Here is a 125,614-nt window from a genome sequence, read left to right on the forward strand (position 1 = left end):
CCACTGGTGTTGATTATTTTTCTCGTAGCTCTACGACACAAAAGCCCTTATTTTTCGTCGACTCATCTATTTGTCAAATTACCTTTTTTCGGGTCTCTACATTGCATCGACTTTGTACACACAAGTTCTTTTCCGTGTGAATATAGGCATTCTTAAAATAGACCTGAAATTAAAAGTTCAAGTGGAATTCGTTATTTAATGTATTCCTATGTATCAGAGTTTCAGACGAGTGAACATTTCCTGTTTTCCTCACTCTGAGGAATCTGTCTAGTAATATTAAGTTACGGATAGTTGAGCAAGTCTGTTTGATGAGCTTATAACGACTTATCTAGAAAGTAAAGAAGAACTATACATGTCAGAACCAACGAAGTAAAACATTACATTTCATCCAAACAAAAGTGAACTTCAACATCGGGTTTTGATTTATTCTAGCTGTAATGCTGGTTCCCTCAGAAAAGAATCTGTACAAGATAACTCAAAAATTGCTGAAATTGAAAGCTTATGTTTTTAATAATTACTCAATTTGAAAGGTGACCAAAATAATAAATTGGAGCGATGTTTTCAACGAAGCGTGTACAAAACCCAGCAAAATTAAACGAGGTGGCAATAGTAATGGCACTACGGTAATAACCGAGTTACACCTGACATTACGACTTATCATGAAAACAAAGTAAACAAAAATACAAAGATTATACAAATGTAGTACTAATTTAAAATTGTTAAATAAATTCGTCACAAGACGAAAAAGGATATTACCGGCTTTTCAAACTAAAGCAAAAAACAATTTAGGAAATATCAACTTAAAAGAAAAAGTAAACAAGGAGTTTCATACTTAAATTAATTGCATTGCAAAGGACAACAGGGGGAAAGTTGATGTGTTTGACGGATATTTAGTATTATTAGTGTATTTACAGAAGAACTTAATGAAGATATACAAACATTGGAAGCATCACCTATACAGCTACCGTTTAAGGAAATAACAAATAAAGTTTCAGTTAAAGGATAATTCACGTCCTTAGATAACCTTAGCTGTTAGAACGTTATACCCTATAACACCAATCAATGATAACTTGATTAATTCACCACAGGCACTGAAAAAATCATCTATGTGTAAGCCGCCCACTAAACTGTGTATCTGAACAGGAAAGCATTGTTCCATCAGGTAGCGCAGACATTTTATAGAAAGGTCCAAAAAATCCGATCCAGGAAATTATTGGCAGATTAGACTTACAAGAATCTTTTGGAAGACATGATAATTAGTTAACATAATTTATTGTTAAAAGTATTATCTATGCAGTCCTAATAGGTACAAGATATGGACAAAACAATTCTTCTTTACCTAAAACATCCATTAGATCATTTCTTCTTATTTACCAAGTCACTGAAGCGTAAAACATAGGGCAAATTCAGCGTTTTTAATAAGCGTAGATCGACCTTAGCTTAACCATATTGTCAGTATTATCAAAATATCACTTAATTTAGTTATTGATGTAGACCGAAATATTCGTAGTTTTGTGATACATGAGAAATATTAAGTATTGAGAAGGTCACAAAGGGGCTTTAGATATTTATCGAATAGCCTGCGCCAGGAGAGCAACTCTAGCTGCATCATTGATGGAGGTATTGTCAGTGTTGCAGTAATAGTTACCAAGATGTGGACTTTACTTGCTGTAATGTGGGAATATCAAGGAAGCTACTAAAGTGTGAAATCCAGCATCAACAGCACATGTGTTCAGTAGAACGTTTATACATTGTAGACTCATCATAACGTATAACGCTCAGGAATTTTACCTTTAATAGTATGACGTTTTACAACGAAAAACATAAAGAAGGTAAACACGTTCTTTGTAAATATAAATATATAGATTATGTTACTGTTTTTAAGTAAACTGTTAAACTGATGAACAATCTACTGTTGCATTATGCATACTCTAGATAGCCAATCGTGTTTACGTTATGGCGTATCCGCTACGTACGCACTGCTACGTATTAACAAGTGTTGGGTGTGAACATGCCACACGGTCGGTGTTTCCGGTGTGACTGACAGCGTACGGCAAATGTTAGTTTTTGTACACATACAAGTTAATGCGGTCACCCATGGAATGAACAAACTTGTATATAGGTTAAAAAATAATGTTTTACTAATTCATATATTTAAAGAATTTGAAAAATAATAAACTCGTATTTGCTTAACTACAAGATAATTTGTAATGTTCATTATGTAGATATTTTTCATTATTGCAATACCAGTCTTCTGAAAAGTATTATTCAAGCAAAACCAATCAGGTTTAAAAGCAAAAATATCTTAACCAAATAACGGTTCTTTTTTAAACTAAGATTTATTTTTTTCTTTCATTTTTAGCTCACCTGGTCCAAAGAACCATGGTGAGCTTATGCCATACTGCAGCGTCCGTCGTCCGTCCGTCAATTTTTCCTTTAAAATGCTACTTGTCCTGAACGGCCAAGTAGATTTTGAATAAATTTGGTCTGAAGTATCCTTGGGTGAAGGGGGAGCCAGTTTTGTATTAACCGTGGGTCTGGCCCCCAGGGGAAATAGAGGTAAAACCTTTAAAATCCTTCTTCTACCGTAGGGTTTAAGGGATTTTATCCTTATTCAGTCTGGAGCATCCTTGGTCCAAGTGGACTCAATTTTGTATAAACCGTGGGTCTGGCCCACCAGGGGCCCGAGGGGCGGGGCCCAATAGGGGAAACGTAGCAAATTATTCTTGAAAACCCTTCTACTTCTGTAAGAATGAAAGGATTTGGTCCATATTTGGTATGGAGCATCCTTGGGTTAAGGGGAACCAATTTTGTATAAACGGTGGGTCTGGCTCCCCTGGGGGCGTGGCCCAATAGGGGAAATATAGCAAATTCTTAAAAATCCTTCTTCTGTAGGAATTGAAGGATTTGTTCCATCTTTGGTCTGAAGCATCTTTGGTGAAGGGGGAACCAATTTTGTATAAACCGTGGGTCTGGCCCCTCAGGGGCCTGAGGGGCGGGGCCCAATAGGGGAAACATAGCAACATATTCTTTAAAAAGCTTCTTCTTCTGTAGGAATGAAAGGATTTGGACCATTTTTGGTGTGGAGCATCCTTGGGTAAAAAGGAACCAATTTTGTATAAACGGGGTGTGTGGCCCCATGGGACCTGAGGGGCGGGGCCCAATAGGGGAAATAGAGGTAAACCTTTAAAATCCTTCTTCTACCATAGGGATGAAGGGATTTCTTCCCAATTTGGTCTGGGGGATCTTGGGCAAAAGGGACTCAATTTTGTATAAACAGTGAGTGTGGCCCCCCTGGTGGCAGAAGGGCGGGGGCCCAATAGGGGAAACAGCAAATTCTTCAAATACTTTCTTCTTCTGTACGAATGACAGGACTTTGTCCAAATTTGGTATGAAGCACCTTTGGTGAAGGGGAACCAATTTTGTATAAACAGTCTGTCTAACCCCACTGGAGGCAGAGAGGCGGGGTAGGGGAATTAGCGGTAAAACCTTTAAAATCTTTCTTCTACCATAGAGATTAAGAGATTTTATCTTAATTTAGTCTGGAGCATCCTTGGGCCAAGGGGACTCAATTTTGTATAAACAGTCTGTCTAACCCCACTGGAGGCAGAGAGGCGGGGTAGGGGAATTAGCGGTAAAACCTTTAAAACCTTTCTTCTACCATAGAGATTAAGGGATTTTATCTTAATTCAGTCTGGAGCATCCTTGGGCCAAGGGGACTCAATTTTGTATAAGCAGTGGGTGTGGTCTCCCAGGGGGCAGAAGGGCGGGGCCCAATAGGAAAAATAGAGGTTAAACCTTTAAAATCCTTCTTCGACCATCGGAATTAAGGGATTTTATCCTTATTTAGTCTGGAGCATCCTTCGGTCAAGGGGACTCAATTTTGTATAAACGGTGGGTATGACTCCCCCTAGGGGCATAGGGGTGGGGCTTTGTTTGAAATTCGTTCTCGCTATATCTCAAGTACTGGATGGATCTTTCTGAAATTTCATATGTACTTACAGCACCTACCAGAGAGTGCTATATCTTTACTTCATACCAATTATTTTTAACATATCTAGGTGAGCGATACAGGCCCTCTGGGCCTCTTGTTTTAAATATTGTCAGCAAAATTATAAAATAAGGTGTTATTGGAAAATATGTTTGATACAAGCAAGAATAGAGATCTCTTGTACTAAAAATGACGCATTGGCACAATAAACATTTAAGTTAAATACGTTTGATAGAGAAGTGTGAAAGAAAAGGGGGTAGTAGGGAAGCTTTTTAGATCACCTGAGCTTTGCTCAAGTGACCTATTTTAATCGCATTCCGTCCGTCGTCGTCCGTCGTGCGTAAACTTTTTACATTTTCAACTTCTTCTCAAGAACCAATGAATGGAATTTTTTCAAACTTGGTCAGAATCATCCTTGGTAGATGAGGCTACAAAATTGTAAAATTGGGATTTCAACCCTAACCCCTGGGGCCCGGGCGGGGCCCCAAAGGGAAAATTAACCAATATTTCAAAAATCTTCTTCTCCAGGCTCAGATGTATCACATTCGTTTTCTCTGCATGGAAAGAAGGGTCATCAGGGGCTTTATTTAAATTGTAAATTTCGGACCCCCGAGCTATCCGTTCTCCCTTGGGAAGGGGGTTAAGTTTACTATAGTTTATATAGGGAAATTACACTTTTGGGTATATTTTATCCATTTTCAGCAGAAAATTACTCAAACTTAGCCAGAATCATCTTTGGTGAATGAGGTATTACATTGTAAAATTGGGATTCCTGCCCCATCCCCAGGGGCTAGGGCGGTGCCCCAAAGGGAACATTTACCAATATTTTAAAATTCTTATCCTTTGATGACATGACAAGTATTGTATTTCACTTAGTTTACATGCTGATTTCCACATCACATCTAAACAATAAAATAAAGCTACCAGTACATATGATATAACTCAGGTGACCGCTAAGGCCCTTGGGCCGCTTGTTTAAGCTATCAATAACTCTTAAAATATCAAAATGTTTTCATCGAATTTACTATGACAAGATAATGCAATTCGATAACAAAATATGGAATTAAGGTTAGATAGAATTTCTTTGAAAATGATATAAAAATCGAAATTGCCATCGTTAAAATTTGGAATACATCAACTTATTCTTCTTTATCGGTCTAGTTATACATCTCTTAAACATGGTATTAGCATTTTTCTTCTGTCTGATTGACGGTACAGAACATCATCTTGACATTATTTTATATGATTTTGTAAGTTTAACTTTTTAACTTTACATTATAATTCATGTTTAACTTTGTCTTATCATGAAATATAATTTAGAAATAATTATTATTATTCAATCCTTACCTGAACCCCGAAAGTCTCTTTACATGTTTGTACCTCCCCCTCTGTTTAAACAGTAGTTGGGACTGGTTTGAACGTTTATCGTTTTGGCCACTAGCATCACCGATATTATGGCGTATGGTGTAGTGTAATTAATGTTTTTGGCATACTGTTCATATTACAACATTACAAAAGTGCAGTAACATGTATGTGTGTTGTGTTCATCTTTCTAAATACAGCGGTGTAGACTATGGTGGATTATTTTTGTATCCGAGGTTTGCCGTAATCTTGAAAGGCAAAGCGATCTATTTTGAGTAGTGGCACCGTTCATAGCATACACACTTTACACATTATCAATATGAAACTAACCAGTACTCCTCTTAAATTTGAATTCATATACTTTAGGGGGTTTACGCACTTCCTGGTTTAGACCAGTTTGGATGTTCCACTTTTTGGCCCCTAGCATCACTGATTAGTTCCCTGATGGACGACACATTTCAATAGTGCAGTGCAATTCTTTTGACATACTGTATCGAATATTTAAGCACTGAACTGCTTTCATTTGGTATTCATATTGCCAATGAATGCCAACTGAAAGCAGTTTAATACATACATTTAGCATTTTTGGAATCTGTTCATCTCATAAAAAAATAATTACACATATTATTTTTCTGCATTTAGTTCAAACAGTGATTGTATCGTGTATGCTTTTTCAATGAATAGAACATCCATCTCCCGGATATGGTCAGTGGTATGCAACATGTCCATGTCATTTAAAGCCTTATGAATGCCAACTAAATTTGGTAGGGTTATACAGTTACAATGCCATACGATGGTAAATATGTAGCGGGTGGGAAAGTTGTCGTAATAAGACAAAGCCGCTGGGTTCGGTTCTATTGCATTTTAATGATCATAAATAGAAACATTCTGAAATACACAATAAAAATACGCATAAGCTCTACATACATTTATGTCATATTCAGGTAAAATACAATCTACAAATCTTAACAATTCAATGATCAGTACTAAGATAATAAAATTACAACATTTTCTGGTACTTATTTCTGATATTTTCCGAAAAGAAATTATTCAATGATATAAGAATAAAATCTATGACTTCAGCAAAATAGTTATTTTACTTTATACATTATCATACACGTTTACAATACTTCGAATCTTGAAATTCCAAGTACATGAATTTAATATCACATTTATACACTATCAGTACATTATAGATGCAGTATAAATTCACTTTATATACAGTATAAATACACTTACAACACGTATCGTGCATTAACGTCACAAGGCAGAAAACGCGTGTCCTAATGACTAAACCGTCATCATCTCACATAATGAATCTGAACGAACTACAATAAATACAATAGAATAATAGAGAAACGTATCACAACAAATGCATAACGCTTAACTTTTACAATACATATATTTAACTTATAACGGGATCACAAATACCCGAACCTTCATTCCAGAATAACATATTTAGTATCAAACCGGTCATCAAATCAACGATTCATTAAAACATATTATTAAACCATTCACACTTATCATACACACGGGAAGATACACACTTTGGAATAGAGTTAATATAGAATCAAACTAATTGAAATAGACATTTCATCTTACCGAAAATAGACCTGTTAATATCAAACTGAATCTCCCGACCTGTTCTCCTTTCAAATCAATTTAAAAAAGTGACCGGAAGCTAAAACAAACCTACACGAGTACTAACGACACAAACTTTCGACTAACGAAATAACTTCGTCGAAGTCCGCCAAGTCCGTCACTTGTCTTACCTGTCACTGATCACAACTCACATACATGTATATACGTACACACAAACCGCCGCGCCTGCCCGAATGTTTCCCGCGCGGAGCGTAAAGATAAGACGTTACGTCTTGCGTCGTGAATTATATAAACACGGACATTATATCAGTAATATATTTATACGAACAGTATTACAAAAATTTCATTCATGAATGAATATGTATGAATACATATGCTATATAGTATAAATACAACATATTAAAAAACAATACATTCAAACATATATTATATTATATGAATACTTTTAACTGAACAAATGATGCCTAAATAAATCGACCCTGTTACAAATACAACATTATAGAGGTACAATCACGTGTGTGTACGAAACATTAATAAGGGCACCACACAACAATGAAGGGGGATACCGGATCACAAAATACGTGCAGTCTATTGTGAGATAATTTCCTCTCTCCCACAACCACTATAGGTTTCCTCACTCCTAACTTATTGGATAAACCTACTAGGAGTTGTTTACATTCTAGACGTGGTTTATTGATCAGTCTTCTAATTATGACGTCAAGTAACAATGCTTTGCGACGTCATCGTCTATTGTGACGTCATGGTTTATGGCAATTGTTTCTCCACTCGGAAACAATTCAGTGATTATGTATTTCTAAGAGAAAAATATGGTTTTCAAGATACAATATCTGAACATTTTGAGGAAAAAGGTCGCAACACTTGTGATGGTTGATTATCATTTTCATCTAAATCTCGTTAGATAATTTCCGAAATTAAACCTGGTCTTTATACCATTTGAAAATTGAATACATTGAGTTAGGGGGAACCTCTATTTATCAATGCCCATTCGATGCACAGATCCTACACATTATACATGTTAACATCAGGACTTACAGAGGCGAATTAAATGGGTCAATTACTATCATATTGGAAAGTTGATTTTCAAATAATTGATGTTAATGTATTATGAAGGATGTTCTTATACGTATCAATTTCGTTTGACCTCTTTTTTATCTGATAATTTAACCTTTCCACTCGTAAAAATTGCAGTATATTTCAAATACCCCTGCTCAGTTTACCGTTTATAACACTCATCAGAATGATCAGTGGCGTCACACGACCAAATAGGGTTCATTGGTTCATGAGTGTCGCACAACCAAATGGTGTTCATTGCTTATAATAAATTATTGTATGATGTTCTAAGAAATATGTCATGCGAAATTAAAATATTTAACGTAACACCTACACGTTTCCAAGCTACTCTGCCGTGTAATTATTTGTTTTCAGAATACATAACCTAGAAATTAAGCTGGATAGATTGATGCCGAGGGGTTATATTAGAAGAGGGATTTAGCTGGATAGATTGGTGTTCATGGGTTATATTATAGGAGGGAGTTAGCTGGATAGATTGGTGTTCAGTGGTTACATCAGAAGAGGAATCCATATGGATAGATTCAATAAGATTGATCAGTTTGGAAATATGTGATATCAAAGTTTGACTTTCTACACAAACAATGAACGTATTAAACGTGTCGCAACGTTACAAGACCGACTGGTCCCTTTGTCAAGTTATGCACTCAGCCTTTGCTTGACAAAAGAACCAGTCGGTCTTACAACGTTGCGACACGTTTACATTGTTTGTGCAGAAACTAAAACTTTGATATCATCTGGTTGGGGTACTCAGCTTAAAATTATTACAGGAATAATGCACTGAGTTTTGGCCATGTTTTCATTTCAAATACTATATATATAAGAGGGATGTCTATCAAGTATTCCTCATTTTTAAACTTCACCAAAAATATTCATATTATTAAATAATTGGGACAATTTTATATTTTAGTTTCCAAAATAATATAAGGACTTGTTAGAAGTTCTGTAACATAGCTACCCTGCCGACATCTGGTCAAATAAACCCAATGTGCTAACCAGTCTGAGTCAAAGGGGTAGTGACAAAGTCAAAAAAATAAAAAAAAGTTACGGCGCCATTCTTTCTCTGGATAAGGTTTGCAATGTTATATAAACGGTCTATCTGTCGCGACAAAGTTCGCACAGTTACGTATTATATCCTTGCACTTGAATCTAAATCGGTCGCAGAAAACCTGCACAGTTACAATGCAATAAACGCAGTATTATGGTAATCTGTCGCCGCTTGTCCGCACAGCCACATTATAATCTGCACAAACAATTTGTAGTAATCTGTGAGACATTGTCTACACAGCTACAAAACACTACCTCAACCGAGAGGAAGACTGGTACTATTACAAGCATTAAGTTGAGTCTACCCCATATATGCCAAACTTTTATTCTGATGTATATATAGAGTATGTGTACTGTTGATATAATGTTGTGATGATTGATGCTATATATGTTTACACTATATGTACATGATGTCGCTAATTAAATGTTATACATATAACTTATCTTCCGTTATTTGTTCAATTTAAAATCTGGATATATTTGTGTTCTGGAGTTATACCAGAAAGAGTGATTTGGCTAACTTACTGGTGTTCAGGGTTATAAAGGAAAAGTGGTTTGCTGGATAGATTAAGAAACACGAGAAATATAGGGAGAAGGTTTAAGCTGAATAGATTTTGGTGTCGGATTGGTTAACTTCCATATAAAATATCCATGAACATGTTTAACATAGGATATAAAATAGACTCAATTCAGATTAAATCTATCTATTTTTTCAACAATAATAAGAACATGTGCACACGCGTGCATCTACGTATATTTTATATTTTACATTCAGTACTAAGAGTAACTGTTAGATATTACAAATTCTAGAATCATTGGTTACTTTAATTCGGTTTCACATCGCTGTGTTCCTGGTGAGTTATATATGCAATATGAGTTTGTAAGGAAGAACATGTGTTATATACTTGAATACCGTATTATTTGTTTTCTATAATACGTTAGCCCGAGTTTTCTCTGGCCCTGACACCAGATATAGATAGTTTGACAGATAAATAGTAACACTTTAACAAATGATCCAACCGGATGGTGTACCCTTGGCCTGTGCTGTATCTATGCGCACCTATAAAATTACATTGCCCGTAAAATGTATGCAACACATTTTGCTATATGGATTTAGTTGTTTATTATATTGAGACATTCCTATGAAAATTGTGGAATTCAATAGGACCCACACACTAACAACTTAAAAGTGTAAATGTGTATTGTATGATGAGGTAATACAGTCCTGAAACATGACATAAATGGAGGTATATTTGAAGGCAAATAGCGCTAACCCCTTGTCCACTTCCCGTCACGATATCCATGCAGCTTCCGGTGTCGGCGATACGACGTGTAAACCACACACTTGTACGCGCACGGACGACGATAAAGCGTCACAATGATTGTGAAGATAATTAACAGCGGTCAGAGTTAATATTGCCCTATGAAAACCTCACATGAAGTTAAATGAACGTGCTTTGGATTGATATATGTGAATGCTTCACATTCTGGAATTTTAACAAAAAAAGGCAACATTACTGATTCGAAAACTAGATGAGGTGTACTTGAAATAACTATCAAGCTTGCATTGCTGATATGAAGCAGCTGTGGGGGCGAACCAATATGTATTATAAAAGTGAGTCAACTTTGGCTGTGTTACGCTGATTTATATACAAAATGTGATACGGTACACGTTTCAGTTGTGCCGAAATTCCTCGTTATACCATAGACAGTAAACATCATCTATTTCAACTATTTGTTGTAGTAGCCAGCAGGCGTCTTCATTGTTCCATGTTGTAAACCTTCATCCGCGAATCCATTCCAGTTGTGTGTTTCATGTTTTACTTACTATGTCTGCCTGGAAGCGTCGTGTGATGGACTAGTAATCAAGTAACTCTGAAATTAATCATCATCGAGCAGTTATTAATGTTTAAAGGAAAACAAAATATTTGTGTTTTTACTGAAGTTTTTCCATATCTATTTGACATTGTGATAAGTGTATCTTGAAGTCTACAACAAAAGAATTAACGCTTACATGGATGTACTGTTGCTTTGCATGGTGACGGTAATCAAAACTTGTGGAAGAACGGTGCGTCATACACGGAATTTAAGGAGTCGCACAGGAAGTGATACGTTATTAACAGGTCTTAGATAACACGAAATTGATTCTACAATTAGATTGTGATTTTGTGAAATGGCTCAAACATTACAAAAAGGGATATTTAACTAGTTTATACATATATATATATCTATTTGTGATTTGTTAAGTGTCATCATCGGCATAAATGAACAACAGAACTTACAAAACTTAAACATTCTGTAATATTGCAACAAACTAAAGATAATATACCTCATTTGTTTCATGTACAACAATGGAATCTAACGTTACAATGTTAACAGTTGTAGCCTGTCACAAATGGCTTCTTGATTTCAGCTTCGACAATAACACGAATCTCGAAGATGTCAACGACGCTTTTATGACTAGGAACATCGGGGGAATCGTTCTTATTGGTATTCTGACCACGTTCGGAATACTTGGAAATTCCCTTGTTTTGTGGATCTATTTGATGAGATTTCGGCAATCTAATTACAGAACATATATTATCTGGTTATCTTCACTGGATATGGTCAACTGCATAGGGGTGATGCCTTTCTATTTCATATATCTATGCTTCCCTTTGATAATGGAATCAAAATACGCATGCAAGATAGGACGATCCGGAAGTTACGTCATAACACTGTCGTCTGCATTGTTGTTAATAGTGATTGCTGGGGACAGATACCGTAAGATTTGCACCCCGAACAAGAAGCAACTTTCTGGTAAGCAGGCAACGAAATGCTGTTTTATCGGGTTAATAATGTCCGTACTATTATCTTGGCCGACATTTGTGATGTTTGGTAAGAATGCTGTCGAGGTTGGACTAAACGACCTTCGAGGATACAGGTGTTTAGTTGCAGATGAATATGCTGATTCTACTTATATGAAAGTGTTTCAGGTCATCATGTCCACTATCGCTCTGACCGTTACAATAACCCTGACGCTGATGTACAGTTTAATCGTAAAAGGTTTGTACAGACATAGGAAATATTTCATTAATGCTCAGGGATCGATTAAATCTAGAGAAGCATGTCCTATTCCCGCGGAAATGTTGGATCGTTCTACTCGAAAATCTACTATGACACTTTTGGCAGTGACGTTATGCTTTATCCTCAGTTTTCTTCCACATCATGTGCTTGCCATTGCATTTTTCATGAACAAGACGTTCGAGTGCTCTCTTGGGTTTTCAGGTGGAGCCGCGTACTACACATTTGTATGGATGGTTTTCTTTAACACAGCTGCGGATCCGGTTATTTATGGGTTTTCTGATAAAAGATTCCGATATGAACTCAAGCGTATGTGCAAGGGTATACGACGGGGTCAGTGGTCATTCAAAGCGCGAAGGTCTGAACGGTCGATGAGGTCTCAGAGGTCTCCGAAATCTCCGCATTCTGCGAAATCAATTTTAGGCAAGCGTGTACATTTCTCATTTGAATGATGATATTTTAACATTGTACCACCTTTTAACGTAGTCTTTGCGTAGCATTTGGATAAAATAATTTCTTTAGGTTATTAAAATATTTGTAACATGATCATTTATATAGTTTGGTCTATACCTTTATATTTTGGATATCATTGAAAAAAAATATTACCGGGGGGGTGTATTAAAGAAAAGTAGCCATTGTGGAAAAACGCTTATCATACATAACCTTTGTATTTTGAACACAGCAAAATAAGTCCAGGAAAACCATTGATTCAACTACATTTTAATATCAAATATAGAATATTGTTCAATTTTATGTAATAACAACTGATATATTTTATTTCCAATCACGTTCAAGATGTATTTTTACCAAGTTTATAATACATAGAAGAACCGTTTTAGAGCATTTGAAACAATATATATGTAGCGGAAGCAAAAGTCAGAATAATCATTTAGTACAATTTACCAAATGAAAGGACGTTGTAAAAAGTATGTTGGAACATTCCCTTCCCGTAATGTTAATCCTTTTCACAAATTTGCTCGTATTATTGTTTTACAGTTCTTTGTATTCAGAAGATATCACATATTTTGGTGAGAGTATGTATTTTTAGAATTGTACACATTCATCGAGACCACATTTGACTAATATATTACCGCTAGCTGGAGTTCTAACAATACTGTAGCACATAACAATTAACATATTGGCATTGTGTTGTTGGTCGGTATAGTTGTTTGGCATCAATATTCTTATCCTGAATTGTATTGATACATGCTTCCATACTGTTGTGTAAATTATGTATATAACTATGACAACAGACTGTTTTCATTGTAATACCTCAAAATAAAACACAACATGTGTGATAGTATAAACATTCCAAGAAATGAAATGATAGGTTCTATATAACTAAGATAATTATTTGATAATCACAAAATATCCTCCATTATATGACGTTGTACGGAGTAGATATCTAGTGTTTGTTTTTTGCTTTATCTAGAACTTGATCTATAACTTTTAAAATAAACCTTCCTTGAAATGTATATGTATCTTTTTATATTTTGTTCATATTTACAAACATGCGCCCAAATCAAAATTTGACTGTCAATCACGTACATTATTTTACATCAATTATGAAAATAAGTTATCATCGACTGTGAATATAGATTAGATAAAAGATAACTAATCGACAATTTGGCATTTCTATGTTATCTTTACAGGAATATTGTGATAGTAAAAAGAGTTCCAGAGGAGTACAGCGAAGAAATAAATGTTGTAAATGATGATCTGGACTTAGTGAATGAAATGAGGAATGACTATCATATCACCAGCTTATTTCTATAATTCAAGGAAGAAGAATCCCACAAAATTTGGGAAAACAATCATTTACAGACAAATACAGTTGGTGTTTCAAAAATTGTGGATGAACAAAAAGAAGATAGCAACATCGTAGAATAAGCTTAATAGGTTTTTCTTTTTCTTTTCCTCTTATTGACTATGAATTCAGATTTTGTAATGACTTTATCAAAACTTGCAACATTTACCAAGAAGATAAAACTATCATCAAAACATATATGATGATAAGCTTGGAAATGTATAAAAGTAAGCAAATATTTCTTCATATTGATTGAAAATACAAAGTGTGTGTTTTGACAAAATTGTAAGGGAAATATGAAGGGGGAATCAGCAATGTTCGCCATATTAATAGATTAGGCCTAGTGCCATGCGACGGTTAGTCTGAGACGAAGTGAGGAGAGATTGGCTCAATCTGCTGACCCTTTTACGTGAAGCAGCTGTAACATCTAGTTATTAACATATTACATTGTGTAGATTACTTTATATAGTCTAGAGATGATCGAAAGGTTTCACTATCTTTCCATTCGGGCATTAAATGACTTCATATTATCCATGAAGGTGAGACCTTTTTGGGAAAAAAATAGCTCCATTTTTACCATAAGTACCAATACTTCACGTATTGACATACATGTACCATATTTAAAAATATGTGCTGTTTGATTCGATACGAGCTTATGTAAAAGTAAAACCACTGAAAGAACACTTTTGTATAATACTGTTTAAAAATACCTCTTAACGACTTTTTATTATGCGGTTGTTGCTAAGTTGTCCTTTTCGCAGGAAAATATACATTCATTATTTTCTACCAAAATGTGGGGTAGAAAATACATTTTTAAAATACATATCCTTTTTTTACCTTTCTCTATTCCTTTTAAATAAAGACATTGGGACATGAAAGCAGCTTACATAGTTTTTCAAACAGTTTATTTTTTTACCAATAGTAGTCTTTCATTTTATTTTTTTGCAAGTGTGTTGGACGGATGCCTATTTATTTTCTTCCCTTTATAACGATTTGATTTGTGTTCTGGAATAACATATGACACGTGCAAAAGCTCATAAAAGTTTATATTGTAAAAGAAAATTCCTAAAAGAATTGGGTCATATAATGAAATTTCAAAGATCAGCCATTCCAAATATTAAAGAAATCATATTAATCAAATTTTCAAAAAGGTTTGGACGACAAATCTAAATTACTATTTACAGAGGCAATACTAAAACTACCCTGATCTTTCTAAACGATGATTTTTTATGCTAAAAGTAACAAATAACATTTCCAAAACTGACAAACTATCGTCACCTATCTAACATATCGTCAAGTGTGTTAAAGATATTTTTCATATGTCCAATACAGATATACGTCGTTACACGACATATATAACAATACCATTTTATTTTTATTTTTCTATATAAAAAAAACCCAGCTGAAATAGGAAATAATGATAATTGATTCCTTCTCATTATGGTCACATTTACACGAGACTGAGGTGGAGTACATATATAAAACATATTTAACGTCCAAGAAACAAGATGCATGAAAACCGTTTGATTTGACTTCATACCTTCCAAATGCTCGAAAATAGTTGTTTTTCAAACATACATTGTTACTTAATTCTATAAAATAGTCAACTGAAAATGGAGACTTTCTTAATTTGGATTACAGCTGTTTTTATGAAAACAATAATGCTTAAAACTTTACGGCCATGTAAAAGCAAACAAAGACACACTACATCTTAGTGATGTTTCATTTCACAATATAAAACACTAACAAAAATATCACAATATAAAAATAAAGAAAAAAAAACATATCGCCATACAAAAAAAATAAAGATAAAGGCAATTTATATCTGTTATCATATACGAATCAAACGCTTTACTATCATTCATCAGAAACAAAGACAACTTTAAATGTCATTTTTAAATAGAATGATACCTGGTATAAATTATCAGTCTCCATAATTACCCGTCATGTACACAAATAAATAGCACAATTCTATAATGAATGAAATTAATTCACTTTTTTACAATACCTTCCCATCAGCTCGCACATGCTTATCTCACTCGCTTGCTTATTTGCAACGTATCATATTGCTTATGAGATCAGTTTGGTTAGAAATGAGTTCCGGGTAACTTCTAGTTGTTTTAAACATCGGATATAAAGGATTTCCTCCTGTGTAGAGCTACTAGAGCTCTGCTTGATCCGTTTTATCACTGTCACTCTCTGTCTGTGGGGGCGGGACTCCACCTGTACTCTCGTAAAGTTTACTCATGATCGGAAGCACGATATCCTCTAGCTCCTTCTTCTGTGATTTAAAATCCTCTGTATCTGCGTCCGAGTTATTTTCGAACCATTGAATTGTTTTCTTTATTGCCTCTTTAAGTGTGGACTTATCTTCTTCTCCGAGTTTACCGCCAAGCTTATCTTTATCTTCAAGTTGATTTTTTAATGAATAAGCATAGCTTTCAAGTTCATGTTTAGCATCTACCCTTTCTTTCACTTTTTTGTCCTCGTTGGCAAATCTTTCCGCCTCTGTTATCATCCGTTCTATATCATCAGGTGACAGTCTGTCATTATTATTCTGAATAACTATTTCTTTTTTGGTTCCAGTTCCTTTATCCTCGGCTGTCACCTTCAAAAGTCCATTAACATCGATTTCAAATGTGACTTCTATTTGAGGGATACCCCTTGGAGCTGGTGGGATCCCCGTCAGATCAAAATTTCCTAACAAATGATTATCCTTGGTCATGGCTCGCTCTCCTTCGTATATGGAAATGGTCACGGCTGGTTGATTATCAGCGGCGGTCGAAAATATCTGTGACTTCTTATTAGGAACAGGTCTGTTTCGAGGTATGAGTGTAGTCATGATCCCGCCGACCGTCTCGATGCCGAGGGTAAGGGGGTTTATGTCCACCACCACTAAGTTGGTACTGCACCCGTCTCCGCTCAGAATACAGCCCTGGATAGCTGCCCCTTTAGCAACGGCCTCGTCAGGGTTTACTCCATGGCTCGGCTCCTGTTAACGCACAAAAACCAATTAATTCGTACTGACTTTAAATACGACATACTCGTGATTAAATGTCTAGCAGTTATAGTGTCGTGATGAATACGGAATATAATTGATATTGTGTATTATATGAGTTTAATTAAAAACAATAGTGTTATTTCGCAATTTTCATGATATCATATGTCAATATAATTTTATGTGTTCGCACCTTTCCATCGAAAAACTCTTTAATCAGTTGCTGCACTTTAGGGATCCGAGTGGAACCGCCCACCAGAAGAATTTCGTCTATCTCGTTCTTCTCTAAATGGGCGTCCTTAAGGGCCATTATTACGGGCTTAAGTGTATTCCGGAATAAATTCTGCAACGGAAAAAGGAAAGTCAAATCATTGAATGGGTGACGTATTTGACAGTTTAGAGATGTTTACATTATGCTTTTCATTTCTAAGTTTATTTCTGAAATGCTAAGTTTACACTCCACTTGTCTTAGATGAATTTTTCGCTTGCTGTTTCATCACCAACAACTTATCAAACTGAAGTGTACACAAACGGTACATATGAGCATATGACAATTTCAACAAAAACATTAACGATACCAACACTTTTGCAAAAACCACACTGGTACCAAACTAATGTGGGTTCCGCCGATATCTACGAAAATGCCTACCATGTTGAGCTCCTCAAACTTGGCCCTGGTGATTGTCTCTGAGAAGTCTTCTCCGTCAAATAGAGACTCGATCTCAATTCTGGTCTGATGCTGGGAGGATAGTGTTCTCTTGGCCTTCTCCACCTCACGACGCAGTTTCTGTACAGCCCTGGAATCCTGTCGTATGTCTTTACCAGTCCTCTTCTTTATCACCTTGAAGAAATGTTCCATCACGCGCAGATCAAAGTCCTCCCCGCCCAGGTGGGTATCGCCATTGGTGGACAAGACCTCGAACACACCTTGGTCTATGGTCAGGACGGACACGTCAAACGTGCCGCCTCCAAGGTCGAACACCAGGATGTTTTTCTCCGAGTCCTGCTTATCAAGACCGTACGCGATAGCTGCAGCAGTTCTGTAATGATGATATTAGGTTACTTGGTATGTTTCGAAATGGGTCAAGTCCATCGTCAGACGTCTTTTGCAATATTTAGACTGCTATCGTTAAAATTGCATTTCTAATAAATATTACGTACACGCAACTTCATGTAAGCATATCATAACAGAAAAGGAAACAAACTCAAGCAAATAGAGGAAGAGTTTTGCCAACAACAAGTTTTTTATATCACTTTATTAACATATGCTCTGCTTACCCCTTTGTAATGCATAAACAATCATTACATGTTGTAAAGATTATAAATCCATTTGGTCACGTGACCATTACCTCGGCCTCATCGATCTGATTGTGACAACAACTACTGTTTAAATAACTTAACTGATATATCGAGCGTAAAATATATAAATAAAGTTTTATGTCTCTATTTCAATATAAATATTAGCAATAAATTAATGTTTTGAATGTTGCTATGGTCCTACATGTATTATACGCATTTTATATCGAAAAGAAAATAAGTCAAAACCCTACCGGCTTTAAATAATGTTTGTCAATAATTAAAATATGGGACCATAACTCCATTTGCTGAAACATATGTTTCTGAATTAGTTGCAATTAGACAAAACACATAGTCTATTTCTTATATCAATACAAGGGATATTGTCAGCAATAAGGAAATACGAACATTGGGATGGCGAGTGGTCTCAACCAGAATGCTCGTATTTTGGGAAGCAAATCCTTAAATAGTAAACATACCACATATTGTTAATTGTACTTACGGTTCGTTAATGATCCTCATGACGTTGAGGCCCGCTATGACACCGGCGTCCTTCGTGGCCTGTCTCTGGGCATCATTGAAGTAGGCTGGTACTGTGACTACGGCATTGTGTACCGTCTCACCAAGGTAGCTCTCGGCTATCTCCTTCATTTTGGACAATACCATGGCTGATATCTCTTCTGGGGCAAACGTCTTTTTCACGTCAGCTACGGCCGTTTGGAAATGGGGCTTGTTACCCTCGTTTATGACCTGGGAAATTAAACAGATAGAGATTTTTATACTGTTGGATTTACTTTATTTATTTAAGAACATTATTTGATGAATGTATCAATTGTGATGTTCTCGTGATCTGTGCAATTATTTTTCAACGAACATAAGCAACTGGTAATTGCTACTACTTGACTTCATTGTGACACCTTAGCATCATTTGGTCTTAGGTCTTTTCGTCTTAATTTTTTTTCTTTTATTGTTTTGAATAGTTACGTCATGCATGATTGATGATGAACTTTAAAAAAAGTACTCACTTTAAAAGGGTATAACTTGATGTCGCTCTGGACTGACTTGTCGTCCCAGGTTCGACCAATCATACGTTTGACGTCAAAGATAGTGTTCTCAGGATTGCTGGTCAGCTGATTCTTTGCGGCGTCTCCAATCAGACGTTCACCTCCATCGGTGAAGGCCACGTATGAGGGTGTGATACGGTTTCCCTGGTCGTTAGCAATGATTTCTACGCCTCCGTTCTTGTACACTCCAACACTGAAGATAAATTTTAAAAAAGTGTTTTCTAATCTGGCAATTTTCAACTTTAACAAGAATATAAAAAGGCCATCATCGAATTATCACTTATAATCAACAGTACATACGTATTTGAATACCAGTTTTTTTCAACTTGAAAATTATCCATTTTACAGCATAACCTGTATTTATTTTTTATAAGAATGTTATTTTCACAATAAGGATGTAACTGGTTTAATTAAGTAATGTTTATAACTTTAAATTTGAAAATATTCCACAACGTCAATACACAATGACACAACCATAAACCAACAGTAGAAAATATCGCAAAACCAGGTGTTCCGGAAGGGTAAGCGTTTATAATAAGTTTATGCTAGCATATACAGGATGGATATGTAAACTTAAACAATGAAAATGTTACACTATTTTATATCTGTGGTACCTATGTACTGATGTTAGAAAAGCAATAATAAAAGTCTTAATATAACAGATGAACCGAAAAAGGACCATTTATTTACTCATGAAAGCAGTATAATAATGTTTCGGTGATGTCATAAATGTATGTTGTATCAGTAATTGTATGATTACGATACTGGATTTAAAGAACGTTTGTTAAATTTAAATAGATACTTACCATGAGTACGTGGTCCCGAGGTCTATCCCGATCACAGTACCTACGTTGTCCGTTTTCCCGCCATTAGATACAGCTGATGACACAGCTATCACCATCGCCAGTCCCATACACAAGACTAGGTTCCTCATCGCCCTGGATATTCTGTAGGCAGTCAAACAGTCTTTCCTATTTGTTATAAGAGAGAGAGAGAGAGAAAAAAATTATAAGTGAAAAAGTTAAAAGCATTCAAATATATAAATAAAAATAAAATATAGTAAAATTGACTAAAACAAAACTGAAAAATAATCAACGAAGATGAACTGTTTGGTAGTGATTCCTAAAAATAATACAAAGACTGCGGTGTCATATTTCATATTATTCATAATAAACCACCATACGATAAGGACACGTTAAATGGTCAACATTTGCATCAACCCTCGTGCTAAGTGATCATGTTTTGATAGTACCGTTAAAATTTAGTTTCTTTTATTTATCTACTAATTTTTTTAATTTTTTTAAGTTTACCTCTTGTAGTTTAAATAGGTGCTCAGCTTGTTTAACTCAATACCAGGTTCCGTCAAATGTCCACTGTAGATCGAGTGTACTATAATTTCGACAAATCTGCTTACGTTCTCTATATTATTAACTTTTGTTGTAGAAGAGAGTGTTTCTTCTCATGTTAACAATCCTATTTATGCTTTCGGTACTCCAAAGTAAACGTATGTGTGTGTCGTGTCATTGTCTCTTTGGGTGATGTGCTAGGGGCGATGAGTGACTACCTCATTGGTCAAGATAAGTTGAAATGATGAAATCACACCCCCGTCACAATTGATGAGTAAACAAAGGGGCGTGGTTTTGGTACCAACAACGATGTCAACACAGTGTATGCACCCGTGACCTTTCTAGTAGTTGTGCCATGGATTGAAATCTATTACAGTAACTACACGTTGCTCTATACGAATATATTGACACTTATTGTGTTATTGCGTCAGACCGATTATGATGAATATGATGGTTGGGAGAGTTATCTCTCTTTGACTGTTAGTCATACTACATTCACTCTAAACATGGTCTAGTCATATTGTGTGCGGTAAATATATTTTACACATTATTTGTTAGTTTAACTCGAACTATCTTTAATAATAATTAAATACATACTTTTTTAAATGCTGGTGATAAATGTAGCAGGCAGTAAATAAAACATTTATAATCGAAAAGAAAATGAGACAAGCTACGTAAAATACAATTGTTAAAATAAGAATTTTGTGGTAGATAAAATATCATAATTTTGAAAAATATACAGTTTGACAGAAATCTTTCCGATTTTTCTGTAAATAATATAACTTGGATATTTCGGAACAAATTTTTTTTTTTCATTCTAATTATACTGACGAGTCCTAAATTGACGAAAAGGCCATATAGCACAGTAAACAACGTGATTTGTTTTGCTTTCTGCACTGCCTTACCTAATTTTTATATCGGGCTTTACTACCTCGTAATTCTAGTGATAAGTTTACGTTACAAGGTGGTTGACTCTGCTTGTGGACTACTAGTCCCCAGGGTTATCGATAACCTCCTATGTGCAATTTACTCTAATATTGTTTACACGAAACACTAGTTTCAACAAGCTCTCTAAAACATAGCTTGGTTTTCCAGCATTTCAACCACTTTACATGTCATATATTCATACCCCCGTTACACATCGGATTCAGATATGTCAGTTTTGGTATTGAACACGTACTTTTGATTTGTTTCGTGCATGCCGATGTTAACTTCATCTTTAAGAAGGAAACATGGCCGATGTCTTCATACAAACAGGTCACCAGCATTGTAATATTTCAATCCCTTTTGCGACCCAATTGAATGCTACTAAATGGCAAATTATCTAAGTTTGCTTATATACTTAGGACATGCGGAGCTTAACCTCTCTTTTACAAGTCGCAAAGAGGCATACTGGCTTTAAATCAAGGTGTATGTAGCAATGCGAGACCTCTAAAATCATAATAAATTTACCCGATTCTGCATTTTATCGTTAACAAGAAAACGAAGGCTTAGTGAACCATATACTTTTAGTATATCAATGGACTTTGATGTGCAGTTTTATAATATTATGTGGTGATAACGATTACCAAGCACCTTGGGTTTACATTTTTGTTGCCGGATTTTTTTAAATATTTTATGGCTTCACATAACCACTTTTTTTTTTTTCATTTCAAATATATTTTATTGATTAAACAGAAAGAATGAGCAAAGGCTTTGCCTATCTAAGCTCTCTCCATGGCTTCCAGCATACTTTTGATAGTTGAAGACATTGAATACAATATTTACATACATACATTATATTTCAACTAATCCCATGACACTTGGGTACATTTATTGCGAGGTAATATACAATAATTAGGCTAGATTTATATTTTCATGTTTCTACAAAATTACATTATTCCATCTGATACATGGACTTAAGATTCAAAATTAAAAAAAACTTTGCGATATTGGTATTTAATATAGTTGTAAAATTTGTGTCAAGACGAATTAAATATACCGTTATGGATAAACACAGTATTCCAAATCGAATTAAATATATGGATATAGGTCTTGACCTTGGGCCACTAACATTTTGCTACGACAACATGAAATAAAGCAAAACTGATACATGCATGTATGCTGATAAAGAAATGTACCAGGACTTATTTGAAGTAGATATGTCTTGAAATGAGGAAAATCAAATAAAAAAGGAACTAAAAGGAAACAGGAAAATAAATGAAAACGCAAAAAGAAAACATAACTAATTATATAAGATCACAAGAAAATCTCGAACACTCACTCATACACTCTAACATCACATATGTTGCTACTGGCATGGGTTTGTTGGTTTATTTAATGTAGTTTATATTTGTTTTAAATTAATGTGCAGTTGGGCATTAAATATGATAACAAGGTACACTGGTTCAAAGGATACAAACATATGGCATTTTGGTATTTCATAATAAATTATTAGTTTTTCAATAATTAAATGAATTATAACTATTGATTTACATTACTCCATCATACCTTAAGTATCATGACCACATAAAGTCCCTGGACATTTTTTGCCCGGTGATCAATCAACCTTGGTATATTATATATAAATATATATATAAATTATCCACTATCAACAGAATTAATGAATTTGTCTTACAGAATACAAACAATACACCATTAAAAAACAGCTTGTATATTTAACTTAATTTAATCATTTTTGTTTTAAACCGATATGCCTATTCACAGTTAGTAAAAGATCATTTTAAACTCTGCATGATATAGGTATTTATATATAAGTATGCTTTAGATATTAAGCCATTTCGATTCCCTTCGTCGGCAAAAGAGATACACCGAGGAATTATTATTTTTATCAAACATGGGCCTAACTGCCTTATGACAGACAAAGTTAACATTGATATATATCATAATATTAACTAAAGGACATGCTCAATATATCCTAAATCTATATCTGAATTCCTTATATATGGAGTATATTGTGGCTAACAATTGTTAAATTGTAGCGTTATAATCGGTTATGTAGGTGGCCTTTACATGTTTTCTCGCCCGATTTTCCTCTGGCCCTGACAAAAAACATTTTATCTGTCAAAATGTCTAAGTCGTCAGTTAAGACATTGCATATGTCAAAATGTCTAAGTCGGGTGTCAAGGCCAGAAGAAACTCGGGCTACATCTTTTCATGTTTCGCTTTTAAATATTAATATTCATTTTGACCATTTGTACCACTGATAAGTCTTATACAGACGGCAGTATTGTGTAGTACAATTACTCCATCGACTCCTTACGATCACCAACATTAGGTATGTATACTACTCTACAGTAACTATCATAAGGCATGTTCAGAGATTTGCCTACAACTTGTGGGTGGATACTATCCTTATCAGACTCAAATTAGGGAATTTTCAAAATTTTTTAAGACATGAGATTCATTAGATAACTTCATAGACTTACATAAACATGATAACCACCCATCACCTTTTTAAGGGTCTTTTTGTAATACTTTTCTTACTACGTAACTGTTATGTTATTGAAATGTATGTTGTCTGTTCTTATCAGGGAAACAATTCCAATGAATCATGACCTCACTATGCAAGACCGCTTTTCTGTGGCGTCATAATCAAAACGCAAGTGACTGAAATTGTGCCCAGGTTGTTACCTATTGAACAGCTACTTTCATGCTTATCAAATATTTCAGTAGTAAAGAAACATAAAGAGGATATTGGAGAAAGTTAGACTCCCTAATAAGTGATGGATGGCTATGAAGTTTATTTAACTCGAGTAAATGTATTGTCAATTGTATTAAGATACAAGGTAAAATGCATATAATGTAAGAGTGTTAACGTTAATTTGTTAGGGTAAGATGAACATGATAGCTAGCCATCACGAATTTGAGGCATATTGTGTCTGGAAAACCATTGATTTTCTTTTGGAAATACATGATTCCTGATTTCAGAAGGAGAAAAAATTGCCATGAATTATAACGTAACAATGCAGGCAGAGGCCCACGTAAATGATTATTACATGTCGTCGTAATCAAAAGACCAAACACCTAATTAAAGCATGTCATTGTTGCTGCCAACTGGTGGGTATAATGAAATGTTTGCATCTTTTCTAGTGTGAAATACCCATGTAATGGTTCAGGGAGAAATGTCATCCTATACTACCTACTATGATATGTATAACACTGTTCGACCAGCAACTCTAGGTAGGTATACCTCTCTAGAATACCAAGCTCTTTTAATGATCATCTATGTAGATGAGATGTATACTACTCTAGATTACCAAACTAGGTACATAAGGTATATGTGATACATCTTCGTTTACTTACTCTCGGGATGTATACCTTTCTTAATTACAATAAGCATGATCGCGTACCGACCAACCTTGATTTTGCTTATTGTCTGTTCTAGAGTCAGACATTTTTTTAACATCCTCAACTTGTGATTTTGATATAATTTATCTATGATAGTACTCCAGTTTCTATTTCATCCCTAGCTCAGAAATGTCACCATGTTTAATTCGTCGCTATCGACTATACACCAAAGATTAGCCTCCATACATATATTACATTAAAAATATGTCATGGATAAGTCACGCTATTATTGTTCTCCTCAACTTTTCAAACTGTTTAGTTCTACAAGATATATGGTTAAGCCTACCACACATATATATATATATATATGTATTATGTGTTAATACCATTCTAATGTCACTATGGGATTTCTATATGTTGCTACCATTCTATTGTCACTATGGGATTTCTATATGTTGATACCATTCTAATGTCACTATGGGATTTCTATATGTTAATACCATTCTAATGTCACTATGGGATTTCTATATGTTGATACCAATCTAATGTCACTATGGGATTTCTATATGTTGATACCATTCTAATGCCACTATGGGATTTCTATATGTTAATACCATTCTAATGTCACTATGGGATTTCTATATGTTGATACCAATCTAATGTCACTATGGGATTTCTATATGTTGATACCATTCTAATGTCACTATGGGATTTCTATATGTTAATACCATTCTAATGTCACTATGGGATTTCTATATGTTGATACCAATCTAATGTCACTATGGGATTTCTATATGTTGATACCATTCTAATGTCACTATGGGATTTCTATATGTTAATACCATTCTAATGTCACTATGGGATTTCTATATGTTGATACCAATCTAATGTCACTATGGGATTTCTATATGTTGATACCATTCTAATGTCACTATGGGATTTCTATATGTTAATACCATTCTAATGTCACTATGGGATTTCTATATGTTGATACCAATCTAATGTCACTATGGGATTTCTATATGTTGATACCATTCTAATGTCACTATGGGATTTCTATATGTTAATACCATTCTAATGTCACTATGGGATTTCTATATGTTGATACCAATCTAATGTCACTATGGGATTTCTATATGTTGATACCATTCTAATGTCACTATGGGATTTCCACTTGTTGATATCAATCTATTGATATTGATTAAAACCCCGAGGTTTGCCGTAACTTTGATAACCAATATGATTTCTTTTGAGAAGTGGCATGATTCAAAATATTATTAATTTGAAATTTACCAGTTATCTCCTGTTTTTTTGAAAAAAATGAACTCATATACTCTTATTTTCAAAAGAAGTTAAGACCAATTCAATTTTCAAAGTTGTTGGCCCCTGTCATCAAAACAAGAAAATATAATTTATTTTTGGCATACTGTATCTTTACCTCATTGCATATGAGTGTGTAACATTCATTAGTCAACCACCATCAGCAATCTTTGTAGTGCTAAAAGACACAATTCAAACGTTGGTTACTTTTTCATCTACATTGCAAGTCTAACATTTTCCTCTCCATTATTTGGCAATAATAATATAAAACAAAAGTGTGTAGACTTCGTTTCGTCATTAACCGAGACAGAGTATACAAAAACGTCATTATTTTCACTTTTATTTCGTAACAAATCATATATAAACGTAAAAATAGTATTAAAGATATCGACAAACATCTGTTTTATACGCCCATTCAAACAGGAGGTGTTCGATCCATCGTGTATGTATAAGACACCTCGTCAGAAACAGCAACATTTAACATAGACAGCCTCCATTGAGTAAAATCGCATAAATATCACAGTTTAAGAAAGAGAAAAAGGAGCATGTCAACAAAAACAATGGATCATCATTCACACATTCAAATCACTAATGAGAATGTGGTGTTCTCGGATATGTATGTTGAAATTTAACAATAGATAACAATATTTAACGAGCACATTAAAATATATCAATATACATTTATACACTGTTGTATGCACTCAGCTGCACCAACGATTGCGTTATAGCTCTGGATGATCCACATAATCCCCCTCTTCCTGTGGGGGCGGCGCTCCTCCTGTACTCTGGTACAACTTACTCATGATCGGATGCACGATATCTTCTAGCTCCTTCTTCTGTGATTTGAAATCCTCTGTATCTGCGTCCGAATGACTTTCGAACCATTGAATTGCTTTCTTTATGGCCTCTATAAGTGTTGACATATCTTCCTCACCGAGTTTACCGCCAAGCTTATCTTTATCGTCAATCTGATTTTTTAATGAATAAACGTAGCTTTCAAGTTCATGTTTAGCGTTTACCCTCTCTTTCACTTGTTTGTCCTCGTCGGCAAATCTTTCCGCCTCTGTTATCATCCGTTCTATATCACCGGGTGACAGTCTGTCATTATTATTCTGAATAACTATTTCATTCTTGATTCCTGTTCCTTTATCCTCGGCTGTTACCTTCAGAATTCCGTTAACATCGATTTCAAATGTGACTTCTATTTGAGGGATACCCCTTGGAGCTGGTGGGATCCCCGTCAGATCAAACTTTCCCAACAAATGATTATCCTTGGTCATGGCTCGCTCGCCTTCGTATATGGAAATAGTCACGGTTGGTTGGTTGTCAGCGGCGGTCGAAAATATCTGTGATTTCTTATTAGGAACAGGTCTGTTTCGTGGTATGAGTGTAGTCATGACCCCGCCGACCGTCTCGATACCGAGGGTAAGGGGGTTTATGTCCACCACCACTAAGTTGGTACTGCACCCGTCTCCGCTCAGAATACAGCCCTGGATAGCTGCCCCTTGAGCCACGGCCTCGTCAGGGTTTACTCCACGGCTCGGCTCCTGGAAACCCACAAAAATCAATTTGTTTGTCAGATGGTTACTTTCCAGCATTTAATACCACACAATGATATTTGCCTGATTATTTCGCATGTCGTTTCTTTGTCTAATTAGAGACGATTGTGTCATAGTGTATCGATACAAAAATATAATCTTATATTTCATAATATTTCTTAAAACTTTAAATAGTTTTTTTTGTATTTTAAAGAGAATTTGTTTCCTTCAACTATAGTAATAATTACAAAAGCAGGTATTGTTTTCACAACTTTCATGATATCAAATGTCAATATAATATTACGTGTTCTTACCTTTCCGTCAAAGAAATCCTTAATCAGTTGCTGAACCTTAGGGATCCGAGTGGACCCGCCCACCAGCACGATCTCGTCTATCTCGTTTTTCTCTAAATGGGCGTCCTTCAGGGCCATTTTTACGGGTTTAAGTGTATTTCGGAATAAGTCCTGCAATAGAAAAGGGGAGTCAAAATACGGAATTGGTGACAAATTTGACAGGTTTAAGATATATGCTTTATGGTTGTTATTTTTAAGTTTATTTCTTATTTGTTCGCATGACACTACACGTATCTTAAATTGATTCGAAGCTTGTTGCTACATCAACAATAACAGTATCATAGAGGCAAATGGTATATTAAACAAAAACCATAAACGACACCAATACTGATGACTACATACCAAATTGTTATCGTACCAAATTTTGCTTATGTTGAGATCCTAAGTAAAAACAAAATGCCTACCATATTGAGCTCCTCAAACTTGGCCCTGGTGAGTGTCTCTGAGAAGTCTTCTCCGTCAAAAAGAGACTCGATCTCAATTCTGGTCTGATGCTGGGAGGACAGTGTTCTCTTGGCCTTCTCCACCTCACGACGCAGTTTCTGTACAGCCCTGGAATCCTGTCGTATGTCTTTACCAGTCCTCTTCTTTATCACCTTGAAGAAATGGTCCATCACGCGCAGATCAAAGTCCTCCCCGCCCAGGTGAGTATCGCCATTGGTGGACAAGACCTCGAACACACCTTGGTCTATGGTCAGGACGGATACGTCAAACGTGCCGCCTCCAAGGTCGAACACCAGGATGTTTTTCTCCGAGTCCTGCTTATCAAGACCGTATGCGATAGCTGCAGCAGTTCTGTAATGATGATATTAGGTTAAAGGCTCATTTTGTTTTGAGAGGACTCAATATATAAGATATTAGGTAACTTGGTATGTTTAAAAATCATGTTATTATAACGAAAGTACACAGCTTTGCAAAGGATAATCTTACTTCAGGCTTCTCTTGTTATCTTTAGACAACACTTGCTGAAATTGAATTAATATCTAATTGTTGTAAATCATTTTAACTTATCTTTATATTAATACGGTTTTAATTATATCAGCCAATCAGTACATATATTGAAACGGTTTAGTAAAAGAGTGTGTGCTAGATATAATCTGAACATTTAGGATAATATAGTATACAGGTTCTTTAATTAAGCAAAACTAGAGACATGTTTATGCGTGACGTTTAGTCATGGAAAAGTCACACAAATACTTCACTGGTTGTACTAAAAGAATCCGTATACAATCTTTACTTACCATCGTAGTGAAAAAAATATTTAGACAAAATATAACTGTATCCCAACCACGGAATCAATAAGTTTTACAGGTCACTTTGAATGCAATGGAACACATTGTCTATATCTTATATGAAGAGAAATAGCCATCAACAAGAAAAGATTTACATGGGAATCGACAGTGATCGTTCATACGGAAAACTTTGTACAGCGGGTGAGATCCAAACGAACTAAATGACAATGTGGTGTAGTAATCATGTTAACGTATTTACTCTTTAAGTGCTTCGTTGCTTCATATTTGTAAAGATTACTTTTGGAAAGTAAATAATTAAATAGCAAACATACCACATATTGTTAAATGTACCACGGAATTAGATTAGAGTTATCTAAGTCCGTGAATGTACTTACGGTTCGTTAATGATCCTCATGACGTTGAGGCCCGCTATGACACCGGCGTCCTTCGTGGCCTGTCTCTGGGCATCATTGAAGTAGGCTGGCACTGTGACTACGGCATTGTGTACCGTCTCACCAAGGTAGCTCTCGGCTATCTCCTTCATTTTGGACAATACCATGGCTGATATCTCTTCTGGGGCAAACGTCTTTTTCACATCAGCAATGGAGGTTTCTAAGTGGGGCTTGTTACCCTTGTTTACAACCTGGAAAAAAAGTGATAAAATGTTTTGTTCCGTTCTTACTTATGACATACGAATTTATTTCTGTTTCGGTAGCACATCCAAGTGAGTAGCTTACTATTGCTTCACAAGGTTTCACGGTGACTATTTAAAAGCAACTTTTTGTCTTTTGTGACATTTTCGTTTCATTCTCTTCGTAAATTACGTAATTTATATTGAAAACAAACAGTTAAGCGTGCATCTCAACTAAATACTACTCACGTGTAACTTTCGGCAAACTCTTGTGGTTGCCTTTTTCAGCCCTTACCAAGATCAGTTGGGGGCTTCAGACTAATTTGTTGATTCAGTCATGTGACCCGGGGATTATCCCCAACGCATGCGACTGAATCATGCTAATTTATATATTTTGTTTTTAAACTAGTAAATTAAGAAAACAAAAACTCACTTTAAAAGGATATGTCTTGATGTCATTCTGGACTGACTTGTCGTCCCAGGTTCGACCAATCATGCGTTTGACGTCAAAGATGGTGTGCTCAGGATTGCTGGTCAGCTGATTCTTTGCGGCGTCTCCAATCAGACGTTCACCTCCATCGGTGAAGGCCACATATGAGGGTGTGATACGGTTTCCCTGGTCGTTAGCAATGATTTCTACGCCTCCGTTCTTGAACACTCCGACACTGAGGATAAAACGAAAAATCTACATGTGTTCTACATGAAATTCAATTATTTAGAAATTCCCCCTCTCTCAGCTTAGCAGGCCACTAGACAGTTATGTTACTGGAATTTCACTGGAAAATCCGAAAAAAATCGCTGGATTCACATTTATGACGAAACCACCTATTTTGTTACATATTCCGTGGTAGGCGACATATCAATATAGTCACATTGGTTGTCACATTTGTCACAATTACCTTTGTTGGTAAGATGTCAGTGTTGTCTGTAGTATCTAGAGCATGGTTTATAAAGAAGCAAACGAACAATGATTAAAGACCAACTAACCACTTAAAGTAACATTATAGTACAAGTACTCTTATATAATAATGAAATGCTAGTTAAGTTTGACTTACCATGAGTACGTGGTCCCGAGGTCTATCCCGATCACAGTACCTACGTTGTCCGTTTTCCCGCCGTTAGATACAGCTGCTGACACAGCTATCACCATCGCCAGTCCGACACACAAGACTACGTTCCTCATCGCTCTGGCTCTACTGTAGGCAGTCGTTCCTATCGATTTTTTTTTATAAAAGAGGAAAAAAATTATATTTAGAAATGTCAGTTTAAAATATATTCCAATATGAATAAATGTATAATAGATAGTTGAATATTTGTATTTGCTATCGTACAAGGTGACAAGTGAGATGAAGATTCGTGTAATACATACATATATATCTATAAACATCATGTATGGGTCAACGAAGTGATATTAACGGTAGCTTCCCGAATAACACTGGATCCTTGCAAACGTATGTTTGTAGGATACGAATTACTTAGAATTATATAATATCATATCTATGTAAATAAATTTAAAGACCAAGCTTTTAATACATATGTGTAAAAAGACAATCAATAACTTTGATTACCTGTGTACAAATAAATAATAGATTTGTGTATTAAATATGGTATATTCTATATAGATATAGATAAAGTGTTGTTAACAAATACAAATTGTAAACAAATATACTATATAACGGCTTAGTTAAAATAAATTAATATAAATAATTGTTCAATTCACAATATGCAGAATTTCCCTGTTTAAATGATTTTACCTCGTGGGTTTTTTCAAGTAGTATGATATGAAGAGCTTTCCAACTTGTTATTCAACCTGTCCAAATTTCTTCTTATGATGTGCGTGTGTAATTCATTTCAGTTTAGAATAGTAGCGTGATTCTACACATGAAAACTATTCTATTTATACAATTGTTACTTCAGAAAATATCCATTTGAGCGTCGTGTCACTTACTCTGTGGATGCTGTATTAGTGAGATTTGTGAGTATCTGATAGGCCAAATTGTGATAAAATGATGAAATGTAGTAGATAACATTATTGTTTTAGAGTCCATTGAAACGGGGTGGGCGTGCCTCTATAGCTTTATAGCTATAGTGTACTGTACACACGTGACCTTTACTTCTTTTCTTCAGTGTACCGTAACTGGCTAGGGTTTTGTGAAATCTGAATGTGTCCAATACAGTAACTACACGTTGACTTAAACAAATATGACCTCTATTTGTTAACTATTGCGTCAGGCCGTTTTAACTCGGTAGGGTTATCTCCCTTCGGCTGTTAGTCGACCTGCATTTATGAATACCAAGTACGTAAAATAAGACGCGGATCAAACTATAGACAATATGTTAATAATACAATGATCATTTCAAACAATTATAGAAGGAATATAATGTAATCAAATTCTTTGTAAACGACAAATGAAAAATCGACGTCCCTGATTTGAAACAGGTGATGAAGTTTGAATCAAATTAGAGATCTGTTTTTGAATTGTAATTACACAATTCATTGCAGAGATTAATGAACGGGAGCTTCAATCAGGTAAGGTAACACACATCATTTAATTACATTGGGTTCGTATTTTTAACGTTATTTAAATTCCGACGTGCATCGAGTCAAAGTCAGCATATACAATCAATGTAATATAGTATGAGTAATACATGGAAAATGCGATACCTATGTATGCATGTATAAGCGTAAAGGCAAATGATATACACTGTAATCGTCGGATACCCACGGTTGATCTCGCTTCGGTACTCACTCATCACCCGTGATGCCAAGTGAGTACCGAAGCGAGTACACTGTATGATACCTCGCATAAGCATAATGTAACATTTTTTTTTAACGATCGATCATTTGATGAGCCTCCGTATACATCTTGTACGCGTGCTTGTGTGGATGTGTGGGTGCTGGAAGCAATGGATTCCATCCGGTCACATTATATACTGGCCACGGGTTATCCACTTGTTGCCATAACCCGAAATTCTGAACAATTAGCAGGAAATAGCAAGTGCCATTTTATGAACTTTGATGTGTCCTGACTTAGGGACAGACCCCATCATTGCCTTCCTCACTTAGGAGAACGTTCAACATTAAGGCCAAAAGTGGTACATTGCAAATATTTGTATCAACATGGCATACATTTACCCTTTATAAAAAGGCGTACACAATATACATAGTGTATGGTATATTTGATGATTCGTTTTTGTGCATATATATGTTAAACTGTTATTGGCCCGATTTACAAGTAATAATAATAATCATCTGTTAGTTAATATGCAATTTAGTATAAACAGGATTAAGAAAGAGATATCCTAAGACTTTAAATTTAGAATTGTGCTCTGTCTCTATAGCTTTGCCCCAGCAGTTTTTTTTCAAAGGGTGATGGTCAGTCCAAGATTGACTAGAAAGGGGACGAGTTATCTCCCTTCGACCATCTGTAACCGATTCGCTACTTTCTTAATAAAGCTTTATTTTCAAACAGATCTCTTAATATATATGTTAAGTTGGGAACAAAAGTCCACATGAAAGCACATGCCATGGGTGGATCGGGTTCTTGGTAACAAAAAAATAGGGTAGGGTCATTCGAAAGTGCAGATTTAGAGCTACGATCCGACCTTTGTCCTTCGGCACTGTGGGACTCCTCTCGGTTTTTGTGTATATATTCTGATCTTTGGTGATCTATGAAGTATTTTAAGAAATGTTATCATAATACCGTTTGTTTTAGGTTATGCTCTCTTGTGACAGTAACCCGAGTTTCCACCGTGGCCCACCAGACTTCTTTTACTGATATAATGTCTGGTATTTTATGTCAAAATGTTAAAGTCTGGTGACAGGGCCAGAAGAAACTCCGGCTATAGCGACAGCTGCTCCTTCTCTAGAAGAGATTGAAATCCTCATCTTCCCCTCAATGGACTATTTTATGAAGTGCTAGTCCAAATCCACTGGTAACTTTGAGATATGTTATTTAATGTAATATAATATACGTCTCTGACGGACCCTTCATCACCTCTGACCTTCAGCTCTATGTGAAGTCAACCCTGCTACATTCCGACCCTTATAATATAATAAATGATCATTTTAGACCGTTTTGAACATCCAGGAACATGTTCAGATTTCATATTAAGGTCTTGCACTTTGGATACCCATATGACCTGCCTATCGGCCCCTTCTTGATTAGATTCTGATCAGATCGATTACCTAAGTTTTGAAACCTGTTTCAAGAAAACATGGCGAAAAGCCACTGCAATTGCCGAGTCACCTTGGTCAGATAACCACTGCCCCAACAATATTTTATATAAAACGATCTTATAAGTGACGAAGAGGGGTCAAATTGAAGGGGGAAAAAACAATTAATTTGTTTTTCTCAAGATAGTTTCAAGTGATCATGGAAATATTTTATCCACTACAACATTTTTCAAAAACTACTTTTTTATTGTTTGTTTTCCGATATTATAAATGTCTTGAATAGGACACAAATCTGTTTTATAGTTTACAACTGCATGTGGCCTTTCTCAAGGCAACACTGGTTCCAGTTATTGTCCATTTTTTATACTTCCTTCCTCAAATATCCAACTGTCTCTATTTTGTTCTATCAGTTGCCTGTTATATTAAAGTAAAACAACATCTGCATGAAAAGAGAAAAACGTTTTTTTTTTACAAAAATCTTTCTTTTATTATTCAGTCTTACATATATACATTCATGTACCACATATGTACAAATCATACATACTCACTCAACAGTTAACACATTTCCCAATAACTATACATCCATATCTCACACATAATCACTATCAGATGTCATGAGAACATCAATTTGAATGTTGAAAGCTTGCAAAAAAATTCAATCTTCCATACTTTGTCTTCATTTTCATCAAATTTCTAAGAAAAGAAACTGTGTGATTTTTTTTAATAATAGTACAATTTATAAGAAAGCTATCAACCAGGTGCCCTCATCAGTACAAGATATGAAACAAAGTCCAATACATTCTCACACATAAAATTAACCAAGTCGTGCTTATATACTATCAAAACATTCTCCAAGTTATTCATCATAACATGATATGGTCCAATTATAACAAACAGATGTCAAGTCTGAAATCCAAGGTTCCTTAAAATGGAGGGAAAAAAATATTCAAAACCCAAAGAGAAACAAGATGATGATATGAAGTTCTAACTGAACCAAAATTATCTCATGGTGACAGACACATGTACACAAATCATACACAAACATAATATCACTGTTAACTGTTCCTCTTGAACCCACACATCAATATTTATACCAAAATGGTTCAACAGCACTTTACATGCATTCTTACATGCTCTTCTTGCCCACAATGAATTGGATTTATATTACAAAATGGATAAATGTCTAACGATAGAGAAATTTGCATTTTGATGCAAAACTTTTTTTATCAGAACAGAAACTTGGAAATATATTTAACTGCAACTTAAAGATAGCAAAAATTTCCTTGTTTAATATTAAGAAATATTGTTTAATTGTTCATAGGACATTAGCCTAAATAACCAGACCAGGTTAGCTTCTCTTTAAATTCCAAGTCATTGTTCAAATATGATAAATTTATAGGAAACAACCTATTTAAATGAGAAATAATTTAAATCTAGATTCCACAATTTTTATAATTCGTCATGATCCTCTCCATCTTCCCCTCCCTCTGGGGGTGGAGCACCATCAGCTCCCTGGTAAAGTTTACTCATTATAGGTGTAACAACTTCCTCTAGTTCTTTCTTTTGTGCTTTAAACTCTTCAGCCTCAGCTTCAGCATTACTATCTAACCACTTAATTTTTTCTTCAACAGCTTCTTCAATTGTTGTTTTATCTTCATCACTTAATTTACCACCTAATTTTTCTTTGTCTCCTATCTGTGTTTTCAGTGAATAAGCATAACTTTCAAGTTCATTCTTGGCATCAACCCTCTCCTTTATTTTCTTGTCTTCATCAGCAAATTTCTCTGCATCATTGATCATACGCTCAATGTCATCTGGTGACAGACGATTATTGTCGTTCTGAATTGTTATCTGGTTCTTGCTTCCAGTACCCTTGTCTTCAGCAGTGACCTTCAGGATACCGTTTACGTCTATCTCGAATGTGACCTCGATCTGGGGCACACCACGGGGTGATGGTGGGATTCCAGTCAAATCAAATTTTCCAAGCAAATGGTTGTCCTTAGTCATGGGTCTCTCACCTTCAAATACCTGTATAGTGACAGTTGGCTGGTTATCAGCTGCTGTGGAGAAAATTTGTGATTTCTTGGTTGGGATGACAGTGTTACGAGGGATCAATTTGGTCATTACTCCTCCAACAGTCTCAATTCCCATGGTAAGGGGGTTGACATCCAGCAACAGCAGATCTCCAGTGTCTTCCTCTCCACTCAGAACTCCAGCCTGAACAGCAGCACCATAGGCAACAGCCTCATCAGGATTGACACCTCGATTTGGCTCCTGGCGAAATAATAAAAAAAATAGTTTTTTAACTGAAAACATGTACATGTACTTAACTTTTTTTTAAATTGATGCAGTTATTTGAGATAAATGAAGCAACCACTAAACTGGTATTCTATTCGGACACAAAATTCATACATCAGATATTTCAGTATCTTTTTAAAACATAATACATTTATACATCAGATGCTGAATTGATTACGATGTCTGTGATATATTTCATAATATTCTTACAATAGGCAATCTGATCTCCAGTGTCGATCGATCCAGTGTTTTAAGTGTCATTTAATACCCCATTGCAGTGTTTAATTAGCCGATGACATTTTTTTCATACACACCTTTCCGTCAAAAAACTCCTTGACAAGTTGCTGGACTTTTGGAATTCTGGTTGATCCTCCAACAAGTACAATCTCTGCAATCTCATTCTTTGGCAGATCACCATCTTCCATAACTTTCTGTACTGGTTTCATTGTTGATCGGAAAAGATCCTGCAGAAAATAAAGTTTCCAATAAGCCCAAGCTTAGAAATCCTGAATTTGAGTGCTAACCACAACCTTTTCTGGCTAATTATATCAACTTTTGTGTTTTCCAAAAAAAACTATTAATCCTCAAACAATTTGCCTACCTAGTTTCACTTCAGGACCAATTATGAATCGCTGCCCAATTGAGGCATAAAGAGTATTTGTTAATTAATTTGAAGTATTAAAACTTGTTAAGAGTGTCTTACCATGTTCAGCTCCTCAAACTTGGCCCTGGTGAGTGTTTCAGAGAAATCTTCTCCGTCAAACAGAGACTCGATCTCAATTCTGGTCTGATGCTGGGATGACAGAGCTCTCTTGGCCTTCTCTACTTCACGACGCAACTTCTGAACAGCACGGTTATCCTTTCTGATGTCCTTTCCCTTCTTTTTCTTGTGGAGTTTGATGAAATGTTCCATGACACGCTGGTCAAAGTCTTCTCCTCCCAAGTGAGTGTCTCCATTAGTTGCTACGACCTCAAACACGCCATTGTCGATGGTCAGAAGGGACACATCAAAGGTACCACCACCAAGATCAAACACAAGGATGTTCTTCTCTCCTTCTTTCTTATCAAGACCATATGCAATGGCAGCTGCAGTTCTGCAAAAAAAGAGATACAACAAGGGTAAGATTTATAAGGAGCCAATATTTAACAGCAACCCATATTATCTTCTATTGCTTTTTCAAAAAAAATGTTTTGAATGAAACCCTACATAAAATCAAAATTGTCCTAAAAATATGAAAAACTCACGGCTCATTGATGATTCGCATGACGTTGAGTCCAGCAATGGTACCAGCATCCTTTGTAGCCTGTCTCTGAGCATCATTGAAGTAAGCAGGCACAGTAATGACAGCGTTGGAGACTTCCTTACCCAAGAATGCTTCAGCGATTTCCTTCATTTTTCCAAGAACCATAGCAGAAATTTCTTCAGGGGAAAACGACTTTCTTGCAGAACCTGTATCAACATCAACATGGGGTTTGTTTCCTTTGTTGACAACATTGAATGGGTAAAATTTGATGTCCTTCTGTACAGATTTGTCGTCCCATGTACGACCAATCATACGTTTGACATCAAAGACTGTGTTCTCAGGATTGCTGGTCAGTTGATTCTTAGCAGCATCTCCAATCAGACGTTCACCTTCACTGGTGAAAGCCACATAGGATGGCGTGATTCGGTTTCCCTGGTCATTAGCAATGATTTCTACGCGTCCATTTTTAAACACTCCAACACTGAAAGTAAAGAATATGGTACTCAAATATATTTAATAATCCAAATGCAATATAAAAAAATAGTAATTAATTGACCATCATTTATTATTCAAAATATTCTCATTTGGTAAAATATGAATTCATGACCTAAATCCACATTTAACCTTTTCCTGAAAATCTGTAATATATGTTAATATTTCATTATAATTTTTTCAAGTTTAAGGGGCTCAATCTGCCAGTCATATGCCTTAGTTCCAGTTACTTGAAACATCAATGAAATGTATTTTAACATAATATCTACTAGACTTACCAGGAGTAAGTAGTTCCTAGATCAATTCCAATCACTGTTCCTACACTATCTTTCTTCTTCTCATCATCATCTTTCCCCTGAACCAAGGCTAGCAACAACACCGCCAAACAAACTGGCACCACTAGTTTCATTCTACAAGAAAAAACATGCTTTTTATCATCCAATTCCATAATTTCCAAAATAATAGTGCTGCATCTGTGTCTTACAAGACCTTGAAGAAGAAAAATAAAAGTGCAGTGCAACATTATATTACACTGTCCAGCAGGTGGTTATTATCAGGTCGGGGAAAACCGCTAACTTGCATATTATATGCAAACTTGCCTATTATACGCCAATAGGGGTTGGATTTGTTACTAAAAAAGTCAAAATCACTTTAATCTTAACTTTTTCAAGTTGTTTGTCCAAGTCGCATTTATTCAGTCATGAAACATTATACAAATGCAAAAATAAACTATATTTGCATGTGGGAAAGTACCAAAAATAGATGCAATAATTCCATTAAAGTTACATCAAGTTGCTAAGTAGCCAACACTTTCAGTAAACATCTTTTAGCAAAATATTATTTACCTTGTCGTAAATTAATGCGATTTTTAATAAAATCTTGCAGAAGTTACTGTTAAAGCGATTTGGATTATTTTTAGTAACAAATCCATTCTCCAACTGGCGTATAATAGGCGAGTTTGCGTATGTATACGCAAGTTGGTGGTTTTCCCCAACCTGATTATACATTATCCGAAAAGAGAACTTTCATTTTCTTTCTAAAATTCCATTTAGGCAGGACATAACCACTGAGGTAACACATAATGAAACGAGATTATGTTGAATACTGAATAGTACATGGTAATCTGTAAAGTGTAAAAAAAATATGGTATTAACGGGGGCAGTATGGCAACATGCACCATTATGCTCTACATTTAAATAGAATCGTGTACATATATCTCAAAACTTTGAAGCTGATGATGTGAATAACCTAGTGGGTCTTGTTTATGTGTCCACTGACAAGCAATCACGTTGCCAAAAACAGACTTTATGAGTTTCAGGTACTGTAGAAGTTGACACTTTGTATTTATATAAATGGTTTTCGAAGTTCCGTTGAAGTCGCTGTCCCATTAACGATAGGGGTACCCTACCACTAGTTACTTCGGACTTCTTCTAGTTTTACCACGGACTTAGATCAACTAAGGTATCTAGAAAACATGTTTCACTTTTAAACGGCGTTTTCTAAAAAAAAAAAAACTCAATTATCGAAAGTTATCAGTTCTGTTCAATTAATATAGCGACATACTACATACAGTTCATACTTTCATTCACAATCTAGCGTTAGACATATTTTAATTTCGGAAACACACAAATGTATGCATGTCATGGGCAAGTGGGTGGGGAACTGTATGCCTAATATATACAGTTCTATCCACGTCACGCTACTCAAGTCCCACTGATCCAGTTCACAACGTCGTTTACAAACTAGTTATTTATTGCAAATGAAATTAATTTGAAATTAAAACACTTTCCAATTTTTGCATTGATACAAATGACAGTAATCGTAACTCACTTCCTAGATCCAGTAGTAGTGTTGGACATGTTGGGAAAACGAACACGTGAAACCGATTGCCGATAGATAGACCGGTAGCATTTTACATTGCAACTACGACTAAATTATCATCAACATTGAACTTACGTGATCATTTATATCTTGTTCAGCTCCTTTGGTTATTATACACTGGTAACGGCTTCAATAGAGATGTACCTTCTTAGATTTTGTGTTTCTGACAGATTGTGCCGTTTGGCTTACTCGTGTGCGTTATATCGTTTCCCGTGTTCCCAATCGTGGCCGACTGTGATTGGTTGATCTACGGCGATCAGGAGGAAGCTGATTGGACAACGTGTGACATTTCTGTCATTCATCCGTCAAGGACACGTAGTACGTAGGATATTCTACGTCATTCGGAAAAATCCTAAAAGAAATAGGTGTTTCGATAAAGCTCGACCAGTTATGAGTTTGAAAATAATAAACAAAGGCCATAACTTGAATTTAATTGCAGATTTCTAAATTGAAAACAATCTTTTCTTCTCCGAAGAGAAAAAGCAATTTCCTATTTTGTAACAAAGTATGCGATTGGTCAATATTTTTTCTGAAGATTTATAAAATTATTATTATTATTTATTATAGTAGTTTAGCATTATTATTTGTAATGTTATTAAATTTAAAGAAATCAATATATATTACGGTTGTTTTGCCGTCCTTTTTTAATGATGAAGCATCGCCTTAATGCAATTGACCAATGAAAACGTGTGTTTCAAAAAACGGAACTGCAAATTGGAACACGTGCTCAATTTCAGTTCGTCAATCGGTCATTTCTTCCTTGGACGCCGAGAGGGTTGGTCGTGTCCGATGATTCTCAATCATTATTGAATTCCTACGGTGTAAGTATGAAAAAACATTTGGTCTTAAGGGATTTTTAAGATAAATGTATGATAACTATCCCATTTAAACAATATAGCATTGCTGCAAAGGATAAAAAGAGGTGTGCAGCGGGTAGGGGAATGAGTTCGGAAACCACGTGCTACTGCGAGGATATCGCGATGCGAGTGCCAATGTCGCAGAACAAATAAATTATACACGGCAACCTTATTTTAGTTCAAATGAATGCAGTAGACATCGGATCCCCAGGGTCCCGAGAATTTGTTAGTTATATTTTGAACCTAACCCGAGGTGTTTTTAGAGTATATTTTTACACGTTAGGGGGCTTTTATACATTTTCGGGGAAAATGGCAACCTAATTATGGTATATTAACGAAAAGATAGACTCCTTCATAAAAAAAAGTTTCCTCTGACCCTAACACCAGACTTGGGACATTTTGACATAGATGTCGGGTGTGGGACCAAAGCGCAATGCTATATGAAAACGTCAAATTCTAGCTATAGAAAGTCATGCCAATGATGTTAACATATATTTGCTACTCTTGACAAATGGATGATGACGCACAAAACTGAGGCATGTCGAAATGAATCCTGTTGTCAAGTAGTAAAAGTAGTTTCTTGGCTTAATTGCAATGTATCATTTGTAAAGCCTCAACTAATTATGAAAGTAAAAAAAAAGAAATTCATATGAACGAGAATGTTGAAAATGGCTACTTAGACAACTAATGTCTTGAACAAATTTAGAAATATTTCATTTACAAACCTTGTTCAAATAAGGATGTGAATTGTTACTTTTAAAGTTGGATATGTCACTGTGTGCAGGGGTAGTTATATGGTCATTATTGTAAAAAAAAAAAAAATGATCTGAACACATGAAATTAAGACTTACAACAAGTTCCTTGTATAATTTCATGCATTCAGATAATATTTAATAAAATCTAGGTGACAACAAGAACATTGTCATTCCTAGAAAGGTGCATGTTGTATTTTGAAAACTCTTTTTAAATCATGTTAAATTTAGGGGGGGGCTTAATCATTTTAAAGGCGCAAATTAGCAGTCGCAAATCCTTGAACAGACCTAACCAGATAAGCCAGTGTTACAGCTTAAATTTTAGAAGTCCTATATAGTGCATCTTGATACAGTTGTTTTTCCTTCAACTTTAAAGGGTACGGTACTAGAATACTAGCAATGTTTGCAAAATGTCTGCAATGTGGCAATGATGAAACTTCATTTCCCATCATTCGCGGTTTCCACAGATGGGCAGCACCGCTCAATGATGTTCCAATTACCTTCCTTGGATGTCTGAGCCATATTTTTTGACAGTATTCAATCAAGATTCTCTTCATAAATTCTGTAAATAGTGTTCAGTGAACCCTCTCTGTTCCTTTTTTGCCTTGACATGTAACCATGGAATAAAACTGATAAATAATGCCCACTCAAAAATAAATGTTGCTATTGGGGATTGGTCAGTACTAGGTACCTCCTGTTAAGTTTTTACTGGTTCAATTGCCAAGTTGTTAAAACCTGTTTGTACAGATTGACTGTGGAAATGATGATTGAACTTGCCCTCTCTGAGAAGTTTATGATTGAGGCGTGTTCCCTAGTTATGTACTCAACTAGCTCTGATCTGCAATTCAAGACCCAAAGTCGTCTTCAGAATGATGAATTTTGGACATGCATGATTATGTATGTAATTAACTTTTTAGGTCACCTGAGCTTTAGCTCAAGTGACCTATTGCTATCCGTCGTCGTCCATCGTCCGTTAACATTTTACATTTCAAACTTAGTCGAGTTCTGCTGGGCCGATTGAACTGAAAGTTGGAAGGAATGATCAACTCATGGTCCTGACAAAGTGTTGTTATTTTTCAGGTCAATCAGAAATCCAATATGGTCGCCATTTGGAAAAACTATTTCAAACTTAAAGTTCTACTTGGCCGATTGAACTGAAACTTTGTAGGAATGATCAAATCATGGTCCTGACAAAGTGTTGTTATTTTTCGGGTCAATCAAAAATACAGTTTGGCTGCCATTATACTTAACTATTTTTTACTCAAATTGGTACATATTTAAACAACAAAAATAAATACTGTAGGACTCGGGTGACCGTTAAGGCCCATGGGCCTCTTGTTTTAATCTTGATATAAGATGGGGCAAGTTTTCATCATGTTGAAATACAAAAAAACTGCATAACCTGTAAAAATAAAACTACTGGAATTTTACGTCCTTAAAAACCTAAACTGTTCATAGGATGTTGAACCCTGCAAAATAAAACCAAAACTGGCATGTAGAAAGAGATTGAATTGCCACAACTTCCAGACTGAAAGAAAATTAAACGTTGAGGAAGTGATAATGATGAAGTTTGTTTCTTTTGCTCCATAGAGTTCTTCTGAGCTTGGTGATGGCAGCAATGCCTTCCTTGGACTGAGTCACTTCCATTTACAGTTGAAATTCCTAGATATTTTATATAGCATCCAAAATACTTAATAAAGGGGAATTGAAATATAGAACATTCAGCAGAAGACTGTCCTCTCTTGACATTGCTTTGTTTTTAGGCGACTTAAATATAATATTCATTAAAAAAAATACATTCAAATGCAAAACATCAAGAGGTCTATTTATATAAAAGTAAATGCAGAAACCGAGATTTCTGGTCAAAAATTAATTTGTTTCTTTATCCTTTTCTGTTAATTGAATTTTTCTGAATATAAAACTACTATATTACTAGCGGTGTTTGCACAATGTCGACTTAATTGACAGTTTTGTAATGTAACATTGGCAATGATGAAACTTCATTTCCCATCATTCATGTTGTAATGTTGTTGACGCACACAAGACTTGTTAATTAATACATTATCCTTATCGATGAGTTTTAAATCTTGTTTCATTGCAGATTGCCGCTTTGGAAACCCAATACACTGCAGATTTCTGGATGCATTGTTGAAGATGGCCTTTTAGATCTAAAATCCAGTGGATGCGACATCTACAACATGCGTATGATAATGCCCTTTCATTTACAAATAATAATGACTTGTCCATTTATCCCACTCATAATTTGCTGAAGTTATGAAATTTGGCTGTGAAGTCAAACGCTTTCTTTATTCTAGAACAATTAAGTTGGTAATGATGAATTTGGTTTCTTTGTGCCACAGAGTTCTCAAACTCCAGTTATTGCTTGTAATTTACATTTATCTGGTCTCTTTTGAATTTCATCATTTGCTTTGGCAGAATGAGTGACCTGTTCATGTTTTAATAGATACATTACATTTATTATGTTGATGGCAAGGTGATAGATGATGATTAACACAAGAAATTGGGAATCTCTCTGAATTATCATGTTGATTTCTTTTCTGATATCACCACTAATCCAATCAAAAACTTATAAGTGTTTTTAAAGTACTAACAAAACCTTTTGGGGAAGATAACTAATGAAACATTCCAAGTAGAAGATGAAAAGCTTTCTGCACACCGGCTACTTCCCAGACAAAACGAGAACTATTTCTTAATTAATCCATGGGAAACGAGCGTTTTGTTTTGAAATCTAAATATCCAAAATTTTGTTGATTCCCAATGTGAACACTGATGAGTTTCGAGAAGTGCAATCTGTACCAATATGAAAAATTTCTTTGTAAGTTTACCTGGTTCAGATTTCATTGACTTGTCGAGCAAAGTACAAGAGGGTGAATCCATATGATGTCTTGTAATGTTGAAAATATTGACAGCTGTGTATTGTGTTCCCTTGGTAATTAATTTTATGCAGCCGAGACAGAAATTTGGACAAGGGGGGGAAACAACTGGTTTGAAGGAACTTCAAAGGTTTATAGTAATTATGACTGGTTCATGCAAGTGATGAAGTATGATGATATCGTAGTTCATCTGATTTTGTATGAAGACACATCAGCAAAGTCTTTCGCTCCTATCTGATTCACCACTTTCATGATAAACCAGTGTTCCCAGAATTCCCCAAATCGGTTTATTATACACCTAGTTTTCAAAAACTGCCAAATGTAACTAAATACCTAAGGGTGAAGAATCTTGAAAATGGTGTTAACAATTAGCCTTAATCAGTTTGTTCGGTTAACTATCGCCAATAAAACAAAATTTGCAAGAAATATTTAAATGTTGTATGGTTAGTTTTGCCTTTGTATATTTTATTAATGACCTGAAATGTGATGGGTTTTTTGGGGTTTCTTTTCTTGTTATTAAGAATCGATCCATATATCAAGTCGATGTTAAGATGTATATATATATACCCTATACTAAAAAGGTCTTGCTTCCTCGTGACATGTTGATGAAAATTCGGAAGTCTACCTTGGTGTGATGAAAATTTTGAACTCTCTCACTGAACATTTGTGTAGATAAAAACTTTCTGACCAAGAATATAAAGCAGTTGAGTATCGATTAAGAGTATTAATTTATCAACTACAATTTGTGACTATTACAATGTATGCATTAATGATGCTTATTTTGAATTGGTAGATATCTAATGCAAAACGTACAATATATTAAAACTCGACGAAGATGGCTTTAAACAAAATCACATGGAAGGTAGTGTATATCCTATGGCAATTCATTGAATGTTAAAGGTTTGATACGGTAATGCTCCTTCCATCACTTGAACTACAAATAGGCATTAAAAGTTATTTTTAAACCTTGGGTATCAACAATATTTCAAATATCGACAGCTGCGATTCTGTTTTTTTCGTTAAAGAAGCAGTAGAGGATGATAATCTGCACAAATGGAAACAACTGGTTAATGCAAGTGATGTAGTATGATGATGTCATAGTTCACCTGATTACCAAATGAAGATACATCAGCAAAGTCTTTCGCTCCTATCTGATGCATCACTTGCATTGTCACCTTTTGTTTTGCAGCAGGTGTCGGCAAGACTTAATTGAATAGCACTTCTTCTTTTTTTGGATTATTGTAAAGATCAAATTTCCAAATTTCATTTTAGAGAGTGGAAGCTGAAGTTTGTTGTTCAGAGGCTGGATATTGAAACTGATAAAATATAAGAAATTGTGAACAGATATTAATTTAATACTGCCATGAATACAAGTATTGATACGTATACAGGGGCATCCCACTTCCTACATTGATTAATTATGGAATGGCCGAAATAAATTGTACCTTTTTTCGCTAATATAGAAAGTATTGTTTTAATGTTATATAAACTAGCAGCACTGTAAATAATAGTTTTGATTGAGTGAATATGGCAATGATGAAACTCCATTTCCCATCATTCGCGGTTTCCACAGAAGGGCAGCACCGCTCTATGATGTTCCAATTACCTTCCTTGGATGTCTGAGCCATATTTTCTAGACAATAGTTAACTTGTGATCCTCTTCATTCTATCTGTAAATATAGTTCAGTGGACCCTTCCTGCCCCTATTTTGCCTTAAGATTGTATCCAGTGAAATAAAATTGATTAATAATGCCCCTGAAAAATAAGTGTTGCTATTGGTCAGTACTAGGTACCCCAAGCCAGTATCACTGCCTGCATGCTTTAGAGTTGTTCTTGTGTCATGTCCTCTAGTCTGTTGATCAGGGCAAAGCTCCTCGCCAGTATAGTTTCTGTACAGATTGACTGTGGAAATGATGATTGAACTTGCCCTCTCTGAGAAGTTTATGATTGAGGCGTGTTCCCTAGTTATGTACTCAACTAGCTCTGATCCGCAAGGAAATACTCTAAAACTTGTTCAGAATGATGAATTTGAGATTGATTTAGAGGTATTCATGAAAATGCAAGTATGATTTTGATCTTCATATAATATACAACTGGTTTTCATCATGTTAAAAAGCAAAAAAAAAACACCAAGCATGTAAATGACCATCAACACCAAGAATTCTGTTACCTAAAGCAGAAACCCAAGATTTCCAGTCGAAATTTAAACTTTTTTTTTATCCTTTTCTATTATTTGAATTTCTGAATATAGAACAAATAGTATGCATAATGAAATTGAATGACTACTTCAAAAGACCATTAAATGTTGAAGTGATAATGATGAAATTTGTCTTTGCTCCATAGAGTTCTTTTGAACTTGGTGATGGTTGCAATGTCTTCCTTGGACTGAGTCGCTTCCATTTAATGTAAAAATATCTTTAAATTCATATATTAGCATTAAATCTTTGAGAAGGTAAATTCAAACACAGAATTCTGTACAAGGTCCCATAGATGTAAATATTTATGTATCTAGGGTGTGCCCGCAACATAACCTTTATTGTTGAAAGTAACAATATGTTTGCAATGCGACTACCATTCATTTACGGAGGCGGGCTAGGTTGGAGGGTGTCGAGTATGTACACCATTTCAAGAAGTGCTGAAAAAGCTCCCAACTGTAATTGGTATTGAATGCTACTTAAAGATGCATGTACTTTAATCAAAATAAGAAATCTTTCAGTATAAAATACATTGTATGTATATTTTCATTAGGCATAGTTCAGAAATTAGGAAGTAATGAATCAAAATTTCATTATCCGATTTGATAATCTTCAGCTACAAGTATTAGTGGTGTACCGATAATCGGAAACATTGAGTTTGAGAAGGGTCCAATCCAATAATCAATTTTGCTGATGAAAGAAAGATTGTTAAAAAATAACAAACAAATGATGAAAAGTTTGCCAAATCAGTGTCCAGGCCTCTGAAACTGATGATGCTAACATTTGAGTTTCTGATCTTTGTTATTAAAGCTATGTATAACATCAGCATATGTAAAGTTGGATTTGTAGTTGATGAATCGTGCACAAAGTGACCGTGTACTTTTTTGTCTGCCCAGAGCTCCTTGTGTATTGTTTAAATGTTAATCCTCTTGACCAAAGTATGAACAATTTTTTAAAAGAAATGCATGTATTTGTGATGTGGTAAACTGCTGTTATCAAAATCTCATCATCCCAATTTGATAATCTTCAGCTACAAGTATTTACATTTAAGTTTAAAAGAAATAACAAACAAATGATGAAAAGTTTGCCAAATCAGTGTCCAGGCCTCTGAAACTGATGATGCTAACATTTGAGTTTCTGATCATTGTTATTTAAGCTATGTATAACAGTACATCAGCATGTGTCAATTTGGATTTGTAGTTGATGAATCGTTCACAAAGGTACGTGTAATCAGATGTTGGAAGATGCATCTTTTTGGTCTGCTGAAAGCTCTGTGTATTGTTTAAATGTTTATCCTCTTGACCAAAGTATGAACATTTTTTTGATAGAATGCATGTATTTGTGAAAGAATGCATGCATTTGTGATGTGGTTAACAGCTGTTTTACTATTATTAATTGGACCCACAGATACATCGATAATATGCTATTTATAACGCCAAATACCAAATAAAAAATTTAGAACTAAATGCAGCATTATGTATAAACGAAAGATGACTGTGATTAGTTGAGAAAGGATATGTACAAGATACAGATCAGTTCAATATTTACCCCTACATTATTTTTACAAGAAAGTTTTGAAGGTTCTGAATTTGTCTTGGCTTGTTGATGATGATTAAACGCAGATAGGGACAATTGATTGCATTAAATGCAAAATGAAAAGCTTTCTGTGTACTGATGACATGCCTGGCAAACCAGGACATTGAAGACATGTGGCTGTATATTGACAGCTGTGCATTTTGTTTCCGTTGGTAAATAATATAAGCATTGAAGGAACAGTGTTCCCAGAAACCCCAAAGAGGGGTTTTCACATCCAAAAAAGTTCGTTGTTTTCAACAATTACCATATTTAACCAAGTAACTAGCTATAGGTGTACAGAATCTTGGAAAATGTATCAAATATACCCCACAATCTAAAATCCAGTGGGAACACTGGAGGAAAGTTATAATTATCTGCACCAGAGAAGGTAACCGGTTAAAATAAATATTTCCCTGTTACTTGCATGAAAATTCTGTTAATATAGTTTGGCATCATTCAAACATCAGGTTGGTTGATGAAATTGGTGAAGGATGATGTCATAGTTCACCTGATTACCAAATGAAAGATACATCAGCAAAGCCTTTCGCACCATTTATATCGCCTGTATCTTCCAAGGTTTATTGGGTTTTGAATTCTTCCCGTGACAAAATATTTATCTAACTAGAAATAATGCAAAATCATACATTTCAGAGTAACTGTCTTCTGATTATATTATTACATTATTTCTTATCTTAAATGTTAGTCTTTGCCTTTGAACCATTAACAAGAAAATAATGAGAGAGAAAAGTCTTGTAAAAATATATTCCAAAGTTTTAATGATTTCCTATTGATCATACTGTCGGCACAAAGAAGTGTTTCACTAATTTTGATGGAGTGAATATGGCAATGATGAAACTCCATTTCCCATCATTCGCGGTTTCCACAGATGGGCAACACCGCTCTATGATGTTCCAATTACCTTCCTTGGATGTCTGAGCCATATTTTTTGACCGTATTCAATCAAGATTCTCTTCATAAATTCTGTAAATAGTGTTCAGTGAACCCTCCCTGTTCCTTTTTTGCTATTGGGGATTGGTCAGTACTAGGTACTTCCTGTTAAGTTTTTACTGTTTCAATTGCCAAGTTGTTAAAACCTGTTTGTACAGATTGACTGTGGAAATGATGATTGAACTTGCCCTCTCTGAGAAGTTTATGATTGAGGCGTGTTCCCTAGTTATGTACTCAACTAGCTCTGATCTGCAATTAAAGACCCGAAATGATATCGGTTAGTTTGTTTTCATTTCATAACTACTAAAATGAAATTAGCTATTCATTCCTTGTTGCGATCATTTTGGAGATATATATGCTGACCCCGCTTTATGGCCAAGTAACATTATTGGGTGTATTGAATGGTCAGCTACAATAAAATTGCTCTGTGTCATGGTCACAATTTCTCTGGAAATGAAATAATGCCTGGATTAACAGAGCGACATTATGTTGTACTATACACAAGTAACATCTTGTATCTGCTGCGAGAGAAAAACAAGAAAGCTTGTTGACTTTGTCTATTTCATTGTGTTTCGCGTTGCATGCACAAATGATGGAAGTGAGCTTTTTTATGTGGTGCAGTGTCTTGAAAACTTTTACTATAAAAGACCACTAGCCGAAGGTATTGTGAATATATTGATATGCTCCAACCATTATGTAATACCAGTCTTCATTTCATATCTTGCGTTGATTTTCTTTCCGTCTAGAAAAAGTTCCACCGACCTGTTCTGCAGAAATATTTAAGTCCACGAGGGTGAATACATAAGTTGTCATGTTGATTTTGTGAATATTGACAACTATACGTTCTATTCTCTTGGCAAGTGTGAACATCATTCATCCCTTGGATTGAAATGAAGGTCCTTGAGTGGAATACAATTTATTAAAATTTCCCACAAACTAACTCTTTTATTCACTCTTAACAGATGGTTTGCCACTTTTGACATGAAGAGGATAGGAGGGGGCAATGTTGGCCCATAAATGTAACGCATCAAAAAATACTTGTAACCAAGGCGACAACAGAAAACAACATTGAGTATCAGATATGAGTGAGACAAGTACGTGCAACTTGCATTTGTTTAAAACGCCTTGAAACTATATACATACATGTATGGACTAATAAAATCTATAGCCTGCAGTTTATATTATATTTCATCTGCAAAATCCGATATCTAACCACAAAAACAATACATATAATAACAAAACGGAACATTTATAATGCTAATTGTCAATTTCAAGCTGTTTTACTTTTACTCATTTGGAGGCATCTATATAGGTAATAAGCAATTCATACCTGTGGTTTCGTCTAATGCTAAAATATTTAGAATTTGATAAGCATTATGTATCGATGGAAGATTAGATGGCAGTTACATTTTTTAACCCTACATTAATTTTACATGAAAGTTGGAAGATTCTAAATTTGTCTTGGCTTGTTGATGATGATTAAACGCAGATAGGGACAATTGATTGCATTAAATGCAAGATGAAAAGCTTTCTGTGTACTGATTACAAGCCAGACAAACCAGGATATTTCTTCATTAAATAACTATGGAAGGTGGAGATTTAAAGCATAGAAGTCGTTGTGTATTAACAGCAGTATATTTTTTTTCTCTTTGTAAATATGTAAGTTTTGTTATGTTTGTGTTCATTTAAGGACGGTTTTGGTGGTGGAGGAAAGCGAGAGTTCCCGGAGAAAAAACCTCGGACAATACCTGGTAACCTCCAGTGAAGGGTTTTCACCCAAAAAACAAATGTACTCTTGTTTTCAACAATTCCCATAAATACCTACTACTCGCATGAAAATTCTCGGTATATACATTTAGTTTGATATCATTCAAACAAGGATGATGATGTCATAGTTCACCTGATTACCAAATGAAAGATATCGGTAGTCTTTCGCTCGCATTAGATTCACTAATTTTATCGCCTGCATTTCCACAATTTTTATTGGGTTTTGAATTGAGTAGTATTTTCCTTCTGTGACAAAGTAGGTTTCTAACTAGAAAATAATGCAACATCATTCATTTCACTACAGTTACTGTCTTCTATATATATTATAAGTTGTTTATTGTTACCTTATTTCTTGCATCGATAGTTATCTTTGACTTTGAGACATTAACATGAAAAAACGGAGAGAAAGGTCTTGCATATATTTAATCATTTCCCACTAATCATACTGGCAGCACCAAGAAGTGTTTCATTAGTTTTGATTGAGTGAATATGGCAATGATGAAACTCCATTTCCCATCATTCGCGGTTTCCACAGAAGGGCAGCACCGCTCAATGATGTTCCAATTACCTTCCTTGGATGTCTGAGCCATATTCTTGTAAAATAAGTTTAGTTTACTTGAGCTTGGTATGAGATTTAAGACTTTTTCTACTTGTCAATTTCCACCAGCAAATTTTGACCAAACTTTAATCAAATAATCCTTCTGTTACTTTGTGTGTCTGTTGGGTTTTGTTTCTATGTATATAAGTACCACAGGTAAACTAACCTCAAAAATGTTTTTTTAACCGGATGTAAATGGAGATGAAATTCATTAATGCATAGTTGATAAGACCACTAAATATATGGGTTTGTTTGTTTTCATTTCATAACCACTAAAAAGAAATGAGCTATTCATTCCTTGTTGCAATCATTTCAGAGACATGCTGACCCCGCTTTATGGCCAAGTAACATTATTGGGTGTATTGAATGGTCAGCTACAATAAAATTGCTCTGTGTCATGGTCACGGTTTCTCTGGAAATGAAATAATGCCTGGATTAACAGAGCGACACCATGTTGTACTATACACAAGTAACAGCTTGCATCTGTTGGCTGGTGTAAATTATTCTTTTTTTTCAGGCAGATAAGATATCCCTGATGTCCATACTGAATTTACTTGAGCATGGTACAAGATTTGTCCAGACATTTTCTACTCTAAAATTTCCACCAACCAATTTTGATGAAACTTTAATAAATAATCCTTATTTCTTCAACAAGATTCATCATTTTGGAAATATGTGATGTCAAAGTTTTACTTTCGACACAAACAATAATATGTACATGTTTGTAACAACTTGCATCTGCTGCGAGAGAAAAACAAGAAAGCTTGTTGACTGTTGACTCTATTCAATTATCTATTTCATTGTTAACTCACCTTGCAAGCATAGTCAAGTGATCTTTTTAAGATGGTGCAGTGTGATCTCTTGTCAACTTTTCATTTAAAAGACCACTAGCTGAAGGAATTGTGAATGTTACTTCATCTGTTATGTGGTACCAGTCTTTTGTTCATTTTCTCTCCTAGGAACAGTTTCACCAACCTGTTCTGCAGTCTGTAAGTCCAAGAGGGTGAATACATATGTTGTCATGTTATATTTATGAATATTGACAACTATACGTTCTATTCTCTTGGCAAGTATAAACGTCGTACATCCCTTGGTTGAATGTGGTGGCCTTGGATCGAAATGAAGATGTCAAAGAACTGTCTCGGTGGGCAGGTGCCCTTGGATTGGAATACAATTTATATAAATTTCGCATGAATTTAGCAATCGCCATGTTAAAACATGAAGATGACTTCTGAATAAATATGCCCAATATTGTGATAATTTGCGAGTAGCATGCTTGCAAGAAGGACTATTGAGATTTAGGTTGTTGAAATGAATCGCCTCGTTTACTATAGAGTTTGTATAGATAAATTTCGCCTTTAATAATTACCCACTTCGAAGGTCACAGGTGCGAGATGTGTTGAAACAACATTGACTATCGGATGGGCGAGACAATTGCATGTAACTCTTGCATTTGTTTAAAAGGCATGCGTATCTTGGGTTGGCAGCCCTGTGTACTAAATTTAAAACCATGTGGCATATTTGCAGAGTTGTGCCCCATTTGCTCTGTCTAGACAACATTTATTTCGGCTCCATAGTTCATCTGATTAAGTTGCGAGAGTATATAAATATGACATTCATTAGCAGGTGACGGTGAATATTGTCAACCCTCAAAAACCCATTGTCCCCCTCGGCTTCGCCTCGGGTGACAATGGTTTTCTTGGGTTTACAATATTCACCGTCACCTGCTAATGAATGTCATCTATTTTGTTACACCAAAAGTCAATGTAGCTCAGAAACGGCAGCAAACCTCGATAATGACATCTTGTTTGTTGATAGTCTGCTGTTTACAATCGCTATCGCACGGGCACTTGATGAAATTGGCTGTTGCAATCAAACGTTCTTGTGACCATCACGGTGGGGAAACGAAGCGGTGCACGCATGTGATATTTTTCACTGTCTCGTGGCAATATCACCCGCGCCCCTTAAAACCAATGTATTTTGGGAGGGTGACACAGATTTTTGTTTAATTTTCTCCCAACCAATCAAATAGCTAGAAATTCACTTGAGGTGTAACAATACAAAATGTTGCAAGTTCAGCGCATTTTGTGGGTGTGTTGCATGAAATTATCGGTACATTGAAGCCTTGGGAATGCATAAAATAATCTTGCAACAAGCGATGCATACCAGACTTGTATGACTAGGCTTTGAAATTCCCATTCCTAAAATATTGGCACATCTTGAAAACAGTTCTTGCTTAGGGCTAGGCTATTCCATAATCTATGGTATGGTGTTGGTGGGAGGCATGTGTATTTAATTATGGTTGTGGGTTTAACTCGTTCACCCCAGAAATTTAATAATTAACTATTCCAACCTTTGAATTGGAAGAGTTTAAATATGTCTTCAGGGGTCAATATGTTAAAACCTTGTAGGTCTACAATTTCTTGTATACAATTGCTGTTACAAATTGATGGGTGTTACCACCCACAACATGCTTATTTCTTTAATAGCCCTTACTGTAACTATCAATCTGGACAGAAATGATTTTGTGAAAGAAAAAAATATGAAATCAAGTACAAGGTATACAAAGATTTATTACCACATTAATTAATGAAGGAAAATATCAGTTCCATAAAACGATGTATTGCATTTACAGCATTGTAGTATTTGAAGTTTTCGCCTTCATTTCATATTAAGAATTATGTATAGCAGACAGACGGTTAAGGGTGTACAAAAAGACGAGTTGTCATGATCAGTACCTCTTCAGTAAAATCTTTATTTAGTTATCCACATGTATGAGTATGTTTATAGCCTACAGGTAATGGCACCACCACACTTGATAATACAAATTACACATCTTGCAATGTTTTGTGAAATGCATCTCATAAATGATTAATCATAAGACACTTGTTGACACCAAAAACGATATATGCACAACTTGGTTTTCTACTTTTGTGTGTTGGTATGCTTGAAAACGGACCCCATTTACACTATAAAAGACAGGGTCACAACATGGTAATATGACAGGGATTTGCAGCTTTTACTTGATGTATTAATTTAAGGAGGTATTGAGAGAAATTTTGTAGAAAATTGTATGTCACGCAAGATGATTTGATGGCACATCATCAGACATCTTAAAGGGGCTTAACAATACTCCATCAGTATTGTTGTGTATAACACACAACATGTACATAGCATGCATTACGATTTGTTTGCTTAAAAAGTGTGTTTCAAATAGATCATAAATACCATACTAAAACAGTTCTGTGCTTATATTTACATTTTCTCCGCCTCTCACGGTTTTTAAACTTACAAATTATATTTAAATTTCCCGTCTTATAGACAGTCTGCACAAGTGATGATTAGCAGAGATTGTCTCCTGGTGGATGTCGGACCCATCATTGATACAAAATTAGGTCCCCTTCACCAAAGGAAGCTATGGACATAATCCTATCATTCCTACAGAAGGATTTTTTAAAGCTATTTTTCTATTTTCCCTATTTGGCCTTGCCCCTACTGTGTTCAAACCCACAGTTTATACAAAATTGGTTCCCCTTCACACAAGGGTGCTTCATCCCAAATTTGGACAAAATCCTGTCATTCCTATAGAAAAAAAGGATTTTGAAGATTTTAATCCTCGTTTCCCCTGGGGGGTCAGACCCACCGTTTATACAAAATTGAGTCCCCTTCACCAAAGGAAAATTGATTTCCCTTCCCCATAGGATACTACTGTTCAAATTTGCTCAAGATACCTTTATCACAACGGAAGAAAAAGGATATTAAAGCTATTCCTCTATATCCCTCAAGGATGCTCCAGACTAAATTGGGATAAAATCCCTTACGGTAGAAGAAAGATTTTAAAGGTTTAACCTCTATTTCCCCTATTCTAGCCACACTCACTCTTTATACAAACCCGAGTCCCCTTGGCCCAAGGAAGCTCCAAACTAAATCAGGATAAAATCCCTTAATCCCTACGGCAGTATAAGGATTTTAAAGGTTTTACCTCTATTTCCCCTATTGAGCTCTGCCCCCAGGGGGGCCACACCCACCATTTATATAAAATTGATTTCCCTTGGCCAAAGGATGCTCCAGTCAAAATCTACTTGGCCGTTCAGGACTAGTAGCGTTTTAAAGAAAAAGTTGACGGAGGCTGCGGTATGGCAAATAGCACTAACGTGAATTGAGAGGTCTATTTTAATTCAGTTACAGGGTGGAGGAATTTTTCCTTTTTTAAAATTAACATAATTATGGCATGATACAGGTCCCTGTCAAGAGCGTTTTGGCAGTCCAAAACTACTTGCAAACAACATCTAAGAACCAACATTACAGTTCGAGTAAAATGAGTGCATGGAATGGGCAAAATAATAAGTGACAACATAACGGGTGAAGTAGAACACTTGTTTGTGGTAGAAATAATTATTTCTGGTACAGTAATCATTTATGTAAATCAATAATTGTTTCCTTACTTTTAGTGTTTTTCAGCTTCAATTAATGTCTCTATGTTGCTCAGGGTATACATAGATTTATAGGACATGTCTTGGAATTGCTCTCCATTACATTGTTTTCTAAGCCAATTTCTTCTTTTTAATGCACTTAAAGATGTTTTATTTCTTATCACTTCATAACACAAGACATGTCTTCTACCTAGATACAATGTCCCTCATCCATTAAAACCAGTCAAGTACTATAGGTTGTGTTTTTGTTTACTACATATACATCGAATCAATATTTAGTTTTATGAAAAACCTAATGTATTGTGAAGACAAAACCAAAGTAAGGTATTGAGGTTAAATTAAGGTAATGAATAGAAATGTCCATACTTTTCAAAAATAAAAATAGCTTTGATCACATGGAAACATACATTAACATGTTACTGAACCGATTACAAGTTAAACTTTTTCAATGTAAATCCATTATGCTTTACAATGCCCCTTCATCATCATCATAATGGCGAGTTACACAGACACAATGGATCATTAGTCACAAAGTCTGATGTAAAAATATAATCATGATGTCCGAAACATAATGGCCCATCCTTCTTGAATTTCACTCCTCATCATATAATAAATATTGAAAGCCAAAAATAGAAACTTTCACACTTGTTCACAAGCGGGCACTTAATAGGTTTAATGACATAATATATATATTAATAACATTAATGAGAAGGAATCAAGACAATTGTCTTGCAGAAATTATACAACAAATGTACTCGAGTGCATCATTTACAACAACAGTTACAATCATTCACATTACACAGACGACTTATCACATTGAAATTGAGAACTAGTTGCTTTAGAAGCCAGTAATATTCACTATACATCTAATGCTGCTTTACTACTGTGTATATTACATGTAATGTTAACCGCTTGTAGTTTCACCCTTGAGCAATAACTTGTTAAACCGCCTCCTGTTCTAGTTTTGGGATATATGCTACCTTCACATTCATACACTTGTGATTTGTTTCGGAGTTATCTCCCTTAAAAGTACAATCATTCAAAATCGCCAGTGATAGTAATGGGCCAATGCATCTATGCTAGCCAAGGGTTACGATCCAGTACGATCCACCTATTCTTATGGAGAGTAGGTAGACCAGATTGTAATCCTTGGCTAGCAAAGATGGGAACAACCAAAAATTAGTCTGAAATAAAATTGAACAAGTTAATCAATGCCAAAACTGAATAGCTAATTAACAGGTTAAGTTCAGAAAAAATCAGGAATTACCTAGTATGGTATTTTTGAGTCTTGAAAATGCTTAAATCTGTTTATTTTTCTTGATTTAACAACTCAAAGACTAGAAAGGCCATTACTGCAGCTTAATAATCATTTCAAAAGCTTTCAAACATGTGTAATTAACTATTATATTTCAAATAATTATATTATAAAGAAGCCTATACAAGCAATTTGGTAATTATATATAATGTGACCATCACAATCTTGTGTTATCAATGTATATAATCTCGTTTAAACTTCAACTAGTCATCAAATAATCAACAAAGTCCAAATCAATATTCATACAAGACATTGTACAGATTTCTTCTGTGGAAATCGATTGAAAAGGAGGTTCATGTTAAAGTAAGATAGCATGTGGCCTTAAATCAGACTAAGAGAATAAATAACTGTACATTTGTTATTAAAACCACATCATTTATAGCAAGAAATAATTTCGTATAAGACACTTTAAAACTGACTTTCTGGACAATTTGACATTGTAAACACCTGGTAATTTGAATGATGATTATGATTAAAAAAATCTCCAAAATATATTCCAAAGTCAGATACATATATTCACATTGATTTTGATGAATGTTATTAAACTGAAATTTAAAAATTTCAGCAAGCCAATTTTGAGAAGGGGATATATTTCACATCAACATAAATAATTATAATATATAAAAAAAATCAGAAAAAATATCATTCAAAACAACATCCTGTTAAAACAGGAAATATAAATCTATATCACAATTTTACAGCGAATCATGGTAACTAAATACTGGTATGTTACCTTCACTAGTCGCCATATACTTGTAGCAATCATCCATACAGACATAACACAAATTTCATTTACAGGTTTACATGCAAAAATTCAGAAAAGATTCCTGCTTCAAAATAATCAGCACATTTAGAAGTTTGATACAAAACAAAGAGATTAATAGAATCATCCCCTACCTTGAGGGTGTGACAGAGAAATTTCCAACCCGAGAGGGGATGTTTTTTGGTTGTCTAACCCTCGGGTTAGACAACCAAAAAAATTACCAAGAGGGTTGGAGATTTCTCTTACACCCTCAGGGTAGGGGATGATTATTTTTCTCCCATCCTATTATTTCAGTCACAGCTCCACCGACAGTAGTCTGTCGTGTTTGTAAACAAAAACACATGTGGGGTATGCATATCGTCATTCACTTTTGATGACGTCACAATTACCGATGACGCATTTTAATGATGTCACAATTGAAGACATGCTAATCGGCACGAGGCTATCTCCCCCTAGGGGATGACAAGCTGATCTTTCCCGGCTAAAACGGGAGACACACCTGTGAAGGGTGGGAGAAAAACCAATCCCTAACGACACCATCCAAACCTTGACATCCTGTATCAAACGAATATCTCTTTACACACATCATTCATGCTCCTGCAGACATCTTTTCTCAAGCCACTTCTCTAACATACTCATCATCCGAAGCATTACAGACATACCTTACTTCCCTCGGAACTCCTCATGAAGAATAAATAGGCAGAGGATGAGCCTCACTGTTAAAGACAAATTTGTCTAAGGGTATTAATGAATCGTCATCCCCAAATAAAAGATATAAATACTTTAATGTCTCTGCTAAAAAGAAACTTTCCAACTTATCTCGGAACGTTGCTTTTATGGCTTTCACATTATGAATGGATGAAAATCCACCATTTTCCACCTTTGTATGCTTTAGGAAGGCCTGGAATATGTTCCAGCCCATTTCCTGATATTTTTTGTCCCCTGTGAGGCGGTACATGTAGAAGAGGCTCTCCACAGTCTCTGGCCGCAGGAGGTTGTGAGCATCTGGTGCCTGAAAAATGCCATTTAAACATAATTGTACTCATCATATGTAAATTACATGAACAAATCCTTACAGAAAATAACTTGAATTTTAAGTTCTTTTCAAGTTAATTAGAAAACAAACAAGAGCTATTATAATACTGCAACTATCAATAGAAACACATGTATAGTAAAATGTTGATATAGTGCCTGTTGTTTTATTTGCCACCTCACTTACCACCAGCATATTTCAAGGCCTGTTAAGTGTAGAAACATCTATGTGAAGTGATTGTTAAGAAATTAACAAAGTGCAATAAATCTGTTTTTGGATGCTAAAATATGAAAATATGGTTTAACACATTGCTTACACTCAATACAAATACTTCACCTTTATGATAGACAACAGCCTATTGATGGTGGTGGTCCAACACTACCCAACAAAACTTGCCCAAAAACTTTAACCTCAAGCATACCCCAAAACATTAATCAAGTCCAATGAAGCTGTTTTTGGCCCCTAAAATATGAAAATATTGTCCAGAACATTGCTAACACTCCATATAAATACTTCAACTTTATAACAGACAACAGCCTGTTGATGGTTGTTGTCCAACACTTCACAAAAAAACTTGCCCAAAAACTTGAACCTCAAATTTAACCAAGTCTAATTAAGCTATTTTGGGGCTAAAAATATAAAAAAAATATGGTCCAGCACATTGTTTACACTCGATATAAATGACTTAAACTCATAATAGACAACTGTGTATTGAGTGTGATGATCCAACACTGTTTGGAAAAAACTTGCACCAAAACTTTAACCTCTGAAGGTTCCCGGACACCGACGCCAGGGTGACAGGCGAGCTAATACAATGGATTGTGATTGGCATTTAAAATTAGTACACTTCATTATACACCTGCTTTAACTGAAGTCAGGGGTGTATATAGTATTTCCTTTATTCATCCATCCATCTTGACCACTGTATCATGAATAGCCATTAAACTTTGCATATAGGTACATTAAATGAAGGCAGTTTGTTGTGTCCACAAACGTGGTCATTGTGACCTTTATTTGGCCTTTGACCTTGACCTCAAGTACTAAAACACAATGTCATACAGGTTTCAAAAGAATATCTTGACTACCATTTCATATATGAACCTCGGACTTTGTGTAATACAGGAATATGTTAGGTAATAAAACCTGTTCACTTCAACCTCAATATGGCCTCAATTTTAAAATACAGTGTAGGCGTAAGGCTTCACAAGATATCTCAACTACCATTTTATGTATGGATGTCAGACTTGATGTTCAGGTCAGGAGGTACAGTGTGGTGTGATAAAATGAAGTTCATGTGGTCAGCAACAAAATATTTGACTTTGCATTCAAGTACTCAATACTATAGCAACAAATATGCAGGGAGCGGGGGTATCTGTGAATATCTGTGAACCCCACACTTTGAGTTAAAACTAGTACATGTATTTTGAACAAAATTTGTACTGTGTCATGGAAAACTTATTTCCAATTCATTTTGTAATTACAATGCTGAATACAACACTGGGTATTTTGTGTTTAAAAGGTGAGAGCTTACAGTAAGCTTTGAGATATAAACAATCAGATATATTGTCATGATCAATACATTGAGATAGAGCTAGGATAAATATGTTCAGATAAAGATCTTAAAAATACATTTAGGTTCGATAAATACGTTCTTTTACAGATGTGATAAATACAATGAGATAAAGATAAATACTTTGACAATAAGGTCCTCTTTAGACTGTGCAGCCTGGCTGAAATAGACAATTTCTGGACTGAGTTTGGTAGGCATCCGGGCGTACATCTGGTAACAGGTCTCTGTTAGACGCTTGGCAATGTCAAAGTGGTCTGACGGTAAACCATTCTTGTATCCAAGGGCCATCGTACCTGGCAGGTAGCACACAAGGTGGTCCTGTAAGGTCAATTGAAATTACTTAAAAAATGAGTGAAAAAAGCTCACCTAATGATCATTTTCAACAGGTACCCTCTAAATTTCTTTTTATATCCTTCCATGTCCTTTATCTATTAAAGTGAGTAGGTACTTTATAAAGGTTCAAGTAATTTTGACTTGTTTTTATAACACATTCTCCTTCAAAATAGAAGAGAGTATATTTCCCAATAACGATGATTTTATTAAATTTTGTTTGCACAATTGAAAAATAATACAGAATTAATGTATTTTAGCACAAAGTCACTAATTCAGGAAGGGATATAAAAAGTTATTAGATTAGAGAACAATCTCGTGAAAGTTTGGTCTAAGGGAAGATTTTTTTATTTGAAATTTTGCATTCAGCGACCTCCCTAGGGACCCCACTGGCTTCGCAGAACATGATCGTGTGGTGTCAGATTCAACACTGTAGTGATCACAAAGGAATAAACTGAAGGAATTCGTTTCAATCAAATTGAGAATTGTATGTTAAGGAGTGTTTCACTTCAACTTAAGGCATTTTATATCAAGTACAAATAAAGTTTGTCCTTATTAAAAATATTTTACCATTTTTGGACTGAATGTACGTCCCCCCAACAGCTCCCCCAGGTACAAAAGTTTGGAGGGAGATGACTCTCTCAGCAGGTGTTTCTTCACTCCATCAATGGCATTCACAAAGTCATCCTTAAACCTGGAAAACAGAAATATTCTATGTTACATAGCATCTACAATTTAGTGGTGAAACAAACGTAATTATCCAGGTAGCAAAGTGAAAGTGATTGCTGTTGACTAAATGTGGGCACATATATACTGGTGAGAAAGTTTAAGATATCTTGATGAAGTAAGGATGCTACATTAAATTCATGTTTGGACGTTAACAAAAAATGGACAAACAGACAGACATTCTCCAAATGTGGAGCCATGAAAAGAAATCCCAAAGAAATTCTAAACTCATGAACAGTGTTGAAATAAAAGGATTACCTGTTTTTACAGTAAAACATCCTCCGATCAGACGGATACATAAACAAACTGACAACTAACAGATTGGTCCTGCTTTACATCTAACAAGCTAATGACCTATCAAGTTATATAAGACTTTGTTCTTGACCGTCACTCACATGTTCATTGTCTTGCCTGTCTGGATCCATTGTTTGAGAAGGTACTCGTAGTAGCTGTCTCCTCGGGCCCCAAACGTGATAGTGCTAGTTCCTCTGAAGGATCCAGTGTTGGCATTGACAAAGATAGGCACCAAGCCATCCTTTTTGGGCAAGCTATGGATGTGGTTACTCACAGCCATTACAGCTTTCTGGGATAGAATTAATGTAAAAATTGGATTGAACAGTAATATTCTTTAAGCTCATAAAATGTGAAGAATGGATTGCATAGTAACATTGTACTGGATGAAGATTAAATCATTTATAATATAATGATCAACCCCGTAGAACACCTTTAAACAACATCACTACTTGACATCTATAGTGACTTATGACTTGTCAGCTATGGCCTCAGAAAGAGAAATCTTGCATGATACCCAAGTATTGAGTATATTAACGATTATCAATCTCCCACTTTTTTTTCACTATGCCTAATCTGTGATTCCCTATATAATACACCATCCTTTAATTATTATCCTTGGGGTTATAACCTTTTCCCTCTAAAAGTTACATGTTTGGCTGTCTGTAGCAATCTGAACTTGTAATTTGCAGTCTTAAGTGGCAATGAGCACGCTAGAAAGTAAAAATATGTGAGTGACAATGCTGACAAATTAAAGCAGCTGTAAACATATAGCAGAGGACTTCTGCTGCTTTAAACTCTCATTGATATCTAGTACAGAGAAAGGCTAGAAAATCAGGAATCACTTAAATGAAATCTCCATCATATATACACACAATAATTAAATATCTTCACAAAACTATTTGACCAAATTAATCATGAATTCTGTAGTTAATGAATCAGTTTATTGGCCGAACTAACCAACAGTCAACAAAGTTGATTGATCGGAACACAACTGTCTGCCACTATATATGCCTCTTACTTGTCATCCTTGATGACTTATGACCTTTGTTCTCTGACCTCTATATTTATCTTATACTGGTCATCCTTTAAGAACTTGAACCATAGCCCTCTGACCTCTGTACATGTACATACACTATAAAATTTGTTGTCCTTGATTTTTTATGACCTTTGCTTTCTAGTCTATACATACCTCATACTTGTCATCCTTGGTGACGCGGGAGAGGTCCCTGAACTCAATCTGTATGGTGGTGACCTCGGATGTGCTGCTGTCTGGGCCCCATCGTGGGGCATGAGCACGACTTGTCATCAAGTTCACATCAGAAAACGGTACATTAGATGGTGAATTAAAGCATGGCAGTAGTCTGTTTCCCAGGTCAGTCTGAATAATATACAATCAATGGAAATGTTACCCAAGGTAATCTGAACAAAATACAATGTCAATAATTACACAAGTCAACCTGAACGACATCCCCTTAATGTCAATGTTATCCAGGTCAACTTAATATCCCATCCCTTTCTAACTTATCCCAATTAACTTGATCAGTACCTAATTCCTTAGTAGTGCCATGTAACCTGTGAAGGATTGTTAAACTGATTGAAAACCATGTGTGCTAACCTCTCATGACAAACGACAACACAGAATATAACCACTATATAAATTCCTCAGAATTCTATTGATGTTTTTCAGATTATTTCAATATGAGACATATTTTTTGTCAGATCAAATCACCAAATTATACAGAAAATATTGCTCATTTCTATTCATCAGGCCATGTAAGCAACCAAAGGAAGTCTTCAAATCCTATGTTTATGTTAGCCTAATTTAATTGTCATGTATTTATCTTAACTTTACAACCTGGTTTGTGGTCGCCAATATTACAATTCAGATGTCTAATGCACAATAACATCACAACCAGGAACATACAATACACTTTAGTCTTAGTTCTGAGTTCATCAAGTATTCAAAGAAGGAAATACAAACATCAAAGTTATTAAACCAGAAATGTGAATGTCTACAACTCACAGCCTTTTCCTTGAATAGATCATCCCCTGTGAGATGATATGTGGCCAGTAGCCCTCCAAGGACACGGATTGTGATTTCAAACAAGTTCACATCTTTGTCTTTTTCAAAAGTTAGTTCAGTTGCAACCCATTCTCTGGCATCATCAAATTCTGAAAGAGATAAAAGTATGGATTGGTCCTACCAGAACAGATAAGTTCTATTAGATTGTAGAAATCACAAGCAAACATATTTACTCCAATAATATTTGTCTCTTCTCCATTGGAATTACAAAATCTCTTAAAGTTTACAGTATTTCAATCATCTATGTTTATCATTTACTGGTAATCAATGGTGTACAATGTCAAAGGTAAAGTTGCTGGGACTGTGAACATCAACACAGTGTTAAATATGTTTATGATATAACATCAATTAGTTATGGGAACCAAATTTTGAGATAAACAGGATATTCCAAAAAAAATGTGGGACTGTAAGTTTTACTTTTAGCAACATTCTGCTAATGACATCCACTGCAAATCCTGAATAGATGATAATACTGGTAAATTCTTGGCATGTTATTTGAGATTTATGTATGAAGTTAGACCATGTTGTTTGATGCATCATTATTGACAATCAATACATTTCGGCAATTCAGTAACATATTTTTTATTTCCAAATATGATATTACTATAAAAAGAAATCCTGTGCCTCTTTTCCCGATAAATACCAGTCACATTATCCTGCATAAGATTACTACTGTAAACGTGGTTATTTACGCTGGGTGAAAATTACGCGATTTGAAGGTCAAAACTATATGTGCGGGGGTAATTTACGCGGTCGAGGTAAACGTTTACTCTGCAGAGTTATCTCCATTATTTTACAAAATGTGTACAGGTAAAAACACTAGTAGCTACTGAGTACATGTTACGTATGCCTCCCGACTGCTCAAGATGAAAATAAAGGTGAACTGTATTCATGTGTATGTGTGTGTCTTATACCAGCTGATCTCGTAATCAACTGGGATCAAACAGGTGAGTGCTATTTAGTCAAAACAAAAACGTTTTCCAAATAACAATGATAAAACCATATACGATTCGTAAGTTATCATAACTCATTGAGCGTAGTTAATGTCACTTCCATGATGACAGGAGCATTTACCTGTGTAGGGATCGTTAACGTGGCACACGACTGCTTGCTGTTTGTGTCCCGTAGGCACGTGTGTGAGTGATGTGTACCGGACCTCAATGCACCCGGGTTTATTCATGACTTTCTCTGTGCCTTTATATATATTTTCAAATTTGTTGTTCATTGAAAATTCAATTAATCAAGTAGTTTATTTCAGTTGTTATTGTTTTTATTTTATACCATTACAAGACAATGTATGTTAATTAGTGTTACGTTAACAAAGCAATATTACAGGAGGACATCTCACACACACACAAGTACCAATATCTATCAGAGTTGTCGTTCCTTACACTATCGACGAAACCATAGGCGCTGGGAAATTTACGCGGACGATTCAGCTACACGTAATAAGCATAAATTTCCCCTGCGCGTAATATTCCACGTTTACAGTATGTTCCTTTTCGATTCAAGGATACTAGAAAAAATTGGCCTACTTTTTCCCACTGCTTGATTGTAGCATTTGATATGGAACTCCCTCAGAATCAGGAATTTTCTTCAATCTAATTAAAATCATTTGTTACATGGTTCAGGTGTGAGCCATGTAACAGATGATTTTAATCAGGTTTGGATTTTCTTCCGCTTCCTTTACATCTGCTTTGGGAATTCATATTGAAAAAAAAATGGATCTACTTCACCAACTACAACAGTTAAAATATTTATATATTTGCTAGTACATATTCAATCTACTTGATGATATATGTTTAACTGGTATGATATATATTTAACTGGTACATGTACAAAGAAATATACCTGGACCAGTATGTAGACTTATATACCTGGTTTGAGTCCCATAATGACCAGTGTGTCCAGTGAATCTACTATTGTAAGTCCTACTCCAAACCACTCTGAGTGTGTGCGGGTAATAGGGTGGAACTCATCATGTCCCCAGGCATACTTTTTGTAGGCTTTCCAGGCATACCGGAATGCATCCACTACAGCCTCCTGTCTGTCTGTCCGCTTACCGTCCTCTGTAAATCACAAATTATCCAGCATTAATCTATCCTTGTTCATGGTGTAATGAATGTCAATAACAACATCTGTATATATCACTATATATTTATACTTCCTTGGAATCCTGATGAATATTTATAAATCAAAGTCTTGAAAAAGTTTCATTACAAACAAATTTGGGATAAATATAGCTATAACAGAAAAAGCATGAAATGCTGTGCCCTAAAACAGGAAACAGGCTGTTGGAAACATACACTCCATGCAATTAATGACACAGAGAATTTGCTTTCACATAATATGATAATATGATATCAGTATGTTTAAACATACAAGCAAATGACTCATGTATGCTAATGATTGAGATGTTAGGAAGATGCTACTGATTCAGGATCAATGTCTGTGCTTGAATTCCAAAGAAATAAGATGTGTGTATGCCTAGGTACATATACTTTGGAAGTGCATGAATAACTGGCACTGATATGCACAGCCACATGATTAAGGATTTCTAGATAATTAATCATAAATGCCAAGAAATGTTGGGTATTGTTAATATCTCAGCATTTTTATTGTTTATAAGTAGTATCAAAATTTATGATTATGAAGGGCAATGTTCAATGGTTTAAAAAAAATCAGCTTCATTTAAGTAAGCCCTTAAACCGTGGTTTAAAGATTTTAACACATTTGGCCCTGTGACCTTCTGATAAGTCAATGTTAATAGCTGGAATAATTTGATAGCTCTTTTTCAAAACAGGTCACCAGCGAAATACAATCACTCCAAGCATCACAGTTCTTTAAAAATTCTCACCTATGTGACTTTGAAAGTACTAAAAATAGAACAAATTTGATAGTCATTTACCACAGTATGCTACAGGCCAAATATCATCATAATAGGTATTGAGATTTTTTTGAAGTTGTTGCTTATAATGAATTACACATTTTACTCTGTGACTTTTCAAATATGTAAATGTCATTCATGTAAATTAAGTGGACATCAAATTACCAGCAAGTTACATTACTTTTAAACACACTTGACATGTGACCTTGAAAATAGGTCAAAGTTATGCATTTGAACTAACTTAATATCCCTTCACCCCAGTAAGCCAGTGACCAAACATAATGAATCTAGGCTTCTTGGTTCTGAAGAAGAATTTACAAAAATGTATGTAATGGATGGATGAGGGATACTACACTAAAGCACTAAATGAGTAGGTGCTTTCCCTGAATAGGGCTGTCATAATACATGTAAATAGGAAACTGGTAAACTGCATACGGCAATATTGCTGTATTTCTTACACTTATTTATGTATCTGGTAAGTGTTTTAACTATGCAAATAACTACACTTTCTAACAGAAAGAGTATGCTAATAACCAACAAGTTGAAATTTCATAATCAGTGATGGGTTTTACAAAAATTTAAATAATATGCGATTCATATATGATACAAGATTCAGTTGATGGCATTCTGACAACAATTTCTTTTTCACTTGAGCAATTTTTTCTATGACATTATACCTCACCTGGATTCTTGATATATGAACAGTGCAATTCTTCCGTATTGCAATATATTGCGATACACCCTAGGTGTATTGTGACATCTCTATCCCAGAAACTTTCCTCACATATGCATATGTATAGATCCACATTCAGGTTAACATGGTATTTACTATGGCCACTTGGCAGTCAATCTAATCTAATAACCAAACCAACTTACGATTAAAGTAGTCATAGGGTGGTACAACATGCTGATCCACATTAAAGTCAGGGTCTGCTCCTTTTTCTGGCTGATTCTAATAATAACCAACAGTCATAACATTGGAAATCGTAGCAAGAAATTGTGAATATTTGTCATTGATTGCATCTGTGTCTAAATTAGTAATACAAAATATATTTGTGTCATAAAAAAACTTTTTTTTATTATAAACTATGAGTATTAAACTACTTACATAAAGGAAGAAATAAGGCTAACCCTAATCCTAAACATTATATACAAAAAGCCTGTGGGCCTTAATTGTCACCTGTGTTGAAATGCAGGTTTTTACTACATGACAAGGAAATAATAACTTACATGAAGCAATCGAGTACATGTAATGCAAATATGGCAACTGTGGAATGGATCGGGAAATGATGTTGGGGTGTGACTATGTACATTCTGTATACCTAATAAATAATTAAAGCTGGTAACAGTAATGATACAGACAAAGCCTACGTAAGACTTGAGATAAAACTTTCAACCCACAGCCACTAGTGGACGAGTACAGCTGCCAAGGTCCAGGTGGTTCAGTGTCCTTATTTTTATATCATTAATCATCATAATAATTCCAACTAAGTTTGAAGTATATGTCCCTCTGAAAACAGAATCACCATAGAAACTGGAAGGGAGATCATGATAAGTTGTATAAACTTGCACCTACTCCTGTGTCCCAAGTGTTTTTTGACAATGAAATATGTCTTAATCATGTATTATTTCCCTGTACAGAACTATGACTAATGGGTGACCCGGGGTAATGAAATGAACAATATGATAAAGCACTATTGGACCTTCCCATCCTTGAAGAGTAGTTCACTGTAGGATTTCTGCTTTGGCTCAGGTGACCTAATAATACAGAATCACTATAGAAAATTTGTGAATCCTAACCCTAACATAATACAGAATCTTACAACCACCTACCAGCTGACCATCTACATTGTCATCTTTGTCATTATCATCTTCCTTTCCATTGTCCCCATTTTCATCCCTTTCAAGTATTTCCTGTTTCTCATCAGGAGGAAGTAAGCCTACCTCCTCTCCACCTCCATTAGGTGGTCGGTCTACGACATGTTTGGGCTGCAGTGGCGGCTTCATTCCTGGTCTCCTTTGTTTCTGTAGACGTTTCTGAAATGTTGAGTATTGTTTAAATGATTTCTTCGCTTAAACATACCAACATAGGTTCCAATTACAAATGAGAAAAAAAATACTGAGTGATGTGCATATTTTTCACCAGTTGCTCATAACACTTCCATGTATTTTTGCTGTATTCAAAATACGATAAAATGAACAACATGATATAGTATGTTATATGTATATGCAACCTATAACGTATAAAATATACTGTCTTAATAAATAGCAGACAAAACGACAGATATTAACAAAACATAATCATTTTTACATTTTAGCCATGAACATATGTTAAATGTTGATCTTCGACTTGTATATTTGAGTTGTGTCCCATATTTTTTACCAATAATGATCAATTGAGTATCATTAAAATCAGCCTTGCATTCACCTGTACCTTTCAAATTTGTTAACATATTCAAAGCAATAAATTAACGAAGTCCAAATACCATGAATACCATACCATCATACTATCATAATACATCTCCATATGTTATGTTAATCTGTCAAACTTCCTTCTAATTCGAAAAACATACCTGGGTACAAGTAATTTGTATATGATAAACATTTTTTTCAAATCAATGAAATTAAATGTCCATTCATAAGCCGATCAACATGAAAATAATATATATCTATATATAATGTCAAAAAGGATCATTTTGAAAACCTTCATATTCTATTGAGTATAGGTATCCATGGGACTAAACACTGACATTATACTCATTAATCTGTTGCTTGGCAACCCTCTTTAGGTCATCATGTTTATTTAGCTTGGGCAGTCCTGGTTGTGGAGCTTGTATCTGTTGGTTGTCATTATTCCCCTGTCCCAATATTTTGTCCTGGAAGAATTCACCACCGTTATCAGCATTATGAGATATTGAGTCCACAGCCTGCCTCTTGTCCTTACTTGACTTAGAATCATCACCCGACAAACGGTTGCCATGGTGAATAGCCGGCAAAATGTATAATGCACTTAGTCCTCCTAGAACTAAAATCAGGCAAATCACACTTCTCTGGAGGCTTGAAAGTCTTTTCCATACCTGTGGCAGCAAAAAAAAAGTGATCAGTTCATTAACTTGTACATGTAATGTCAATTTTGACAACACAACCTGTTAAGACTGTGGTAACCTGTTAACAATAAAGGTTAATTGGTGAATATTTATATTTTGCTGTTACTAATGTACTGTACAATCCTTTCATTCTAAATCCTCTGCACAACAAATTTATTTTGTTTTACATATAAATAAATAAAACAAGAATAGTGTCATGGATATCTCCCGCTCAATCCCAAATGTTAATGAGATGCCTATACTGAAATACTTTGAGTTGTCAATGTCCAACTTGAGAACTCACAATAAGCATTTGCAACCCACATTCAGTAAAGCAACCCCAGCTACACTGTTGATGCCATTACAATCCATTAAGCATCAATAGTTTCCAAATACAGACTGCACAATTTTAAAAGTAAAGCCTTGATATAATGCCCCATTTCATTTGTCATCAGGCTAATACTGCCAACTTATGTTAGGTCTCATTTTCCCTTTTTTCTCAAGGATTACGTCCGACACCCATGATGTATTGCCAAGCTCCCTTTTAGTGTAAATATTTCACAGGACAAATGCTAGCTTAAAGAAGTACCTATGAAAGAGGATTTTACATAACCATGTTAAAAAGGGAATTAATTTTACTTATTATTGCTGATGGCCTCAGGCCCTCCATCTTGGAGGAACCAAGTCTAATAGTAACAGTGACCTAGATTTCGAATCAATAACACTGAAACAAGCACCTGATCTAGGATTTTTATTTTGTTGAAAAAAAATGTGTTTTTAAGTTTTGTTAAAAGAAAGTGAAAAATAGACTGCAAAGGGTGTAGATCTAGCAATGAATGCCAAGAATGCTGTATGTAGATGATTTGGTTTGGTTTAATTTTGTTTAACGTTATTAACAGCTAAGGTCATTTAAGGATTTGCCTCCATGTGTGTAGTGTATTCAGGCCAAAAAAAATATGTCTATTTAGGGTTCCCGACCCACCCTAGCTTTTTACCCCCCAGACCCAAAACTTTTTGATGAAAAAAAAAAAATGAAAAAAACCACGCTGATTTTTGAATTTTAGAAGGTTCCTTGCCGTTCTAAATGGCTTCCAGCTCCGTGTTGGCGCTAAATGTCAGCATATGGAGCGCAATTTGCCTCCAAATGAACCTTGTTTATGCCATTCTTTGTTTTACATACAATAGTAGGGTCATAATCACATGACCACATGGTACACAAAAATATACACACAAAAAATACAAAAAAAATCGACCTACCTACCCTTGTTTTTTTGCCCATGCAACCCTAAACAGACACATTTTTTTGGCCTCATGCTTGGGTGTGTGTATGCATGAGACAGGGTAATTGGTGTTGAAGGCACCCAGCACAGCATTCTGCCCAGTCACATTATACTGACAACGGGTGAACCAGGTGTTGCAATTCTCCTAAATGCTGAACATTAAGCAGGGAATAACAACTACCATTTTTAAGGACTTTGGTTGAAACCGCGGGGTTTCCCAAATTAGTCGCCTACTACGATACAAGCAGTGGGTAACAGCAGCGTATTCTTTTCGCGATCCCCCACCTGCAGGGGTGGTATTTAAACGAACAGGATCAAATTGGATTCAGGGTAAAACAACCCAGAGTTGTTTAATGATATTTTTAGATGTGATCATTAAAACAAACTTCATTCCAGAATGTTACTGGCCAAATAGCATCATCCTGTTCCTTCTGATCATTCAGAAGTTGATAAAAGATTTTTACATATTTGACCCATGTGACCTTAAAAATGGGCAAAGATCATTCATTTGAACAAAGTTGGTAGTTCTTCATCCAAGGATGCTACTGGTCAAATACCATCACCCTAAGCCTCTTTGTTATTGAGAAAAAGTTGTTTAATAGTAAAAAGTTGACGCCGGACGGACAGCGCACCATGGCATAAGCTTACTTGGTCCTTCAGGCCATGTGAGCTAATAACAAATAGGATGTATGTTGAGCAAATGTTCAGTTCAAATGTATTACAAATGTATATATTAATTAATATGACCGTTTACTCACGTATTTTAAGTTCTCAATAACTAAACATGAAATACATGTTACCTCATTAAGTTTACTTTATGGACAACAAATGTTCAAAAAGTTGGAAACGGGATGGAATCAAAGTTATTTCTACTCGATATCGTATGCAGTAATATTGTTCGTTAGAAACAGAAATAATACACCAAGTTCTTTAAAAAGAAAAAAGGTGTCATTCTTTTGAAAACTGACTTCCCTGGTAAAATTAAACATTAAATATTTTTGAAACACATGGTCGTTAAAGATTGCTCTAATTCGCCTAAATGGCTCAGGACCTGTTCACTCCTTATATTTGCAAAAGTAACCCTATTTTACATTACATCTGCTTTTGGGGTTCCAGTTTGAGTTATGGTTAGAACGCTTACAAATACAGTACTACCAAACATCTCAATCTTTTAATATTTTTGTAAGCATTTCAGAAAATAATAAAACATAAATTGAAAAGTTGTCAAATGCACATCAGAGCTGTCAGTGTCAACATCAGCTTACTCTCCAAACAGACTGTCTTTTCCGTGTTTCTTTCTGGTCATCATCAAAACCGAGGCTGATGGAAAGAAAATCTCGCTTAGCCCCAGACATAATGCTTGCTAGTGCTTCTTAAAAACGCTTATTATTCGCATGTCTAATCGATGTATAGTATACTTGTTGCGAGAATATATGACGAGAAGCGGCAGACTGCAGCAATAACACGTATGGACTGGCGATTCAACTTCAGGTTACGTATAATATGCGAATCGAAAACGGATTATATAAAAATTATATTCGGATTTGTTTTCGAAAATTGAAAATCAAATTATCAACTATTTTTTTTGTTAATTTCCTTTGTTTAAATAATATGGTTGACATTAAAAGAGCTTATATCAATCTTCGGTGAAAATGATAGAAGGAGAGGGATGGCGGGGGTTTGTGGGGGCGGGTTCGTAAGCTTACACTCTAAAACGAAAGTCGGCATTTGCGGGATATAAGGGGAATGACTACTTAAATTCAACTATACTTTTTTAATTGTACTGAATTTGTTTTAATTTTACTTCATGTTTCCAGACTTTGACGTTTAGACTGTTTACGTAGGATCGTTTCCGGAAATATTTTCCCGATGTCTAATAATATAATGTTATTAGGAAATCCCCCGACGGCTGTCAATTTTACGACAACCCTGTTATGAGTTTTAAAGCTGTAATTTTATTGTTCAAATAGTAAGATACTACCGTCGTAAATTGTAGTTAAAGAGTGATATATTTTAGATTTTTTTTTAATGAATAATGTTTTATTTACCAAAACATTAACGACATTCCACAGTCCACTTTATATTGGAACGGAGGCACGATGCTGACCTAGCTTTTACAGGTAAAACAAACGGTTTTACTGCAGCATTTCGCCTAGAATGAAAGGTTGCATCATTGTAAACTTTGTATAACAATGCGATCGATTCATGTTCACGCTGTCACGACAATATTTACCTTAAGGACACTTCAGCTGCAAAAACTGGCAATGCTTATTCCCGCGAAATGTCGGTTATGAGAAGGGAGATAATCCAACTAAACAAAACAGACTACAAACTGGTCATTGTACAAAACACGCCCAAATCATGCTTATAATGAACCGAACAGGATACGTTCGGCAGTCCAAACTCAAAAAACGTTGCCGTATCCCTGATTTCATACATGTCATATACCTTCACCTCTTCTAAGTGCAGGCACAGAACCTGGTTGCTCCCAAATGGTCGGTATTATCAGACGACTGGGGAGGGGGACATGGATGTGAAACGGACTTTAAAAAATGTAATAGTGAGTGAACACAGAAGATAATCAGTATCTGCACATAAAGAAAGGTACAGAATCGACTTTACATGTTATCTGATTCAAGACGGACTAAGGGGACGTGTAGTACGATCATAACATTCGATTCGATACACCTTTATTTTAAAATATAAACAAAATGAGATATAAGCTTCTAACACTTTGATTTTATAAGAGCGAAGCTCACGGGTGCCGTAGGCACCCGAGCGGAGCTCTTAACCGGTAACATGTGCGTGTAAATAGATCTGATCCAAACTTCCATCACTAAATCGTACAGCTACAGCCTAGAAACTTTTCGTACTTCCGGTGACCTGTTCCGGTTCATGGAGCCCGTAAATATGCCTAATCGAATAAAAAAGCGACATGTAACGTAGCAGGAAAATTATGTATTCGAACCAACGAATTTAAAAAAAAATATTGACCATATTCAATACACTGGGCGTGTTTATTTCCTCGATTTCTTTCCTTTTGTAACGAAAAGATAAATCATCGGCATGGTCATTAAAAAGCTTACATGAATGTCACAAGCTAATGGCGTCGAAGAGTGCGTAAGAATGTGATTAGATGACAAACTGTATTACCGTCGATTAAATTAGCTTAGATTTTGGAAAGAAATACATAATTTGATACTGACAACTTTCTAAACATACACATTTTCCATCTAAATATTGATAATCGATCGTAACACACGAGGGTCATTCCCACTAGGACGGAAATACCCGAGTATGTACGAAGCAGGGTCAATGACGAGGTCGCTTGGTTCATTGACGAGGTCAAAGTTCACGGGTCGTCTGCTATTGTCACCGACAGCTTTCCAAGGGAAAACGTAAGGTGTTTCAAAGGGTCAAATTTCGGAATTTTCAGTATTACTACTCTTGTTTTTTTCTGCATTTATTGTAGAACGTCAACTGTATATTCAGTTCTTATTAATTCTTCTATTTGGGGATCGTTTCTGTTGATATTTAATTTGATCCAAATTTGTGATATTACCTTACAGTAGATTTTACAACTAAAACTGTTGAATTTCAATGCTAGATCTGCTTGTACAAAATATTCATTATTGAATCTAGTTTCATCTAATGCAACCAAATTAACAATCACTTAAAAAGACAAACATTATCTGTACAGTTTTGTACAGTAAAATATCTTTATTGATACTTAGATAAATATAAACTTTAAACGCTTGACAATTTTTACTTCCGTTCAACTGTGTAAATCATTACAGCATTTTGATTAGACATTGAAGTGAACACATTAGTTTGCTCTGCTTTATGAATATCAGTAAAGAAGAGAATTAAAAACATTATATTTTCACCACTTTTATTTTTGTTAACAGATTGCATAATATGCGACTGTCAGCAACCATTTCTAATCAAAATCAAAACTATTCTGCATATGATGTACCTGGTGATTATTTTTATTCAACCACATTTAACACCAATATTGACTCAAGAACAACAAGTCCATCATGAAACTGACATCAATGCCATCAACACAATCATCACTGAAACTTCACTTGCAAAGAAATGGTTTTAGCTGATATGCCAATCTACCTATAGGTATCTACAAAAAAAATTATGACAACAGCGACGATGAGGAGGAGGAATCTCCTGCTGTAGATACCTGGAATTTTAACGTAAATAATCAGTACAAACATTAAGTTTCATCATTTCACATGGATTATCTGAATTATTAAAAGGAAAATCTAAAATCTCCATTTTCTACTTATAGTGGTGGGAGACGTGACAGTCTCTAACCTGCTGTGTCTAACATGCTAAATATATTTAAATCAAAAACAGATACATCCTTCATGGATTGGCATATCAGCTCAAACCATTTGTTTAAACATTCTGCCTACAACACACGATATCATTTTTATTCTATGGTTTTTTTTCAAATGGTATTTGTTTCTTTTGGATAAAAATAATAATACATATTATTATGAACATACATGAGTAGAGGGAGGGGGTATATACTGGTAGTCTTGGATAAAACAAGAACCAAATAAGGATTCTATTAATATCAATGTGGTCTAGTAGTACTGTAGTACAATCAGTCAACTTCAAACTAATATGTGATGCGTCATATTGGTGTAGTGTGAATGTGGATCATTCTAAAACAGAGCACACATAAGTACAAGGATGAATGATTTTGCCCAGCAACAGATTCAAGTATATAATAAAAAAAACAATTATAGGTACATTTTGTATGTATTAAAATGGGTATTAAATGTTATGATTCCAAAATTATACTATACTATTGAAACAAATGTACGAGCTTCGCTCTCTCCAGGCCATGCCTGAGTCATATTATTCAAACATACTAAGAATGAAAAACCAATTTGGTGCGATGAACCGGCTGAGATGTGTCGAATTTGAACATCTCGGAGACGTTTTGGCTGAAGCTGCATACACTAATATTCAGATCGTGACATATCGAAAATCTGGAAAAATATATCGTGAATCGAATCGAACATAGATAATCGAGGTACAAGTGCATCGCAGTGAATCGTGACGCCTCTAACTGATCGCAGTCTATTGTCAGCCTACCGTGCTGTGCATGTCTTTAAATATGTTGACAATGCAAGCAGTTATATATAACTTTTGTCACTGTTTACGCAAAGGGAAAGTTCATAAAATATCGAAATTGTTTGATCAATATGTGGGGGGTTTTCAGAGCAGAATTGGCCGTCACTGACCAAGTTAGAAGATTGATTGCTAATGATAGAAGATGCACACAAACCTTTCTCACGTGGTCCCTAGATACCACTCAGTAGTGAAACAGAATTATGTATTTATTTCCTTTGACTTGACATTTTGCATCATGGACATACTAGTATTCAAAACTATAGTAATGATACAAAAGCAACTAAAACCATATTTGTTTTACAAATTAGTACCCCTTGTTGCCTGTCATATTGCTGGCTTTTCAATTGGCCCAAAATAATAAAAATGTCTAAAAATCTCTTTTTCACACAAATGTTACATGTAAGTAAATCGAAAAAAATATTTATATATACTGTTTTTTCCTTCAGGTGTTTTTTATCATGGACAAATCTGGTGTTCAAATGTGAACGAAATATGAGTGATCAGGGGAAAGTCAAACCCAAATTGCCCTTTGGGTGGATTGTCCGACAGTCATCCTCTTTCCCTGATCGCATTTACTATTTCAATGTGCAGACTGGAGCATCGACATGGGAGATTCCAGATCTCCAGCAGCAGCTGAACCCATATCTGACACCTGAACAGGTAACCACTGTACTGATACTGTCAAATACATGTCTCATTGGGCAAAATACCTTTAAATTGAAAAGTGATTTAACAAACCAAGAATGAAATGAAATGCGACAAAAAACAAAAATTATACAATTTAAACTCCAGTTTGTTTTCCAATCCCTTTGAAATCCATTTTTGTTATAACCATAGATAATAATTAAATGAAATAATTTTAAACTAAATTACAATAATAGGGGCTATTTAGTCAAATATGACCCTAAAAATCGAGTAGATACTGCATCTGTAGCCAAAGAAGACAAAAACTACAGATGTATGCAAGTACATGTACATGTATATATCAATGTAATATTATAAATGGGTCAAAGAAGTAATATTAACGGTAGTTTCCCAAATAACACTGGAGCCTTGGAATTGCAAACGTACGTTTGTAGGATACAAATTACTAAGAATTTGTATATGGGGCAAAGAAGTAATAGTTACAGTGTAGACAGTATGTTGTCAATTTTTCGGACCAATCCTCTCCTTTATCGAGACACAGAAAAAAAAACCACAAAACAATTACATTAGATAAAAACAATATTAATGATATAATGGGATATACATTTGTAGCTAATATTTCAACACAGTAAGCCCCTGGTCTAGCGTAAGCAGAAGACAGAATTTACAATGACTGCATCGTTGACCACTGCTACTAGGTGTGTACGAACAACAACAAAGAGATATATTTAAGTCCCAATTAAAGTATCGGTATTTAATATTGAAAATTTGAGCTTTTCTTCATTTAACTTAAAACAATATTGATAAGTGGAAATTTAGTGGACACCATTAAAAATGTTTTATAAGATTTTCAAAGCACTTGACAGCTTGAAAGTCTGAAATGCTCACATATAGCATATATTTTAAGATGCTGATTATGGACTATATAATACTGCAATGCAGATCTGATCAGTCTTTTATTATCAATATAATGGGGTACCTTACCATTTTGAACCAATTTTTTTTTTTTTTTTTTTTTCAATTTTCAGAAACCACATAGTACCAGCAGAAGGCCGTCAGATGTCAAATTTGGCATCAGAAAATCTGGTGTGAACTGTCAAACTGCTGGTGTGAATCAACAAGTTCCTGGTGTGAGCGGACCAGTACCTGGCGTGAACCGTTCAGTTCCTGGTGTGAACTATCCGATTCCTAGTGTGAACCACCAGATTCCAGGAGGTAGCCAGCATTTTCCAATTGAAGCGAAGTTTTCACCAGAGTTTTCAGATGATGATAGTTTTGACCTGACATTAGACACAAGTAATGATAATAATCCTGCATCAGTATCTTGTAACTATGATAGAGAAAAAGAGCATAGAACTAAAGACACGTATTCTTTTGGAAAACAAACAAAACAAGGTATTAATGTGCAATTTAAACCAATCAGGGACTCCAAACCTAGTCATACCCAGGGAGCACTTTCATCAGCTGTCAGTGAAAGAAGCACTAGTAGTAGCGTGGAAAATGCCAATAGAATTGTTAAGGGACAGAAAACTCTGTCACAAGAACCTGGAATTTCACCTTCCAAAAAAGTCAGATTGTTGTCTGACAGTGATACTAAAGATTCTGGTTCTAGATATGTGCTTAGTGCAAAAGACAACTTCAATACTAAATGCTCCTATTTAAAAACATCAAAACCTGTGCCAAATCCACCAGACATTTTAGTTGGAACAGAAAAATGTGTTGTGCCAAGTGACCTCCCAGACTGCAGTAGTAATAAAGTGATTCCTAGCGTGAAGAGGAAAGTTAAAGATAGACTGGGCACACCATTGTGTTCTGCCAGTCTAAGGGCAGAGGACAGTAGAAAGTTTGATAAACGAAAAGTATGTTATTCACCAAAAGGCTCTGTGATTGAAACAGACACAAAAACAGTCAAAACTGAACCAGGAAACACTGTGAATAGAGTGAAAAAGAAAGCAACAAGCAAACATAACGAGGTAACAAAAACACTGGGTGGGGATTTGAGAAAGGTCATATCATCATCTGAAACTAGTCAATGTTCAATACCATTAGTTGATTTTAAGGATGCTGAATCGGCTGCAAGAGACAGAATTCCAAGTGGGAGTGTCTATGGATCTGAGGTACATGTCCCTAACAAGCGTCACCTGACTGATCCAGAGAAACGCCGCAGCATCCAGTCCTGGATAGATCACTGTGAACCAGAGGATGATCTGTCTGACAAGTCCAGTGAAATCCTTGTACCAAGTTGGGACATTTCTTCACCTGATCATGATTCTGGGCGTGGCAGTTTGGCACCGAGAAATTACATGGACTCCAGACGGGTAGTTGTGTCAAATGACAAATTGTCTGTATCAACTGGTGATAGTGTGCTACAGCCTACAGGTGGGGAATCAAGGAAAGACGCTGGCGCTTTCCCTAAAAATAATTCCTGGAAAGGTGAGAAACATATTTAGCTTGATGATCATTGAATAAGAGACAATCTGATACTACACAGCAAAAACATCGTGAGCTTATTCCTATCCTCTGGGCCTGTATGGATAAAGTTTTCTTATTTTTGAAGGAAGGAAATAATCTAAGATGTATAGCCACAATTGATTCTGATTGGCTGATATACCATCACCCTTAACTGAAATTATTTCAAATTTTGACCCGAAGTCAATAATGCTGATATATACCTGTAGCATGTTAATGACATTAAATCTTTTCCTTCATTTGAATTGACGTTTCCCATTTTTGAGACTGGTACAATTATCACTAAAATTTTTGATATTTACAGCTTTGACTCTGATATTATCCAGTGGGTCTGGGATATTTATGACTGAGGTTTTAAAGATGTTATTTCAATATTCACAGGTGTGCATGCCACGCCCGCTCCTGTGGCCCATCGGAGTGTGATGAACATGGAGATTGACGAGTTAGGGACTGAACCAGTGGCCCTTGAAGACCGTCAGATCGAGGATATGGATGTCGCCGAGATAGCAGTAAGTGTCTGATGAGCCACGTGAGATATGATGTTTTTACCTTGAAATAATTAATTTAATTAGTCTATGAATCAAAGGGGTTGATGTTTTATGTAATGGATCTCAAAATGGTCAGAAATCTGCAAAAAAGGGCGGGGGGTTGTACTTTTATTTTAATTAAAATCAATGCCCAAATAACCTTCAAATTTGAAATTCAAATTATATCAATCGTAATAAATTTGTTATGTTATAGCTGCTACACTAAGGATGCAAGATACATGAAGTTGACTTGATATACTGTTCAAACAAAAACAAAATGCAACTTATGTATTTCAAAGTATAATGGGGGGGTCATGCATCAATTTATTATCCATCTCTTGTGATTTAGCTATGAAAGACATTCCTCTATATGTATCTGGATTTCACAAATATTAATACTCTTATTTTCAGTTGAAAGAAGTTCGTGAACAACTGCAAAAACAAATTCCAACTGAGGTAAGAGAGACTCCTTGAAGTTACTTAATGTAGGATTCATTAATCAATTGTATAGTGTTGAAAAGCTTTCTTTCTTGTTTGTTCTTGTCTGGATTGATCCTTGGTCAAAATCAATGATTTTCTTGTTGATTCTCTGTCTTGGTTGATAACTTGATAAGTTATATGAATCTCTGCTCATGTCGTTATAATAAATTCATTCACACAAACCATACAACTTGAAAATCAAAGGCGCTTGTTATTATCAATACACCAGGTCCAAAAGTTTCTGTAACCAGTGTCACACAAGTATGGTGTTCCCTTGGTACATAGGAGAGACATGGGTATTCTCTAGGTTGGTGTAAATTGCGGTCTATCTTAGCTGAGTGGCACATTGGTAGTTGATGGAAATGGATAGAAGTTTACACCCTTCAAACAGTTATCATCTGTCCTGTTTCTGCTATTAGACTGGCAGTCTGCAGCTGCATATTCAACCTTTGTTTTCTGAATCTGTTTGCCAATAACATGTTTTAAAATTGGGAGTTCATCTATATATGTACCTATATATGTACCTATACATGTACCGAAAAATGTACCTATATATGCCCCCTTACACAATTATGTGACTGACCACCATGACACATGTGATTAGGAACTGGCCGAATCCTGAAAAAAAATATGGAGCAATATGTATCAATTACAATACATGTAGTACAGTTGGCATTGCAGATTTGGGGCCGCGGTGGCCAAGTGGTTAAGGCATATGACATTCTGCTACCACTAGCCCTCCACCACTGGGTTGCGGAGTCAAGACCTACTTAGGGCAGTCGCCAGGTAACGGCCCTAGGAAGGTGGTTTTTCTCCGGCTTTCCTCCACCACCAAAACCTTGCACGTCTTTAAATGACCATAGCTGTTAATAGGACGTAAAAAACAAATAAACCAAACAAACCAAAAGTGATTAGGAACTGGCCGAATCCTGACAAAAAATATGTATCAATTACAGTACATGTATATACGGTTGGCATTGCAGATACCTATTTGTTTGTTGACTACATGATGTTTTTGCTGTTTGAAGGTTACTGGTTCACTCACTAAGCGTGTATCAGGATCTGATAGTCAATCAAAGCTGAACAGTCTGCACCATGTACAGGTATGTTAGTGAGCAGATGGGTTTCATTGAAAGCATCAGAATACTTCTAAAGTGGTAGTAATACAGGATAATTTGGTTATAACATGCAATATGGATATTTGTTACAATTAAAGTATTTTGCAATTCAGTATTTACCACAAAAAGAGCCTATTACTAAGTTTCATTCTTTGTGATCAATACATTGAAGGTGCTGGAATGTTTTTAAGACATGCAGTATGTTTTGTTTAATTAAATAGATGGAGAAGAAATTTTATTGAATTTATATGAAGTAGTATTTACAAAAGTTTCTACCTTACAGAAGCTGTTGATAGTAGTGGACACGAACGTGTTGATAGAAAGTCTAGGCTTTGTCGAGGATCTCCGGGACCAAGAATTTAAAAGTAAGTTGATCCATTGCAGTTTTAATAAAAGGTAGACTATCACTAGATATTTGTACTGTATTTAGATGAATTTAAATTTCTGCTTGTAAGACCATTAATTATAATTCAAATATCTTTTTCAGAACTTGCTAAGCCAGTGCTTGTGATTCCATGGGTTGTGATGCAAGAGTTGGATGCTCTTAAAAACAGCAAGAACAATTTTGTAAGATAGAATTTCATTTTGAAATATGTTGATATCAGTAGTGCATCACAAACGGAATAATATTTGATGATTTACATGTTATTTAAAGTTGAAAAAAGTCCCTATATAACTTTTTTTCAGCTGATTATAAATTTCATATTTTGGGTAGAATCAGATTTACAGAAGCCAAACAATTTTCTGTTTACCCATCAATCACAGTTAGGTGTGTTAGGTTCCCTACTTGAAATAATTTAATTTGTTTTCTCTTTGGTGGTGAAAGATAAATGTATATGGTATTGTTCTGGAGTATAAATGTGTGTGAAAAATGCTTCTTGAGGTGTTATTGTATCAAATCATTGTATTGCACAATCACACCTCATTACACACTTCAAATCTTTAGGATGAATGGGTTTTTAGCTCACCTGCCCAAAGGGTCAACTTTTCCTTTAAAACGCTACTTGTCCTGAACGGCCAATTAGATTTCGACTAAATTTGGTCTGGAACATCCTTAGGTCAAGGGGACTCAATTTTGTATAAATGGTGGGTGTGCCTCCCCCTGGGGACAGAGGAGTGGGGCCAAATATGGGAAATAGAGGTAAAACCTTTAAAATCCTGCTTCTACCGTAGGGATTAAGGGGTTTCATCCTAATTTGGTCTGGAGCATACTTGGGTCAAGGGGCCTCAATTTTGTATAAATGGTTGGTGTGGCCTCCCTTGGAGCAGAGGGGTGGGGCTGAATCGGGGAAATAGGGGTAAACCTTTAAAATCCTTCTACCCATAGTGATTCAAGGATTTCATCCCAATTTTGTCTGGAGCATGCTTGGGCCTAGGGGACTCAATTTTATGTAAACGGTGGGTTTGGACCTCCTTGGGGCAGAGTTGCATGGCCCGATAGGGTAATGGAGGTAAAAACCTTTAAAATCCTTCTCCTACCATAGGGATTAAGGAATTTTATTCCAATTTAGCCTGGAGCATCCTTGATCCAAGGGGACTCAATTTTGTATTAACGGTGGGTGTGGCCCCTCTGGGGGCAGAGGGGTGGGGCCCAATAGGGGTTAAGGGATTTCATCACAATTTTTTCTGGAGCATGCTTGGGCCAAGGGGACTCAGTTTTGTATAAACAGTGGGTTTGGACCCCTTGGGGCAGAGTTGAGGGGCCCAATAGGGAGAAAAGAGGTAAAACATTAGAAATCCTTCTTTTACCGTAGGGATTAAGGGTTTTTATCCCAATTTTGTCTGGAGCATCCTTGGGCCAAGGGGACTTAATTTTGTATAAATGATAGGTTTTGACCCCCTTGGGGCAGAGGAGTGGGGCCCAATAGGGGAAATAGAGGGAAAAAACTTTGAAATCCTTCTTCTACCATAAGGATTAAGGGATTTTATCCCAATTAGTTCTGGAGCATCCTTTGGCCAAGGGGACTCAATTTTGCATAAACAGTTGGTTTGGCCCTTCTGGGTGCTAAGAGTTGCGGGGCCCATTAGGAAAATTGGATGTTTAAGTCTTTAAAATCCTTCTTCTTCTGTACCATTGGAGGGATTTTATGTAATAAGAATAATTTCCCATGGTTGCTTTATTATCCAGGTGAGCGATACGTTTGAGATAGCAAAGCTCACAGACATAAAAGTAAGCAACCAAATCAATTTACAAGTCAATGGAGAAACACTTTACAGTTGTTAATTCAATTTTTACAGTCGCTAGCCACTGCCAGGAGAGCTAGAGGTCCAGTCAATTTTTTATTCCAATGTTTCAAAGTCCAACATCCTCGAGTCATAGGTCAAACTCCAAAAGAGGTGAGTAATGTTGCTAAAAGACAACTGGGATACATTTGTATCTTTATAGCAAGAACTTATCATAAGAATTCTAGAAGTTATTTCTTGAGTGAAGCATGTAAATAAAAGTTTTACAGTTAAGTTGATATGTCGAAATTGGATCATGAAGTGTGCTAACCACTCAAAAGCTGCTATTAATGTGCTTTACCACATTTCCATGGTGTGCAATGTACAGTTTGGGGTTGCTAGGATGAACATTTCAGTTTGGAAGGACACAGTGTTTATCTTACATGATTGTATGAAAGATTTTGAATTTGAAGTGAAAATCCTCATGTAAAAATGGCCAAAAAATCACTAAATAGAAAAAAAAGGTGTTTCTCCCCAAAACCCTAGCTTGGTTCCTAAAGAGTATGTCCCACAGATGGAGCTCCATATATATATACACATATGAGTATTTTAGTACACTTTTTTTAACCTTTACAGGCTAAACAGGCATTGGAAGAGTTCACACCTGAGTGTAATGACGATCGTATTCTTCACTGCTGTCTCGACCTCAAAAAGAGAAGTGAGTTGTATGAGAGATTAGTTTACCAAACTGTCGTGTCACAAACAATATTTTCTATTTCATAAATTTTCCTATTATTTACAGTAAACTATTTTCATAACCAATAGTGAAGTCAATTTGTGTCTCATAGCAAGGAATTTGCTATTATACTGGGGTTTGTTATAAGCAGGTTTTACAGTAGACTTCTGTATACAACATAAGTAGTTTACACTGAAGTTATGGTATTGCTTTGTCTTGTTACAGATCCTGAATCTCATGTGATCTTACTGTCCAATGACAAAAACTTGTGCTCCAAAGCTACCATACTGAATCTGAAGGCATACTCAAGACATACAGTGATGGCTGGCATTGAGACACAATCAGTACTCCTCTCCAGTGAACAGGTCTCCACAAGTCCAGAGGTTCATCGCACACCAACCAAGAATCCTCGCCTATCTCCTATCAGATCTCCAACTGGTCAGTATCTGGCACAGTGTTTGTCGTTCGCTCAGTGGTGTCAACATTCAGTTTTTAGATCTGTTTCTCCAAACATTTAAGTGCTAGATCATCCAAATTAGAACCCTAGATACATCTTCTGTGCACTCAGATCCACAGCTGGTCAGTTTGTAGTACCAATATTCAGTTTGCAAAAAGTAAGTTTCACTATACATGTAATATGTGTTCATTGACATACCCAGTTAGAAGACCCAACTACTGTACAACAGGTAATGTTAATTGCGGTGTTGTTTTCATGACCTTTTATATTAAAGTGGATCTTTAACATAACCGATCAGCATCATTTTTGCATGAGGCAGTAATAAACAAATATTTTCCTGTTTTCTGTTTCTCATACAGGGACATCAGTATCTTCAAAATTGCTGCAGAAATCTGAAGAGAGTTATAACAATGTGGTATGTATATGAAATATAATACAAAAGAAAGAAAAGTATGCAGTATTTGTGGTTGTCAGTTATAAGGAAAATTACCTTTGTAGTGTTGTTAGTTAGAAGAGCTCTTACCTGGAAAGTTCCTCTACTAGTTTTGTTTACACCAAAATAGGCATACAGTAAGGATTGATCCAGATTTATCATTTGGGAGGATTTCCACCTGACAAGTACTAAAACTGATTTGATATATGGAACATGTTATAATTGGCAATCTTAATTTTACCCCTACACCCACATAAAATTAATTATATGTGCCTCCCACCTCCTCCAAGAGCTAAAGAACACCCTTTATTGATGTCAATTTGGAGAAATTGGATTAAGTGATGCGATTTGAAAGGCCAAAAGAACAAATACAGAAATCTTCAAATTAACATAAAAATGACAAATGAATATTGTGGCAGGTAGCATATAACCTTAAGGACTCCCACCCTCTCTCCCTTCCAGGTTACCTCTCAACCTTTCTCCCTTTAGTTTACATTCCTCCCCTGTTGGTTTGTTCCTCCCACCAACCAGTTTTACTGCCCAAATAAGAATTGGACAAATGTTGATCGTTAGACAAGGGAGGAGACTAACTTCATGTCACCCTCCCCTTTTATGAAGTCATAATTATGTTTATTTTAGGAGAGTGACAATACAAATAATGTAAATTTAAAAACTTATATAGGGAACATTACACAATTTTGTATAATTCAAAAGTCATATTGCCTGCATAGCTATAACTAGTATGTTGTAAGCTGGTATGTTTGAATAGCACTAAAGATTAAACAAAAAGTGATCTGATTGATTTTTTCAGGCTGACCAGATTCTGTGTAAAGCCAAGTTGTTAATGAAGTCTTCGCTGAGCATTGTACTGGAGAAGGAGATGAAGGTTGCTTATGATGACATCTGGTAAGTTCTCAATTTTATATTACAGTTGTCATTGTTGCAACATTAAACTGCTTACATACCTGCCAAGTTCTCACCAATGACATTATGAGTCATAGATGGTCACAATGCAGGTCAGGCCAGCTGATAACAGGTCATTGACTCATTTTAGTCTGAAACTTTTTCATAGTCACCAAATTCAGTGATAACGTTTAACTAGTATTACTGGCCTTTTGATATGCTAGTATGTGTTATCTAAGAAGTAGTTTCATATTTAAGATTTGAAAAGGTGATTTTTAAACATTTTCATTGGTTAGCTTTGTGCTGCAAATGCAGAATATTCCAAAATATACTACAATCTGCACAGATTTTTTGCAAGTTGACCTGGTGGCTTGGCATCAATGTGCCCTACTCCAACAATGTTAGAGGTTTTACATATATACAAAACTTTATTTGCCATTGGTGAGTAATTACAATTACCCCAAAAGTATTGTTAGCTCACCAGGCATATGCCTTTGAGCACATGCAACTTACAGATATATCTTGAGGAGGAATGACAATCAGAAAGTTTCATATCCAGTTTTATTACATTTTAAGGTCACCTGAGCTTTGCTCAAGTGACCTATTCTAATCGCTTTCCGTCCGTCGTCGTCCGTCGTGCGTAAACTTTTTACATTTTCAACTTCCTCTCAAGAACCATTGGATGGATTTTTTTCAAACATGGTCAGAATCATCCTTGGTAGTTGAGGCTACAAAATTGTAAAATTTGGATTCCTACCCCAACCCCTGGGGCCAGGGCGGGGCCCCAAAGGGAAAATTAACCAATATTTCAAAAATCTTCTTCTTCAGACTCAGAGGTACTACACTCATTTTCTCTACATGGAAAGAATTTTCAGCAGGGGCTTTACTTTAATTGTCAATTTCAGGACCCTCCAGCTATTCGTTCTCCCTTTGGGAGGGGGTAAAGCTTAATAAAGTTTATGTAGGGAAATAACACTTTGTCGGTATATTTTGACAACTTTCTGTAGGAAATTATTTTTACATGGTGAGAATTATCCTTGGAGGAAGATGGTTTCAAATTGTAATATTGAGATTCCTACCCCAACCCCTGGGGCCAGGGCGGGGCCCCAAAGGGAAAATTAACCAATATTTCAAAAATCTTCTTCTCCAGACTCAGAGGTACTACACTCATTTTCTCTACATGGAAAGAAAGATCATCAGGGGCTTTACTTAAATTGTAAATTTCAGGACCCCCGAGCTATCCGTTCTCCCTTGGGGAGGGGGTAAAGTTTACTATAGTTTATATAGGGAAATAACACTTTTGGGTATATTTTGACAACTTTCTGTAGGAAATTATTTTTACTTGGTTAGAATTATCCTTGGAGGAAGATGGTTTCAAATTGTAAAATTGAGATTCCTACCCCAACCCCTGGGGCCAGGGCGGGGCCCCAAAGGGAAAATTAACCAATATTTCAAAAATCTTCTTCTCCAGACTCAGAGGTACTACAGTCCTTTTCTCTGCATGAAAAGAAAGATCATAAGGGGCTTTACTTAAATTGTAAATTTCAGAACCCCGAGCTATCAGTTCCTTAGGGAGGGGGTAAAGTTTACTTTAGTTTATATAGGGAAATAGCACTTTTGGGTATATATTTTATCCATTTTCAGCAGAAAATTACTCAAACTTAGTCAGAATCATCTTTGGTGAATGAAAGTATTACTTTGTAAAATTGGGATTCCTTTTCCATCACCAGGGGCTAGGGCGGGGCCCCAAAGGGAACATTTACCAATATTTTCAAATTCTTATCCTTTGATGACATGACAAGTATTGTATTTCAATTAGTTTACATGCTGATTTCCACATCACATCTAAACAATAAAATAAAGCTACCAGTACCTATGATATAACTCAGGTGACCGCTAAGGCCCTTGGGCCGCTTGTTACCAGTGAAATATAAGGAATTCAAAAAACTTATCATAATAAAATCTTTTTTCTTACCTGAAGTGAGGGTATACAAAATGTTTTATCTTCATACATGAAGATATGACTTTTAGTACTGACCAATCAGAATAGTATTTTCTATTCACTGTGTAGATTTTCAGTTGCATGTTTTTGCATTATTTGGTATACCTTTGCAACGTACTATGGTATTTACATAACTACACAAATGATATTTTTTTGTTTGGAAATCTTACCAGACAATTGCAGCAAATGACAGAATTGCATGTTACCCTTTCAAAATGACACTGAATTGCATTGTGTTATTTTAAAAAAATGTACTGAATAGAAAATTTAATGTATTACCGTTGAATATCATATATATTTCACTCATATGGCAGTATTTTTATGCCCCCACCATAAAATGGGGGGGCACATAGTGTTGCCCATGTCCGTTCCGTTCCGTTCCGTTCCGTTCCGTTCCGTCCCGATTCAATGTCCCGTCCTGATTCAATGTAAACACTTACCAACTTCATTCTTTGACAGATTTTGTTCAAACTTCACACAAAGCTAAGGTACAACCCTCCATAAAATGGGGGGGCACATATATAGTGTTGCCCATGTCCGTCCCGTCTCAGTTCAATGTAAACTACGTTCTTTTACAGATTTTTGTCAAACTTACTTACTACAAAGGTCAAGTATGAATATACTTCGGACAGCGTTGTGTTTCAGGGATCCAAGGTCAAGGCCAAGGTCACACTTGCTATATATAGAAAATCATCAACTGATTCAATTTAAACATTTAGCAACTTCATTCTTTCAATTATTTTGGTCAAACTTTATGCAAAGGTCAAGTATGAGTATACTTCGGACATTGTTGTGTTTCAGGGTTCCAAGGTCAAGGCTAAGGTCACTTGCTATATATAGAAAATCATCAACATCAATTTAAACACTTAGCAACTTCATCATCAACCAATCCATTAACAGTTTTTCATGCAGATGAGTTCATGTTTCAGGATTACATGGTCAAGGCCAAGCTCACCATGTTATTTATAGAAAATCATTAACCAATTCATGAGCTGGGGCATTTATGTCTTATAGACATTTTCTAGTCTATTTATTTGCCAGGGTTACTGTGGTGACAAAATATGCAGTCGATGTGTGACACTTTGAGATGTTTTTATAGGAAAACAAACAATAAATCTGTATTATATGTTTTCAGGATGGATATTGTATTTAAAAAACCACCGTGGACCTTGGAAGATATTCTAGATTGTTTTAAAAAGTAAGATTATTTCTTAAATATTGAAGATGTTAGACAGCTGAGATTCTTGTTAATACTACATTTTGTCGATTACTGTAATTTGGTAATACGCAACTGTACAACTGTATTTGAAGTTTGGAAACATTGTAGAATTGCATAGATATTCATTATTGTATAGTTACTTCAGAAGCCTTGAAGACTTATTTTATCAAAATAATGTCAAACCTTCCTATGTCAAGGTTGACAGTTAAAATACAAAATATGCCTATATCCAATATATTTATCCCTGTTTAAATATGTAGAAACAAACTGCCATGAGTCATAATCAACTTAAACAAGATGTTTCAGATATCGGGGATAAACAGGATATTTGAGAGATGTGTCGGTGCTAAGCATGATTTTTGAAATATCTGTGATATAAAAAGATATTTGAGACATCAGCATTGAAGTGAACAGGATATTTGAAATATCAGTGTTAGAGCTAAATAATATATTTGAAGTACCTGGGATAAACAGGAGGATGTTTTAGATATCAGAGATAAACAAAATATTTGAGATACCAGCAACTTCTTAAAACTCTTTTCATTTATTTTAGTTTAATGAGTTTCAATTTAAAATGCTTAAAATATTGTCACTGATAACCTACATTACAGACACTGGATAGCAGTATTTGGCATGATATATAACAGAAAACTCAAGGAAGAGGTTCATCGCTTAGTGGAGAAGTTTAAACCATTTAAAGGTAAGACCATGCCATTTCTTCATTAAATATGGGTTTGACCGTGTTTTCTCTGTTACCCATGTTGTTCTGCCCTACATTTGACGTATGTATCTGGTTATGTGTCATGTAGGGGTAGCCGGATGGCACAGTGAAAATTGCACTCGCAATCTCACCAAAACATCTCAGGTTTTATTCCCTGATTAGAGATGAAAAGGTATGGGTTTGGGTCACCTGCCCGACCACATAGGTTTTCTCCTGCTACCCTGGTTCCATCCTCGATATCCAGGGGTTAAGCTCACTTTCGCTCTGCACCCCTGGAATAGCAAAATTGTCATGGCAAAATTGAAGGCGCGGCGGCTAGTAATTTGATTGATGTCCGCTAGGTAAAAAAGCCTGACCAATCACTAGGTCGATTCTTGTCCTTTGAAGAAAACAGAGGAGCGGTGACCGACTTCAAAGCAAATAAGTTTTACCGTTACGCGACCGCAAGATTATTTTGATGTACATCAAAGGATCAAACTAGCCCTCTCGTCTCATTCACAAGAGCCTTTGATTTTGCTATGACATATTCAGGGGTGCAGAGAGTGGAATATCGAGGATGCTCTGAATCCATCCTACTGAACACTTCCATCCAAGCCAACAAGAGTGATTAAAGGTGGAAAAGAAAAGGGTTTTTTCATAACTGTTCTACAACAAGAGTGATCAGAGTTGTAGAAAGAAACTTGTTTTTAAAGGGACATCACGTGATGAGCCATATTTTTTTTAATGAATGTATGTGTTGGATGCACTTCCACTTATGTTATCTCGCTATCCCCATATTCATAGTCCGTTCCAAATGTCCAGTTTGACCACTTGAATTGTTCGGGAAAGCCCTGTTTAAAATAGCGCCAATAACGTCGCCTGACGAGGCAGTAAACACAGGTGGTCTGACCAAGATGAAACTTTTCCAAAGGGGCCCCCAGAGAGGGGCCGTCAGGCAACTGCAACTTTTTACCGCACTATGAAACCAAGAAATATGATTTTTAAGTCCGTGTTAAAACTTATTGAATCAGTTATTATTCATTTAATATCAGAAGTTAATTGCACACTTGCCAATATTCAGAATTTAAATTTATTTAACTTTTAACAAATTTATGCCAATAAAATTGAACAAGAGATTGGGCACACATTTTAATACACCCATCAAAGGAATTATGGGTCCCACCCCACCATAGCAACAAAACTGTGTTGCTATTCAGAAATAGACAAAAATATGGTGTTTTGGACAGTTAGCATGCAGAAATGAAGGCCTGCACACGTAACAAACATAACTTCCTTTCTACGAATGAACACTGGTTTGACAATGTTTAAGCATGTCAAATTTTATTTTGTTTGTTGCATGCAGAGGCTTTCAAAAATTAAAAAGTGTTTACTTAATTTCCTTCAAAATGGTCAATTTTCAACCAAATAGCGCACAACAGACGATATTCACACATTTTATTATGAAAATGCGGGTTAATGTCTCTCTTTGTATTGCCATATCTCCTAAACCAGTTGTCGAATGTTTTTGATAATTCATATTTCAATACTTTGTTTATTCCAGATTATTATTATTGAGATATTTGATAATTACCATGTATATGTTTTCAATACTTTATAAAGATTAAAGCATACTTGTAAATTGTCAAGCATACTTGTAAATTGTCAAGGAAATGTTCCGAGTAATATTAGGATAAGACCTACTCACACCCAAATTGAGTGAACACAGACATTTAATATACAGATAACAAGATTTATTCACAAAAGCGAAAAAAAATATAAATGGTATATTTAGTACTGGTTGTGTGACAACATAGTCATTTGTGTAAATCCCATTGTATATATACAATGAGATTTACACAAATGACTATGTTGTCACACTACCAGTGTGGCAACTATTTATACACGCTCGAGCTCTCTAGCTCCTCAATGTCTGAAATTTCATCTGTTTCTCACAAACACACTGAACAAAAATACACCTGGCATATGACAATAAATAAATACCATGTAGATTCAGTATGAACACACAGTTCTAAATATTCATTGCCCTAAAATTACAGTATCAAACACAAAGTTCTTAACTAGCATACATTAAGCTTCGAACACACAGTTCTTCACTAAATTTCAGGTTTACAACAACCAGGTTTGAACGTGCAGTTCTCACTAACATCGGTGTAACCGATAGCATTGAACACACAGTTCTAGCAAAGACTATTATTGAACACACAGTTCTAGCAAAGACTAGCATTGAACACACAGTTCTAGAATTGAACACACAGTTCTAGCATTGAACATAAAGTTCTCAACTATTTATGTTTTCATTATATAATCAAGTTTGGAACACAAAGTTCAAAACTAAACCTCATAACAACTATCATTATGACCAGGAACAAAAAGTTCAAAATTACAAATAATCACCAAACCCTCAGGCTGTAATAGGGCTTTATAGTAGGTAAATTTCATCAAACCTCCACTCATATCTTGTCCAGTCAGCTAGTCCTCGTCGACGTCAGCGAGACGCTTCACCAGAAGTGACCTTGACCTGTCCCTCCATTAGTAACACTGGCCCCTTTAGAAACCCCATGGATGGTTGTTTTCATTCCATACCCTCTAGGCTGTTACCTACAATAAGCAGTACCCTCAGTTACCCTCACGTACTAACAATATTAGAGTTTTAATGTAAAAAAATACTGACTTTAAAAGTCTACTTTTGTTTTACATATGCTTAACATGGCTCTGAGCCGATATCTGGTAAACATACGGTAAATACACACTACATGGCCTGATTAACACCTTCTGGCTCACAAAAATACTATTTACAATATAGGGGGTATAAACATGTGCAATTATTCTACTCACTGTTCTCCTGTTCCTCAAATAGCTGTAACTCCTGCCCCTTACATTACAGGTTTCCACCCCACACACACACACAGGTGTTTTGTTATGGCCCAACATCAGCCTCTCTTCACTTGTGGTACAGAGGATGTCTCTCAACAGGCAAACATCTCCCCCACAAGTTTACAACATTGGGAAATGTTAACGCCCATATAAACAGCACCAGCAAGCCATTTTCCCAACCACGGCTCACCCCGCCTCACAGTGTCTGCCAAGATGGCGGACTCCAACCTCCCCATATGGAACTCGCTCGCTCTCTGATTGGTCAATAGCACTGAATCCTAGCATTTTGATACGATTATCAAAACAACATTATTATGTAATAATCGGTGATAGAGAAAACAACAACTGTATTTACCCGTATAAAATTACCATATTTACACCTATCAAATACCAATCTTGACATAAATGGACCCTTCTTTATGTTGAAACAACTTCTTTTAATCAGATCTTTTTTGTCCGAAACAGATGCCGTAGTTATCGGCAGCACGCGTCATTTTTACAACGTATACACATGTTTTTTCCCATTTTTAATGCGTATTCCGATTCTATCTGAAGTCAAAAATCAGTTATTTATAGAGAAAAAGTTGTTGCATGATCATACATTCTAAGTCAACATCAGGTGAAAACATAAACGGTTGAAACATTACGATTTAAAAAATATTTTTGTTCTGCGATCCTATTTACTATAAGTAAGTTCCTCAGTTATTCATCCTTTTTATATATTGCGTCGTAACGGCAGAGGAGGCCGGGTATTAGTATTAGTACTAATTCATAACTTGCATGTTAATACAAAAAAATCGGTGAATTCAGCAATATAATTAAATCATACCATTTTACTGAACCCAGGAATATTATAAATTATGTAAATCTAATAGCGCACATATCTCAGAGGAGAGAACAGAATATGCCGTGGCCATCACAACAGTTATCCCTTGGAGGGCCTCATAGCAAAATCAAACTAACCAGTCACTTATATCCCTTCCTTTCGCATAAACTATGTATATAGAAACACAAAGTAAACTCTTTCCGATACATGCCCATAAACATAACAAAATAAGTTCATCTGTGTTCAAACTCGGACAAAGATACTAACAAGGTTAATAGTTTTAGATGTTTATTCATTACATAAAGAGTGCTAGTATTTCTGTTGATTCCATATCAGCTTTTAACCGGCTATCCAGAAGAATACATGCATTGTACTAACTGCACTGAGTTATTTCCCCTTCCCACCTGCAATAATGATTCTGTAACGTACTCCTTGCGCTAGCTTTTGACCATTTGGCAACTTTTCGCTTTAAAGCTGACGCGGTACAACAATTTTCATACGCTAGTAGAGGGAAATTCCTGTTGGTCAGACAGGAAGGAATCCCGATGATTATCTTAAAATTATTCATTTTTATGAATCTGTATCAGCCAAAACCATTATTTTCCATAAGGAGTCTCACCTGATATGTTTATGTAGTATTTGTAAAAAAGATAAAAAAAAATATATATACACTTCACCGTGATGTCCCTTTAATTGTTGTAAAATATCAGAGGCATATTTTTATATATTTCCTCATTTAAATGACAATAGTTTGTATGTTTTCTGTCACAGGTTTTATACCAAGTGTGGAGAGTGTGGGGGAATTAGTAGATGATGCTGTGAGGATTGCAGAGGAGTGTGAAAGCCATAGCAAGTTAGTATATATTGAATTATCTGATATTTGGTGTGTTCTTTGCATGTGTATTTAATGCTTCAATTAAAAAGTATATAGAGATAAATAAAAATCAGACAAGCTCATGACATGACATCTATAAATCACCAATTTCTGTGTTGCAGCTATGGTACATTGTTCTCCCAGGCTTCTACTGAACTTAAGCTGGTGCAGAAATTTCAGCAAGAATGTCATGCTGGGACTATAAGTGAAACTAGTTTGGACACATACCTCAAAAAGAACACTTCCACCGGTACAATGGTTGGTATCTCATGGTCAAAAATAATACATAATTTCTCACCATGTGATAATTTTGAACAACATATTGTGAGAAATAGTTATCCAAGGGCAAATCATCAATTTTTAAACTTTCAAAAATTAACTTATAATGGTAAACATCAAGGATGTTAATCACAGCTTCTCTATTTAAATTTTTTCATTCAAATGGTAAATACTTAAAGAAGTCTTTTGATGTTGTAAATGTTAATCAGTCAGTTATATATTGAAATGATAATTCGTCTTTGTTGGTTCTCATCACATTATTGGTGTATTGACTGTTACCTTAATATCTAAATATTTCCACCATTAGTGAGACTTTCCTCAGTACAATCGGGATTCACTAGGTGTGGTAACCTAGGGTCTCGTGATATTTTGGTGTTGCCTCAAAAAGCATTCCATTAAAAACCTTAAAACAAGTGCAGAGTAACCTTGCTGGAAAATGACACTCAACTGCTACATGATAAGGTTGTTATTATGTTAAATAGATCAAGAAATTAGACTCCAATCTTGCAATTAGGGAACACCAATCAACATTATCATGGCTGAGGAAAGATGATTTCTTTTGCATTCTATCCGTTGGTTAAACGGCAGTTGTACACAAAAAATGGTCAATAAAAAACCTGCTCAGTGACATGTGCTTGAGTAGAATTTAGGCAAGAGAAATAACACTCTGTTATAAATTATTACCGGCTCAACCAGCTTAGAAAAAAACACACAAATTTTCCAGCCTTCCAAACATTCCCTCAAGTCCGCGGAGGGTAATATTGGCATAATTACTTAAAATTGTACCAAGGGCAAGGACCTCACCAATATTCTTTCATCTTCAGTATTCTGTTTACTCCTGGGGTTACATTCACTTGATCAATGCCTTTGCACAACTGGAATTTGTCATTGCAAAAGTGAAGGCATGATAATAATTATTGGATTGGTTTCTGGTTAAAAACACTGACCAATCGCTAGGCTGATACCTGTCCTTTGAAGATAACAGAAGTAACACCTGATTTCAAAGCCTTTCAATTTTGCATGATTCTTAGATGATAATGAAAGGATCAAATTGCTTGTATCATGCACAAGGTGGCGCATACACAGAGCCTTCAAATTTGCAATGACACATTCCAGGGGTGCAGAGAACGTAAATGAGCATAACACCTAGAGTATCAATGACACATTCCAGGGGTGCAGAGAACGTAAATGAACATAACACCTAGAGTATCAATGACACATTCCAGGGGTGCAGAGAATGTAAATGAGCATAACACCTAGAGTATCAAGGATGTCACTGTTACAAGTGTGAAGTGTTGAATTGAGTTTTTTGTGGTTTTTCGGGTTGCATTTTAATGTTCAAAAAGCTAAATTATTGTATTGTCATTGTGTTGAGTTAGTGTATTAAGTCAAATGAGGATATACTGGTAGTATGAATTGGTTTAAAGTTTACACACATTTGTTTGCAGAAGAGATTGTCTATGGACAGTGATACAAAGAGGCCCCCTTCCGGAACAGACTCTGTTACCCCTCCTAGTGTGGCCTCCTCCCAGATGTCTCCCTGTGTGTCCGACGCTAGCGTGGTTCACCTACAACCTGTGGAGAATAGATTCCGCACAATCTGGCAAACCATCCTCAGTCTCTGGTCAGTAAATCCGCTGCAGTTAAGCAATCACTACATCTACATAAGTGACTATAGAATTTTTGGTCACATTTCTTTTTATATTGATCAAAGCTCCAACATTTTCTGTTTCACATTTAGTCAGATTATGTTGATATCATTTGTCTTTCAGGATAAAGTTTCTTTCAAGCTAACCTGATATGCTTTATATTCCTTTTGTCATTTTAATTGGACACTTTATACAAACATTAGTGTAGTCCAAAATGAACACACCTAAAATACTTTTTATTTCAAAAATATTTCTTCCTGTACAACCAGTACATTTATATACCTGTCTCAAATAACCGATACCAAATACAGTTTGAAAACTAATCTGACACCACGCCACTTCTTCAGCAGTCAATATCCTTAGTAAGGTGAAATTTAGAGCTGTACTTTATTTACCACTTTTTACATTTTATTAGTCAGTAGTGAATACATATTTGATGAATATGTATTTACTACTTACTGATAAATAAGTAATTTACAGTATTTAAATTTAGAACTAATGTTTTGTGTTCAAAATTATCTGTATTTATTTTTTTGTAGTGATACTATGAATACGTGGGTGGAAACTTCACCCAAGGACCACCTACAGGAAATGAACGATATACTCATCAAGCTGGTCCCATTTGTCAAGGACCTACGGTTTCACTTTGAACAGTAAGTTAAAGATGGGTAATATTGATCAAATAATTACCTTTTCCAAGAAATGTTTAGCTTAATGCATTATATTTAAAAAGTCAGTCCTGGGCACTTTCTATTGCTATGGGGATTGTGACTCAGGATGATTTTCTATACATATTTAGCTCACCTGGCTCAAAGGACCATTTGAGCTTACCCATGGTGCTGTATTTGTCCATCTGTCAACTTTTCGTTTAAAATGCTACTAGTCCAAAACAACTTGAGTTGATTTTGACTAATTTGGGGTGGAGAATTGTAGAGCAAATGGAACTCATTGTTGTATAAATGAAGGATGTGGTCCATCAAGGAGCAGAGGGGTGTGGCCTAATTGTTATTCTTTAAAATTACTACATGTATTTCTTGATGACAGTTAGAATTCTTGATGACAGTTAGAAGGGACTTAATTTGACCTGTAGGATCCTTAGTCCTCTAATATGAAGAATGACGGTAGTTGAGGGGAAAACAAGACTTTGTGTAAATTGATAAAAGAAAAAGAAATACATTTTAAAAAAAATATAATTGCATGTTTATTGTCAGATGAAAAACAAAGTGTTCACATTTCGATATTAATTGATAATACATTCCTAAAATTTCAAATGCGGTGAAAATAGTTCTTTCACGAATGCTGAAAGACATACATTTATGCAAAACTTCAAATTCACACTTTTATCAAAAGTATCCATTAAAAAGTTAAACAAAAGTGTCAATGAAATCCATGTCTGGTTAATATTATTCCCTGTATTTGTGTTTCAGTACCCTCAGCTTGTCTCCTACACAGATCAAGTCCCAGCAGGCCTATGTACACAACTTGAGTATCAAGCTCAACACTTTCTTCTCAACAATGGAGATAGAGGTACTTTCCTATAGTTTAACTTTCTACTTTCACAACTGGTTTTTTAACTGGTCAGGAACCCTCAATAGTACATGTAAAAAGGGCACAACTTTTACTTCCGTAGTATATTCTGAAAAAGCTTGAGAAATTTCAGTCAGACTTGTTAATTTTCACGGACAAACTGTGAGTCTCAAAGATTCTAGCAAAGATGTGTAGCTCCCGATTTGAAACTTCAACAAACAGTGAATTAGGTTTGTCATAAACCCCAGGGCATCTTCTGAATTCCAAAGGGTTGCACTTATTTTCATTCCCTGCACCCCTGGAATATGTCATGACGAAATTGAAGGCCTTATACAAGCCACCTTGAGTTTGATGTACATCAAAAGAATTACACTGCAGCATATGAGTAAACTATACCTGCCTTGAAGTCAGGTGTCACTCCTCCCTAATCTTCAAAGGACAGATATCAGCCTGGGATTGGTCAGGTTTTTTCACCGGAATCCCAATTAAATAGTAAACCACATGCCTTCAATAACAAAATCTGTTGTCTTATATCACAGGAAACTTGTGAACCTGTTGAGATCGAACAAGTGCAGGTCTATTTTGCTAGTGAAGAGAGAAGGTAAGTTTCATTTGGCAGGGGAAGGTTTGTGCTGTATGAAGATGAGTCTGTTAAAATATTTTTTCTGATGGTTACAAAATGTCTTTCAGGCATCATTGTGCCAGCTAAAATTCACATTTATGGGATGAGATGAGTTTCATTATTCTCATATGAAACGGAAACAGATTCAAACTAGATTTGATGAAGATCAAAACACAGGATTTCCAACAGGAAAATGATCAAAGATATGTTCTCGAACTGACGACCGCTTTTAAACGTTTCTCTTCGCTTCCCTTTGCTTCCCTTCTCTGACAAACCTATTTTGTAGCTTTCACTTGTTTATTGGCCTGCATCACTTACTGGTCACCGAAAAACAAACATTTAAACATACAATGAGTTAATTGTTCCTGGACATATTGAAGCTGACTATTATGCCTAGTAAGTTTGGAAGTTGTACCTTGTTTGTGGATAAGGGCAATAAGACCACAGTAAGGAGACAGTCTCTACGTAGTTTGAATGTTCTGTACGGGTTATTGCCCTTTGAACATGTGCTAGTCTACAGTAGCTGACTGAGTAGTGTGGGATTCCCGGTGTGCGAAATGACGTCAGAGAAAGACTGGATAAATAAAGGCAGCCAAATATAGTCCGTCCACTATGTACGCCAGGACGATTTATTGAAACTATCTTTGTGTCTATATCGGTTCGGTTTGCCACGCCAAAGAAAAGCTGATGTTTACCCACCGCAGGAGAGGTGTAAACTGTCCATACTTTTAAGATTGAGAGTGCGTAGTAATCGATGTAGTATAACCAGCATGTATTCGATGTCTTGATATAAATCAAAGTACTGAGAGTACTGAAAGCACTTGACAATCGCACAAAAATAACAAAGTGGTATATCTTCGTCATTTTTGATGCTATGACCGTGAAACTTTGGAAATACCTTGAATACACCTTGCTCTGTTATATTTAAAAAAAAAACATCTCATTTTGAGATTTTCATTTTTGACCTATATTTGACCCCATGACGAGGCTTTGAACTTGAAATTCTCTGATAACATGTCACGGAAAAAAGTTAGCCCCGACTTAGCTCTACAAGAAGGATGAAGCGTACATGCAGTACAACGAAAGCTTTCGAAGGTATCGTCGTTCGGAAAACATTTTTAAAAAACTATTTTTTTAGATCTGTGACCTTGACCTTTGATATTACGATCATGAATTTGTTCGCATACCATGTGTTCCTTGTCCTCTAATACGTACTGAAATATAAACGTTGTATCTTTATTCGTACTTAAGTAAGAGTGTCCACAAGATCATTTGACCCCTGTGGCCTTGATTGTAGTTCAAGGTCAATGATATGTGTTATTTTTGTAGGCAAGGCTACATTCTATGGATGTACAAAATATTAACTCTGTATGTGTCTGAATGAAGGAGAAGAAGCATTTTTAGTAAATATTTTGAAAGTTTGAATTTTGGTGAGAAAATGAACATTTTTCAAAGTTGCATATCTTCGTCATTTTTGAAGCTATGATCATGAAACTTTGGGAATACTTTGAATAGACCTTGCTCTTTAATATTTTAACATAAAATTAAAAAAAATATGATTTTTATTTTTGACCTATATTTGACCCAATAACGAGGCTTAAAACTTGATATTCTCTGATAACATGTCATGTAAAAAAGTTAGCCCCGACTTAGCTCTACAAGAAGGATGAAGCGTACATGCAGTACAACGAAAGCTTTCGAAGGTATCGTCGTTCTAAAAATGTTTTAAAAAAATCGATTTTTAGATCTGTGACCTTGACCTTTGATATTACGATCATGAATTTGTTCACATACCATGTGTTCCTTGTCCTCTGTCACGTACTGAAATATGAACGTTGTATCTTTATTCGTACTTGAGATAGAGTGTCCACAGGATCATTTGACCCCTGTGGCCTTGAATGTAGGTCAAGGTCAATGATATGTGTTATTTTTGTAGGCAAGGCTACATACTATGGATGTACCAAATATCAACTCTGTATGTGTCTGAATGAAGGAGAAGAAGCGTTTTGAGGAAAATGCTGGAAATTTTGAATTTTGGCGAGAAAACGAAAACGAACGCTTATGAAGTTATGGTCATTCTAAAAATGTTTTAAAAGATCGATTTTTAGATCTGTGACCTTGACCTTTGACATTATGATCATTAGTTTGTTCGCACTGTATGTTTCAGTTGTACGCTACCACATACTGAAATATGAACGTAAGATCTCTGATCGTTCTTGACATAAAGTGTTAACAAGATTTCTGGAAATAAGAATAAGAATAAGAATTATAAAAAACAGAACAATAACAATAGGTATTTCCATCCGAAATGGAAATCCCTAATAATAATAAGAAGAAAAAACATAACAATAACAATAGGTATTTCCATCCGAAATGGAAATCCCTAATTATACATACGAATTTCATATGAAATGGAAACAATTCAAAAATGTGTATTAATGTAATAGTCTAATAGCTTGACCATAGGGATCCTATAAATATTTCTCAAAATATTTCCATCTCAAGAAACTCAAGAGTCGAAATGTTGACAATTCATAAATGAAAGATTATTTTAAATAGTTTAGAAATATTCAAAAGGATTTTGAACATTTCACGTGGTGTGGCATTCAGATAAAGCAGATGACTTACTGTGGTACATGTACAAACAAAAATGAATAAATTTAACATTTTGATTTCTCCACAGACCCATGTTGAAGGCTGGCCTACGACAACTGGACGATATGATCAGAAGTTTATTTACGTTTCTTCACCTATTGCCAGATTGAGGAATGGAAGGGCTGCCGTAAGAAATTATCACGGACAGTTTTAGTGAGGTCAAGTTCATGCAGTGAGGTTTTCAGGAAAAGTCAGAAGGTTGAACAAACATCTAAAAGTGTGGTTCTAGAGAAAATATAAACAAGAAAGAATTGAAGAATGAAGTATGCATAATAAGGCCTGGTAATGACCATGTCATTAAAATGGGGCAGTAGACCTGGATTCAGCCGAGAGATAATCAAAATGTTGATAGAAAGGTCCAGGAATGGAGAATAACAACAAATTTCAGGGAAAAGTGTGTAGGACAGAGTAGATTTTGTTACTCAAAGAAAGTGTGTAAAGAAACTGGAGTTGTTTGTCTGAATTAGTCACAGGAAGGGAAGCTTTTGAATAAAACAGATTTGATTGTCTGTATAATCAAAATCTGTTGAAGGGAGGAAAAGTATGAAAGCAGATGGAAATTGCAGTAGAGGCATCTGTTAAATTATTTCTGATAGCGTGTATTCAGTTATTTCGATGATGGAGAGGTGCTGATATTATATTCTTAATGTGGTTGAACAAATATAATGTAAGATATAAGAATGTATCTTTGAAATTCTCTGAAGCAGAGAATATGGTACAATTTTTTCAAAAAAAAATGGATTTTTTAAACAAAAGTTCATGGAATATTGTGATAAATTATAATGGTGCTTTATTCATAATAGATTGTTTGAAGGTGTTTCAAAATCTGTGTCAAAATTCTTTTGATATTTTTGTGTTCATGTTCCTAGCTCAAACCTAGGAATGTTCTCCGCTCGGAACTTCCTTTAGTGAATCAAAATCATCAGCTTCTTAATCCCAACAAATTCTTGCTACAAGTTGTGATGATACTATACACTTATTTTACACTTATCCATTCATACAAGCATGATACAAATATTTTATTGCATAGTACCTCTTGTTTGTGAATGTAATAATCACCTTTTGAAACATACATCAAGTCCATATTCTTGAAATTCAATTATGAATTATATCAAACATTCCAATCCCTTGTTATCCAGTCTGTACCTTCTGAAAATCATTTTATCTTGTCATTATAATAACAGAAATGATTTGTACTTATTCACAATGAAAACAGCACCTGCAAATGAACTGCTTTGCATTTCATATCTTCAAAACATCTGTAGCATTGTTACGAATAAGTTAAACAACTATGATGACCCGGATGTTAGCAATTTTCTTCAATGATTGCCCAGATTGAGCGAGAGAGAAAATTAAAATAGATATTCCAGCTGACAAACCTTCTTAATAAATGTTAAATACAATAATGTGTTAAATTAGATTAACCACTTTGTCTCAAAGAATCGTACTGAATATCGATGTATAACTTCTGAATTTGTATGCTACCCGCAGCATGTAGTTACCACTTTGTCCGGCCTTCCTTCTGTTTGTCCATCCTTTTCGGGGAGGGGGCATAACTTTACCCACATTTAAGCAAGGATCATTCATTATTAGCTCACCTGGTCCGATGGAGGGGGGGCCAAAAGTGGGCAATTTGGCTATATTGTTTTCAGCGACTTCTCCTCTGGAACTGAGTGATGGATATCAACCATATTTGACTGGCAGCATCCCTAGGTGGTGGGGATTCAAAATTGTACAAATTGTGGGTCTGACCCCTCAGGGGGCTGAGGGGCGGGGCCAAAACGGGGCAATTAGGCTATATTGCTTTAAGCGACTTCTTCTCTGAAACGAAATGATAGATATTAACCATATTTGACTGGCAGCATCCCTAGACGGTGGGGATTCAAAATTGTACAAATCGTTGGGCTGAGGGGTGGGGCCAAAAGGGGGCAATTAGGCTATATTGCTTTAATCGACTTCTTCTCTGGAACTAAGTAATGGATATCAACTATATTTAACTGGAAGCACCCCTAGGTGATGGGGATTCAAAATTGTACAAATGGTGGGCTGAGGGGCGGGGCCAAAAGCAGGCAATTTGGCTATATTGCTTCAAGTGACTTCTCTGGAAACAAAGCGATTGATATCAACCATATTTTACTGGAAGCATCCCTAGGTGGAGGGCATTCAAAATTGTACAAATGGTGGGGCTGAGGGGCGGGCCAAAAGCAGGCAATTTGGCTATATTGCTTTAAGGAACTTCTTCTCTGGAACTAAGAGATGGATATCAACCATATTGGACTGGAATCATCCCTAGGTGGTGGGGATTCAAAATTGTACAAATGGTGGGGCTGACCCCCCAGGGGGCTGAGGCAATTTGGCTATATTGCTTTAAGCGACTTCTTCTGTAGAACTGTGCCATGGATATCGACCATATTTGGTTGGAAGCATTCATGGGAGGCAGGGATTCAAAATTGTACAAATTTTGTGGCTATTAGGACTGGAGCCAAAAAAAGTTTATTACTTGGAAATGGTTGAGATCTCCACCGTATAACCATATATACCATTGCTGAGTATAAAGAGAAGAATGCACAGTTGCTTCCCTAGGGTCTGGTTCCACCCTTGGGGACATAGTCCCTGGGTCATTACTTTGAAACAGTTGAGATCCCTCCCCAAAACTATAAATACAAATGCTGGGCATAAAGAGACGAATGCAGTCATGATATTAGAATAGACCCTGGGGTCTGACGGGACCCCTAGGGACCTAGTTTCTTAGTCACATCTTGAGATCCCCACCCTATAACCATACATAAAATTGCTGGGCATGAAAAATCTAATACAGATATGCTACAAGGATTGGCCTTGGGGTCTGGCAAATTCCCTTGGATCTCATTTGGAGAATATTTTGCCATGATTGCTTAGATATCCAGGTGAGCGATACCGGCCCTCTGGGCCTCTTGTTTACAGAGTTATTGCCCTTTGCTAAAATGTTGTGTCTGGAGCATAACTTTGACTGCATTCAAGGTAGGATCATAAAACTTGGTGTGTGCATCAGTCATATACTAAGACAATGTGCACTAATCCAAATTTAGGGCCCGCAACCCTTTATTTACAGAGTTATTGCCCTTTGCTAAAATGTTGTGTCGGGAGCATAACTTTGCCCACATTTAAGATAGGATCATGAAACTTTCATTTGGTAGGTACATTATACTAAGGAAATATGCACAGTACCAAATTCAGGGCCCACAACCCTTTGCCTGCATTTATGCTAGGATAATGAATCTTGGTGTGTACATCAGTCACACTGAGGTGATGTGCACTGTACGGTATTCAGGGTCTGCAGAGATTTTGCCCTATCGTAAATGTTGTGTGAGAATTTCGTGTCCGGAGCATAAGTTACATTTATTTGTACATAAATTATCTTACTATTTTTTCTTCTTCCAAACTCCCCCATTTCAGCATATTTTTACCAATATGTGTCATAAATCTAACCAAAATGCAAAATTCAAAATCAGGAAAAGCCTCCAATAAAGTTGTTTTCGGGTAGCATACATCAGTTCCACTGATACTCTTAGGTTTTTTTATAATTTTGGGACATAGCATTAAATGCAGCATTTATTTGTACCGCAGTAGTTTTTCTACTGTTTACTTTGTTTATTTTGTTTTGGAGAGCAAACAATGGATCTTACCTTAATATGATTTGGTGTAAAGTGTTTATTCAGACTCCACTAAAAGACAGTAAGGCTTAGGCATAATAGTATTTTCATACTTGCCAACTCTCCCTGTTTTAAAATGCATTTACATTATTAACATTGCACACAAATCTCATGGACATAAATATTCTAGTCATATGTTGTCAAACTTTTTAATGAGATGTGTTTTAATGACTTGTTATCTGCAGCTGCTGGGCAGTATTTAGGTGAATGCAACTTTGATTTGATACATGTTTTAATCATAATGACTGATATTTCATGTTTCAATGATAGCGACTGATATTTCGCTATCACTGAAACATGATAGGTTGTGGAGACAGCTTGTAGTCCTGATTGCAATAGTTGTATATATTATTTTCAGAATTTACTGTATGTATCAGTATGCCTGTAATTTTGTGCATTTTGAGCTGAGGTTGTCAATTTAATGTGTATGTTATTATAAAGTGCAGCTTTTGTTGTAAAAGAAATCCAGATTATTGTTTTACAGGGGGGACTGAATCTGAATCACTATCATAAGAATCTGCCATATCAATCCTATTATTGACCTTCTGAAAAGCAGGTTTTATTATATTATCACATTGTGCTTCCATCTGTTTAAATTACCTTATCACTGCAACTTGTCCCATAGTTTCCATGAAGGAAGGCAATCCTTATTTTAAAAAATGTAAACAATTGACAAAAAAACAAAGCACCTTGTATTAATCTTGGCTTGAAGCATTTTTTTTAACTTTTCGAGTAATTAAGTGCAGATATAGGTTTTCTTGTTACATTTGAGTAGTTTGATACATTTTAATACAAGATACATCAGAAGGGTTTTATGTATGACAACTTGCACTTTGATTTAAAACCTTGAAATTCCATTTGTAAGTGTCAATATTGAAAACCTTGTGATTCAGGTACCAGAATCATGTACAACCCTGCCCTGCCATTATTGCAGCATCCTTATAGTCACCAGTGATATGCATTTCTTTAAGTTGTTCCAAATAGCATTCCTTTCACTAATTGCAGGTGTATTCCCTGGTAATGCTCACTATGCAACTAGTGTTTTTGCTGTACTTTATTTCATCCAACTTATTTGCAATCTAATAAGTGTAATCACCATCATAGTCAGCGGTATGTACGAGTACACTATTCCTATAGGTGCAAGAAGGGACGGTTTTTGAATAGCCTTTGGCTTACAGTTCTAATTACGACAGACATGTGATAACAACTGATATTTGTCGGTGTGGATGTGTAAATGGTCTATAGAAAGTATGTAAAGTAATTATTATGTCTTCTGTCGGTTGTGCATACGTAATCCCTCTAAATACAATGTACTAGTTTTGTGTCAGCAGTTTTAACTCTTTGTGGAGCATATCATTTCAGGTTAAATTCCCCAAAACCATTTTTCTAATGGACCACTTTTTGCTAATATGTTACTCAGTTTTAGTTTTATATCAAGTATAAGTACATATATTTCTTTGCTTAGAAAGGTCAATCAGTGAAAAAAATGCTTTGTCAGATAAACCAGGTAACAAATAAAGTACCCAAAATTTTGTCCAATATGCTAGAAATTATGTCTTAAATTTAAACCAATAAGTAATATAAATACTTTGTCCAAGTCGCTCATTGGCACAGCTACATCTGGATTCTGGTTTCTAGATGATATTTGAAGGAATGATACGATTTCGAAGATAACTGTTATCCTTATATTAAGCTCAAGGTCAATGTATGGAAAATCCATGGCATATTTGAACAGCAATCTATCTGATAGGCTGATAGCCTTTAATACCTTCTTTCACAGGAATGATCAAATTTTGGTGATCTTGGTGAGGAACATCTTAACCTATTGCCTTAAGGTACACTTAAGTCGGCATCAGATCCACGCTATCACAAGGAGGCAAATATACCAACATACCCTCCCTCCTGCAAGCACGCATACACAACACACATGGAGGCACATCCTTCAATTACCTTAGCTGTTGATTGGATGTTAAACATAATAAATGAAATTGCCTTGTTCAGATTGGGTGTTAGCAAATTCCTCACATATGCAAAGTGGATGTTGGACCATGCTCTAATTTGAAGTTCATCTGTAATGGCTTCCTGACGATATCTTTCAAATGAATGATCAAATTTGGTTTAAACTTTATGAAGATGCATACCGGTAATACCCAAATACCTAGTTCTGTTCAATGATTGGCAAGACTGCATATTTAAAGAGTTTGCTACAATCTGATTACAGCCATTATCTTTCAAAAGAATTATCAAATTTTGATGATGAAAAAGGATGAGATTCATGTAAAATACTAGCTGCTTCCTACTGACTCTGCTAAGGAGAATTTCATTATAGCTCAATCGATAGAGTGTAAGACTAGTAAACCAGAGATCCTGGGATACGATTCCTTGTGGAGGCATTGGAAAATAACGACCTCTGTTACATTCCGATTACATATCATCCCTTTACCCAGCTCAGTGTTTGGCAAATTCCTGCGTAATGCATGGAGATGCTGGACCATGATGTGATCTAATTGGCAAATGTTTATTGATGATATCTTTCAAACTACATGTTACAAATAAATGTTGAGATTTTTATGAAACTTGGGGATTTTACACATTACCCCATTACCTTTTGATAAGTGCAAGAACCACATCCTGCCTTGTGAACGACTAGTACTAATATTGTAATACTGTAATAGAACGGATATTTACAGGCTATGCAATGTTTTACTATTACTGGAAAGGAGAAGCAGTATTAAAAATGTTTAGGACAATATTTCTTTATTTTTTAGTAGCTGGTCATAGATTCTTTGAAATGCTCACTAGGGCTCATATCAAAATCTTAATTGTACTTAAACTGTAATAATTTGAATTCAGTTTGTAATTTTGTGAAAATTCTTTTACATAGAAGTTGTGTCTAATGAAAAGCTATTTCACCTGAATCCTAATGATATGTTTCAAGGGAGACTTGTTCATTTGTATACCTCTAAATGAGAAATTGGAAATGTATTATTAAAACCTGTTTGTTAGTCAAAACCAATGTATGGTACGTATACATGTAGTTTACTGTTTTATAGAATGGATGACTGCTGGTGTAGATGTGCTTGTTCCAGTTAACCATTTGTATGCAAGTTCGGACAGTTATAAATTGCATAATATCGGTGTACATGTAGAAACAAAAATATTATCACTGTGTGTAGATATTATCATAACTGTTTGTGATTCACGATTGTGCCATTTACTTAAATTATCTTACCTGGCCCATAGTGCTGAGTGAGTGGATAGCGTGGCATGTTGTCTCCTGCAAAAGAGTACTAGTCGAGAATGCCATAGCAGATTTTTACTAAACTTGGTAGTAAGCATCACTTAGCCAAGGGAATTCATTGTGTTTTGTATAATAAATGATGGATGTGATCTTCCTAGAGGCAGAAGGGTAAAGGCCCAAAAGGGAACCTTATGACTGTTCATTAAAAAATAAAATCCTTAAGAATGTATGAGTGGATTTAGACCCTTGGTCAATCAATTTTCATGTTTTACACAGAGAATGAAAGTTGTTTACCTCTAGTAGTCACAATGATTAGGCTCAACAGCGGAAAATTTGGGGGGGCTTTTGATAAGGCCACTCATTAGGTTTGGTGGATGAATTTAAACCTCATTAGGATAGATATATTTCCTGGTTGAAGATATTCAATGTTGCATTAAAAAACAAGGGTGTGTGCAGACTTGCCATAATTGCTTCAATATCACTGTAATCAATACAGGGCCGCTGGACTTTTTGTTTATATGTGTTTTGTATATATATTAAAAACAGTGATACATATTTTTCCCTATTAAAACCTTGTCTTCTGTCTATGTCTTTACTCTATTGGTAGTACACATCTTTTGTATGACCAAGGATGAGCTCTTGCCAAATTACAGCAATATGTCTGACATCAGTTGAGGGTGACCATGGTTGTACAACGTCGTTGCCAGGTTACCGTTGTTGTCCTGTAGTTTCTATAATAAATTTGAAAATAACTTGCCTAAGTGTACTTACAGACTGACTGTCTGCTTCCACATTATTGTTTTGAATGATTAAATGACATTGCAATACCAACATGTGTTCCTTTTCTGCCACGTGACAAATTACTTGCTTGTGAAGAGTATGCCCTGCTTGTGTTTATGGTGCTACAGTATTGTGTCTCTCGCCACCTGTCACGAAAGTTGTTTGTGTCTCTCGTTACCTGTCACGAAAAGTGGTTTGTGTCTCTCATCCCCTGTCCCGAAAAGTTGTTTGTGTCTATCATCACCTGTCACGAAAGTTGTTTGTGTCTCTCGTTACCTGTGACAAAAGTTGTTTGTGTCTCTCATCCCCTGTCACAAAAGTTGTTTGTGTATCTCGTTACCTGTCACAAAAGTTGTTTGTGTCACTCGTTACCTGTCACGTAAGTTGTTTGTGTCTTTCCTTACCTGTCACGAAAAGTTGTTTGTGTCTCTCATCATCTGTCACAAAAGTTGTTTGTGTCTCTCATCATCTGTCATGAAAGTTGTTTGTGTCTCTCGTTACCTGTCACAAAAGTTGTTTGTGTCTCTCTTTACCTGTCACAAAAGTTGTTTGTGTCTCTCGTCACCTGTCATGAAAGTTGTTTGTGTCTCTCATCACCTGTCACAAAAGTTGTTTGTGTCTCTCGTTACCTGTCACGAAAGTTGTTTGTGTCTCTCGTTACCTGTCACGAAAAGTTGTTTGTGTCTCTCATCACCTGTCACGAAAAGTTGTTTGTGTCTATCATCACCTGTCACGAAAAGTTGCTTGTGTCTCTCGTTACCTGTCCCAAAAGTTGTTTGTGTCTCTCATTACCTGTCACGAAAAGTTGTTTGTGTCTCTCGTTACCTGTCACAAAAGTTGTTTGTGTCTCTCGTTACCTGTCACGAAAAGTTGTTTGTGTCTATCGTTACCTGTCACAAATGTTGTTTGTGTCTATCATCACCTGTCACAAAAGTTGTTTGTGTCTCTCGTTACCTGTCACAAAAGTTGTTTGTGTTTCATCATCTGTCACGAAAAGTTGTTTGTGTCTCTCGTTACCTGTCACAAATGTTGTTTGTGTCTATCATCACCTGTCACAAAAGTTGTTTGTGTCTCTCGTTACCTGTCACAAAAGTTGTTTGTCTTTCCAGTAGTATTTCAAACATTCAACTTAATATAAAAAGATTCCAAAGTTGTAATGTCTGTGTGACAAATAATTCTCTGTAATATAATTATGTTATGTTTTGTTATACACGATGTAATATCGTTCCTATACAAGTATGGACTTGGCTACTGAAAGGCTTTATAAAAGTTACCGGTATTTGCAACACAAATTATATATATGAATACATGTATTAAGTTTTCATGTTAAGTCTGTTTGTACATGGATTTTATTAAACTTGGTATGGCTACTGATGATGAAGCTGTACCAGTATTGTTACTTTTGCATCATTTCTAACTTGATTTTGTGAAAGATTTTTTATTGGATGGGACTGAATTGAACAGAATGTGAGTGAGAAAAAGGTATAAACGTTATTTGGAAGGTGTTAGGATAAATGAAGCTGTTATGTATTGAGAGTGAGCCTAGTGTTAATGCAGTAGTGGATTTTCAGTTTTGGTTCTGTGAAGCTTGAACAGCTTGTACTAGATATACATTCAGCAGGTAGCTGCAACTTGTTTATTAGTAACAGATATGAATTGTTGATATTAAAAAAGTGTTATGAATTTTAATCTGGTTTCTTTGTTTTGTTTTATCATCAGGATACCTGGGTAATTTTAAACATTAGAAAACGGAGAGAAATAGTACTACACAAGTAGCCCAAGGTGCGCTAACACTTATATGAGTTCAAATGGAAAAATGTCTCAACCAATCAGAGGCCACAACATTTTCAATATTCAAGTGTTCGCTTCGTATACACTCCACTTACCCTTGGCGGATATAGCCGTGTTTACAGAGCCTTCAAATTTTCCTGCGGTACCAATCGCTCGCATCCAATAAAATTGATCTTACATATAGCACTGTTGACGAAGGAAAACAGTAATGGCAACGCCCTGTACGGAAGCACGTAGAGTGTTTTGCCCCCAAAAATCAAACGCACAATCTTTGGAGAAACTTCTGGAGTCTTAAATCAGTTGGTCGAAATCCTCGACTACGTGCCACATGTAAATGATGACCTGGGACAATATGTGTGCTGCCTTTGGATTGTTTTCATATTGCTCTGTCATTTAAACTCGGCCTCGACATACACATGCTTCTGTCAACACTTCAATGGAGTGTATCTAACGGTCATTCTGATTGGTTAAAAGTTTTTTGGGAGAAGAGTGATAACTTATATCCGCAAGGTGGCAGTGGAGGGAATTATGAAAACACGGCTATATCCGCCAAGGGTAAGTGGAGTGTATACGAAACGAAAACTTGGCTAGCGAAGATGAGGCCACAATGGCCATCTCAGATTTTCAGATCAGCATGAGAAGTAACAAAACTCGTTGTGGACCTCTTAAAGAATATTTTCACAGAAATGTAGGAGTCGGTGCAGCCATTCTTTAAAAGAATTGGAAAATGTCCCTGTTAATCAGATGCTAGGGTGGAAGAAGTTTCGACCTATCGGATGCTAGGGTGGCCATCTTAGATTAGCGTGAAAAACAACACTTGTTGGGGACCTCATAAACATTTGTACCAAGTGTGAAGTCAAACACTTCTTGATGAAAAATCTCTCGGCCAATCAGAGACGATGGTTGCCATCTTGGATTTCGGATCAGGACAACATATAAGAAAACTTGGTTGAAACATCATGATAAACATTTGTATCAAGTTTGAAGTCAAACAGTTCAGTGGTTCTGAAGTTGATAACGAAAGACTAACTGAAGACAGATGGCTATAGCTCGCATGTGCAATCATGTGAGCTAACAATTGGGGCTGAGGGACAAGTGTCAAATTTGCTGACCTCAAATACTACTTGGCAGATGTAAACCAAATTGTAGTGATGTTCAATCTGGTAAAAATCATTTATTACATGGCTTCCAAAGGGGGTCAAAGTTGTACAAATAAAGGGGCTGAGGCACCAGGAAAAAGGTGTCATATTGCATGCTTTGAATGACCTCTTGAGCCAAATAAAAGAGCTTTATGGATTTGGACCAAATTTGGCATGGAGCATCCTTGGGCAAAGGGGACTAAATTTTATATAAATGGAGAATTTGACACCCATTTTTTTTAGCCCACCATCATCAGATGGTGGTCTATTCAAATCACCTTGCTTCTGTGATCTGTCCGTCGTTCTGTCTGTCCTTAAACCATTTTTGTTAGTGCTATTTATCGGAAAGTACTAGAGGGATCTTTCTCACATTTCACATGAAGGTTTCCCATGGTCCCTTGTTATGCATATCATTTTTTGGGACTGATCACAATACCGAGATGGCCAACAGAAAGCCATCTTGAATTTGAGAATGAAAGTTTGTTAGCGCTATTTATCAGAAAGTACTCGAGGGGTCTTTCTTTCACATGATGGTTCCCCATAATTCCTAGTTCTGCATTTCAAATCTTGGGGATGATTGGTTGTGCATGATAACTTTTCAGGTTGATCAAAAGACTGATTAAGATGGCGGACAGGCAAACTGATCAAACAGATAAGAGAAAAGAAGAGAAAATATCCAACTGTTATAAAACTAATGAAGATGGTACGATGGTGGGCGCCAAGTAAAAAATTTGGTTTAAATCCCACCAATGCTATGAACAAAATTTGGTGAAAATCTTTCCAATCAAAACTAAAAGAAGGATTTTGAGGAAGTACCTCAATTTTCCCTATTGGGCCTTGCTCCTCGGCCCCTACGGGGCCACGTCATCTGTTTCTAAACCAAAAGATTGGAAGGATTTTTACCAAATTTTGTTCATAGCATCCTTTGGCAAAGGGAACTTAGTTTTATATTAACATCGTATGCCCAAATAGAGGGAGGAGCATAGTAATAATTCTTTCCCCTTCAGTACGATTGGTGGGATTTTCACCATTTTTTCCTTGTCAAACCAATTTTGAATGAACATTTCACATATGTATTATTAATTAGTGTTGTGTCATATACCAAATCAGGTCCTGCTCTCAAAGTTATTCAATGGAGGTCCACAAATAAGAGTGTTTGTTGCATTTACTAAACTATGGTCAGTAATGTTTTGTAAATAACTTGTAAACCCCTGTAAAGCTGGTTACCATGACTGTCACTTTGGCTGATGAAGCGTGTAGCTACAGAGTAGTTACTACCTTGGTTCACTCTTTACATACGATTGAACAATAACATAATTTTAGCAAAGATTACATATACAAAATGTTTGTCTTCCTAATATAATACAAACATCTGTTGGAACATAAATACAACACACAATTTTTTTGATAAATGACATTTTTTATTTCAAAATTCATGACTCCATCATAAATTAACATCTAGTTTTACTACCTGCGTACAGGTATAATGACATGAAACAAGTGCCATAAATTTGATATGAGGAAATGATACTTAGGGAGAGATGAGGCTTTTTACATTATGGATAAATTCAAAGAAATCAACACACAAAACAGGGAAGTATAAATGAATATTAAACAACACAATTTTATAACAAAAGGTACAGAAATTTTCTAAATACTGGACACTCAGTAATTGTAGTTTTCAAAAACATTACCATATCAATATCAGGTGTCCATAAACCCAACACCTGTAGCTAGTAGGTAGTCTTAGTGTCAGGACTAGAGGTTCCAATATTTATTACAAAAATATTTCAATTTTCAAATTCATCCTTGACCTAATTTGATCCTGTACACTCCTGATTATATGGTCACTTCATAAAATCATACTCGTTTTCAATGTACAAATATAGGCCCCACATATATGATTTATTAACAGATGGATTTAACTATGAAGTGAAGCTAATTTAGAAAGGATCTAATTATCATAGTAAGTAGAGCAACATTGATGTCAACCATACAGTGACATAATGATATTGTATATACATGTGTTGACAAAATTTAATAAGAAGCACACAGGCATTTGTCAAAAAAAAAAAAACTTGAATTTTCAACACAAATGACCCTTGGAACCTTGAAAGTGGGTCAAGGTAATTCATATCAAGTCTCTTTAATGATTATTTGATGGAAAATATTCACATTTCATTTTTTGTTCTTGTTTTAGAGAATGAAACACGTTCTCTTTATTAAATTTTAAAAAAAATCTGTGTCTCAAACCTTAGATATCATTCAAAAGATTATCAATGATTCTGCTTCAGAAATAATATACAGTATACTGAGAAATTTTCGCCCTTCCCTGGTAAAATCCATATTCGCCCAGTTTTAATTTCATCCTTCACATTTAATTACTATATGGGAAGTGGGAGATTCAACGTCGATGCAAAGTTCTGTGTTACCCAGAAGACTAGTTCCACAAGGAATACACAAGTTTGGCTGTAGTGGTAGAGTAATCAATAGGTTAAGATGACCATGTTGTCATGACTTATGTTCGCTGTAATGATAAATTCGCTCTCATTACAGAGGGCGAAAAACGCGAAAAAATTAAATTGCAGCAAAAATTTCCTGGTATACAGTAGAACAATAATATACCTCATTTATATGGCACCTTATATAATCTAACAATATGCTCCAAGGCGTTTACTCAAAACCTTGTTAAACCTCATATCTGTTATATCCAAAACATATGTGCTTTCGTTTTTAGAGATAACCCCTGGCTCTTTCTTCCTAAAATGACATGAAAAGTTACCCACAATAAAGGTCAGCTTTTCCATCAATATTTATCTGTAAAGACCATTTTCAGACACTGAAATATCCATCATGTTACAGGACTTAGATCCTGACTCTAGGTCTCCTTGTTCAGGAGTTGTTGCTGCAATGTTGTTTTTTTCACATTCAACACCTCTGACCTTGAAATTGGGGAAAAGGTGTTTTTTTTCAGCAAAACTGATCACACAGCACGGTTCACTGTACAGGTCAAAATCATGACCAAGACTTCGGGTTATGAAGAAATTGTTTAAATGACAGTTGACAGGTGGGGGCCTAGAGATGGCAGAGGTACAAACGGTGTGTTGACAGGTGGGGGCCTAGAGATGGCAGAGGTACAAACGGTGTATTGACAGGTGGGGGCCTAGAGATGGCAGAGGTACAAACGGCGTGCAAGCATACACTTTGTGCCAGGTGACTTAGGGATATATGAAAACATTTGTAACATTTTCTGAAGAGATCATAATTAAAGAAAAGTAAAACTAAGGTTCTATCTACCAGGTTTCTACTTTCTATATCTGTTCCACTTTAGTCAATCTTTCATACTAATATCTTATTACATATAGTATTCCATTCTCTATTCTTCAATAGAAGGCCTATATATTTCTGCAAAAGCTAACAAATATACTTAACTGTAATAATAGCATCCCTTCCCTTCCTGTTGCACAAGTTAATCTTCAGTTTTTTAGACAGTACCCATAACTTAGAATTGTTTTATGTAAAATGGACCAATCAGATATAAATATAAAGCTATTTTTTGCAGTTTTTTTTACCAATTTCACAATTATCACTTTATCAGATTTTGACTTTCATTTTATGTAAGCAATTTTTGTACATACATGTACCGACATATGAACTATAAATGGTCGCATTAAGGTTCGAAAATAAGAAGAAAACTTAGGATTGTATTACTTTCTAATCCCTTTACAATAGCTAATGATCACAGGCCAAGACTATGTCCAAAACTGCTTTTTCATTTTTCTCAATCTGGCACTTATCATTAGAACTTCCTTAAGTTCATTTTGCTGGTGGTACATGTACTGAGTGAATTTCATGCTGATGAAAATAGCCAGAAAATCCTTTGTATCTAGATGAACACATACAATGGTCAGTTACCTCTACCTCACGGTGAACCTTGGTAAACAACATTATCTATATATATAGTCACATCATCTAGAAGGTCTATGTGATCTACATTATTCTGGTAACAATAATCCAGATCAAAAATCATGCGCTAAACTCTTTTAGTTTTGTATTGCTTATGAAATCTTGTAGTTCTTTGAGCAAATATTTTGAAGATTACATGTACTTCTTTCACATTTTTTACATGTATATATATTTGCATTAAATATGGTTTTCAGTAGTGTTATATTTTTAAAGTTGTTATATAACACTATTACAGTTCCAGTATGATGTTTACAGGTTGGACAATTTAAAGCAAATAGTCAAATAATAATATATTAATTTAGGTTTAATCAATAGAAAATTTGATTTCCAGTAAAACTTTCTGTATACATGTACCAGGTACGTCATTTACAGGTCCAGTTTTGCTTTGTTTGAAGTGATCAAGACTCAATTTGTTCTTCAAATCAATTTCTGTTATGAAATATTCAAATAAAGGTAATATTGCCTTGTAAAAATGGTTCAAACCTTTAATGATTATAACTCATCTTATAATTACAAAAAAACAAAAGAAAACGAAATTGATGGAAAAACCAATAAAGATAAAAAGTCCATATAGATTTTAATACAGAAATAAATAAAATTGATAACTATTTCTGTAATTCTTTCTATCAGATTTTCAGTCAAAACATATCTTTCATATTTTCACTTGAGAAAAAACACACACTATACATATCTGGATAGGTAGCTCATTTCTATACAACATCAATATTCACATTAAATTAATGCTGACATCAACAACTGAACAAAACAAGAAACAAATTGCACATAGAAATTATGATAAAATTCAAAGGTGATAAAATAACAAATGGTATACTGTAACTAGATGTGTATACCTCTGCACAGTATCGTAATATAAGTGATGAGATTGGTGCAAGCCAGCTTTGATAAAATATCTACTTGGTACTTTGTACAACTGTTTGTATGTACAGAATATATAAAATTTCATAAAAATCAGAATTTGTTTTAACAAAATATGTTGCTTCAAATTAAAATATTCTTCAGTTTTGTCATTTAGTCAACTAATACTTAATATACCAGTAAAACAACATAAAATTATAACAACTATATTTTAAACCAATTTCAATGGTTTCTTATACTAGTACACAAAAGGATAGAAGATGAAGTATGTGTATTGAAGAACCACAAGTTTCATTCTCCAGTAAAACTCCTTTCACAATAAGAAAGTCAGAATTAGGATGAACAATTAAACTATAACCTTAGATCAAACCTGACAGCAAGTCAACTTGTTACAGCAATCTTTTCCAGCTTGCAGAAAAAAATCACCTGTTACCAACTTACCATTATAATGTCCGATCATATGCCTTAACATACTGATATATACTAGAAAAGCAACAGGGTTTTTACTTTTTACTTTCAAAACATACTAGAGGAAGGTTCTGAGTGGAAGTCCAGATACAGTTGCTTCCATGTCCAGGAAATCACACTGGATCCTCTAGTGATTGTTATAGGAATACATACAAGATAAATGTTCGGCCTAGCCAATTATACCCAACGGGAAATGAATTGTAAAATAAATAGCATGCGTTCAGGGTAATATATATATTATAAAGCAACTAAATCAATTGGAAACATCAACATGTCAAAAGGAAACCTGTTAATTTTACACATGCAAGTTTCAAAGGAAAACTATTTAGTCCAATTGTCAAAAATAATACCGACTTTACATACTAAAAATCATTTGTTCTTGTATTGTCGAACTGACAATCATTAATATTAAATAATACTTGTACACCTAGTATAGTGTAGCCAGTAGAATATGTTGCTACAACATTGTACCCAATCCAAATAAAATGTAACTGTCAATGGATTCCTCATATATCTAAATATACTAGAATAAATTATTTTTGAGGTATGTAATGACTTTTGTCAAATCTAGTATAGGTCACATTGTTGAGGTTCATGTTAAACTCAATCGAACATCATTTCATACCTGTGTCAGCATGGGACAATGATTATGGTAGTACATGTAAGTGTAAAATATATGAATATCTCTGGTTCTCTACAATTTCCAAAAAGACATTTATTGAGAACTCATTCTATGACAAGGCTAGTGCTTACTCTATCCAGGAAGAAGTTTTGCAAATGAGTGGTAAATATTGGAGCAGGTAAAAATTTGCTGAATTATTCTGCCTTTGATTGAAGACAAATTTTGCCAACGGGTGGTAAAACTTGGGGCAGATATGTATAAATAAGTTAAATTACTCATTGCTATTATAACATTCATAGATTATAGTACTCTAGCTTGAACATATTCTCAGCCAACTCTACTAGTACTGTGTGGATTATTCTAGGGATAATCAGTATCAGAGATTTGACAGACTGTCGTCCTGAAACAGGAGTGTATTATAGAGTATGTTTAGAGTATACACACATATACAGCAGCACTCAGTTTCTCAGTCTATATTGGAACTGTACAGTACAGTAGATCATGTATGAAGGAATCAGCCATGATATAAACACTAGAACGCTAGATGTTGTTCGAAAAATGTTAATTGATCCCTAGTTAAAGTTTTCATCAACAGTCAATGTCAAGCTCAGCATGACTAGCTGCAGCACTTGATGACCTCTGTTCTCTTGTCCGAGAATGACTTTCTCTGCTTAATTCAGAGTTCTGTGAAGTACTGCTGATTTGACGTCGGATGCGACTGAGTTCTTCTGCTTTCGTGCTTGCATAGTGATGATACATCATTTTAACTCCTGTTACTACTGACAACCGCAGTCTTAAATTATATCGAAACGAATTCTTCTTGTGTTTCACAGCCCGTTTGTACCTCACTTCCAAGTCCCTTATTTTCTGGTCTAACAGGGCTATTTGTTGACATGCTCTGTCGAATTTCAGTCTAGCATCTCCTTCCTTCTCTAGAAGATGACCGTGATCCATCAGTCCCCTCTCGGCAGCTGATGTTGTTATTGTGGAACTCATTGTTGTCGAGTTACTTTTGTTTTTATCTCAATATTTCACCAATATTTCTATTATGTAGTTTGCTTCTTCCTCACCTTCACTGTATTTCTCAAAACTTGTAAGATTTCAGTTTAGTCCTTAGAAGCATGCTTTAATCTGAAAGCTTTTCTGAACCTCACAAGTAAATCAAGGACAGCTGACACTCTGGCTTCTGTAGTCTGGTATCTCGTGTCACATTTTCAGAGGATAACGTAGGCCAGTAAATCAGCGTTTTCGTCCGTTTCTCTCACTTTTCGCCGCCTTGTTGTGTTGTCGTAAGATACGTTATGTTCTAAACATTCACTATAAACGAATTCCAAGTCTCCAAATGTGTTTGTTTCAGTAAATACGACTGGAATTTTCAACCTCTGTTTTGTGCAGTCGTCGACTGGTTACTACCGGAAGTGTACGAATTCGTCTCGAAAGTGAGGCTCTGGCACGATGACCTAATTTTACACGGGTCAGGGGTCACAGTAGACGTAAGACTTACTGCATCTATTACCAAATTTCAAAGGTGCAACACGAGTCTTCTGAGCATAGATTTTCATGTTGATTTGCATCGTATTTCAAGAATAAATTTTGATAAAAAACTAGTAAAACCTTTGATGAAGACAATAGGGAGAATAAATATAATTAAGTCTATCCTAATTTCTCAATTTAATCACTTATTTATCGCTTTACCAAATCCTGATAATACATTTGTCAAAAAGATCATGCAGAAATATATAACTTCCTCTGGAATAGTAAGATTAATAAAATTAAAAGAGATGTAATTATTAAAAACTTTTCTGATGGTGGTCTCCGAATGATTCATATCAAATCATTTATAGACTCATTAAAACTAACTTGGATTAGTAGATTACTCTCAACAACAGCAACATGGCAAAATATTTTTAATTCAACTATTAATAAAAACCTTCTTGTAAATTGTGGATCAGACTATATTTCCTTTTGTCATAATAACTGTAAAAATCTTTCTGGCCTTAAACCAAAAAGATAATAATAATGTATTTTGTAAAGATTGGTATAGGATCGAATGGAGTTGTAGTTAATGACTTAAAAAAGGATAACAACAACTTCTTCAGGGTTTTTTTAATTAAGAGAAATATATGGTGTTAGAGCAAATTTCTTACAATATCATGGAATTGTTACAACTATAAGGGAGCTTTGCAGTCGGTGAAACTTGACCCATCCAAAAATAGACTATCCTTTTATTCTAAGAAAATTACAAATATTTGGTATAAAACAGAAAGGTACAGAAGGTTTGTATAATGTGCTTAGTCAAAATGATATAATTGCAAGTGGAATACAATAAAAAAAAATGGGATGAACAATTTTAATTTGATGAAGGTGATTGGAAAATGATTTTTAATCTCCAAAATGGTTCCAATTTAAGGTTAATCACCATATTCTAACAACAAATTCGTATTTATTTAAAGTTGGGTTAGTAGATAGTCCTTATTGTAACATTTGTAAAACAGAAATTGAAACGATAGAGCATACGCTATGGAACTGTGAAAAAGTTCAAATTTTACTTGTACACTTGGAAAATTTGTTGAATTCACTGTTCATTCCATTTGAATTTAATAAGAAATCTTTTCTTTTTGGTACATATCGTCAGAATGGAATGAACAGAAAAGTGGACAATATGATCATCTTTACAATAAAACAATATATCTACAGATCAAGGTGCCTCATGAATAAACTCTGCATTATTGCCCTGAAAAACACACTAAAAGATACATACACAACTCAAAAATACATTGCTAGAAGTAAGGGAGAAAGCTACTTAAACCAGTTTCAAAGAGAATGGGTCAAATGGAAAAACGTTTTTTGAAACACCCAAACTTGAAATTACGACTGATTTACCATGAGTATACATATAATTGTTAAATTGAGTTAATGTTAATATTGATTACGCTCACACTGACAGCTAGCTTACAGAGAAATTCAAAATATAATACAAATTTTCAACAATCCCTCCTTTCCTTTCTGATAATTGTATTGATATTTGTATGATAATGAATGAGTGTGTGTGTCTTTATATACAAAAATTTGAATAATAATAAAAAAAAAAAAAAAAAAATCAAAGGTGCAACGTTCATATTTTCGATACGTTTCGGAAAAATTCAATAATTCGAACCGGTAACGATTGGTACAATTTTGACTGTTTTCAGTGATATTTAAAACTTCAGATCTTGTATCTGGAATGTTTCTTGATTCTTTACAAAGACTACCCATGGTGGTTCATTTTCAAATAAAGTTTTGATTCTAAGTGATTTGTTTCTGAAAATAGAACGCTATAAACTCGCAGTGAGATTTCGTCCGTTTTTCGGCCAAGATTAGTACCCAAATTGACACAACATATCACAGACTATGAAACTTGTTTTTATTTCTACTAGTTGATGTACCGATTGCAACAAAATATATTGCTTTTACAAATACCCTACTGACCTTCAATTGCACATATCCACTTCCATATTATCCGGTTATAAAAAACAGTAATCAACATTGAAACATGCTTAATTATAATCAACCCCTTCAAAATCCTCAAAAACAAATCGTACATCGTTTTTACTATGTTTTCTGATCTATTTACTTTGAAGTCATCGTGTACTCTTAAAATGTTCCTGAAAACAAAACTATCCGGCGGAAATGCTGATATTTTTTTTATACTGTTAGAGGAAAATGCTCAAAATTGATTTTAAAGTACTATTCGAATCATTTTCTGACCGTGTACCAATTTGGGTAGTGTACCGATTGTGGTAGCGTGACGTTAGGCTCCATATGATTTACCAGACATACCAATATATATGTAGTAATTACAGCACAGACAAAAAATATTTGTGGTGTGGTTTACAATATTAGACCGTTTATCCAAAGGTAGTTTATTACCATATAAAAATAGATTATAGGATATTATTGGCTGCCTGGTGCAAGTTTAATTGGAAAGTTAAATTTCATAATTAAAGCAACAGTGTATGAGTATATGAAATAAGTGTGTGGAATATGTATCAGTTTGAAGAGTGTCACTGTGGTGTTCCGGTTCTATTCAAACTACTGTTAGTCGAGAATTGGAACTGGATAATTTACTTGTCACGACGAATAACAGCTAGTTTGCAGAAACTTATAAGACAGCACGAACATTTACAATATCACATTTTTTTAAGCATTTGAAAAAAAAAAAAAAAAGAGAAAAACTTCGGTTACTTTGGATATCTGCATGAAGTTATGAACCGACCTTCTGATGTAAGCGACTTTCACAAAGACAGAAGTGAATAAATAATATAGCACACATGGACGGGACTTGATTGATACATTATCAAGGGAGACAGCAGGTATTATAATACATATATCGTTGAGACAAAATATAATATTATTTTTTCATAATATTCCCAAAAAGTAATCGATTGGCAAGGAGTGCATCACCGATAAAAACCGATATTGACTTTGAGCGCGTGATTTTTGTTGAAGGACTGGGTGTTTCTGAAAACAGAATTATGACGTGTCTCCAAACAACGCACCGTCCCGCTTTCGAAGCGACACACCATACAAGAAAACACGACTTGCACACAACCCTCAAAACTCGCACATAGATATTATAAAGGCTTTTTGTTTACCCTCATCGATTCGCCTTTGGAACAAGGTACCCTAAAATATAAAAGAAATTTCATCAGTACATACACTCAAAACTTATCTTAGCAATGGCAATATTATAAAACGAACGCTCACAACTACTTCAACGCAGGTATTCGCAAAGGTCAAATGCTCGACTTTAGGCTCAGACTCAAATGTAGCTCACTCAACGAACAAGCCTTATCGACTCATCGTGTTGTTCGTGTGGGGATACCATTGAAGATAATTATCATTTTTTATTCACATGTAACAAATACACTCAAAGTAGACAGCAGTTTTTATCAAATACCATTTTCAAGTATCACATGCAAAATAGTGTACATGTTCATTCTGACTTTTTTCTTGTCGTACATGCTTTTATCTTCAATAGTTAACTATGTGAACAGGTATTGCTTGCATAATAATTAACATTTGTTTTTACACCACTGAGGTTTCACCAAGTTTTTAAGTTTTGTTTTTATTATTTTTCTTCTCTTCTATTTCAATGTACCAGTTATACATTATTTAAAATCATTATATCACCATATCTTTCTACTGTTTCTGCTGTCCAATAGAGGAGAGGAATACGTATAAGCTCTTAGCTTGTTTTCTAAATTATAATCCACAGTCCGTCGTTAAAGGGACAGTTCGCACAACTTTTAAGAAGGACTAAGAGTTTGGCTTATTTGTATTCATAGCTAGGAATTTTGATGAGCCTTCTTCCTACAGCAAGTAATCCTATTTAGACAAACAGCCTCGTAACGTCAATGGTTCGAATTTACATGGAAATTTCCATATCACATATCTGTGTTGTCGCACAGGCCCAGACGTCAATATCGGACCCGACAACCCTCACACAACTCCAGATTATGCATCGAATTTCTTTGTACGGTAAATGTCTTTACAATGTTGTAGTTTAATTTGTCCCATCAGAGCATTTAAAAGATAATTCGAATAACGAAGAAGTCTCTGACAATACAATACTAATATATTTATTTCATTGTCTGGTCAGATTTTAGTTTTTAATCACGTCTCGGAAGAATATGTTTATGTAGAGCAGATCTTAAGGACATTTACGATATTTATTCTATTCCGGAATAAAACCCTACAGAATTCTATGAATGTTAGATGTTCTGTTCGCCTACGAGTCATCGTATTGGCAAAAGGAATTGATGCTGCGAGCACAGGTCTGTGTAGTAGGAGTATCAGCATTGCCTCGTTGGAGACCGACAATTTGGATTTTTGAAATTGCAAAGAATTTTGTTGGGAGTTTCAGTAAGGCAGGTGAGTTAAACTTCTTATCTCCAGTAACACAACAACAAGAAATTGCTGTGACCACGAGCTGAATCCTTGCCCTGTTATCATGGCAGAACTCATATCCTTAATCCGAATTTCAATTATCGATGACAAAAAAAACGTCCTTGTAATCTGTCAAAAATAAATCATGCACATTCAAAATATATCTTAAATCTACAACATTGCACTGTCATGGAAGTTTTCATCGGGGTATAAGACTTGAAGCCGACATGTACTATGTTAGAAAACGCGTGCAAGATACTTTACACGTGATATGTTCTACTTGTTAGAAACCAGATAAAAGATAGAATAAAACAATAAATATGCTTTTAATGAATTGACGAATGAATAAATATGCTTTTAATGAATTGACGAATGTTAATTGGTTTCACTAAATATACTCGTTTTTCTACCATAGTCAGGGGTTAGGGCTGAGCGTTTTACTCAGTAATGGAGTTTTCATACTAAGTCAGATGTCAAATAAAGGCTGCAGTGAGCGGCCCATAACCGCTGTGATTAAGCTCACATAGGGTAACAAGGTTTTAGTACCATTTTTAAATAATTCGCGTGTTCTCGCAACAGCAGCTAAAGTCACATAAAGACGGTGACACAGATGACGGTGCTATTCTCGGACCAGAAGTTTGACGTGTAATCTCAATACACCATTGAAAAAAAAATGTTTCTATTTAATAAAAGAAAAGATAATTGTGAAAATAGGAGCGGAAGATGTTCCGTTTCTTCGATGCCCGATAAGTAGGCGACGAAAGAAAAATGGGACTTGATTAGCCCTTAAGAACTACCACTACCAAAAACGTAATTGTAAACTGTTTCACTGATAAATCATTTATATAAAAAAAAATCTTGCGTTAATAAACAAAATATAAAAACAAGAGTGTTCTGAATAGACTACATGTTGTTATACTATTGTTGTAACATAGGAAAGACGACAGAGCAGTGGGGCAGGGACCCTTAACATATTACTGCTGGGTTGTTTTGGTAACCCGATGACAAGTTCTAACATTGTCCGGACATTTATCCTATATTCCATGTTCACTGCTAGCATCCTCTTCTTCCACCTTTCTTAACTTACAATTACAGAACTGTGACATTATCAGCAGTGGACTTGCAAAAATTATTATAAATCACATGTTATGATCAATGATATCAACCAACTTTATTTATGTAATAGAGCTGACAGCAGCGGGAATGTAAACATTCCATTATTTCCGGCAAACTCAACTATTCTTGCTATTTGGAACTCGAAAACA

General features: G+C 35.3%; 7 protein-coding genes and 2 long non-coding RNA genes across 11 annotated transcripts in view; 4 read left to right on the plus strand and 5 right to left on the minus strand.

Annotated features, from left to right (window-relative positions):
• The first annotated feature begins 10,422 nt into the window (after positions 1 to 10,422).
• On the plus strand, positions 10,423 to 13,629 carry LOC110447562 (orexin receptor type 2-like). The gene has a single exon (XM_021493339.1). It carries the CDS (start codon positions 11,443 to 11,445, stop codon positions 12,604 to 12,606), a length of 1,164 nt encoding a protein of 387 aa, XP_021349014.1. The 5' UTR covers positions 10,423 to 11,442; the 3' UTR covers positions 12,607 to 13,629.
• A 185-nt stretch (positions 13,630 to 13,814) lies between these two features.
• On the minus strand, positions 13,815 to 20,750 carry LOC110447561 (78 kDa glucose-regulated protein-like). The gene is made up of 7 exons (XM_021493338.1): positions 20,630 to 20,750; positions 20,126 to 20,290; positions 19,281 to 19,512; positions 18,758 to 19,005; positions 17,609 to 17,999; positions 17,153 to 17,302; positions 13,815 to 16,953 (listed from the first exon to the last, which is right to left on the minus strand). Exons 2-7 carry the CDS (start codon positions 20,251 to 20,253, stop codon positions 16,123 to 16,125), a joined length of 1,980 nt encoding a protein of 659 aa, XP_021349013.1. The 5' UTR covers positions 20,254 to 20,290; positions 20,630 to 20,750; the 3' UTR covers positions 13,815 to 16,122.
• Positions 20,751 to 26,617: 5,867 nt separating this feature from the next.
• LOC110447560 (78 kDa glucose-regulated protein-like) lies at positions 26,618 to 31,878 on the minus strand. Its single transcript, XM_021493337.1, has 7 exons — positions 31,784 to 31,878; positions 31,085 to 31,241; positions 30,463 to 30,694; positions 29,794 to 30,041; positions 28,571 to 28,961; positions 28,128 to 28,277; positions 26,618 to 27,822 (listed from the first exon to the last, which is right to left on the minus strand). Exons 2-7 carry the CDS (start codon positions 31,210 to 31,212, stop codon positions 26,998 to 27,000), a joined length of 1,974 nt encoding a protein of 657 aa, XP_021349012.1. The 5' UTR covers positions 31,213 to 31,241; positions 31,784 to 31,878; the 3' UTR covers positions 26,618 to 26,997.
• Positions 31,879 to 34,666: 2,788 nt separating this feature from the next.
• LOC110447563 (78 kDa glucose-regulated protein-like) lies at positions 34,667 to 40,359 on the minus strand. Its single transcript, XM_021493340.1, has 6 exons — positions 40,197 to 40,359; positions 38,519 to 38,650; positions 37,750 to 38,229; positions 37,208 to 37,598; positions 36,819 to 36,968; positions 34,667 to 36,480 (listed from the first exon to the last, which is right to left on the minus strand). The coding sequence occupies exons 1-6, from the start codon at positions 40,202 to 40,204 to the stop codon at positions 35,656 to 35,658; spliced, it is 1,986 nt and encodes a 661-aa protein (XP_021349015.1). The 5' UTR covers positions 40,205 to 40,359; the 3' UTR covers positions 34,667 to 35,655.
• Positions 40,360 to 40,873: 514 nt separating this feature from the next.
• Positions 40,874 to 50,590, plus strand: LOC110447564. Of its 2 annotated transcripts, XR_002462610.1 has the most exons (3): positions 40,874 to 40,942; positions 43,832 to 43,932; positions 50,305 to 50,590. It is a non-coding gene; the product is annotated as an uncharacterized LOC110447564 (long non-coding RNA). The 2 variants fall into 2 exon arrangements; XR_002462609.1 differs by lacking the exon at positions 50,305 to 50,590 and having other exon boundaries at positions 43,832 to 49,593.
• An 8,070-nt stretch (positions 50,591 to 58,660) lies between these two features.
• LOC110447565 (endoplasmic reticulum mannosyl-oligosaccharide 1,2-alpha-mannosidase-like) lies at positions 58,661 to 73,019 on the minus strand. Of its 2 annotated transcripts, none has more exons than XM_021493342.1 (11): positions 72,773 to 73,019; positions 69,892 to 70,218; positions 69,086 to 69,178; positions 68,018 to 68,093; positions 66,132 to 66,323; positions 64,195 to 64,343; positions 63,361 to 63,549; positions 62,273 to 62,460; positions 61,722 to 61,845; positions 60,945 to 61,139; positions 58,661 to 59,230 (listed from the first exon to the last, which is right to left on the minus strand). In XM_021493342.1, the coding sequence occupies exons 1-11, from the start codon at positions 72,860 to 72,862 to the stop codon at positions 58,901 to 58,903; spliced, it is 1,953 nt and encodes a 650-aa protein (XP_021349017.1). In that variant the 5' UTR covers positions 72,863 to 73,019; the 3' UTR covers positions 58,661 to 58,900. The 2 variants fall into 2 exon arrangements, with proteins under 2 accessions (XP_021349017.1, XP_021349016.1); XM_021493341.1 differs by having other exon boundaries at positions 68,975 to 69,178.
• Positions 73,020 to 73,543: 524 nt separating this feature from the next.
• Positions 73,544 to 103,464, plus strand: LOC110447567. The gene is made up of 22 exons (XM_021493343.1): positions 73,544 to 73,627; positions 77,114 to 77,327; positions 78,341 to 79,745; positions 80,163 to 80,290; positions 80,720 to 80,764; positions 81,817 to 81,891; positions 82,190 to 82,271; positions 82,394 to 82,473; positions 84,145 to 84,243; positions 84,706 to 84,787; positions 85,031 to 85,243; positions 85,622 to 85,677; positions 86,507 to 86,601; positions 89,736 to 89,798; positions 90,431 to 90,519; positions 95,012 to 95,093; positions 95,237 to 95,372; positions 96,842 to 97,017; positions 97,582 to 97,695; positions 98,470 to 98,569; positions 99,109 to 99,170; positions 101,875 to 103,464. The coding sequence occupies exons 2-22, from the start codon at positions 77,160 to 77,162 to the stop codon at positions 101,954 to 101,956; spliced, it is 3,432 nt and encodes a 1,143-aa protein (XP_021349018.1). The 5' UTR covers positions 73,544 to 73,627; positions 77,114 to 77,159; the 3' UTR covers positions 101,957 to 103,464.
• Positions 103,465 to 108,405: 4,941 nt separating this feature from the next.
• Positions 108,406 to 111,234, minus strand: LOC110447568. Its single transcript, XR_002462611.1, has 2 exons — positions 110,189 to 111,234; positions 108,406 to 109,705 (listed from the first exon to the last, which is right to left on the minus strand). It is a non-coding gene; the product is annotated as an uncharacterized LOC110447568 (long non-coding RNA).
• A 12,958-nt stretch (positions 111,235 to 124,192) lies between these two features.
• Positions 124,193 to 125,614, plus strand: part of LOC110447569 (aromatic-L-amino-acid decarboxylase-like) — a 42,351-nt gene continuing 40,929 nt past the window's right edge. Inside the window, exon 1 of the mRNA XM_021493347.1 lies at positions 124,193 to 124,334. The gene's annotated coding sequence lies outside the window, so the exon portion shown is untranslated. The remainder of the gene's footprint in view (positions 124,335 to 125,614) is intronic.

The sequence above is a fragment of the Mizuhopecten yessoensis genome, unplaced genomic scaffold (assembly GCF_002113885.1).
Source record: "Mizuhopecten yessoensis strain PY_sf001 unplaced genomic scaffold, ASM211388v2 scaffold3459, whole genome shotgun sequence".
Classification (NCBI taxonomy): Eukaryota; Metazoa; Mollusca; class Bivalvia; order Pectinida; family Pectinidae; genus Mizuhopecten; species Mizuhopecten yessoensis.

Excerpts from the sequence above, each read along its gene's own strand:
- LOC110447562 (XM_021493339.1), top strand. The coding sequence starts at position 11,443 with ATGGAATCTAACGTTACAATGTTAACAGTTGTAGCCTGTCACAAATGG.
- LOC110447561 (XM_021493338.1), bottom strand. The coding sequence starts at position 20,253 with ATGAGGAACCTAGTCTTGTGTATGGGACTGGCGATGGTGATAGCTGTG. Across the intron at positions 19,513-20,125 it reads CTCGGGACCACGTACTCATG|TGTTGGAGTGTACAAGAACG; the intron begins GTAAGTATCTAT and ends ATTTATCTTCAG. Across the intron at positions 17,303-17,608 it reads AGTTTGAGGAGCTCAACATG|AATTTATTCCGGAATACACT; the intron begins GTAGGCATTTTC and ends TTTCCGTTGCAG.
- LOC110447560 (XM_021493337.1), bottom strand. The coding sequence starts at position 31,212 with ATGAGGAACGTAGTCTTGTGTGTCGGACTGGCGATGGTGATAGCTGTG. Across the intron at positions 30,042-30,462 it reads TCAAGACATATCCTTTTAAA|GTTGTAAACAAGGGTAACAA; the intron begins GTGAGTTTTTGT and ends CTTTTTTTCCAG. Across the intron at positions 28,278-28,570 it reads AGTTTGAGGAGCTCAATATG|GACTTATTCCGAAATACACT; the intron begins GTAGGCATTTTG and ends TTTCTATTGCAG.
- LOC110447563 (XM_021493340.1), bottom strand. Across the intron at positions 37,599-37,749 it reads ATGCGAATCATCAATGAGCC|AACTGCAGCTGCCATTGCAT; the intron begins GTGAGTTTTTCA and ends CTTTTTTTGCAG. Across the intron at positions 36,969-37,207 it reads AGTTTGAGGAGCTGAACATG|GATCTTTTCCGATCAACAAT; the intron begins GTAAGACACTCT and ends TATTTTCTGCAG.
- LOC110447565 (XM_021493341.1), bottom strand. The coding sequence starts at position 72,862 with ATGTCTGGGGCTAAGCGAGATTTTCTTTCCATCAGCCTCGGTTTTGAT. Across the intron at positions 62,461-63,360 it reads CCAAGGATGACAAGTATGAG|AAAGCTGTAATGGCTGTGAG; the intron begins GTATGTATAGAC and ends ATTCTATCCCAG. Across the intron at positions 61,846-62,272 it reads ACAGGCAAGACAATGAACAT|GTTTAAGGATGACTTTGTGA; the intron begins GTGAGTGACGGT and ends TCTGTTTTCCAG.
- LOC110447567 (XM_021493343.1), top strand. The coding sequence starts at position 77,160 with ATGAGTGATCAGGGGAAAGTCAAACCCAAATTGCCCTTTGGGTGGATT. Across the intron at positions 80,291-80,719 it reads TGGATGTCGCCGAGATAGCA|TTGAAAGAAGTTCGTGAACA; the intron begins GTAAGTGTCTGA and ends TCTTATTTTCAG. Across the intron at positions 90,520-95,011 it reads GAAGTTTAAACCATTTAAAG|GTTTTATACCAAGTGTGGAG; the intron begins GTAAGACCATGC and ends TTTCTGTCACAG.